General features: G+C 40.9%; 2 protein-coding genes across 2 annotated transcripts; one reads left to right on the forward strand and one right to left on the reverse strand.

The window, feature by feature from the left end:
• Positions 1-28609: 28609 nt before the first annotated feature.
• Positions 28610-31380, forward strand: LOC100756857 (PRAME family member 6). The gene is given in 4 exon segments (XM_035438670.1): positions 28610-28896; positions 29330-29902; positions 30827-31292; positions 31294-31380. Coding segments are annotated over 4 exon segments (1413 nt in total).
• Positions 31381-43107: 11727 nt separating this feature from the next.
• Positions 43108-104378, reverse strand: Lepr (leptin receptor). Its single transcript, XM_035438951.1, has 18 exons — positions 104339-104378; positions 97567-97896; positions 94543-94666; positions 85095-85300; positions 83011-83153; positions 81341-81485; positions 74544-74834; positions 74286-74403; positions 71242-71441; positions 68130-68278; positions 66027-66186; positions 65829-65911; positions 62748-62964; positions 60081-60263; positions 58779-58874; positions 56996-57101; positions 55833-55908; positions 43108-43932 (listed from the first exon to the last, which is right to left on the reverse strand). The coding sequence occupies exons 1-18, from the start codon at positions 104376-104378 to the stop codon at positions 43108-43110; spliced, it is 3492 nt and encodes a 1163-aa protein (XP_035294842.1).
• Between the last annotated feature and the right edge of the window lie 24370 nt (positions 104379-128748).

Here is a 128748-nt window from a genome sequence, read left to right on the forward strand (position 1 = left end):
TTTAAATTACCATATCAATTTCTTCATTTGTTATGTGTCTATTTAGGTAGTTGACTTTTCTTTTTCCCCTTGGGATTTTTGAGACAGGATTTCTCTGCTTTGCTTCTCTGATCTTCAGCTTGAAACTTGAACCACAACATCTGTTTCTTAGTCTTTTCTTTTTTGAGCTACAAACTGGAACCCAATGTAAAGGTATGAATTCATTAAAAAAGCCAATTTCCTGTGGCTTTGAAGCCAATGGGCCAGGCCCAAAGCTGAGCTGCAGGTAGGACTCCCACCTGAGTCCCTGCCTGCACAGGTAGGTTTTCTTTTGGTTTTGTTTTTCCCCAAGTCTTTGAGAGACAATTGAACTTTTGGGTTGTAGCTTTTCTAAATAGTCTTCAGCTGCCCCCAAAACTCAGGAGGTTTTTGAGTTTTTCCCAGAGTTCCTCTCCTGGGCCTGACACTCTCAGCTCAAGCCCACAAGGTAGATCTCCGATTCAGATGTGCTATGCCTCACAGTTCACTGACATTGTCAGCAGATTAGGTAAGTTAATTGCAAATTCTTAAAGGAAGAGATTAATTAAAAGAATTCCCTTTTCCCCCATACTAAAAAATGAAAAACACTATTAAAGTGGAGAGAATTTGGTCTCGGTATGATGACATAATGGATGATTTAAAAATTTAAATGATTTAAATGAATGATTTAAATGAAGGAATAAGCAACTTAATCAAGATTGACATACCATTATCATCATTTTGATAATCCTTGTAGTTGTAATAATTCTTGGTTTTCTCTAAAAATTTGGTTGATATAAGTGCTAAGATACAGGTAGAAAAACTACTCAGGAAGCTCTTCCACCACTGTTCGAGGGAACTTTTATTGGTGGACAAACTACCATCCTGAAGTGGATGCTGCCAGCCAGGCCCTTGCCTTCCCTCACTCTGGGGTCTCTGATGATGACTACCACCCATCTGGAGACTGAGCTCCATCACTCCAGCATCTCTCAGTGAACACATGCAGCAGTTGTTCAGGTAAGGAAGCATGGAGAACTGATTCTGCTCCCAGGAAGAACCTTTCTCTTTAACATTGGAGATTAGTGGCCCCCTGAAATCAGGCAGGCAATATGGGATTCACAATGAAGGACTCATTAGAATATCTAAGCCTGGCCTTGTTCCTTGTTAACTAAATCAAGGGCACAGATGACCACTCCTGAAGCTGAGGAATGAATGACAGAGCTGCTATGCTAGAAGGCCAGATTTGTGTGTCAGATCTAGTGAGGGTATGTTTCAGGCTCTTTCTTCATAGCGCTCCTGTCAAATCTAATATGGAGTGCAGGGGACTCCCACACAGTGGGGGACTCCCTTCCAAACCCCAGCTCAGGTACAACCCACACCCAAACACCTGAGAGATCCTTTATTAACTGGGGAAGGAAAGTGAAAGTGGCTGCTTTCTGACTCCAGCAAGAAAAACAGCAGCAATTGACCTTGCAGGTGTCAATCTTAAGAAGAGAAAAACTGAAAGTCTGTGTTAGAATGGGCTATGCTATCATGGTGGTACAGGAGAAAGGGGAGAAGGGAAAGGGACAAGGGACAGGGGGAGGGATATTTGTCTCAGAGGAACAAAGGATTGCCTCTGGATAGGGAGGAGACAGATGTGGCACATAGGTAAATGGCGGTTTATAAATGCAAAGGGGGGGAGAGAACCCCATGTTAGGATGAGATGTTTAATTTTAATTGGCCATGTTAATTAGCTGAACCAAAGGGGGCTACTGAGTGCTGGACTTTGGTAGTCAGCCTCAGGAGAAGGAAGGTACCAAATAAGGGAGTAGCCAATCCCCATATGTCAAATAACTAGCCCTTGGTTTCTCCTAGGTTTCTGAAGACCCCCTTGGTTGCCTGTCCATCACTCTCTGCTGGTTCCCAGTCATATTTGGAGTCCCTCTCCCAATGTTGAAGCCTCTGTCAGCTCAATAATCTGACCTTGAAGGAGGCCTTAAAACTGATTTGAGTCCCATGCCTCTTCAGATTTCTTCTAGAGCATAAAGTAGACACACTACAGATCTTAGAATTAGAACATCGTAGGATGGGTGAGTCTCACTTTCATTTCCTCCTGCCTGCCCTGAGCCAATATTCCCAGCCTACCATAGTCAGTTTGTGTGACAATGACATCTCCATGGTAGTCCTGAAAGACCTTGTGCACCACACTTCCAGCCTTAACCACGTGACTCTGAAAGTGTGTCTTCCCCTCTGGAGTGCTATGACGACACGGGTTATATCCTAGCACAGAAATTTGCCCGACTTCTGTCTGCACCTATGAATACACCAATTGGGCAGCTCAGATTGGTCTCCTTTGTTAAGGCTTTGTGCCAGTTATATTTTAAACGCTGTTGCTATGACCTGAGGCCCAGATGTTTGTCTTTGTGGGCAATAAATAGGGGAAGATTGCTTCTGGGTACTGAGAAATGAAAGCCTAGGGGCAAATCTCTCATCAATGGATCCAAAGCACATAGCTTCACACAGCACTCAATGCCACAGGAGGAGAGACTGCTCAGCGGTCAAGAGCTTGTACTGCTCTTGCAAAGGACCAGAGTTTAACTCCCACTACTTTGGTCGGTCGCTTCACAAACTCCAGCTCCTGGGGATGTTGCCCTCTTGTGGACTCTGAGAATATTGCAGTCATACCTGGACATGCCTCACATAGCACACACATTCTTATTTATTTATTAATTTTTATTTTAGAGGCACTCATTTTTAAATATCCATCCCCACATTCCCTCGCCCTCCCATCCCTCCCATCCTCCGGTATTCCCAACCCACCCCCTAACCTATCCTCCACTCCCTCCCCAGGGATATTGAGGGAACTCATGTCTCTCCAGCCCTCTTCTGAGGGAACTCCATTGGGGAACTCATGTCTCTCCAGCCCTCTTCTGTCCACATTTTCATTTCTGGCCAGAATGTAATTGCTGGTTCTGAAAACACACCCACAAGTAACATTATAGAGATACAGCAGGTTCCATGTAGGACGATATTATGTATACACATATATGCATGTAATAACTACTGAACTAAGAGTCCACTAATTTGAAAGAGAGCAAAGAAAGGTATGAGGGAGTGTTTGGAAGGAGGAAAAGTGAGGATGAACTGTGTAATTATACTCTTAAAAAATGAAAAAATAAAGAGGAATATAATTGGGGAAGAGTCCTTCATAGCTGTGTCTTATGGAAGTCAGCATCTCTCCACAACAATGTGTCAGCACAGGACCATAGCAGGATGTACATTTGTTGTGTGTACCTCCACATATACACACAACATTCTGCCATTGTCTGCCTATGGAGTTCAGAGGTCAACTTTCGGGAGTCAGTGCTCCTGTTCCAGCATATGTGTGTCTTGACTCAAACTCAGATTGTCAAACTCGGCAGCAGGTACCATTTACCTGTTGAACAATTTTTGCTACCCATGGTTTTTGTTTGTTTGTTCTTTTAGTTTTTCAAAAAAAGGTTTCTCTGTGTAGCAGTCCTGGCTATCCTGAAACTTGCTTTGTAGACCAGGCTGTCCTCATACTCACAGAGATTCTCCTGCCTCTGCCTCCCTAGTGCTGGGATTAAATTTTTGTTTTTTTTTTCATGACAGGGTTTCTCTGTGCAACAGCTCTAGCTGTCCTGGACCTAGCACTGTAGAACAGGCTAGCTTCAAACCCACAGAGATCCACCTGCCTCTGCCTCCTGAGTTTTGGCTACAAATTTTGTTGAAGTCAACAATGAAGAAAAAGCAGAAGATATGAATCAAAATTCTTTGTTGTTATTATCTTATGCAACAAAGAAAACACAATTGCTAGATTAGAAGACTCATTTCCAGTCATACTTGATGGTATATATAACCAATTATCTCAGGACTCCAGGGACAGAGGCAGGTAGATCTCTATGATTCCAAGGCCAAACTCATCTATAAAACTATTTCTAGGACAGTGAGGGCTATTACACACATTAACCCTGGCTCAAAGAAACCAAAACCAAACCAAACCAAGCAACAGTTCACCGCCAGACATTTATAATATATTTCATAGGTAACCGCTGTCCTGTAGTCCAGGAGAGGGACTTCTGTTCCTTTCCTGGAGGCTTTTTTCTGCAGGTGGACAGGCAGAGATTGGGAGACATGAAGGATACAGCCCCATAGTCACATGGCCTATCATCTAGACTTGGTGATGTTGGTCCTCATCTCAGCACTCCAGATAATAGGGTATGTTGGATTGGGGGGGGAGGTCTCTATCTTTCTGGTAACATCTTTGTTGTTGGAACAGGGTGTCACTGTGTAGCCTAGAGCTGACTATGTAGACTCCACTCACCTGAAACTCACCCTCAGGTCCTAGAAATTTACAGCAGCCTATCTGATATCACCTCACTGCTCAGCCATTGCTCTTGCTCAGATAATTTGCTTTTCAAAGGTTGCATGGTTGACAGGCTTGTTGGCAGCAGCCTAAAATTCCAGCACTTTGGAGGCAGATGCAGGAGCATCCAATGCAGCCTAGCCTGCATTTTGAATTTCAAGTCAGTCCAGGTTGGAAGGTTTCAAAAACAAAAACAAACAAGAATGGTATGAATTGATAAGTCCCTTTGTTTTTTGGAGGTGAGGCTATTTGATAATGGGATTTGATCTAGGTCTGGACCTTTGTTGGAGAAGTACACTACCTCTGAGAAGAATTCAATTCATGCAAACAACTGACAAAAACCTTGTGTCAAAATTAAAATTATTACAAAATGCCTGGGACCAGGACATGAAGGCAAAGGGCTGCTATGGCACACACAGCTGCCCCTAGGTCAATCTGAAGGACATAAAAAAATTGCTATCTACACAGCACCAATTCCAGAAATATAGAACTGTGATAACTGTGAGCTGGGCATGTTTGTACATGCCTTTAATCCCAAGACTTGGGAGACAAAGGCAGGCTGAGTTCAAGGTCAGCCTACTTGACAAAGTTATTGCACAGCCAAGGTCATACGGATAATAACTCTCAGGAGATACAAAACAAAACACCCCCCCCCATTCACACACACACACACACACAAACACAAATGTGATAATTTTGTAATGGGAATCTAACCCAGAACCTCTCACATGACAAGTCAGGAACCTCTACCCTGTTAATATTTCCATCCTTTTCCCATCCCCATAGTTTAGGGAAGACATTCAGGACCCCCCACAAGGAGAGGAAGGATTCAAGGCTGACCTATCTCTCCAGCTTCCGCTTAGATTTTTAATGTTTTTTTGAGACAGAGTTTCTCTGTGTAACAGCCCTGGCCATCCTGGAACTCACTGGACATGGTCCTATTAAGCTTTCCAGTCTGTCCTTTGATCATAAGACGGTACAATCAGGGCTTGAGAACTGGCTCAGTAGTCTGGCAACTTGAGCTCAAAACCTGGAATATAGATAAGTAAAGTTTGAAGGGGAGATTTGACTCAATGATGTCAATGTAGAGCATGTGAGCACCCCAGGCACATATCACACAGAGAGAGAGAAAGGGACACACAGAGAAAGATAGTCACACTCACATACAGAGAGACAGATAGACAGACACATGCCCATGATAGAATAAAGTAAGTTCAAAAGTATATAACCCAATAATTCTGTGCTAAATGCCATTGCAGTTTTGTTTTGGCTTCCATAATTGTGGTGACTCCCAAGTTAGCTCATTTCAGACACAATTCCACTACAACAGACACTTTACATTTTATTTGTCATGTGATAGAATTTACATCAATCAACACTGACAGAGCCCCATTATAGGCATAAGGGCATGCAGTGAGGACTACACATCCTTCAAAATATGTCTAATTATCTGAAATGCAGAGGTGTGGGCCATGTCCTAATAGATGTATCTACAAAATACTCCCACACCTAAGGCTCAAGGGACCACTGATGAAAAGGGGCCAGAAACATTATAAGACTCAGAGGATAGAGTGTTTGGTGGGAGACTGTGCCTCCTAGTAATGTCAGATCCTAGACCTATGAAGTTTTGCCAACATGACTGCAAAAACAGGAGCTGAAGAAGGACAACAATAGACATATCAAAGAGGACAGAGGAAAGGCCGGGAGGCCTCAAACACTATACAAAACACTATAGGAAATTAAGGCTTGCTGGCAGTGGGAAAATAGTCCTCCCTAAAGATGACCCACCAATTCGTTATTCAATACCAGATGGTCAGCCTTGGGGACATATATACAAGTCACATTAAAGTATTTATTTATTTATTTTTATTTTCTGTATACTGTTGTTTCCTCACATGTATGACTATATACCATCTGCAGTGCCCACAGAATCCAGAAGAGGCGACTGAATGCTCTGTGAATAGAGCTTATAGGTGGTCATGAGTTACAATGTGGTCCTTGGGAATGGAACTCTGGACCTCTGGAAGAGAACCAGTGCTCTTAACCACGATGGAGCCCTCTCTTCAGCCCCAAGGGGGTTTGTTTACAAATATATTGCATATTCATACACATATATACAGATAATAATAATTAAGAAAAAAGAGGCCATGACTTTGAAGGAAAGGGAGGGGAGTTTGGAAGGAGTAAAAAGAAGGGAGATGTCCCTGAGGATCCAGGGACCCTGACTCTGCTAAGATCCCTGGACTATTCTGGCCCACACAGAGTGCAGAGTTGAGCTGCTTCAGCCCCTGCCTTGGGCCCAACTTCTGCCTGCCCACTCTGGGAAATCTAGCCCTGAGGCCTGCAGGCAGCCTGAATCTGTCACTGAGGACCAAGGGACCCTGACTCTGCTGAGATCACTGGGCTACTCTGCCCCCAGGCATTGCTGAGTGCAGGGAGTGCAGAGGTGAGCTGCTTTGGACCCAGCCTTGGGCCCAATTTCTAACTGTCTACTCTAGAAACTTCTGCCTCACGGGTCTGCAGCCTGATTCAATTGGCCCCTGAAAACCAAGCAAACCTGACTCTGCTGAGATCACTGGGCTATTCTATCCCCCAAGCAGTGCAGAGTGAGATTAAATCAGCCCCTGAGGACCAAGCAACCCAGAGTCTGCTGACATCTGTGCCCTAGTCCTCCTGCTCTTGTCCACCTAGAGAGCGAGTGCCTCAGACCTGCCTGCACAAACCTTGAGACCCATCAGAGTATTGGAGCCAATTGCACCCACCTGAAGAAAACCCCTGGACCCATACACACCAGGAAAGGAAGAGACACCACCCGCACCCACTGGAAGAAGAGATGGGAAGACGACAATATAAGAACACATCCAACAACAGGAAAACCAATATGATACCACCAGAGTCTAGGGACTCTACACCAGCAAGACATGAACATCCCAACACAGATGAAGCGGAAGAGAGCAACCTTAAAAACAACTTCATGCAGATGATAGAGACCCTAAGAGAGGAAATCAGAAAATCCTTCAGAAAATGGAAGAAAAGGTGAACCAAAAGATGCAAGAAATCAAGGAAAGCCAAGAAAATACAATTAAACAGCTGAAGGAAACAGTTCAGGACCTGAAAACTGAAATAGAGACAATAAAGAAAGCACAAACTGAGAGAATGCTGGAATTGGAAAAGCTGAGTAAACAATTAGGAACCACAGATGCAAGCATAACCAACAGAATACAAGAGATGGAAGACAGAATCTCAGATGCTGAAGATAAACTAGAGGAAATAAATTCATCAAGCAAAGAAAATCTTAAGTCCAACAAATCCTTAACACAAAATATTCAGGAAATATGGGACACCGTGAAAAGATCAAACCTAAGGATAATAGGTATGGAAGAAGGTGAAAAAACCCAACTCAATGGTGCAGAAAACATATTCAACAAAATCATAAAAGAAAACTTTCCCAACCTAAAGAAAGACATGCCAATGAAAGTACAAGAAGCCAACAGAATACCAAATGGAGTGTACCACAAAGAAAGTCCCCTTGTCACATGATAATGAAAACACCAAACGTACAGAATAAAGAAAGAATATTAAGACAGCAAACGAAAAAAGTCAACTAACATATAAAGGCAAACCTATCAGAATTACACCGGACTTCTCCATGGAAACTCTGAAAGCTAGAAGGACCTGGATAGATATTCTGCCAACTCTAAGAGAACATGGATGCCAGCCAGACTACTAAACCCAACAAAACTTTCAATTACTATAAATGGAGAAAATAAGATATTCCATGACAAAAACAGATTTCAACAATATGCAACCACTAATCCAGCTCTACAGAAAGTACTGGAAGGAAAACTCCAACCTAAGGAAATGAACTACACTCACAAAAATATAGGCAATAGACAATCCCACTTTAGGAAAACCCAAAAGAAAAAGCAGGGTAAATACCGTACAATACCACTACCAACAACAAATCAAAAAAAAAAAAAAAACCAAACAAGATTAATGGTCTTAACTCGCCTATAAGAAGACACAGGCTAACAGATTGAATATGAAGACAGAATTCATCCTTTGGCTGCATACAAGAAACACACCTCAAATGCAAAGACAGACATTGCCTCAGAGTAAAGGGTTGGGATAAGATATTCCAATCAAATGGTTCCAAGAAATGAGTTGGGGTAGCTATCCTAGTATCTAACAAGTTAGACTTCAAACTAAAATCAATCAAAAGAGATGAAGAAGGTCATTTCATATTTTTCACAGGAAAAATCCATCAGGAAGAAGTCTCAATTCTAAACATCTATGCCCCAAATACAAAAGCACCAACATTCATAAAAGAAACATTATTAAAACTCAAATCACAAATAAGACCTCACACAGTTATAGTGGGAGACTTCAACACCCTACTCTCACCACTGGACAGGACCACCAGACAGAAACTTAACAAAGAGAAAAAGGAACTAACAGAAGTTATGACCCAATTGGGATTAACAGACATCTTTAGAACTTCCCATCCAAACACAAAAGAATATACCTTCTTTTCAGCATCACATGGAACTTTCTCAAATATTGACCACATACTTAGCAACAGAGCAAACCTCAACAGGTACAAAAAAAATTGGAATAACCCCCTGTGTCTTATCAGACCAACATGCTTTTAAGTTAGGTTTCAAGAGCAACACAAATTGCAGAAAACCTACCAACTCATGGAAATTCAACAACACGCAATTGCAACATTCCTGGGTCAAAGAAATAATAAGAAAGAAATTAAAGACTTCCTAGAATTCAATGAAAATGAAGACACAACATACCAAACTTTGGGACACTTTGAAAGCAGTACTAAGAGGAAAGTTCATAGTTCTAAGTGCTCACATGAAGAAACTAGAGAATAGAGCAGTTTCGACTCTACCCATCCAGATCCTGCTGTTGCTGCTTTCAATTGGTGTCTGGCTTTTCTCTGGAAGAAAGATTCCCTTGCCCGAACCCATTAGAAGGTTGTAGCACTGGTCGTTATAACAATTGGAGGTCCTGTGCCTGGTGTTGGTGGCACATGCCTTTAATCCCAGCACTCGGGAGGCAGAGGCAGGCGGATCTCTGTGAGTTCGAGGCCAGCCTGGTCTCCAGTCGAGTGCCAGGATAGGCTCCAAAGCTATACAAATAAGCCCTGTCTCGAAAAACCAAAACCAACCAACCAACCAACCAAACAGACAATTGGAGGTCCCACCGAGATTTGGGAAAGAAGCCAAGACACTGAAGGATCACCCAGGAAGGCTTGCCAGCATTAAGGGTTTTTATTGACAGTGAGACACAACTGCTCCTGGAACACCACTTACATCTGAGAGGAAGATGGGAATCGAAGACATAAAGTTTAGCTTTGACATGGCAAGACTAGCCATTTGGGCAAGAAGCTGCTCTTGCCTCAACAGTTTGACTGTTGCTTTCTAAACTGGACATACAGGACCACAGGAAAGTGACTGCTTAACGAAGATGGACAGTCATGAAAAGTTCCTGCTTCATGGAAGAGTCTGCCAAATATTCTACAGGACACAGAAAAAAGGTGACAGACAAACTGCCAATGCAGGTGGACAGTTTAAAATTTCCTGCTTTGCTGAGAAGTCTGCAAGACACATTGTGGCCGGTAGCATAAAAATGGATGCCCCAACATTACCAAGAAACTTTGGGTGACTGTCTAGGAAGCAAGATGTCTCTATCATTTCTAGAGTTTATATATTATTCTTCTATGGTCTTTGATGGAGTTGACAACAGATAGTTATAGTAACGCACAAAGATAGAATAGTTAAAATCTTATGGTTGTTACTGATAACTATTTTTGTTATATAGCATCAATATCACCTGGGATTTTCGTAAGTTTGTATATAAGGTGGCTCCACAATAAAGTTGAGAGACATTCTCTCAGAAAGTGGGAAAAAAAAGAAAGAAACTAGAGAATAGTGACACCAGAGAGTTGATATCATGGCTGAAAGCTCTATAACAAATGTAAGCAAATTCACCCCGGGGGAGTAGACGCCAGGAAATAATCAAACTGAGGGCAGAAATCAATAAAGTCAAAACAAAGAAAACAATTCAAAGAATCAATGTAACAAAGAGTTGGTTCTTTGAGAAAATCAACAAGATAGACAAACCTTTATCCAAACTCATCAAAAGGCATAGAGAGAACATGCAAATTAACAAAATCAGAAATGAAAAGGGGGACATAACAACCGTCACTGAGGAAATCCAGAGAATCTAAAGGTTGTGGGAAGAACATAGAGAGCAAGATGAGAGATAGTATAATAGAGGGAGACATTTTAGGTTTAAAGAGAAATCAGGCACTAGGGAAATGTCTGAAGACCTACAAAGATGACACCAACTAACAATCTAAGCAACAGAGGAGAGGCTACCTTAAATGCCCTCTCCTGATAATGAGATAGATGACTAATTCATATGCCATCGTATAGCCTTCATCCAGCAGCTGGTAGAAGTAGAAGCAGACACCCACAGCTAAACCTTGAACAGAACTGAAATCCAGATGCAGAGAAGGAGGACTGATGAGCAAAGGGGTCCATACCAGGCTGGTAAAACGCACAGAAACAGCTGACCTGAACAAGGGAAAACTCTTAGTCCCCAGACTAATAGCTGGGAAACCAGCATGGGACTGATCCAGACTCCCTGAATGTGGATGTCACTGAGGAGACCTTGGTAATCTATGGGGCCTCTTGTAGTGGATCAGTACTTATCGCTACCATAGGAATGGACTTTAGGAGCCCATCCCACATGGAGGGATACTCCCTGAGCTTAGACACAAGGGGGTTGGCCTAGGCCCTATCCCAAAGAATATGACAGACTTTGGGATAGGGCCTAGGCCAACCCCCTTGTGTCTAAGCTCAGGGAGTATCCCTCCATGTGGGATGGGCTCCTAAAGTCCATTCCTATGGTAGCGATAAGTACTGATCCACTACAAGAGGCCCCATAGATTACCAAGGTCTCCTCAGTGACATCCACATTCAGGGAGTCTGGATCAGTCCCATGCTGGTTTCCCAGCTATTAGTCTGGGGACTAAGAGTTTTCCCTTGTTCAGGTCAGCTGTTTCTGTGCGTTTTACCAGCCTGGTATGGACCCCTTTGCTCATCAGTCCTCCTTCTCTGCATCTGGATTTCAGTTCTGTTCAAGGTTTAGCTGTGGGTGTCTGCTTCTACTTCTACCAGCTGCTGGATGAAGGCTATACGATGGCATATGAATTAGTCATCTATCTCATTATCAGGAGAGGGCATTTAAGGTAGCCTCTCCTCTGTTGCTTAGATTGTTAGTTGGTGTCATCTTTGTAGGTCTTCAGACATTTCCCTAGTGCCTGATTTCTCTTTAAACCTAAAATGTCTCCCTCTATTATACTATCTCTCATCTTGCTCTCTATGTTCTTCCCACAACCTTTAGATTCTCTGGATTTCCTCAGTGACGGTTGTTATGTCCCCCTTTTCATTTCTGATTTTGTTAATTTGCATGTTCTCTCTATGCCTTTTGATGAGTTTGGATAAAGGTTTGTCTATCTTGTTGATTTTCTCAAAGAACCAACTCTTTGTTACATTGATTCTTTGAATTGTTTTCTTTGTTTTGACTTTATTGATTTCTGCCCTCAGTTTGATTATTTCCTGGCGTCTACTCCCCCGGGGTGAATTTGCTTACATTTGTTATAGAGCTTTCAGCCATGATATCAACTCTCTGGTGTCACTATTCTCTAGTTTCTTTCTTTTTTTTCCCACTTTCTGAGAGAATGTCTCTCAACTTTATTGTGGAGCCACCTTATATACAAACTTACGAAAATCCCAGGTGATATTGATGCTATATAACAAAAATAGTTATCAGTAACAACCATAAGATTTTAACTATTCTATCTTTGTGCGTTACTATAACTATCTGTTGTCAACTCCATCAAAGACCATAGAAGAATAATATATAAACTCTAGAAATGATAGAGACATCTTGCTTCCTAGACAGTCACCCAAAGTTTCTTGGTAATGTTGGGGCATCCATTTTTATGCTACCGGCCACAATGTGTCTTGCAGACTTCTCAGCAAAGCAGGAAATTTTAAACTGTCCACCTGCATTGGCAGTTTGTCTGTCACCTTTTTTCTGTGTCCTGTAGAATATTTGGCAGACTCTTCCATGAAGCAGGAACTTTTCATGACTGTCCATCTTCGTTAAGCAGTCACTTTCCTGTGGTCCTGTATGTCCAGTTTAGAAAGCAACAGTCAAACTGTTGAGGCAAGAGCAGCTTCTTGCCCAAATGGCTAGTCTTGCCATGTCAAAGCTAAACTTTATGTCTTCGATTCCCATCTTCCTCTCAGATGTAAGTGGTGTTCCAGGAGCAGTTGTGTCTCACTGTCAATAAAAACCCTTAATGCTGGCAAGCCTTCCTGGGTGATCCTTCAGTGTCTTGGCTTCTTTCCCAAATCTCGGTGGGACCTCCAATTGTCTGTTTGGTTGGTTGGTTGGTTGGTTTTGGTTTTTCGAGACAGGGCTTATTTGTATAGCTTTGGAGCCTATCCTGGCACTCGACTGGAGACCAGGCTGGCCTCGAACTCACAGAGATCCGCCTGCCTCTGCCTCCCGAGTGCTGGGATTAAAGGCATGTGCCACCAACACCAGGCACAGGACCTCCAATTGTTATAACGACCAGTGCTACAACCTTCTAATGGGTTCGGGCAAGGGAATCTTTCTTCCAGAGAAAAGCCAGACACCAATTGAAAGCAGCAACAGCAGGATCTGGATGGGTAGAGTCGAAACTGCTCTATTCTCTAGTTTCTTCATGTGAGCACTTAGAACTATGAACTTTCCTCTTAGTACTGCTTTCAAAGTGTCCCAAAGTTTGGTATGTTGTGTCTTCATTTTCATTGAATTCTAGGAAGTCTTTAATTTCTTTCTTATTATTTCTTTGACCCAGGAATGTTGCAATTGCGTGTTGTTGAATTTCCATGAGTTGGTAGGTTTTCTGCAATTTGTGTTGCTCTTGAAACCTAACTTAAAAGCATGTTGGTCTGATAAGACACAGGGGGTTATTCCAATTTTTTTTGTACCTGTTGAGGTTTGCTCTGTTGCTAAGTATGTGGTCAATATTTGAGAAAGTTCCATGTGATGCTGAAAAGAAGGTATATTCTTTTGTGTTTGGATGGGAAGTTCTAAAGATGTCTGTTAATCCCAATTGGGTCATAACTTCTGTTAGTTCCTTTTTCTCTTTGTTAAGTTTCTGTCTGGTGGTCCTGTCCAGTGGTGAGAGTAGGGTGTTGAAGTCTCCCACTATAACTGTGTGAGGTCTTATTTGTGATTTGAGTTTTAATAATGTTTCTTTTGAATGTTGGTGCCTTTGTATTTGGGGCATAGATGTTTAGAATTGAGACTTCTTCCTGATGGATTTTTCCTGTGAAAAATATGAAATGACCTTCTTCATCTCTTTTGATTGATTTTAGTTTGAAGTCTAACTTGTTAGATACTAGGATAGCTACCCCAACTCATTTCTTGGAACCATTTGATTGGAATATCTTATCCCAACCCTTTACTCTGAGGCAATGTCTGTCTTTGCATTTGAGGTGTGTTTCTTGTATGCAGCCAAAGGATGAATTCTGTCTTCATATTCAATCTGTTAGCCTGTGTCTTCTTATAGGCGAGTTAAGACCATTAATCTTGTTTGGTTTTTTTTTTTTTTTTGATTTGTTGTTGGTAGTGGTATTGTACGGTATTTACCCTGCTTTTTCTTTTGGGTTTTCCTAAAGTGGGATTGTCTATTGCCTATATTTTTGTGAGTGTAGTTCATTTCCTTAGGTTGGAGTTTTCCTTCCAGTACTTTCTGTAGAGCTGGATTAGTGGTTGCATATTGTTGAAATCTGTTTTTGTCATGGAATATCTTATTTTCTCCATTTATAGTAATTGAAAGTTTTGTTGGGTTTAGTAGTCTGGCTGGCATCCATGTTCTCTTAGAGTTGGCAGAATATCTATCCAGGTCCTTCTAGCTTTCAGAGTTTCCATGGAGAAGTCCGGTGTAATTCTGATAGGTTTGCCTTTATATGTTAGTTGACTTTTTTCGTTTGCTGTCTTAATATTCTTTCTTTATTCTGTACGTTTGGTGTTTTCATTATCATGTGACAAGGGGACTTTCTTTGTGGTACACTCCATTTGGTATTCTGTTGGCTTCTTGTACTTTCATTGGCATGTCTTTCTTTAGGTTGGGAAAGTTTTCTTTTATGATTTTGTTGAATATGTTTTCTGCACCATTGAGTTGGGTTTTTTCACCTTCTTCCATACCTATTATCCTTAGGTTTGATCTTTTCACGGTGTCCCATATTTCCTGAATATTTTGTGTTAAGGATTTGTTGGACTTAAGATTTTCTTTGCTTGATGAATTTATTTCCTCTAGTTTATCTTCAGCATCTGAGATTCTGTCTTCCATCTCTTGTATTCTGTTGGTTATGCTTGCATCTGTGGTTCCTAATTGTTTACTCAGCTTTTCCAATTCCAGCATTCTCTCAGTTTGTGCTTTCTTTATTGTCTCTATTTCAGTTTTCAGGTCCTGAACTGTTTCCTTCAGCTGTTTAATTGTATTTTCTTGGCTTTCCTTGATTTCTTGCATCTTTTGGTTCACCTTTTCTTCCATTTTCTGAAGGATTTTCTGATTTCCTCTCTTAGGGTCTCTATCATCTGCATGAAGTTGTTTTTAAGGTTGCTCTCTTCCGCTTCATCTGTGTTGGGATGTTCATGTCTTGCTGGTGTAGAGTCCCTAGACTCTGGTGGTATCATATTGGTTTTCCTGTTGTTGGATGTGTTCTTATATTGTCGTCTTCCCATCTCTTCTTCCAGTGGGTGCGGGTGGTGTCTCTTCCTTTCCTGGTGTGTATGGGTCCAGGGGTTTTCTTCAGGTGGGTGCAATTGGCTCCAATACTCTGATGGGTCTCAAGGTTTGTGCAGGCAGGTCTGAGGCACTCGCTCTCTAGGTGGACAAGAGCAGGAGGACTAGGGCACAGATGTCAGCAGACTCTGGGTTGCTTGGTCCTCAGGGGCTGATTTAATCTCACTCTGCACTGCTTGGGGGATAGAATAGCCCAGTGATCTCAGCAGAGTCAGGTTTGCTTGGTTTTCAGGGGCCAATTGAATCAGGCTGCAGACCCGTGAGGCAGAAGTTTCTAGAGTAGACAGTTAGAAATTGGGCCCAAGGCTGGGTCCAAAGCAGCTCACCTCTGCACTCCCTGCACTCAGCAATGCCTGGGGGCAGAGTAGCCCAGTGATCTCAGCAGAGTCAGGGTCCCTTGGTCCTCAGTGACAGATTCAGGCTGCCTGCAGGCCTCAGGGCTAGATTTCCCAGAGTGGGCAGGCAGAAGTTGGGCCCAAGGCAGGGGCTGAAGCAGCTCAACTCTGCACTCTGTGTGGGCCAGAATAGTCCAGGGATCTTAGCAGAGTCAGGGTCCCTGGATCCTCAGGGACATCTCCCTTCTTTTTACTCCTTCCAAACTCCCCTCCCTTTCCTTCAAAGTCATGGCCTCTTTTTTCTTAATTATTATTATCTGTATATATGTGTATGAATATGCAATATATTTGTAAACAAACCCCCTTGGGGCTGAAGAGAGGGCTCCATCGTGGTTAAGAGCACTGGTTCTCTTCCAGAGGTCCAGAGTTCCATTCCCAAGGACCACATTGTAACTCATGACCACCTATAAGCTCTATTCACAGAGCATTCAGTCGCCTCTTCTGGATTCTGTGGGCACTGCAGATGGTATATAGTCATACATGTGAGGAAACAACAGTATACAGAAAATAAAAATAAATAAATAAATACTTTAATGTGACTTGTATATATGTCCCCAAGGCTGACCATCTGGTATTGAATAACGAATTGGTGGGTCATCTTTAGGGAGGACTATTTTCCCACTGCCAGCAAGCCTTAATTTCCTATAGTGTTTTGTATAGTGTTTGAGGCCTCCCGGCCTTTCCTCTGTCCTCTTTGATATGTCTATTGTTGTCCTTCTTCAGCTCCTGTTTTTGCAGTCATGTTGGCAAAACTTCATAGGTCTAGGATCTGACATTACTAGGAGGCACAGTCTCCCACCAAACACTCTATCCTCTGAGTCTTATAATGTTTCTGGCCCCTTTTCATCAGTGGTCCCTTGAGCCTTAGGTGTGGGAGTATTTTGTAGATACATCTATTAGGACATGGCCCACACCTCTGCATTTCAGATAATTAGACATATTTTGAAGGATGTGTAGTCCTCACTGCATGCCCTTATGCCTATAATGGGGCTCTGTCAGTGTTGATTGATGTAAATTCTATCACATGACAAATAAAATGTAAAGTGTCTGTTGTAGTGGAATTGTGTCTGAAATGAGCTAACTTGGGAGTCACCACAATTATGGAAGCCAAAACAAAACTGCAATGGCATTTAGCACAGAATTATTGGGTTATATACTTTTGAACTTACTTTATTCTATCATGGGCATGTGTCTGTCTATCTGTCTCTCTGTATGTGAGTGTGACTATCTTTCTCTGTGTGTCCCTTTCTCTCTCTCTGTGTGATATGTGCCTGGGGTGCTCACATGCTCTACATTGACATCATTGAGTCAAATCTCCCCTTCAAACTTTACTTATCTATATTCCAGGTTTTGAGCTCAAGTTGCCAGACTACTGAGCCAGTTCTCAAGCCCTGATTGTACCGTCTTATGATCAAAGGACAGACTGGAAAGCTTAATAGGACCATGTCCAGTGAGTTCCAGGATGGCCAGGGCTGTTACACAGAGAAACTCTGTCTCAAAAAAACATTAAAAATCTAAGCGGAAGCTGGAGAGATAGGTCAGCCTTGAATCCTTCCTCTCCTTGTGGGGGGTCCTGAATGTCTTCCCTAAACTATGGGGATGGGAAAAGGATGGAAATATTAACAGGGTAGAGGTTCCTGACTTGTCATGTGAGAGGTTCTGGGTTAGATTCCCATTACAAAATTATCACATTTGTGTTTGTGTGTGTGTGTGTGTGTGAATGGGGGGGGGTGTTTTGTTTTGTATCTCCTGAGAGTTATTATCCGTATGACCTTGGCTGTGCAATAACTTTGTCAAGTAGGCTGACCTTGAACTCAGCCTGCCTTTGTCTCCCAAGTCTTGGGATTAAAGGCATGTACAAACATGCCCAGCTCACAGTTATCACAGTTCTATATTTCTGGAATTGGTGCTGTGTAGATAGCAATTTTTTTATGTCCTTCAGATTGACCTAGGGGCAGCTGTGTGTGCCATAGCAGCCCTTTGCCTTCATGTCCTGGTCCCAGGCATTTTGTAATAATTTTAATTTTGACACAAGGTTTTTGTCAGTTGTTTGCATGAATTGAATTCTTCTCAGAGGTAGTGTACTTCTCCAACAAAGGTCCAGACCTAGATCAAATCCCATTATCAAATAGCCTCACCTCCAAAAAACAAAGGGACTTATCAATTCATACCATTCTTGTTTGTTTTTGTTTTTGAAACCTTCCAACCTGGACTGACTTGAAATTCAAAATGCAGGCTAGGCTGCATTGGATGCTCCTGCATCTGCCTCCAAAGTGCTGGAATTTTAGGCTGCTGCCAACAAGCCTGTCAACCATGCAACCTTTGAAAAGCAAATTATCTGAGCAAGAGCAATGGCTGAGCAGTGAGGTGATATCAGATAGGCTGCTGTAAATTTCTAGGACCTGAGGGTGAGTTTCAGGTGAGTGGAGTCTACATAGTCAGCTCTAGGCTACACAGTGACACCCTGTTCCAACAACAAAGATGTTACCAGAAAGATAGAGACCTCCCCCCCCAATCCAACATACCCTATTATCTGGAGTGCTGAGATGAGGACCAACATCACCAAGTCTAGATGATAGGCCATGTGACTATGGGGCTGTATCCTTCATGTCTCCCAATCTCTGCCTGTCCACCTGCAGAAAAAAGCCTCCAGGAAAGGAACAGAAGTCCCTCTCCTGGACTACAGGACAGCGGTTACCTATGAAATATATTATAAATGTCTGGCGGTGAACTGTTGCTTGGTTTGGTTTGGTTTTGGTTTCTTTGAGCCAGGGTTAATGTGTGTAATAGCCCTCACTGTCCTAGAAATAGTTTTATAGATGAGTTTGGCCTTGGAATCATAGAGATCTACCTGCCTCTGTCCCTGGAGTCCTGAGATAATTGGTTATATATACCATCAAGTATGACTGGAAATGAGTCTTCTAATCTAGCAATTGTGTTTTCTTTGTTGCATAAGATAATAACAACAAAGAATTTTGATTCATATCTTCTGCTTTTTCTTCATTGTTGACTTCAACAAAATTTGTAGCCAAAACTCAGGAGGCAGAGGCAGGTGGATCTCTGTGGGTTTGAAGCTAGCCTGTTCTACAGTGCTAGGTCCAGGACAGCTAGAGCTGTTGCACAGAGAAACCCTGTCATGAAAAAAAAAACAAAAATTTAATCCCAGCACTAGGGAGGCAGAGGCAGGAGAATCTCTGTGAGTATGAGGACAGCCTGGTCTACAAAGCAAGTTTCAGGATAGCCAGGACTGCTACACAGAGAAACCTTTTTTTGAAAAACTAAAAGAACAAACAAACAAAAACCATGGGTAGCAAAAATTGTTCAACAGGTAAATGGTACCTGCTGCCGAGTTTGACAATCTGAGTTTGAGTCAAGACACACATATGCTGGAACAGGAGCACTGACTCCCGAAAGTTGACCTCTGAACTCCATAGGCAGACAATGGCAGAATGTTGTGTGTATATGTGGAGGTACACACAACAAATGTACATCCTGCTATGGTCCTGTGCTGACACATTGTTGTGGAGAGATGCTGACTTCCATAAGACACAGCTATGAAGGACTCTTCCCCAATTATATTCCTCTTTATTTTTTCATTTTTTAAGAGTATAATTACACAGTTCATCCTCACTTTTCCTCCTTCCAAACACTCCCTCATACCTTTCTTTGCTCTCTTTCAAATTAGTGGACTCTTAGTTCAGTAGTTATTACATGCATATATGTGTATACATAATATCGTCCTACATGGAACCTGCTGTATCTCTATAATGTTACTTGTGGGTGTGTTTTCAGAACCAGCAATTACATTCTGGCCAGAAATGAAAATGTGGACAGAAGAGGGCTGGAGAGACATGAGTTCCCCAATGGAGTTCCCTCAGAAGAGGGCTGGAGAGACATGAGTTCCCTCAATATCCCTGGGGAGGGAGTGGAGGATAGGTTAGGGGGTGGGTTGGGAATACCGGAGGATGGGAGGGATGGGAGGGCGAGGGAATGTGGGGATGGATATTTAAAAATGAGTGCCTCTAAAATAAAAATTAATAAATAAATAAGAATGTGTGTGCTATGTGAGGCATGTCCAGGTATGACTGCAATATTCTCAGAGTCCACAAGAGGGCAACATCCCCAGGAGCTGGAGTTTGTGAAGCGACCGACCAAAGTAGTGGGAGTTAAACTCTGGTCCTTTGCAAGAGCAGTACAAGCTCTTGACCGCTGAGCAGTCTCTCCTCCTGTGGCATTGAGTGCTGTGTGAAGCTATGTGCTTTGGATCCATTGATGAGAGATTTGCCCCTAGGCTTTCATTTCTCAGTACCCAGAAGCAATCTTCCCCTATTTATTGCCCACAAAGACAAACATCTGGGCCTCAGGTCATAGCAACAGCGTTTAAAATATAACTGGCACAAAGCCTTAACAAAGGAGACCAATCTGAGCTGCCCAATTGGTGTATTCATAGGTGCAGACAGAAGTCGGGCAAATTTCTGTGCTAGGATATAACCCGTGTCGTCATAGCACTCCAGAGGGGAAGACACACTTTCAGAGTCACGTGGTTAAGGCTGGAAGTGTGGTGCACAAGGTCTTTCAGGACTACCATGGAGATGTCATTGTCACACAAACTGACTATGGTAGGCTGGGAATATTGGCTCAGGGCAGGCAGGAGGAAATGAAAGTGAGACTCACCCATCCTACGATGTTCTAATTCTAAGATCTGTAGTGTGTCTACTTTATGCTCTAGAAGAAATCTGAAGAGGCATGGGACTCAAATCAGTTTTAAGGCCTCCTTCAAGGTCAGATTATTGAGCTGACAGAGGCTTCAACATTGGGAGAGGGACTCCAAATATGACTGGGAACCAGCAGAGAGTGATGGACAGGCAACCAAGGGGGTCTTCAGAAACCTAGGAGAAACCAAGGGCTAGTTATTTGACATATGGGGATTGGCTACTCCCTTATTTGGTACCTTCCTTCTCCTGAGGCTGACTACCAAAGTCCAGCACTCAGTAGCCCCCTTTGGTTCAGCTAATTAACATGGCCAATTAAAATTAAACATCTCATCCTAACATGGGGTTCTCTCCCCCCCTTTGCATTTATAAACCGCCATTTACCTATGTGCCACATCTGTCTCCTCCCTATCCAGAGGCAATCCTTTGTTCCTCTGAGACAAATATCCCTCCCCCTGTCCCTTGTCCCTTTCCCTTCTCCCCTTTCTCCTGTACCACCATGATAGCATAGCCCATTCTAACACAGACTTTCAGTTTTTCTCTTCTTAAGATTGACACCTGCAAGGTCAATTGCTGCTGTTTTTCTTGCTGGAGTCAGAAAGCAGCCACTTTCACTTTCCTTCCCCAGTTAATAAAGGATCTCTCAGGTGTTTGGGTGTGGGTTGTACCTGAGCTGGGGTTTGGAAGGGAGTCCCCCACTGTGTGGGAGTCCCCTGCACTCCATATTAGATTTGACAGGAGCGCTATGAAGAAAGAGCCTGAAACATACCCTCACTAGATCTGACACACAAATCTGGCCTTCTAGCATAGCAGCTCTGTCATTCATTCCTCAGCTTCAGGAGTGGTCATCTGTGCCCTTGATTTAGTTAACAAGGAACAAGGCCAGGCTTAGATATTCTAATGAGTCCTTCATTGTGAATCCCATATTGCCTGCCTGATTTCAGGGGGCCACTAATCTCCAATGTTAAAGAGAAAGGTTCTTCCTGGGAGCAGAATCAGTTCTCCATGCTTCCTTACCTGAACAACTGCTGCATGTGTTCACTGAGAGATGCTGGAGTGATGGAGCTCAGTCTCCAGATGGGTGGTAGTCATCATCAGAGACCCCAGAGTGAGGGAAGGCAAGGGCCTGGCTGGCAGCATCCACTTCAGGATGGTAGTTTGTCCACCAATAAAAGTTCCCTCGAACAGTGGTGGAAGAGCTTCCTGAGTAGTTTTTCTACCTGTATCTTAGCACTTATATCAACCAAATTTTTAGAGAAAACCAAGAATTATTACAACTACAAGGATTATCAAAATGATGATAATGGTATGTCAATCTTGATTAAGTTGCTTATTCCTTCATTTAAATCATTCATTTAAATCATTTAAATTTTTAAATCATCCATTATGTCATCATACCGAGACCAAATTCTCTCCACTTTAATAGTGTTTTTCATTTTTTAGTATGGGGGAAAAGGGAATTCTTTTAATTAATCTCTTCCTTTAAGAATTTGCAATTAACTTACCTAATCTGCTGACAATGTCAGTGAACTGTGAGGCATAGCACATCTGAATCGGAGATCTACCTTGTGGGCTTGAGCTGAGAGTGTCAGGCCCAGGAGAGGAACTCTGGGAAAAACTCAAAAACCTCCTGAGTTTTGGGGGCAGCTGAAGACTATTTAGAAAAGCTACAACCCAAAAGTTCAATTGTCTCTCAAAGACTTGGGGAAAAACAAAACCAAAAGAAAACCTACCTGTGCAGGCAGGGACTCAGGTGGGAGTCCTACCTGCAGCTCAGCTTTGGGCCTGGCCCATTGGCTTCAAAGCCACAGGAAATTGGCTTTTTTAATGAATTCATACCTTTACATTGGGTTCCAGTTTGTAGCTCAAAAAAGAAAAGACTAAGAAACAGATGTTGTGGTTCAAGTTTCAAGCTGAAGATCAGAGAAGCAAAGCAGAGAAATCCTGTCTCAAAAATCCCAAGGGGAAAAAGAAAAGTCAACTACCTAAATAGACACATAACAAATGAAGAAATTGATATGGTAATTTAAAAAAATCCCTCTGGCTAAAGAACACCCAGGCCCTGATGGATTCAAACAGAATCCTAGCAGACATTCAAATTCGAACTATAATCTATCCTTCTTACAGTATCAAAGAAAAACAAAAACAGATGAAACGCCACTAAACTCCATCTACAGAGCCTGCAATAGCATACCAGGTAAAGAGAGGAAAACAACAACAACAAATAAATGAATATCCTTGATGAACATAGATCCACGTCCATTCACTGCAATATTTGCAAGCACAATACAGGCATACATAAAAAGATTATCTACTTATATACATGAATACTTATCTCTGAAATGAAGAAATGGCTCACTATACACATGTCACTAAATGTAAAATAAATAAGTAGACTGTCGCTGAATTATACATTTTTCTTTGGTTGGTTGGCGTTTTTTTTGTTTGTTTGTTTCTTTTTTTTTTTTGGTTTGTATTTTGTTTGTTTGTTTTTTCTTTTTTTTTTTTTTGGTTTTTTGAGACAGGGTTTCTCTGTGTAGCTTTGAAGCCTATCCTGGCCTTAACTCTGGAGACCAGGCTGGCCTCGAACTCACAGAGATCTGCCTGTCTCTGCCTCCCGAGTGCTGGGATTAAAGGCATGGGCCACCAACGTCTGACGCTGGTTTTGTTTTTGTATTTTTTTTTTTTTGTTGCTTGTTTTGTTTTTGTTTTTTAAGACAGTGTTGTTCTGTAGCTCTGGAGCTGTCCTGGTACTAGCTCTATAGATCATTTTGCCATGAACCCATGGAGATCCACCTGCCTCTGCTTCCAGATTGAAGGCAGGTGCCACCACTACCTGGCAAGATTGCATCTGTGTGAGTGTGTCAGAAGCTCCCTGTAGGTTCTGGGAATTGAACCTAGGTCCCCTGGAACAGCATCCAGTGCTCATGCCCACTGAGCCATCTCTTTGGCCCCTTTGAATTATATCAACAGAAGCAGAAATAGCATTTTAAGAATCCAACATGTCTTGATAAAATTCCAGAAAGTTAAGGGGTTAGTGAACAGATTTCAACACAATAAAAGCACTATATGAGTAACACCCAACCAATGTCATGTTAAATGGAGAGAAACTTGAAGCAATGCCAGTGAAGTCAGGAAGTAGACAAGGATGTCCAGTATCACTACTTCTTTTCAATATTGTGCTTGAAGGACAAGCTGGAGCAATATGACAAGAGAAGAGAAATAAAGGGAACCATATAGAAAAAGAAGTTAAACCATCCTCATTTCCAGGTGTTTATAAAGATTCATTCCTTTTTTTTTTTCAATACAGGTTTTCTCTGTGTAGCTTTGGAGCCTATCCTGGCACTTGCTCTGTAGACCAGGCTGGCCCAGAACTCACAGAGATCTGCCTGCCTCTGCCACAAGAGTGCTGGGATTAAAGGTGTGTGCCACCATGCACAGAGATTCATTTCTTTTTATTTTTTGAGTATGAATGTTTGCCTATATTCATATAATGCATGTAATGTTAAAGCAGTCCATACCACAGGAGCCATTGCCATTGCCCTCAGTTGTGTCGCAGAACGTGGGAGCAAGACTAACTGCTGTAGGCACCACATACTTTGGACAAAGGACTGTTAGGAATGAAGCTGGAACTTATCTGCAAGTCCTATGTACAAAGGTGGTATTCACGCTGCTGGGGGAAAATGCAATTAAAAGTCCTACCAGGCTGTGAAGCCTATGAACCACTATCCAAGACAAGATATGTCAAGATAGAGCCAAGGGTGCAATAATGACATATTTAAGGGGTGATTGACAGCTACCTAATTGGACTTCTTGTCTTCTCAATGGAGTTGAATTTATGCCTGCTACTAGAAAGTTAGGCAACTCCCTGTGGCTGGTGAGGATATGGACCCTAGGAGAACCCACTACTGTTCTACTCCAGTATAAGACCACCTGTTTTCTAAGAACCCATCCTTGTATCCATAGATGAGTGTAGCTCTTAACATGTCCATATCAAAAAAGATTTTTGTTTGTTTGTTTGAAGTAGATGGAGTCCATCACAGAAATCCATAATGATGAAAAAGGAAAGAGGAAATAACAGTGAGGTTCCCATCCCCAGTTAATACATCTAGAAAACTGACCTACACCTAAGGTTCAGGGAACATGCAGGAAGAGAGGGCAGAAAGACTCTAAGAGCCAGAAGACTGTGATGTCTAATGTGAGGTAGTGTCTTCTCTAGATGACAGAGAGCTGCACACAACTGTAACAATTTGTTCACCTAAACAAGACTTGCACAGTAGCAAGACCAGCAGCCAACACAACCTGGATGGGAAAATCTCAGAAGGTCTCAGCCAAGAGGAAGAAATACAGGGATTAAAGAGTTGCCAAAAGAGGGAGGAGAATCAGTCATCTGGGACCAGCTCCCTGATTGCTATCCTTATCCAACTGGTGATCTTCCCTAAACTCCTGTATACGAGCAACGCTGAAGGAGCTTGGCAGGATGTATTTATAGGTGTGTGTGTGTGTGTGTGTGTGTGTGTGTGTGTGTGTGAGAGAGAGAGAGAGAGAGAGAGAGAGAGAGAGAGAGAGAGACAAACAGGCAGACAGACAGACACACACACACACAGATGACTAAGGAATAGGTCATGAAATTGCGTAGGCAAGGGGGGATAAGAGAGAATTTGGAGAAGAGAGAATATGGAGTGGAAATGATGTCAGTACCTAATTCATGAACTGCTTAACTGATTCTTAAAAAAAAAAACTGGATGGAGCTGGGCGTTGGTGGCCCACGCCTTTAATCCCAGCACTCGGGAGGCAGAGGCAGGCGGATATCTGAGAGTTCGAGGCCAGCCTGGTCTCCAGAGTGAGCGCCAGGATAGGCTCCAAAGCTACACAGAGAAACCCTGTTCAAAAAACCAAAAAAAAAAAAAAACAACAACAACAACAACAAAAAACTGGATGGGCCAACAAGATGACTCAGCATGTAAAGTCACAAGGTAAGCATGGTGAGGTGACATTGATATCCAAGACACAAATGGAAGAGAACACATCCCAGATTCAGAATTTTATTTGATTCTTTACTTTTTGTTCTTTCTTCATCCATTCATCCATCTTTCTTTCTTTCTTTCTTCCTTTCTTTCTTGCTGTTTGTCTGTTATTTTCCTTTTTTTGATATTTTGAGTCAGGGTCTTATTATGTAGCTTTGGCTCTCCTGGAACTATGTAGCTGAGAATGGCCTTGACCTCAGAGAATTGCCTGCCTCTGGCTCTCAAGTGCTGAGATTAAAGGCTGGGATTGAAGGTGTGCACCAACATTCTCAACTTCATTTGATTTCTAATTGAACCATTTTTCCTAATTTTTCCCTCAAGGAGTCTTGATGTAACAATTGCTCCTTCCTTCCCTCTCTCCTTCCTTCCTTTCATCACTAGAGGACCTGGTGCTTTTCACACTGGGTTAGAAGCTGCTCATGGGCAAAGGTGACTTAAAACTCCTGATACTACAGCCCTCTCCCAGTGACTTCAGAGGTGACAGTCATGCACATGTGCCCAGCGGATGTCATAGAGTGGTTCCCTGCTGTTGGGAAAGGAAATTCAAAAATGTAACAAGAATTAATAAGAGATCCAGAGACAGATTTTTGGGGTTCAAGCTTCAAACTGAAGACCAGAGAAGCACAGCAGCCAAGCCACAAACTCTTGTTCTACCTGAGGCTGAAGGCTGATCCTGTCTCCAGGATCTCTCCTCCAAGCCTCAGACTGCTGCCTCTCATCACTGTGACTTGAGACTAAATTTACACCTGAGACTCTTTGCTTTTGTTGTCTCCTTAGTGCTGGGATTAAAAGAACATGATCCAAACTGCTGAGATCACCTTTGTGTGAGCTTTGTCTCTTTTAGACTGATACAAGCTTGTGTAGGCTTGAGTGGCCTTAGACTCACAGAGATCTGTCTGCCTTTGTCTCCTGAGTCCAGGAATTAAAGGTGTGTGTCAACTCTGCCCAGCTTCTACAGCTAACTAGTATGGCTGGCTTTGAATTTTGATTCTTCTGGCAATCTTTATTAAATCATTAATAATATATAACCACACAAAAAAATTTTTTTACAATTAATTATTGGTGTGGGGGCATTTGCCATGGTGCACATGTGGAGTTCAGAGGAAACCTTCAAGAGTCGGTTCTGGGTTCCAGACATCAAACTGAGGTCTTCACACTAGGAACAAGTACCTATGGAGCACTCTTGGGATTGCTAGGTAAGATATTTGTTCTAAAAGACCATTTGAGGCACTTGGTTTCTACTGTTTTCTTCAAGAAAAGCACCTCTGCTTTGCATTTGGACTTTGAGGTTGTTGTTTTACAGTTTGTAGATCAGGTTGGCCTGAAACTCACAGAAATCCTCTGACCTCAGCTTCTGAAATGCTAAGATGAAGAGCGTGAACCCCTTGCAGGAGATACATGTGTATTAATAAAGTTTATTGTTTGTTTGATTTCCATCTCATCATGCATTGTTGTTGATTTTCACTTTGAGTTAAGGTGTCCATCTTACCCTTGATGATTCTAACCTGCTTGGTCAAGTCATTATCCCAAATAAGCTTATTGCTTGGGAGGACTCAAGGTTCCCGACACCCACCTTAGCCCTTCCTCATCTGCAGCAAATTCATGTGGTGTGTTTTTGTTTTGTGTTTGGTTTTTAATTTGTCATTTTGAGACTAATTTTTTAGCCTTTGGCTACCCTAAACCTCACTACACATTCAAATACCCAGACACAATAAAACACACATATAGACACTAAAACCACAAACACTAAATATTCACATATATAAACATGTGCATGATAATGCATACAAAAATCAGTCAATCTATCCACAGATGGAATATTGACATTGAATGTAGTATTTTTGTTTTCATAGGTCAGAGTCAACCAATCTGCTGTAGAAAAAAAAAATCCTTACCAGGATAAAGTGGGTGGAGACATATTGTACATCTCAGATAGGAGATTTTTTTGTAGAGGGGTGGTGCTTCATGGGGAGGAGTGAGTTGCAAGGTGTATAAATAGGTAAGAGAAGGCCTGGTAGAATCTCATAGTCCTGGAGCTGGAGTCACTGATTGACTGGGCTGAGGATCCTGGGACCTGGAGTCTCTGCTTGGCCCTGCTGGCAATAGGAGCTCTATAACCCCTGTCCATATCAGGTAAGTCACTCACCTCCATTGGGAAGCTTAGTGCATGTTGGTCTAGCCTTATACCAACTAAGCTAAATTTCCAGATGATGACTTTAAAATTCTAAGGATACAATTTAATATTTTTACATCTGGTGTAGTTTGGTTTTAATGAGAAGAGTTACTCATAGGGATTTACATTTAATGTTCTTTGGCTCATTTGAGCTTTTGGAGACAGGGTTAAAATAGGCTCTCTCTCTCATTGTTTTGTTTTTCAAAACGGGTTTCTCTGTGGCTTTAGAGCCTGTCCTAGAACTAGCTCTTGTAGATCAACTGGTTTTGAAATCAAAGAGATCCGACTGCCTCTGTCTCCCAAGTGCTGGGATTAAAGACATGTGCCACCATCGCCCTGAGACTGGTCTTGAACTCTAGATCCATTGACTTTGTCTAGGTTTCTAGGCTCCTTATGGGATAAGAGTTAGAATCCTCTCTTAATTTAGTACCCTTTTAAAGTATAGACCAAACTTTCAAATGTTTGTAAATTTTCTTTTTTCATCTCTTTTATTCCTGTAGTTCCCAATGCATCATAGGAAAATCTTTGTCCTTGTAGCCTCTGTTTACTTGGCTTCTCATCTACGAGTCTCATTTTAGAAGGAGCATGTACTAATAGGCATTTCACTAATTCTCCTTACTCCATCCCAGAGGGATCACTTTGGTGAAGGCACAACTTATTGGTGGATTGGGTGTGTGACATCAACACTATTTTCATGAGTTCTTGGAAAGATGGTTGGTGTCTTTTCCTGTAACATAGGTCTGCTCATTCTGTATGCTCCTGAATACTTCCAAACAGAAGAACAGGGGTAGGTACCTGGTAGGATAATGATTAATTTGTGCCTGTGTGGGGTCTTTAAGAGCCTTCACATGCTGAGACTGATGGAAGTTTGGCTTTGACACCACCAGATGGTATACAATAAGGTACACTGAGTTCTCCATTACTGCCAGACCAAGGACTCTGACCCTCTGGTACCTGCAGTGTGTGAGAAGTGGGAATTCCCAAAACATAAGTTGAAAATAATGTGTCCCAAATGCTTCACCAGGTTCCTTCTGACTGAAGATCTATCAGGATGAGCATCTACAACCCACCTTCACTCCAACATCTGGCAGTGCAGAGCCTTCTGTTGAATGAGGCCTCAACCATCTCTACTCTGGAGTACCTGCCCCCTCATCTCTTCCCACCAGTGTTCAAGGAGGCCCTCACTGGTAGACACATGCAGCTACTGAAGGCAATGGTGGCAGCCTGGCCCTTTTCCTACCTCCCCGTGGGGGCCCTGATGAAGACACCCAATGTGGAGTTGTTGCAAGCTGTTCTGGGTGGTGTAGATATTCTGCAGGCACAGAAGGTTCGCCCCAGGTAAGCAAGGCCCAGGTAGACTAGAAGGGGAGTTGCTGGGCTATAGGTAAGATACATGTGAGGTCAGGGAGAATGGGGTCAAAGTGGACAGAAACTTCTGGTATCATCCTGTTGGAGGTCTGTAGCACTTGTATTCATGTTGAGAGCTCATAAAATGACAGTCAGGAGTGGAGGAGAGCTCAGAGTAGATGAAGCCACAGTGGAATAAGCTTTCCCTGGCTCTCCTACAGACACTTGGTGTGGAAGAGACACAAGTCTACAGTAATTGAATGGAGGGAAGCAGGAAAGGCCTCCAGATGAAGTTCAGGCAAAGATTGCCCTTGCCTGGCAGGTGAGAGGGGCTATGTTTGAGCTGACATAGAGAAGTAGGACACAGGCTGTCTCCGAGTTTTTTCCTGTTTTCATCATGAAATTTCACCTTTTTTCTCCACAGAAGGTGGAAGCTTCGAGTACTTGACCTGAGGAATATGACCCAGGATTTCTGGGATGTATGGCCTAGCAGAAAGAATTTGTACTGCTCAACAGAGACTGAAAGTCAGGAGCAAGTAAGCAGTAAACTGAGGAGGGATGTGAAGGTGGTCACTGACCTCAGCCTCAGGTTCCACCTGAAAGAACACCAAACATGCTTGTTGCAGTGGGCCCAGGAGAGGAAAGTCTGTGTGCTGCTGTGCTGCGTGAAGATGGAATTTTGTGACTTCCCTGGGGAGATTATCAAGGAGATCTTGGACATTTTCCCACCAGATAATATCGAGAAAATGGAGCTATCCACAAATCATGTTCTGCCCTTGCTGGGTCACATTGCATCTCATTTTGGGCATATGACAGAACTTCGTGAATGCCATCTAACTCACATCTTCTTGAACAGAGACATGGCTGTAAATACCTTGGCAGTCACAGAGATGTGTGCTGTCCAGTTTCTCTCTTAGTTCTCCAAACTCACCTCACTAGAGCATCTTTCCATGGATGGCATCTACTTTTCTCCTCACCACATGCAGCAGCTGTTGAGGTAAGGAATGACGGAGAGCTGCTTCTACTGTGACTGCAAGCCTTTTCCCTTTACTTCAAGCACTAGTGGGCCCAGGGAGTGTTCCAGCCACTGTGGATTTAGCCGTGATGGACTCATCACAGTGTCTATGTGTTGACTTGTATCCTTCATAACTGAGGTCACTTGGTTCAATGACCATTCATTTACTAGTCAAAGCTGGGTAGGAGATGTTGAGGGAACTGCCTTGAAAGCAGATCCATTGGGGGTGGGGGTGGGGGTGGGGTCAGACACAGTGAGTGTGCTTTGAATATTCCTTCTGGAGATCCTGGCTGTGCTATTGGGAATGGAACAGGACAAATTAGCAGGCACTGATCTGGGAGTTCCCACACCTGTACAGGAACCTAAGAAACTCGGTACTCAGATCTGTGAAGAGTGGCCAGCTTGTTCTTCTGGTTGAGCCTTTATCAGCTCTAAGTCCCCCTGGAGAGAAGGATAATATGAGCACAGGTTGGGATATAGTAGATGGAAAATGGTTGATTCTGGGGTGAGGGACTATCAGTTTCAAGGTTGAAGCACTGAAACCAGGGATAGAGGCTGTGACTGGTAGGAGGGACAGTGATGAGCTATTCAGGACACATGCCAAGATGCTGCCAGAACCTTTTTGTAATGGTCCTTTCTGAGTTTGAGATCCTGGCCTGCTGTGGCAAACTCTAGGTCTGTTAGACAGAATGAGGATGTGGAGCTGGGGATGTGTGATCTGAGACCATCCCAGCTTATGTACATGCCTCAGGAGACAATTACATGAGAGGCACCACAGGGTGTATCCCAAGTGGTGACCTTCAGCATGAGGCTAGTCTGACTTTGCATATGTGGTCCCTTCTCTATCAGTGTCAAACTTTTTATTGCCCTTGAACATCATGAAGTAATTTCCTTTTTTCCCCGTAGATTCCTGAAGACTCCCTTGGATTCGTTGTCCATCAGTTTCTGCTATCTCACCCAATCAGACTTGAAAAACTTGTCACAGTGACAGGGGCTCTGTCAACTGAAACATCTGAACCTCAGTAGTGTAGTGTTCTCCAAGTTTGGTGTCACACATCTCCGATTTCTCCTTGAGAATACAGCAGACACTTTGCAGACCCTGGAGTTAGTGAACTGCAAGATGGAGGACTCTGAGCTCAGTGCCCTCTTGCCTGCCCTGAGCCAGTGCTCACAGCTCACGACTGTGAATTTCTGTGACAAAGACTTCTCCAGTGCTGTATTGAAGAAGCTTCTGCAGAGTGTGGCCAATCTAAGCAACTTGACTGTGGAGTTTTACCCCCCACCTCTAGAGTGCTATGACCCACTGGAGGTTTTTGCCCAACTGTGTCCTGAGCTCCTGGATATACCTCTTGCCAAAAGGCAGCCTAAGACAAATAGCCTTTGCTACAGGCATCTGCCTTGAATGCCGTAGGCACTGTGTTTATACCAGGGAGATCAGACTTTGCCAGTGTTGGCAATAAATAGGAAAAGATTGCTTCTGGATACTGAGAATTGAAAGTCTAGTAGTTGGACTTTCATCATGGGGTCCCAGAACACATGGCTTCAGACACTGTGATGCACTGGAAACAAGAGTGTTCAGGGGATGCACACCACAGGGACTAACATGACTTGAAGTATAATTGGAGCACAGTATAGTTGTCTTGTGGAATCAGAAAGGCAATTTTACATTTCTAACTGTGCCTCTAAAACAGGGTCACCACTGGCTTGCCAGTATGTGACAGTTCTAAACATATGGTCAGACTAGGAACGTGGATATTCTTCCCTTGTGTCCTCAGTCATTAATCTCAGTTTTAGGTTCACAGTCAAGGTGTCCTGTGACTGCATGTATTACGATCAAGGACATTAAGGCCCAAAGGCTTGCCAGCATCAAAATAAACTGAAGTCATTCATGGCATTGCCTTCCCCTCTTAACTTCCCATGGTACGGCTCCTCAGTGGATTATTTGTACAGAATTGTTAAACTGAATGTAGCAGTGTAGACATGATCTCCTTTGAAGATGATTTTGGAGAAACACAGGAGATTACATCCCAGGATACTCAGATAGGAAGGAGGTGCTGCGTACCCCTTGAAGATGACGGAAGCCGAAGTCCTTGCCTAGAGACCTGACTGACCTGGGATCTGGTTGTTAAGCGTTTGGCTGTAAGTTTTGTCTTTATTTTCTAAGAGAGTAGCCAAGCCAGCTATTTCATTGTATCAGGTAGCAATAAGATAATTTGTATTACTCTGTATTTTCATTGGTCTTTATTAATAAACCAAATCCCTCTTTTCTCACATGTCATTGTGATGCCTGCTAACTTCTTACACTGTACTAACTGTGAAGGACACTTGATTATCACATTTGGACACAACCATCCCTGGGGTGTAATGTGGTTATGAGCAGAATGGCATTTCAACAAAAGACCCTGATTACTAACACATTCTAGAAAAGTGTGGAGGTTCACAGAACTTATGGTTCCATCAGGGGTTGTCTGTCACAGGCTAAGAACCTACACAGTGACTATCAGGAATCTTTTTGTTCTTCTAAAATGTTTCATATTTTAGCTATGAAGGTGGAGTCCCACAACACACCTTAGTCACAGCAAATAGAATACATCCGGTATCCATGCAATGAGAACCCTTTTCAGGTCAATTCATCCACAGAAAGAAGGAGACACTGTAGCTGGGTTCTTCGTGCCTGAGGCTCACTTGGCATTCTGAGTCTCCATGTGCTGCCAGCCTTCTTAAGATATGGAGTGACTTCAGCAATGAAGTGCCCTATGGAGGGGATTAGATCCTCCTGCATCTTCTGGTTCATCATCCCTGGGTCCAGCTTCAGGTCTATGCCCTCTATCCTGAACCTTGTAGCTCTGATGCTTCTTCTCCGCACACTGAGTTGTAGGTTGCAGTTTCTAGATGATGTCCACCTGTAGCATCAACTCATCCTCTCTTTTCTTCCTACAAATCACCTCGCCCTCAGGAGTGTACCCCTTATCAAAATAGGGCACCTTAAGGGCTGCAGAGTTTGCTTAGCATTTTAGAGTACTTGCTACTCCTTCAGAGAACTTAGGTTGCCTTTACAGTATCAAATTGAAGACTCCCAACCATCTCTGTATAACTCTACTTCTGGTGTATCTATTCTTTCTTCCCCACTCCTGGGAACAATCATATATGTGATGCATACAAACATATGCAGGCAAAATATACATATAAATTAAAATAAATACATCTGTCATAAAGATTGGACACTTAAAAATATTCCGTTTAGCACTGGACAACCAGTTGTGCTCTTCCCTGGAGAAGGCCACCCATTCTCTTCCCAGCTTCCCACAATTACCTACAGTTCTTTGTGTAGGGCTGAGGCCTGGTGGGATTTTTTAAAAAGATTTATTTATTATGTATACAACATTCTGTCTGCATGTATCCCTGCACGCCTGAAGAGGGCACAGGATCTCATTATAGATGGTTGTGAGCCACCATGTGGTTGCTGGGAATTGAACTCAGGACCTCTGGAAGAGCAGTCAGTTCTCTTAACCTCTGAGCCATCTCTCCAGCCCGCCTGGTGGGATTTTTCTCTGTCCAGTTTGCCATGTTCACTGGTGCTACCCTTATTCCGGTCAAATTAGTGGAGTCCTGTTTATGAGACTTAATGGGTACAGCTTCTCAAACTGCAATCTCACAGCAAATTCATGGATTTTCTAGATCTTACAATACTCTTCCCACCCTCTCTTCAGCAATGTTACCTGATCCTTAGGTGTGGGAGTGTTTTGTGGATGCATCCATTGGGACTGGGCTCCTCGACTCTTCATTTTGACTGCGTGTGGTTTTCTGTGGTGGTCTTTGCCTATTGCAAAGAGAAGTTTCCTTAAAGAGGGGTGAAGACTACACTTACCTGTGGTTTTATAGGCAAATGTTTATAAATTGCTATTAGGGATTATGGTGGTTTAGAATATTAGTGGTTGTAGATTCTCCTAAACTGTCAGCCCTGACAACATACATGTATATCTTAGCTAGGGTTTTATTGTGAAGAGACACCATCATGACCATGGCAACTCTTTTTTTTTTTTTTTTTGGTTTTTTTTTGTTTTGTTTTTTGTTTTTCGAGAAAGGGTTTCTCTGTGTAGCTTTGGAGCCTATCCTGGCACTCACTCTGGAGACCAGGCTGGCCTCAAACTCACAGAGATCTGCCTGCTTCTGCCTCCTGAGTGCTGGGATTAAAGGCGTGTGCCACCAATGCCCGGCAGACCATAGCAACTCTTAAGAGGAAAAACATTTAACTGGGGCTGGCTTACAGTTCAGAGAGGTTTAGCCCATTATCATGGTATGCAGGCAGACATGGTACTGGAGAGGTAGCTAAGAGTTCTACATCAGGATCCACAAGGAGCTGGAAGAGACAATGAGCCACTAAGCTTGGCTTGGGGTTCTGAAACCCAAAGCCAACACCTCTGATGACATACTTCCTCCCACAAGGCCACACCTACTCCAACAAGGCCACATCTCTAATAACACCACTCCCCATGAGTTTATGAGGGCCATTTTCATTCAGACCACTGTGATGTAAGTAGCGTTATACAGACTGAACAGATTATATTTATGAATACATATGCATATACATATATGCATGCAGTAACAATTAGCTAAAAAGAGGCCATGAACTTGGTGAACATGGAGGAGTTTGGGGGAAGGTTTAGAAGGAGGAAAGGGAAGGAAGCAATGTTGTTATTAAATTATAATCTCAAAAAGAAAAGAATGGAAAAGTTATTGGAGCTAGCTAAGCATATTTGCCTATTTAAAATAGTGTAGGTTGGAGGGGGAATGCTTCTGTATCTTCATATCAGAGTCTGGTTCAGCAGGACAGACAAGTTTTTCATACATGCTGGGATCATATACTGATTTAAGACGATTCAGTTACACAGTAGAATCCTCAGCTTCTCCCTCCCTGCAAAATTCTGGGATGTACCTCAGTTACTAGAGTGATTGCTTAGCATTCTGGAGCCCTGAGTTAGGCATCAAGCCCACACAACACTGGGAACACTAGTTCACACATGCAGTCTCACCACTGTGGAAGGAGAGAGGCAGATGACCAGGGGTCACGCCATTTAGTATGATGGCTAGTCTTGGTTTTCAACTTGGATATATCTAGAATTAACTAAAACCCAAATTGCTGGGTACACCTATGAGGGATATTTTTCTTAATTAAATCATTTTAGTTGGAAATTCATTTCTAATCTGGATCTTAGAGGTGTAAAGACATTCCTTTAATCCAGGACACACCTTCTACTAACACCCTATATGAACAACATGGAAGAAGGAAATTGACAATGTCTTTATCTGCTTGTTCTCTCTCTTATTAGAAAGTCCATTCCTTCACTAGTATTAAAACCTACTTCATAGGGATTCTGGAATATAATGAAGACGATCTGAGACATCCAGCCTTGTGGACTGAACAGCCACTGGATTTTTGAAGCTTCTGTTCATAGGCAGCCATTGTTGGGTTAGCTGCCCTGCAAGCTAATCTAATAAATCCTCCATATATACATATGCATGAAGGAGAGGGAGTGAGATTCATTCTATAAGTTCTGTTCTTCTAGAGAACATTGACTAATACATTTAGTTTTGCTACATAAAAACCTACCCAGCCGGGTGGTGGTGGCACACGCCTTTAATCCCAGTACTCGGGAGGCAGAAGCAGGCGGATCTCTGTGAGTTCAAGACCAGCCTGGTCTACAAGAGCTACAGGACAGCCTCCAAAGCCTGTCTCAAAAAAACCAAAAAAAAAAAAAAAAGAAAAAAAGAAAAAAGAAAACCTACCCCCAAAGAATCAAGAAGCTGAAAACGAACAGAAAAGATCTCTGTTGCATACAAAGCAAATGCTATACCTGTGAGGTAAGCCTCACAATAGTTTTAAATGAGGCTGCTAAAATACTCCAAGACTAGATCTGAATACTGTTTAAGATGGGATTTGTGCCCTCCTTCACAAATGATGCTGCTTCCATGCCAACAAATCATATTGGGTTTGATATGAGGCCAAAAACACAGGGACCAGACAAAAACCACAAGCCTCCTCCTATGGGAGATTTCCAGTTCTCTCCATTTCTGGCTCCTGCCCTTGATCAATTCTTTCCTCCTTATTATTTCCATACTTTTGTTTTCATCCTGTCTTTTAATGTTTTATTTATTCCGCTATACCTAACAAACTGCTGCACATAAGCTCTCCCAATGGCTGCCATTCTACTCCAGTTCCATTTGTTCCTGATACAACTGCAAAAAGACCTTTTAGATGCTGTGACTACAAGATAACTACATCCCTTTCACCCTGTGTCAGATACAATTCTTTACATTTGTCCTCTGTTTTCTCCTGTCCCCTTCCTTTGATACTCTGCAGTTCCCTGTTGTATGTGCTAGCTCACTTTGGAGCAGCTCTCCTGGCAGTGGGACTAGGCACTGTCACCCTGAATCTATACCTACTTTCTCTCACTGACTCACTGGCTGTCATGTCCCTACTCCTCTCCTTCCCTACACCTTTTTGGGAAGTATCTCAGTTTTACTCGCCAAATAATCTGTTCTCTCTCTCTCTCTCTCTCTCTCATGATTATTTTTTAAAAGTCTCTCCATGAATGCATGGCAGCAATCTCATGGCCCACTGCAGATGATCCTGTTCAAATTCCCCTCCTGCTAAATGACCAGAGGACTCCCTCTTCGACAGGCCTGGGCCTAACTCCTTCTGACAATGACCCTCCTCAGCTCAAAGCAGTTAAGAAAGAGTTGATGTCACTGTTCCTCACTTCTTTTGAGGCTCCTGATCCCCATCTCTTTCTCTGCTTGCCAGGATTTGCAATGATAGCATGCCTTGGTTATAAAACAAGATTCCTATGAAATTACAGATGACCTTGCTCAGCAGTTATTGGTCAGCCCAGAAATGAATGTCTGTCTGTCTCCTAATATAGTCTGTCTCACCTAAGCAAATGATTTCAGGAAGGAGAAGCTACAGGAGAGAAATGTGTGCTACAGCTGCAATGGTTTCCTCATTCCCAAGCCCTCCAACACACTCCTATAAAGGGTCACAGCCAGATTTTACCCTGGCAGGCCCCTTAGTTTCCTATGGGAGAGAGGCTGCCCCTCACGGTGTACTATGATAAACTCAGTCCCATCTGTTGAAGGTCAGACTAAAGTCTATTTCTGCCTTCTGTCTTCTTAAGCTGACTCACAAATCATACACTATCAATTTATAGATATTAATTAAGTGGATAGGAAAAAAACTAATGTTTTACCTATACTATGATGACTGTGACTGGTTAGCAATGATTATTTGTTTCAAAAATAACTAATCAAGAGCATTTTGAATGTCCCCAACACAAACTTAAAATGTCTGAAGTGATGGCTTTGCCAGTAATCACGATCTGACCAATGTTTGTTAGATATATCTATTGAGCTGTCACACTACAGCCTATACATGCACAAAGCTACTAGGTGCCCATTACTTTTTTACAACAAACTGTTAATAGTCAATACGAATTAAGGAAGGAGTGTGAAGAGAAAAACCAAATTATTTAAACATGAAAAATGTGGTCAACTGCAAGTTAAAGTATTAAAAAGATACATAAATCAATTTGAGTTGGTTATTTATTTATTTATTATGTATACAGTGTTCTGCCTGCCTATATTCCTGCAAGTCAGAAGAGGGCACCAGATCTCATTACAGATGGTTGTGAGCCACCATGTGGTTGCTGGGAATTGAACTCAGGACCTCTAGAAGAGCAGCAAGTGCTCTTAACCTTAATCTCTCCAGCCCCCTTGAGTTGGTTTTTAACATGTATGACCTAGTATTGCAAAGAAATTTTTGCCAAAGTTTGTGTCAAGATGTAATTGTCTGTGAGAATGCTCATTTCAGAGTTGTTCATATGAGGTTATCAATCATCTTGAAAGACCCCCGCCCATTAGATTTTTCTTTTAAGTTTGCCTCCTCCTCCGGTCGGCGGCTGGCGGGTGCGCGGATGCATCCTCCCCTGCACTCCCCGACCCCCGATCCCCACACCTGCCGGCTTCTCCTCCCCCGCCGCCGGAACCAGCCAACAGCCCATGAGCCCAGAACGGCTTAGGACACTTCCGTACGCGCACGCCCGGCTGTCGGCTCCCCCTAGCCGGTTCACCCCGGCGGGGCTCGCGCCCCTGGCACGCCCGCCTGGCACTGAGCCCCGAGGAGCCCGCGGCGGCGAGAGGGCGCCCCCCCCCCCGCAGCCCCCCTTGACGGGGATCGCTCTGACCCAGGGTCAGCCATCTGGACGCGGAAAAAGATAAGTAAAGCCAAGGCCGTTTCGCCTGACTACTAGACCTTGAGAAAGTGCTGATTTGAAATAACTTTACACCTCATTAAATTGTCCAATAGAATCCCTGTAACTATGCTTTTCGCTTCTGTACTGCGCTTTTGCTATATAAGGACCTCTCTCCCTTGGCTCAGTGCGCTTAGCCACAAAGAAGCTAAGTCGCCCCGGGTACCCGCGTCTCTAATAAAACCTCTTGCGGTTTTGCATCCAAGTGTGGTCTCGCTGATTCCTGGGTGCGGGTCTCCTTCTACGAAAGTACCCCTTCTGGGGTCTTTCAATCTAAATATCCTTAAGTTTGATCTGTTAAGAATCATTATGGTGTTTAAGAGACTCATCTTTAAGATTTGTTTTTATTAAGTATATGGAGGGGTATGAGCCTGTGAGCATGGATGTCTGTTGAGTTCAGAAGAGGGTGTCAGGTCCTCAGGGGCTGCAGCTAAGGCAGTTGTGAGACACTTGAAGTGCATTCTAGGAACCAAAGTCTAGTCCTAGGCAAGACCAACCAGTGCTCTCAGCCACTGAGCCATCATCTCTTCAGTCCCTAAGTCTTTGTACTTTCTTTTAAAAAGGATGCATTGTAATTATTAAGTAATCACTGGGATATTAGTATACTTACATAGTAATCCTACTTATATTAAACTTCAAAGACACATGCTGGGTCTGAGAATAGATCTCAGTGGAAAAGCGCTTACCTAGCATGAGCAAGGCACTAGGTTTGATCCCTTCCCTGAAAAGACACAACTGCTATGGTGTAGTGATAATGCTGTGGTTTGGGGATCCATAACTGCTCACTGAGAGTCAATGGAAGCCATCACTCTTATCAGAGTTCTCTATTTGAAAGTTTTCTTAAGTTACCTTTCTAAATTTAAAAAAAAGGAAATGTCAGAACACAGTTTAAAATATAAAACTGAAAATTTCTAGATGCCTAAGTAACAAAGCATGATCATGAATCATTACAATAGAAGAATAAAGACCCAAACAAAGAGCTCTCATGGGATAAGATGGGCGATCTTTGTGGGGGATTAAAGCAGATCATCTTTCATCACAGATGGTAGCAATGAGGCCAGAGCCCGGGTGTAAGTGGGGCTCAGGAGCCCTGAAGAGGCTCTTAGATCTTGGAGTTTCCAGACTCCCACCAGAAGTAAGGCACATATTCACAGAAATTCTGAAGTACATTCAAAGGCCGACATCAGATAGAAACTTTATATTAACTATTTACATAAACTATTAAGGTTATGGATAAAATAGCCAAATAACATAAGCCCCCAATAATTCTCCTTTCCCTCTCACCTCTCAGAATCCTAACACTGATTCTGTACCATAGAAAGATGAAAATGTGTGACCACATGACTTTACAATGGTAAGGTTTAGACCTTTGGGAACTTACAAGAGAAGCAGGGTAATTCTATATAACACAATTGGAGATCCATATCTCAATGCTTAGGTTTATAACATTTATTATCATACAAATTGTCATGAAACAGAAAGACTTCCTTGCCCAGTACTTAGACACAAGTTCCAAGAGTAGGAGATGTACAATATAGGAATCTCACTACAAAATTAAATATCCATCTTCCAACTTCATCCTCAGGTCATTTTTTAAAAAATAAATGTTTTACTTACAACAAAGCCACATAGAACTTTATAAGATTAAATTTGGAGTTAGTCATGCTCAGTGTATTTTGAAAAATAGACATTTTCAGAAGCAACTTTCCAAAATAAATATTGATAAATTTCATATAAAAATAATTCATTCACTATAAACCCCATCCATGGAATCCATTTCTTGGGCTCATACAAATGCATGTTCACGGTGGGTGTCTCAGTTGTAAACAGTGGCATTTTAAGTGGCTCACTCACCATTGATGATGAGTGCAGAAGCACTTTACTGTTTTAAACTAGAGGCTCAAGGGAGTAAAACTCCTTGACTGGGTTCCCTCCTACTCACAAAGGGCTCCTCACATGCTTTGTGACCATGCTGAGGCCTGTCTCACATGCTGCCTCAGCTTAGTCACACTACAAGGGGCCGATTTCAATTTTGTGCTTTAGAGTGTGAGACTGGGTTTTCTCAGGAATTACTTCAGAATGTTGGTTAAAACAACTCTCAAGATGAGTCTCGGAAGATGAAGAAAGACAAAGTTCTTCTGAAGATCACCAGATATTAGACGTGTGTCACATCCCCTGGAAGTGACATAGCGGAGTCGATGCAGGAGCCCTCCATGCAGCAGGATGCTGCCAAGGCTCCCTGTATGCACACCTCTTCATTCTTCCAGCCTAAAGTTTATTTTCCTACAGCTCTTGGTAGCTAAAGTCAACACTACAGGAGGAATGTAAACATAGGTTTGACATTTGTGAGAAAGGGGTTAATTTTACTGGAAAAAAGATGAGAAGAGTTACAGAACTGTCCAGACTAAGGGTAGAAATCCCCACTCCAAGTCCAGGCTCTCCCTCTGGCTTGGGAACTTTATCTCGAAGACCCAGTGACTAACTTGTAGCAATATTGAAATTTACTTTCACAAGTGGATCAGGTGGTAGTGGTGCACGCCTTTAATCCCAGCACTAAGGAGGCAGAGGCAGGCGGATCTCTGTGAGTTCCGGGCCAGCCTGGTCTACAAAGCAAGTTCCAAGACAGGCTACACAGAGAAACCCTGTCTCAAAAAACAAAAACGAACAAAAACTAAACAACAACAAAATTTAAAAGAGCTTTCACAAGTGGAAGTCAGAACCTAAGTCACTGGCAATAAACTTGGTCTTATCCTGTGGGCCAAAGCCTGCAGTTCCGCCCCTGTTTGAATGGGGCTGCAGATGTCAGTCAGTCTCTCTAATGCGATTCCTCTGTTTTTAGAAGCAAACATCTCAGCACAGAAAAATGGGATCCCATTCACATGCTGTCCCTAGATTCCTCTATCTTAAAACGGCAGCATCTCATTGACCAATGATGAATTCACTGTGGCCCTCACACCAGATTCACTCCTGACCTGATTAAAATATCCACCGGTTTCTCTTACTCACTGTTCTGGGCCCAAGTCCATGCCATCGCAGTGGACATGCTCAGTGGATAATCTCCAGTTTAAATTTCCCATCTCTCCTATACTGTACCTACAATTAATAGGCTCTACCCAATAGGCAAATATAAAAAGTGATAGATAGGTCAATTTCAACATGTAATAATTTGTTACTGAAAAACAGTGGAAACAAAATTTTCCCGTATCATTACAGAGAACACCAATTAGTGTTCTTTTTACCTTCTACCTTCTCATGACAAAACTGGCATCAGCTAATGGTAGAATACTGAGCCATCTTACTAACTTAGGACATATGATGGCTTCACTGAACACAAAGCCTGAAAAAATCTAATTAGGGTCAGGGTCTGTCTTATCACTTAGACCTGCTCATCCATAAAGCTCTAATTGGAAGTAGAGACGACATGTCGGGATCTACTTAGGTAAATGGTGAAATCAACAACCCTGTCTCAGGTTAGTATGAAATGCTGGTGATGCTTGGCCATACATAAGCATACTGTTAAACACTACAGCAATCACTGTATGATACTGATATTCTGGGAATTCTTCTTGACATTGAACTTGAACACCTGAACGTGCGGGTTCTTTTTTTTTTTTTTTAACCTAACTTCTTGTTTTCTAAGCTGTATTTGAATCATCTTGCTAAATCAAATGACGAAATAAATAATACATCCCCATATCAATTTTCAAGTCCAACCTCACATCAGTTTTCAAGTCCAAGACTAAGTCTCAATTATTCACCCGTCACCCTGTTTTCTCTCACTGGGTCTTCCTTGACAGCATCAGTTGCTTTAATTTTAAACATGGCAATGTAAGAGCTGGGTTTAAAATTCAACCAGTAGTATTAAAATGATGTGAATAAAACTGAATTCTGGTTCCATCAATCATTAAGTCTGGGACTTTGAGCAAATGACTTAATCGATTCATCCTTGACAGGGGATAATGATACAGTGGGAATGTATAGCAGGCTCCTCAAGCAATAATTGCAGTAAGAAAGTTAAAGTATGCAACCTGTAAAGCCCAGTGGTTGTTTTATCTAATGATACTCAGAGGGGAGAAATAGCATCCCAGGGGAGATGGGGAGGGATGATGATTCTAGAGTGGCACACAGTGACATTTGGCAATGGATCAGAAAATAATCACTTCAGTGTACTTTGGTTAAGGTTGGCATCATGTTCTCAAAGCTGCTCATGCTGTCATCAAAGCACTGGTGATGAAACTGTCATTCTAACAATTGCTTACATCCTCTGTCATGGGTCCTGGCTTTGTTGCAAAGGGATCAGCTAACCCGTCCCTCTTCAAAAGTGTAACTTATTAGAGTAGGGTTCAAGTCTCTACTTATAGTCAACATTTAATGGAGTGATACTTCAAATAACACAATCGGGTGGCACAAAGTACAAACACATCACATACTTCCAAAGCACACAAGGATACCTAGTCAGTTTAAATTTGCACAACACAGACAATTCAAGGTAAGACAAACACACCCTTGAAACAATTGTATCTTAGGGAATCTTAGATTGAAGCCTTTCTTTCAGGTGTCAATATAATGTTGGAATTTATGCTTTCCACAGATACTTAAAGAGGTTCTACTTTCTGGGTTTATTTTTAGTTAGAAATAAGAGACCTCCCTAGGCTGGCTTGGCAGTAAATTCAATAAGAGCCCATCTATATCACTAGACTCATGAAGGCTTCCTTATATGTTTTGTCTATATTACTGAGAGAAGATAGACACAATTAATTTGGAAACATTCATTTCTGAACTAGACTCTGACACTTGCCTCCCACACCCACAACAATAAAAGAATATATTATACATGATACACTCTACTGGAACACAAAACTGGAGGCTTCTTGAATGAGATTACACAGTGAGGTCACACATCTTATTCTCCAATATCTTATGACTGTGAGTGGAACAGGTTTGAAATTGCGGCATGTAAGGTACAAAGGTCTTCTTAGCAGAGGTTCCTAAATTCAAATTATTTTCTACAAAGTGTGAGCAACTGTCCTGGAGGATTCTAATATCACTAAACAGACAGTGGGCTGGGAATGGGCACAATACTCCTGACTCATCAGTCAAAAACATATCATTCTCTCTTTTTTTGATGGAGGTAACCCCTAAATAATAGACAGACTTTTCATTATGATTTTCTTCAGGGAAATTTCCTTCCAGCTCCAAAAGCTCATCCAACCCCGAGAATGAAAGTTGTGGTGAAATCGTGTTGGTTTGCTGATCTGATAATAGGAAAAACGCCTGGGCCTCTATCTCCCAGGAGCTGCTAGGGAAAGACTCTCCCAGTGGGGAGTGTTCACTGGTGATGCACTTGCTGACAGAACCATGTATAAGCCCTTGCTCTTCATCAATTTCGACTGTTTTTGAGTGACTGACCAAAGTTGCATATTTAACTGAGGGTTGTCTCTGACACTCATCCTCACAGGTTACCTGGGTGCTTGGAGCCCCAGAGAAGGTAGCACTGTTACACTGGTCACTAATACAAATAGATCCCCTTTCAGGGTCTGGAGTGGTCAAAAGAAGCGAGACCATAGCTGCTGGTACCATCTCATCTTTATTTTTCCAAGCTGTATCGACACTGATTTCTTCTGAAATGGGTTCAGGCTCCAGAAGAAGAGGACCAAATATCACTGATTCTGCATGCTTGGTAAAAAGATGCTCAAATGTTTCAGGCTAAAAGAAAAGACACATTTAAATGCTCAGTATGTTACAACTTTGTTCTATCACACTTGCAGGTTAAAAACAAGGGACATCAGTCAACCACAAATGACATCGTTTGGGACTGAAAACTTGAAATATCAATAATCAGAAGGGAGAGGCAGTCTCAGCTTTTCAAGTCAGACAAGAAAGTCTCAGACTTGCATTTTTCAAATGCTACAAACATAAACACACAAATCTCTCTTCATGGATAAAAATGAATTGGATACTGGATCGTGATCATGGCTCTGAGTGAGCCATACCAGCAAATGCTTAGCCCTCCATGGAGATTGGGTACGGTGACCGGAAAATGCTCTCTTCTGAAAAAGTTATCCTATTTTATAGTAGTCACTCTATTTTATATTCATTTTATTTTGTGGTAATTTACACAAAATGATTTCTGAAAAAGTCATTCTATTTTATAGTAAATTCCACAAAATGAAAAATTAATCTCTAAGTAGTAAAACAAGCAAGCAAACAAAAATCAGGTTGGAATACAACAGAAGGAGGAAAACAAGTTTTCCAAATCTAGTAGAAATAACTGCTTTACACCACAGGATAAGATGCAAAGGTAAAATAACTGACTGACTTAACATACCTGTGGTGATATCTTGTTTGTACAAATAAAGCATGCCTGAAGGTCAGAGGGTGGAGGTTGCCACTAGCTAACCATAGAGGCCTGGAGGTCTGTACACACAGACAGGAAGTGAGGTGGCTGGGCGGAAAAAGGATTATAGGTGGGAGGAACAGAACTCCCTCTCTTCAGCAGGGAAGTTGTCGACATAAGGCGTGGCTGTGGCTTGCTCCTTCATGTCTCTGATCTTCCGACATGCTTTATTTGTACAAACAAAATATCACCACAGATACCTACCTCTCGTCATAGTGAGAATCTGCTTGAGGCTAACTGAAAGTAACAACTGATGGCACTTACTTGCTGAAGATAATGATGGTGAAAGAGACACTGATAGACTTGAAAACTGTTATTCTTTATATATAACTTCATGTAAAGACATATCCTATGGAACACATGGAATGAAGACAAACACACAAGACAAATGTACAGCATGTCTTTTTATAAGAACAACAGTTACATAACAACGAAACCCTGCCAAGCAGCTACAAATCAAAAATCTGTGTGCAAAAAGCTCAGTACAAACAAGGTAAACTTAAAATGTAAAAATTAAAATGCAAAATAAAAATTACTGCAGATACATCACACCAAATAGTTAACACAACTAAACAAAATATGTTTGGTTCATAGATTATACATGCAATTTAGTGTTTGAATGTTACAGTTTTTTAAGCTAATGAAATGAATTCTGAGTTATTGCCTGAGATAGCTGTATACTCAAATGTTCTTCACAATGGCAAGCATATCCCATATAAAAACATAGTAGTTGCAAACTTTTAACTGAAATGTATTAGTATTTGAACAATAGAGAAATAAATATATCAAACACTAAATATAATAATGGCATAGACCTATGTAAGTGTTAAAATACTGTGTACTGTTAAAAAATGACACAATGACAAAATTGATCCTACTCCCACATTGTGTCTGACAGAAATCTATACATTTGTGACTTCCTTCAAACATTGTATTTTTCCCTTAATATTTCTACTACTTATATCATTGAATTGTTCTAAAAGTGTAAATGAGCTTAGCATCTGACCCGTTCATTTCATTATCTTCTTTCTACCAATATGGAAAAAAAGAAATACATCATGCAGTTGAGCTCATGTGTGTTATTCAAATGATCTGTTTCATACACTCCATGGGCCCTAATGCTTCTTGATGAATAATTAATTGTGGAACAAATCATTGCCATCTTAAAAAGCATTCATGTGGAAGGTTTCAATAATAAATGTTTTTTTTTTCAACCACACATTAGTGAACCATATATTATCAGTGGTCACAGAATGCTTTAAAGTACGTTTGTTCAAAATTTATTTCACTCCATGATATAAGAATTGAAAAATAACCTTTCATAAGTTCACAGCTGGACATTATATTGCAATGATGTCTGCTAATAGGAAATAAAAGAAAAGGGGATACGCCCTCCTAGTGTCTTAATTTTCTTTAGACATCCAAATAAAATTATCAGTCACATCTAAGTGGCCCATATATCTTAAATTGGAATTTTTTTTGTGTTCATCAATTTGGTTTAGTTTGAATAAAGCCTATACTATATTAACATCATACAGACAAGGAATCTGTTTTTCAAGGAGAAAAGCCCTGTCCTCACCACAAACTATTTGTAAAACTCCAGATACTCTCCCTTTCCTACACATGTCCGTGCCTGCCAGAAGTCTTGGCTGACTCAGTGGAAATAAAGTAGATTCATGGAGGTTGGTTCTCTCTTCTGATCTGGAGAAGTCTGACCTGAGTGTGTTAGGTTATCCTAATATGAAACACAGCTTCCATTAGTCCGTGATCAGCAAAAACCATAACTCCTTGCTCTCTTTGAACTAAAAGAAGAGTCATAACTTAAGCAATCTTCAAGACTATAGAAAATTAAAATTGCTAGATTGTTCCAAGTTTGGTACAAAAAAAAAACCATGTTATTTGAGAGAACTTGAAATTTATCAATTTGTAAGTGTCTATAAAGAAATCTTACATGGAAGCTTTCACACATAGAAATAGAAACTAAATGCCTTCCCTGCAGTTTGTATGTGGAGTTTTTTCAAGGCTGTATGTCAGAAGTTGCCTATTAGAGTTCACATTGTTGCAGCAATTTCTACCATATTTGGTAACAGAATAAGTCCTGACAGCAACAGTCACACCATTAACATCTGATGACCAGAAAAATAAAAATTTGAAAGCAAAGACCATGAATATTAATTTCAAATTTTAGATGCCCTGATAGTTAAGCATATCAAACTCATGTAGTGGCCACAAATGTACACATCTCGATTAAGCTCATCATCTGTTAGTTCTTAGTAATTCAGACATAGTTTAGGTTTGCTTCCCTCCTTCAAACTGTAAACATCTTCTAATAGTCTATAGTCTGATGGGAAGTTGGTACATTGGGTTCATCTGTAGTGGTCATGAGAGACTTCAAAGAATGTCCATTCTCTGTTTAAATAAAATAGAACAAAATAAGAAAGCAAAATAAAAAGGTTGTACAGAAAGCCAAAGATAAAGGATTCCAACACCTTTCTTTTTGTGAACTCAGGCTCTATGTTCTTGTGTTATGTTGCAGTGATGAGCTTAGGAAAAGGGAAGACCAGTGTCTGGAGGGACTTCCCTCTCCTTGCTGGACACCATAGATACTCTAAGGACAGGTAGATCACTCCAGAAGGGAAGACTACAGCAGCAATAGCAGAATAGGTAAAAGAACAAGGGCTCAACACATAAAAGGATGATAAACTCAGTAGCAATACTGAAAAGTCTGAGAGGTGGGAAGGAATAAGGGTTAAATGATGAGAAGAAAGAAGTAAAAGGAAGAAAATAGACTTTATTCACTGGATGCTGATTTTTAAGAAAATTAAAGTGACGTGATAGCCAAGAGTGGAATCACAGAGACATTATCATGAGTTTTTAAAAGTCCACTTTTTTTTTTTGGTTTTTTGAGACAGAGTTTCTCTGTGGCCTTGGAGACGGTCCTGGAACTAGCTTTTGTTGACCAAGCTGGTCTTGAACTCACAGAGATCCGCCTACCTCTGCCCCCCCCCACACACACACACAACCCCAGTGCTGGGATTAAAGGCATGTGCCACCACCGCCCAGCTAAAAATTCACTTCTTGATAAATCTTCTGATGCAAGTTTGTTTTTTGGTTTTTTTTTGTTTTTTTTGTTTTTTCCGTTCTTGGACCCTGGATGGAAGCCTGTGGAACTATCAGGTTAAGATTATACAGATTACTAGAGCAACGGGAGGATCCTGACTCAGTTCTTTCTATAATACAGTGAACAAGGGAAACATTTGTGAAACACTGACAGGAAGAAGAGTAACCTTCCATCTTCCTTTGCCTGTTGGCTGAGGTAGACTTTAACTGATTAGTTCACAATCTCTCCTGGTCCCTAATTACCTGAGACTGTGAAGAGAGAAGAAAATAAAGGTGACTGAGGCACACACTGCTAGGCCAATGCTGTGACTGACAGACACTGGCTGTCTCTAAATAAAACATTAACTCCAAAAATCAGCCTGCTCTTCCACACATTTCCATAGAGAATCTAGCTGTTTCCAGATGCTGCTAATCCAGGTCTACAGTTGTTAGGCTGCCTGTCTGGAGGCCCACAGCATGTCAAAAGTCTAGGGAACTCTTTAGGTCCCAAGGAAAAGCTTCCCCCCTTCTCTTAGTGTTACATTTAACCTTCATAAAGTGGGTTGTTTAGTTTACTGATGTAAAATTGAAATAAATGTCCACAAAGAGTTCAGGAGAAGACAGTGATACACAAAGGAATGAGGCTGGGGGGGAAGAAAAAAAGGAAGAAGGATAAGAAGGAGGAAGGAAGGGAGAAAGGAGAGAAATAAACATTCAAAATACTATAAAACAAGTAATTTAATGTAAAATGTATTGTGACTCTCCACAGCTTCCATTTAAGTAGTCAATTCTAACTGTATACAGCTCATTTAGATTTGGGGTCTGGCTAATTCCAACTTTTTTTTTTTTTTTTTTTTTTTTTTTTTTTTTTTTTGGTTTTTCGAAACAGGGTTTCTCTGTGGCTTTGGAGGCTGTCTTGGAACTAGCTCTTGTAGACCAGGCTGGTCTCAAACTCACAGAGATCCTCCTGCCTCTGCCTCCGGAGTGCGGGGATTAAAGGTGTGAGCCACCACTGCCCAGCTTATAGCAAAGTTTTTAAAATGATAAAATGTATACATTTTTTTAAAAGGATGACATGGGGAAAAAGTTGAAATAAAACAGATGTAAACTATTTTTTGGATTTAGCAGACAAAATAATAAGAAAAAATACAAAATAGATTAAGAAAAATTGAGGTCTTTTATGCTATGAAATTGGAATTACAACAAAAGCAAGCCTTTTGAATTTTTACTCCAACATGTTTTTCTACATCAAGGATTCAGTCTCTAAGATGCTGATTCTTGGCGCACACAGATAAAGGCCACAGAGAATTCTGATTTCAGAGAGCAGAATAGATAGGCTTGCTGTTCTCTCATCCCTAGAGACTGTTAGGATGCCAGAATGTGAGTCAATCAACTGCACATGATCTGGGGAAGAAAATATACAATGAATGATTCAAATTCAATTCTAAACCAGGGAGAGCAATTAGAGGAATACACATCAAGGAAAATGAGCAAACAGAGCTGAAGACCAGACTGGCATAGGCTAAAATTGAAGAGTTTTAAATTAATGACATTGGCAGATGAGTTTTCAAGACAGCCTAGTATTGACTGTCTCCTGTGGTTATTAGTGATCACTCTTATGTAGATCTACAATGAAAAGGAGCAAGTGAGACAAGGAGAAATACAAAATATACAGTTTGAGGAGAAAAAGAGGAAGCAGAAAAAGTGATGTTAGAGCCTAGTCCTGTGCTCAAGGAGATAAAAAGTTTAAAGAAAAGTTTGATGCTAAATAGATTATTGGGAATGGTAACCTCAGGACAAGATCCTACCCAGCTAAACTTCCAACTTATGAAAAGGAATTAAAGGAAAGCTTAAGTAGCAAAGGAATCCATCTACAACTGAAAGCTTATGCAAATATAATACAAGAGGGGACCCAAGTTGCAGCTCCAGGAAGCAGAAGAACTTGTCAGATTCAGCCACACAGTTCTGGCTTTAGAGTCAAGGATTTAGGAAAGGAGCTATAGAATCTTCCTCCAAGATTGGGGAGATTAAAGCCACTGAGACCAGGTATTTGGCAGGGCAGTCTGCTGCAGGGAGGCCCAGAGAAGCCACTGCATGAAGCTTTCAAAGTGAAGCCTAGATTATGTTGGAGACCCAAGATGTTGGAAATGCCAGAGTCATGAGATACTTGCAAAGGAAAGCTGCAGACATGATATGGAACCGGCCCAAGAGAGGTAAGTGTGTTGCAGTCCATGAAGCTGAAAGAAGTTGGAGATCTGAAGAGCCCTTTGACGCCAGCCATGGATAAGCAGAATTTGGAGTTTGCTCTGCTGGGTTTCAGTCTTTCTTCGTTATGCTACCTTTCCTCCCTTTTGGAATGGCAATATATATTCTGTGCCATTATATGTTGGAAATATGTAATCTGCTTTTTGATTTTGATTTTACAGAGGTTACAATTGAGAGATTTCCTTGAGTCTCAGAAAAGACATGGACTTTGCGCTTTGAAACAGTGTAGAGACTATGAAAAACTATGGGAACTTTTGAAGTTGGACTGAATGCATTTGGCATTATGATACAGCTACAAGCCTATAGGAGTCAGGGAGTGGGATGTGGAGGTTGAATGAAAATTGCCTCCATAGGCTCATATATTTGCATGCTTAGTTCTCAGTTGGTAGTTTGAGAAGGATTAGATGGATCACAGGTGTGTCTTTGGTGGAGTAGGTTTGGCCTTGTTAGAGGAGATGTGTCATTGCAGGTGGGCTTTGAGGTTTCAAAAGCCCACACCAGGCCCAATGTCTCTCTTTCTGTCTTTTGTCTGTGGTTCAGGATGTAAAGCTCTCAGCTATATCTCCAGCACCATGCTTGGCTATGTACTGCCACATTCTCACCATGATGATAATGGACTAATTTTCTGAAACTGTAAGCAAGCCCTCAATTGGTTTCTTTTATGAGTTGCCTTGGCCATAGTATCTCTCCACAGCAGTAGAACAGTGAGTAAGACAGTTTTGCTTTTGATATAATATAAACAAAAGAAAAGAAAAATGTTTAAAGCAGAGGGAATTAATTTCAGGGAAATTTTAGAGAAATTAGATGAAATTAGATGTCTAGGACTTATGGGTATAGAGCACATTCATAAAATGTAATATTCCTTCAAATCAGGATTTGAAGAACAAATTAAAGGAAATTTTTAGATTAAAAACTTATTACTTAAAAAAAAACTACTGAATTTGAATTATTTTTTAAAATACCATTGGCTGTTTACTCTGCAGTATGTCCTGGGGTATATATTTGCCTATCTATTCCTTTGTCTTGAACTGCATATACCATATTTTGTTCATTCGTTTATTATTTGAAAACTGTTTGGATTTTTTCAAATTCTAATTATTATTGGTAATTCTTTTATGAATATCCATAAATAAGTATTCATGTGTAAGTTTCTTCATTCTTTTGGTAAAAATGTTAGGGTAGATTGTTGAGTCCTGATTTAAGCTGGAAACTACTGCCAGACTCTTTTTAAAAGGCCTGCACTGTTTTGTTTTTGCTTTGGGTTTTTTTGTTTTGTTTTGTTGTTTTGGTTTTTCCAGACAGGGTTTCTCTGTATAGCTTTGGAACCTGTCCTGGAACTCACTCTGTAGACCAGGCTGGCCTTGAACTCACAGAGATCACCTGACTCTGCCTCTTGAGTGCTGAGATTAAAGGTATGCACCCACACACACACACACATACTGCACTGTTTTTTTATATTCCCAAAGGCAGTCCGAAAGCTTAAGTGTCTGTACTATCTAATATTTCTGTCTTTTCTGTGATAGACATCCCACAAGCTGTGGAGGGTACCTTGTTTTGACCTGCATTTCTCAAATGTCTAAAGACACTCACCATATGTTCACTTGTAAATAAAAAGTCAATTCTCTCTTTTGCATATGTGGTCTCTAGAAAAATGCATACTCAGATACTGTACCTACAGGGTTTTTTTTAATTGTGTTAAAATATATGTAACATATATCTGATCATCTTATCTATCTGTAAGTGTGTAATTTAGTAAGTATTAACCACACTAGGGGGCACAATGTTAATATAAAATTGATGGCAAGGATATCACTTTGTCACATGGCCTGGGTTTGAATCCAGGTTTTTATATGACCTGGTTGGTTATGGAGTCAGGGCCCACGCTCAGTCTTGTCATTGATTCTTAATGGTGTATTTTTGACTCCAATAAGGGGTAAGTGAGATAGCCAGGTAAATCAGTGTCTAAAGACATTCACTGATTCACCCCCCCTCCCCCGCCCCCATGTCTCTCATAGGAAAGGGGGAACAATTATCTGCTGGTACAGATTTAAACTATATTGCTGAGGTCAGTCTAATCATGCCCTACCTTTTTGTTTTGTTTTGTTTTGAGACAAGGTTTCTCTCTAGCTTTGGAGGCTGTCCTGGAACTAGCTCTTGTAGACCAAGCTGGTCTCAAAATCACAGAGATCCGCCTGCTTCTGCCTCCCGAGTGCTGGGAATAAAGGTGTGCGCCACCAACGCCTCACCATGCCCTATCTTTAGTAAGACTTTTAGATTCCCTTTCACAAAAATACGAAGATAAAATGCCAAATATGCCATGCTAGGGGAAGAGAGAGAGTTTTAGCTTCCTTTTAGAAGCAGTAAATGACTACCTTGAAGCTTTATGATTTTGACTTAGATAGACATTTGGTTATTTTAATTTAAAAAAGAAAAACTTGTATTTAAGAGAAAAATGTTAAGCGGGGGGGGGGGGCGGCGCGCACCTTTATTCTCAGCACTCGGGAAGCAGAGACAGGAGGATCTCTGTGAGTTTGAGACCAGCCTGGTCTACAAAAGCTAGTTCCAGGACAGCCTCCAAAGCCACAGAGAAACCCTATCTCAAAAAAACAACAAAAAAAAAAGAGGAAAATGTTCCTAGTCTGTTCTTTATATTTCTTGTAGAATGTAGCACCAGTTGACAGTGACGGTGTCTACACTTCCATCACAGAGCCAGACAATGGCTATTCATCAGCCAGATCTGACTCAAATATCATTCTTTTTCTTCTCTCTTTCTTCTTTCCCTTATGTTTGTTGTTTGTTGAATTGCTGAGAGCCTTTGTCATTTATTACATAAGTAGCAATTCAGATTCTGGGTGTTAACCCATCAGAATTAACTTCTGATGGAGAAAACTTGACTAGCAAAGTCTGCAAGAAATACAGCCTCCAGAATATCTGTTGCTATGAATTTGGCTGTATAATCTTGATATATAGAATATATACTGGGTGCTTTATATTCTCAAAAAGGCCCCAGAGAAAGGAAATTCCTTCTCAGGGCATCAGCAGTAAGAGAGCCCCAGGCTGGAAGCTGCAGCCTCTGAATCTCACATAGCCTCTCCCTTTGATCTAGTGTTAGGAGAAAATTCTAATACAGATCAAACTCCCATTTTCTTTCTATAACCTAGGAAAGTTGCCATGGCTACTGTGATGCTATTTCCAGCTACCACAAAAGCAAAAGCAAAACCCTTTTCTTCCTTTTTTTTTTTTTACATTTATCAATTATAAATTTCTAATGTTTCTGTCTTGTTTTACATTTACCAATATAAACTTCTAGTTTAACCACACAACTGTAGTTTTATGTACTACTCCCCTTTTCCCATCTTAGAAACCATAGCCCCTTAACCCTCACCACCTCTTAAGTTTGCCTACAAGTTTTACAAATCACCTTCCCTCTGAGACTTAAGTTTGCAAGTCAGGTCTCCTAGCTTTTTGTTAAGACCTCATCTGCCTTCCTGGCTCTGAGAGACATGCATAGCCAGTATCTTTACCATTGTCAGAGAATTGCTAATTGTGTCTGTGGGTATAGAAACTAGAAACTTTGTGGGATCTGAGAGAATTTTTAAGAAGGAAACTTTTGAGAAAAACTTTCGAAGAAGAACTTTTTTTTTTTTCCTTCGAGACAGGGTTTCTCTGTGTAGCTTTAGAGCCTAACCTAGCACTCTCTCTGGAGACCAGGCTGGCCTCGAACTCACAGAGATCCGCCTGCCTCTGCCAAAGTGCTGGGATTAAAGGTGTGCACCACCAACACCTGGCAAGAACTTTTTTTTTTTTTAATGAATAAAAGGCCGCGAGAAGAATGATGCGTGTATGAACTGATTTGTTCGCCCTCAGACATTTTTAGTCAGCCTTACCTGCCTGCTGTAAGCCCCTAGCCTGGACCCTGAGAGGACACTGAGGCTGGAACTCAGAGATCCTTGTTATGAAAACAGTGCTTCTATGTAACCTACACTGGCCTCAAAGTCGCTTTGCAGCCCTGGAACTCACAATTCCCTTCTCCTGCCTTCCAAGAACTTGGATATGTAGTCCAGGTGCATACCACCACAACCAGATCAAATGTCTGTCTTAATTATGCTCCCTCATACCCACCCATGCTCTAAGCCACGTCCTAGCCCTCAGCACACTGGAGCTCAAGGCTGTGAAGTGATTTCTCACGATAAACTGATGGGTGTTTATCTTCCTGACCAGATTGTACAGTCCAGGAGCACTTATAGTGCTTCTCCCCAATATAGCCCCAAGGTATAGCAAAGTGACTGGCAGAGGACAAGCTTTCTGTAATCGTATAAACTAATAAGATGAATACACAAGTGAATCTGCAAGTGAAAAACTCAACCAGTGTTACAGAAGCAAAAAGAGACAGGTTCTTCTTCCTTCAACCTAGCCACTCTTCTGGGACCCTGCTCTTATTTCTTAGAAGACAAGGAGGAGTGCTTAAAAATCTGTTCTCCTGGAGTCTAGCAGCAACCTCTCCTTATCTGTAAACACCTACTCTGCCCATTGAACAAATCCATGAATGATGCACGTGCGTATCTGAGATACCACCACGATTATGAGAAATATGACTCCATGAACTCACTGTGGGGAAAAAAAAAAAGAAGAGTGCTATTTTGTGAGTTGACAAAAACTCAGTAACACTACTGAAATAAAAGGAGCCCAGGGTGAGAGGCTGGAAGAGCACAGCTGAGGAGTCAGAGGCAGGTGACTAGTGTTAGGAAAAGCAAATTCCACAGAGTGAATGGCTAAATGCAAAACTGCACAGCTGACTCTTGTGAAAGCACAGCATTGTTTCATCTGATCAAAGACTCGGATTCAACCAGGTGAGCTGTTCATGGTGCCTACAAGAGCACTTGCTTGCTCGTCCATGGACTGGCTGCAATGCAGTATTCCCAGGTCTGCAAGTCATATGCCATTTGAATGTTGGAGGATCAGTTTAGTGGGTTGCCAACAACATTTTTTTAATGAAAGTTTTTAAAACATTCAATATTCTCTCTTCTCTTCCCAGCAAGACGTTTCCCACAAATTTTCTCTCATGTTTCTATATCTATATATCTGTGCTAGGCTGGAAGAGGAAATGTATTTCTCCCTGTGGGTCATGTCAATATCTAGAACAGTTACAGTTAGAGTAAGTTCCAAATGGGAAGCTAATCCTGGTTCTAAAGTAAGGTACCTCACTAGTATAAGCTTTGTTTTTCTCTTTTACATTCAATGACAGAATACCCCAGGGGTAATGCAAAAGCAGCAATAGTCTGTAATGTATAAATATGTAAACAGTAACATAGAACAATAAATGATACTTATTAAGACCTTTCAATGCTGCAAGTGCTGAATCCCTTTCCTTCAACCACAAATCTCTACCACTGTGAGTTTCATAATATTGTATACTTCTGATTATAGCATCGGAAAATAACACTGCACTTGCAAGTAACTGTAAATATTAAATAGTAGAAACATAATATTGATTCTAAGCTTTTCGCCTAAAGACAGCCCATCTATACTGAAGAAAATTTAGCCAACTATCTATTCTCCATCTATAATCTTCCTTCCCATTGTAGTATTTATTTTTTATTTACTGTGACCAGAAAAAGAGATAGGTGTATTTGTCAGCTCTCCTGGGATAAGGAACTGATCTTTGTTTCCTCTGGCCAAATCCCTACACTCAGCTATTACTAAGAACAAATGATGAACAGACTCATAGAAATGAACTGAACAAAATAAAGCCCTTTAAGCCCTAAAGATGTTTAAAGATCTGGATATCATATGGTATCTAAAGTGCAACCTTAGATATTCTGGGTTAAAATACTTGCAAAATTACCTTTTGGAAATTAAGTCCTTGTGCCCAGGAACAATTCTTGGGGTTTGGAACATCTTCCCAAAACAACTTTTTCATTCTGCAAAGGAGAATTACTCAGAATGAATAAATATTAACAGTTAACAAGCACACAGAGTCAGCATGAGTCCACCAGATCACCTCAGTAGGGCCAGACCCATGTTTACATTTGACTCCACAAAGTGTTCACCAAATTTCTATGAAGAACAAATTAACAACCAACCCTCTATTACTGAACGCTATGTGCCAGGCACTGTACTCACTTCCTTGCGTAAGTTTTCCTTAGAAAATATTTTAAATATCCATCACATGGGCTATCAGAAACAAGCCCACTTGATATGGTGCCACTCTAGTCGTTCAACGCAGCACAAGATCAGAGTGAAATGTTTTCCCCCTTCATTTGATGGAGGACTAAAGTGTCTACAGATTTGAGGTGTCTGAGAAAACCCCGTGATCTGGGTGTCTCAGCAGAGTGGTGTGGCACCCAAAGAGCCACCAGGGAAGTCTAGGCCATTTGTCAAACCAGATACCCCAGAGCTTTCTGAAGCACTGCCCTCTGAGTGGCAGAGTACTGCCTTCTGCCACGACAGACTGCTTTGGATTGCCATGAAACAGCTACTTGTAAGGCCTCGTGATCTCACTAAAATCTTCAGTCCAGATTATAGACCTCTCAAAGCCATTTTGCCAAACCTAAGAATATACTGTCCAGGATTTCCTGCTACATGTCACTTGATTCCTGGATGCACATAAAGAAAAAACAATAGAATTTTTTTTTTTGAGACAAAGATTCTCTTTGTAGCCCTGGCTGTCCAGGAACTTGCTCTATAGAGCAGGCTGACTTGAACTTAGAGATCTGCTTGCCTCTGCCTCCTGAGTGCTGGGATTAAAGGTACATGTCACCATGCCCCAGCAAGAAAAAATTTTTGAAGCTGAATTCTGCCTTCAAGTTTATGTTGTCCTATTGAAATGAAAACTCATTTGCTGAAAACAACTTCGTCTTCTGTGTCATGTTAATTGTATGTGGAAGACATTTAAAGACAGTTTCAATACTTTAATATTTGCTATATTATGTCTTATTATGAGTTAGACTTTGAATATATGTAAGCTACACTTTTTATGGCAAAAGTCCTTAGCACCAAGTGCAATACCTCTGGTGTGAGATTAACAGTGTTCCGAGCAGTAGGACACAGGAGGAAATAATTATGGGCACAATCACGTACAGCCCTGCGTCATTCTGCTGCTTGTCCATATCATCTGAAAGACAGACACAAGTCAAACCATAAGCCACTTAAGGAGACTATTCTGTAAAATGATCCTCAGAACACATAATCTAATGTCACCATAAAGTCTGCATTACCTGCAAACATATAGAAACTTAAAAAAGAGGAAAATAGGAACTGTAGAGATGGCTCAGGGGTTAAGAGCACTGGCTGTTCTTGCAGAGGACCCAGGTTCAGTTCCCAGCACCCACATGGCAGCTCACCACCATCTCTAACTTCAGTTCCAGGATATGTGATAATCTGATTCCCTCTCTTGTCTCTGAGGGTATAACGGATGCATTTGGTGCAAATACATATGTTCAGGCAAATAGACATGCAAAACTTAAAAATTTTAAAGGAGAAATAAAATGCATTGTGACCACATTAATAGCTGTTTTGACTAGTATTATACTTGACATCTAGCAAAACATCGTTTTAGAATTATGTACTTGCCAGGCCTCTCTGTCTAATCATTTTTTAAACTCTATTAGTCAGAGCACCAAGTAAAGTTGCTGTGATAAACTCACTATCTGCTCCTGCAGATCCCTTTGATGGCACCTGCCAACCTTCATCCTTTTAGCTCCACTCACACTGGTGTCCTTGCTGCTTAAGGCCTCAGGGCCTTTGCAAAGGCCATTCTGGTCTGATGTTCTTGCTGCAGCTACAGCTACCATTTTCATTCCTTAGGGTGTGGCTCGTGGCACCTCAGCTTGCAATGTTCTTTCCTTCATACTCAGACCTTTGCTCAAGGACCAGAGCCCATAGAAAGACCATGTAGCCATCCTTTCCTCACCACATTTTAACTGTCTTCATTTCATTTGCCTTTGCCTTCAAGGCACTGACTTTCACCTGGTGCTGCATCTTAAATAATGTATTCACTGACTGTCACAGCTGGTACAACATTGAGACCTGAGTCCCCAAAGGTAGTCTATGTTCACCCTTTTGTCTTCGGTCCTTAGAACAATATTCAACACGTACTTGTTGGACAATAAATAATTATTATTCTAGAAGCAACTAAAATGTTTCTCTTTTGAAACTGCATTATTGGGTTGCTTGGATTTAACAACTTAAAAACAAAAAGGTTAAATATGGGTAAGTGTAGTAATCCAAACAGAATGTATCCATTGAGTTTAACTATCTTGTTTCAGACAAAAAATTTTTTTCTTTGAATGGCACAATGGGCACATCTAGGTAAAACTCTAGCTCTTCCATGATCCTATGAGGAAGAAATCAATTCAGCGACAGCATAAGCTAGGGAGCAGATGGAGAAAGGAAAGTAGGGCAGGGGAAAGCATTTACCATGCAAGTTTAATAACCTGAGTTCAATCCCCCAAATCTGGAGTAGAAGGACAGGGTCTCAAGGGCTATCCTGAGCTTCCACTTGGGTGTGGGGTACATATACACAGCATCATACTAGCACATACATCACACACAAATACTCTTTTTTTTTTTTTTTTGATTTTTTGAGGCAGGGTTTCTCTGTGTAGCTTTACAGCCTGTCCTGAACTAGCTCTTGTAGACCAGGCTAGTCTTGAACTCACAGGGATCCACCTGCTTCTCCACCTGCTTCTGCCTCCCAAGGGCTGGGTTTAAAGGCGTATGCCACCAACATCCACAAATACTTTTGTAAACAAAGAAAATACAAGGGTTTTTGTTTGTTTGTTTGTTTTACCTTGGGTGAAACCATTAATTATCTTTGGTTTTCCAACTCCTTCCAAAAATACTGGATAAAGACTAAATTGATATTTTTCAATGGGAATAAAATTATCTGAAAAGAAAAAGAAACAGTAAAAGTTCACGTTAACTAAGAATGAAACCTATATCAAAAAACTGTCCCAACACACCTAATTATATAAGGATGGCGAAGGGATTTCAGAAATAACCCAAACACTATAAGTTTGTTAGTGATAATGTTGACTTTCAAATGAGTTTTCAAAACTCTTCCTCAGACACAAGTGACTGTTTTTCCAAGGACAGGCTCCAATGAGAGTCAAGTCTGTTCAAGTTCAATACATTTTCTCTTTTGTTCCTAAATTTTCTACTCCGGGATAGCGTGTTCTCCCTTCTCCCATCATCCTCAGGGTAGGGAAGAGTCTCTTCCTATATGAACTTAGCTTACTTAGTTTTCCCACTCAAAGTGGCTTGCAGAAGTCACAAACAATGGGGAGGAGACTGAGGAGTTCTCTTGTTCTATCTGGGGATCCCAATAACGTGGGGAGTGCTGATCCCCATAGCAATGTTCAAGACGGATCTAGCAAAGATTCTCACAGATGATAGTGACATATGACCAGGAAGCTTGTAAGAGGCAGAGCTCTGAGAAGCCTACATTCCTCATCCCTCTGAATTATAGGACAGAGCAACTACCTACAGCAGTGATAATGAACTGGAGCTAAACTCTAGGTGTTGGGATGAAAAGAAGGTATGGCTTCTCTAGCTGGTGTAAAATGGGGGCAGCCTTCTGGCTCTGCTGGAGCTGTCACTGTTCTATACACTTACCTCCCAGGGTAACTGGCCACACTTGGAAGGATTACACTGACCTAGATCAAGAGATTCAAAGCCCTCAGACTTCCAGTATAGCCCTTCTACTCACTGCTTAGTGGCATTATAATTGGGTACTGAGTGGGTGGTGGGGGGTTGGCATTAGACCATAGAAGACATTCAGAGTAAGATGGAAGCAACATGAACTCAACTAAATAAATACCTTAGGAACACTTTAGAATAAAAGGCTATACGATCATCACATATTCTGACAGAAAGGGTTGGGGAGAAGGTTTAGGACATCTGATTGCATCTGTGTAAAACATAAAAGAAAAATGCTCACAGAGATATAGCAAACATTCTGGCTAGACAACACGACTATAATTCAGTTGGCAGCACTTGGTGGGTGCATTTTGAGGTTGTCATTAACCACTTTATTATCTAAATTCCCAATCTGTAGTGTCATACTAACCCCTGAAAAGTACTGTAAACATACCATGGATATAATACTTCTTAACATTCGAAGGGATTTTAAGCCACTTGATTCCATCATCTTCATTAAGATTCTTCCATTCAATAACCAGGTATATTAGATTGTAATCACCAGGTGACAGAGTCCAGGAAAGGATCACACAGCTGCTGCTCAGGGGGTAAGCACTCAGTGACTGCACGGCACTCACTGAGGGGAAGAGGAGGAATTTATTTTAAATTTGAGAGTAATAAAAATTTACTAACTGCCTTGAGAAATAACCCAGATGAAGGGACAAGGTAGAGCAGGCAGACAATTTATACGAATGTTGTGGAGCTCATACAAGCAGAGTTCAGGAGCTTATGATGTGGAGAAGAAAAGCGATTCTACCTCAGACCTAAAAATGGAATTTTGGCAGGGTCAAAACTGTTCTCTGCTGGAATCACACACAAGCCTATTGACCATAGTCTCTGATTCCCACACACTTCTCTCCCACTGGTGAGTGACACTTTCAGAAACTGCCCTCAGCAGAGTCCCTTCCAGAAGCCTTGGTAGACTTGCACATCTGAGGAGGCCATTCCTATCTGCCTACATGGCCCCACAAGCCATGTCTCAACCCACTTTCTGCTGTGTCTGTTTCTCCATGCAGAAGCCACCCTGGTCTTCATTCATCTCTTCCCCTGAGCCATGAAAACTTGATCAGGTGTGCATCTGTTGGAAGCTAAAACTTCCCCACCCTAAAGCTGGGAGAAGAAATTTGATTCCTAATCAATGCCATTGCCTCAGGATGGTTTCTCTACCCTCAACCCAAAATCAAGTTCCTGTTTACTTTCTTTCAGAAAAAAAAAAATCATATTCCTGGCCAGGCATGGAGGCATATGCCTTCAATCCTAGCATTGAGGGGTAGAAAGAAAATCAGATCTCTATGTGTTCAAGACTAGACTGATCTATATAGTGAGTTCCAGGCCAGCCAGAGCCACATAATGAGACCCTATGTCAATCTCCAGGTCCCACGTAAAGGTGAAGGGTGAAATCACCTGCACTACGTTGTGCTCCAATCTCCATACACATGCTATAATATGTGTGCCCATAAATATACATCACAAATGCATACACTCACAAAGATACACACATACTAATATATTTTTCCTTAGAACACAACACTATTTTTTAAAGATTTATTTATTTATTATGTATAGAGTGGGCTATCTGCATGTCTGCCTGCAGGCCAGAAGAGGGCATCAGGTCTCATTACTGATAGCTGTGAGCCATCATGTGTTTGCTGGGAATTGAACTCAGGACCTCTGGAAGACCAGCTAGTATTCTTAACCACTGAGCCATCTCTCCAGCCCTATAAAATATATTTTAAAGTTAATTAATTGGGAGGATGCAACATGCCAGAGTATGTATGGATGTCGGGCAACTTGTGGAAATTGGTTCTCCCCTTCCACCTTGTAGGCTCTCAGGGATCTAACTCAGTTATCAGGCTTGGTGGCTGGTGCCTTTATCTACAGGGCCACCTTGCTGTCCCAAGAGCCACCCTCAATAGGAGCATAAAATCTGTGTTTTGTATAAAAGATACCATTTCATTTTAAATGGAAAAAATACTCATTTCTGGTGTCTCTACCCACCTACTAACCTATCCAAGCGTCACTTATTTCATGAAGTCTTTGATTATGGTTTGAATATGTCCTATCCCTTCTTTAAAGTTCACAGCACTTTCTAAATTCCTCTATTTGGCCACTTCCTTATGCCTGACTAAAACTCCAAGGTCCAGCTATCCAAACACCAAGATCCAGCAAAACAAGATTTATTATTTGGCTACACTGACTAACATGTCCAACCAGAGCTTACCAACTCATCCTACCAGACTTCCCCCTTTTCTCCTTAAAAACCACTCCTGCAGAGTCACCTGTTAATATCTTTGTCCATCCAGAGGCAGCCTTCTGGTCCCCACTTATCCTTCTGGGGTACTGAATCTCCTTTGTGCTGAGAACTTGGTATCTGGCTGTGTTCTGTGCCAGTTCTGAGGCCCTCACACCCACCCCTAGAGGAAGAGCTGCAGAAAATCAGTGGATACTCAGAGAAGAAGAATCAGTCTCCTCCATGAATGAGCTCCTGCACAGGTTAACTAATCCCAATCCCAAGTGGTCATCCCTGAACACATGTACGTATGAGCAAAGCTAAATAGACTCATATATATATGAGTCTATTTAGACTCATTTATATATATATATATATATATATATTATATATATAGACTATAAATATAATAGACTCATATATATATATATATATATATATATATATATATAAAGACTAGATAATGAATTTTAGAGGCGATACATGGGAGGCATTGAAGGGGAAGGAGCAAGAATGATATAGCTGCAGTGCTACACAAAAAGTCATGCAATCAAGCTACATCATAATTTAACAGTCAGGCTAAAATAATAATGATAATAATAATAGTAGGATTCTGTATGACCCACCATAGAAATAAATAAAATAAGCCAGGTGGTGGTGGCACATGCCTGTAATTCCAGCACTCAGGGAGTTCTCTGTGAGTTCGAGGCCAGTCTGGTCTACAGAGTAAGTTCCAAGACAGCCAGAGCTACACAGAGAAACCCTGCTTTGAAAACTCAAAATAAATAAATAAATAGGGCAATAAACTATTTCATTTCTCAGCATCTTTACCTTTACTCATTGGCCATGAAAATGTTAGATTAAAATTTGCAAGGGAAGCACCAATGGAATTGATGGCCAGAACCGTAACGGTATGTGCTTGTTCTGCCCACAGGAAAGTGAGATTGGTCTGATCTCCCGCGTCTTCTGACCACGTCCCATTGTGGGCAGTACTATGCTGCACCACATACCTCCTCACGCTGCACAGGGAGTCATTTTTCATCAGGGGCTGGAGTAAACACAAAAATGAATTAGCACATGGACCACAGCATTTATAACAACTGAGCTCATAGAATTCTGATTATACATTCCCACCAGGAAGTCGGAGTTAGACAAAGGCAGGCACTGCCCAACCTAGTGTTAAGGCATTGGGGTGGGAACAGGAGTTGAAACTGAGCAATGCAGTAGGCATGGACATATCTAGGAGTCGTGCAGCACAGGGAAATTATTTTCCCCTCTTTACATTTTTCTTTAGACCCAGAGACTAAAGACAATAAAGTAAGAACACAGGACACTCAAAATATGAAGAACACATAGAAAATGCTAAGAATCTCTACTCTAAATGTAGAAAAAGACTGGTAAGAAGTTTCCTCATCTAACAAGCAAGCAAAGGTACTACTCAGGTTCTAGGAAGGAACAAGAAGGCTCAGATAGTCATCATCACTTTGTAAACCCAAGTAAATCTACCACTGTTCTCCCCCGGATATGCTTGGAAGATTAGCTACCGCAAGAAGAGTTTTTGCAAACAAAACAGAAACCTTGAAGGTTAACAAATAACAGAGGCTCTCTGAGCAGTCTTTGTGGCCCTGGACATTTCTGCCGTAAGGCTTTCTATAAAATATTATACTGTGTTATGAAAGATTCCTGTGTACAACACATTCCATTCCATCCAGCTCCATGTTCTTCTGTTCTTAAGAGTCCAACAATCACTGGGCATCTGTGGCACACGCCTTTAATCCCAGCACTCGGGAAGCAGAAGCAGGCAGATCTCTGTGAGTTCGAGGCCAGCCTGGTCTACAGAATGAGTGCCAGGATAGGCTCCAAAGCTTCACAGAGAAACCCTGTCTCACCCCCGCCAAAAAAAAGAGAGTCCAATGATCCCCTTCACTTCCCAAGCAATCACCTTTACCTATTGCAGGGAAAATTAAATGCTGCCAATCCCTTAGAAAGCTATGAAGAGCTGAATTTTATAACACAGACAGAACAAGTGTCTCCAGTTGAAAAATGGCAGAGACACATTCACACAGATGCAGGTATTCTGCAGAGGGTGCAAGCTTGTGGGTAGTAGGGTGGAAGTAAGATGTAAGCAAAACTTCTATGAGGAAATACAAGTTTTATTTCATCTGAAAATCTATGTCATTTTGATATGTTAGTATTTATTCTTTAATCATAAGCAAAGAATCAAGAATATTAAAAGATACTCATGGCTCACCTGTACATTTACTGCCCCAGCCCCAAAGTAAGCATTTCTCTCAGGTCCTGATTTCTTTGACTGAGACACTCTTTCCTCTTGAATAGTCTTAACTTTTAGGCCCTCTTAGCTTACAAAATCAAGGATATATGCATGTATACTGGCCTCTGTAAATATACATATCTAAATATGTCTGAAAGAGCCCACCTATGCCTTAATGAGCTTATGTTGACCTCTAACTCCAATCTATGACTACAAGAACCATTATGGCTGACTTTCTTGCTAGTCTGGAGCCTCCTGAGAGAGCAGTGAAAAACCTGTACTCTGGCCCACTCATCTCAATTTTTCCATCAAGACAGACATACACTGATGTAATAACTACTAGCCTACATCCCTGCAAAAATGCACAACTCCAAAGTGTTCATGTAGTGTCTCACATCTTCCACACATCAGACTCATTTCCAAAGTTAATTAAAGCCTTTTCCCTTGCCCTACACAGTGAGGTAATTTCATACACTTGTGATGGTCATAATCTAATCTGTTTTTCATCCTCGAATCCTCCAGTCTATGATTTTTTTAAATCTGGATACTTTTATCTGTTGTCCTAATGTGCAAATGTGCAGTGTTGTGTGCCTACCATTTCACTGTCAACTGAAGAGTCTCACTTTGGAATAACGATTATGAATACAGTGGTCTGAATAACTCATGTGCAAGTTTTCATGTAGAGAAAGTTTTCAAGTCACCCAGATAATCATCTATGAGCACGATGGTCCATCAAGGCTACACAAGTTTGCATTTCCATGAGCAGCAAACCAAGTTTCTTGATGCTCTGTATTCTCAACCAGCAATTTGAAAAGTAATAACTATTCTAATAGACATGGACTTATACCTCACTGTTGTTTTACTTTGTAAATCCACAACAATGACCAACAATGCTAAGACTCCTATCATGTTTTTATTTGTCTCCTGTGGGTCTGTCACCTTTGGTTAGATATGTAGACCAGATATTTGGTCTATATTTTCGTTGGGCTATTTGCTTTCTTACTGTTGAAGCTGAAGAGTCCTTACTGCAATGATGTCTTCATTCTCCTGACAGTCTTTCCCATTTACATAATAAACATAACATGGCCTACCTAGTATATTTTATTCCTAAGTAAGTCATAAGCTTTATACCTACTCCTGAAATTATTTATTTGGGAAAGAAGTCACTCTTTAGAAGAATGGATGCTTTGGCATTTCCAAGTTGATTATCCATCATTGTAGAAAACACTTATCCTATGCCATCACATAGCTCAAATCCTCTCTTACTTCTTACGTGCTTACAGTGTGAGGGCAAAGCCATGTTTACATTGTTCAGGATTCAATCACAATCAAATCGTGGACTTGAAGCAACATTAATTATCATTTGGGAATCTTACCCTGATACAGATGCCAAATGTGAAGTCCAAAGAATCCAAGACTTGCCAAAATAGCAATGGCACAATTGTAATTGACCTAAGACAATAATAAAGGCTCCTGACTATGTCAAAACCCCAGATTCTTAGCTCTGAGCAACCACATCTCCAAAATGCATTAAAACATAAGGTTTGGGGTCATTTGTGAGATTAATAGTGACAGGGTTATAAACAAAGAATAGAACAACATAACGTCAGAATAAAATAAAAGATAGAAATTAGAAATACCTTCCAAAGCAAGGTGACATTTTTCTCTTTTTTAGTAATATCACCATTCATTATTCTCCAAAATTCAGGTCCTCTCATAGGAACTGCAAAATGACAGGGAGCCCAAGTTGGACACATGTTCTTGGAAGGAATGTTTTCAGTCACATCTGAAGCACATGCTTCTGTACTTTCAAGAAACAGTAACAAGTGTTCACAGACCTTTTACATCCATGACAAGTGTGTAGGCTGGTCTGCTCCAGTTACTCCAGTACCCAAGTCCATCCAACCGCCTGCAGCGCACCTGTGCCACATAGACTGCACAGAGGTCCAGCACCGGCAGGCTGACAGACTTTGATTTTGCATCAAATACCTCATGCATCTGGAACAGAAGTCATACTGTCAATATGTATGCCTCCTTGGGTCCTGAAGTGTGCTTGTATTTTAAACCTTAACACTATTCCAAACTTAAGATAGAGTGATGCTGTATTTTCTCACTTCAGAAACTCATGATGTTAGGCCAGCCAGAGGAGTGCTGCCTCCCACACCTGGTCTTTCCATTTTTGACTCATTGCACTTGCAAGGTCAATTCCAAACACACTCTTGCCCTACTGCTAATCCTTACCATCTGATCCTCTCCACCACAAAGACAAGAATTCAAAAATGGCAGTCAGACAGGGTCCCTTCTAGAGAATCAAGTGGATAAGACTCACATTCGCCACAACTGATGTCATTGTGCTAACAATGGAATTAGGGTTTCTTGTATTTCCGATCTTAGCAAGCTGCCTTGAAAAACTGACACAAAATTTCCCATATGCACACTCAACTCTATGATTGTTTAATAAAAGTAGTCTTTTTCAAAATGTACTATTGATGAACATACTGAAAGATATCAGAAGCTTAGATGAAATGTGGGTCCCTGAAAAGTGAGTGTGGAAACAAAGGATGCAATATGTTTCTTCAGTGAAGGCCTTCTCCAAATCTTAAATATCATAAACTGCATCTCTACACCAGGAAGGTACAATGAGGTAGAGTTTCCTGAGCCTATTTAGCCAGGCAATCACTGTTTCATGAACAGCTCATTGGGAAAATGTCCTGTCAAGTATGCTATTTTTGTTCCTTGCAAGGATTAAACTTTTACAATTTAAGTCAGTGCTTCTCAATCTTCCTAATATTGTAACCCCTTTAATACAGTCCCTCATGTTGTGGTGACCCCCCCACCATAAAATTATTTTATTGCTACTTTATAACTGTAATTTTGCTACTGTTATTAATCATAATGTAACTATAGGATATGTGACTCCTGTGAAAAGGTTTGCAACCCATAGGTTGAGAACCATTGATCTAAGTAATGAAAGCAATTACACGATACAGGAGAGTACTATTTGTATGCCAGTGACAATGTGATACAACAAAACTCTGAAACATTATAAGATGCTGCTGCATGTTTAACTCTCAGCAGTTGTGATTACCTACACAAGACATGTATGAGGTTGGTTGCTGCGGGATGTCCTTCTATATGCTACAAATACGTGTTTTAATATTTAATGGATGATGAATAAAGCTGTTTTGGCCAATGGCCAGGCAGAAAATCAGTTGGGAAATCCAAAGAGAAATACAGAGAGAAAGAAGGCGGAGTCCGGTAGATGCTATACAGCTGCCAGAGAAGCAGATGTGAGGTAATGCCATAATAAATAAATTAATGGCAATAAATAAATTAATAGAAATGGGTTAATTTAAGTTGGAAGAGCTAGTTAATAATATGCTTGAGCCATTAGCCAAACAATTATAGTTACTATTAAGTCTCTGAGTATTTATTCAGGAACTGGCGGGTGGGAAAGAAACCTCTGTGTACAGTTGGTCATGGAAGGGAGAAGGGCTCACAGGGCCCCCACTTCTCCCTGAGGATTTCCCTGTTGCTGGGGGAAGATGAGATAGTTTCTTTAGTGGTAGAACCACTGATAAGCTGCCCATGTTCCTGTGGAAAAAATCCTTACCAAACATGGAGAAAGGTGACTGGCTAGGAACAGGAAGGGAACAGTGGTGGGGGGATAAGAGGTGGTAAGAGGAGGTGAATATGATCAGAATACATTATATATATGAAAATATCATAGTGAAACCCATTATAAAGTATAACTAATATGTGTTCATAAAACATTTAAATAGCACTTATTAGCCCCAGCACTCTGGAGGCTAAAGCATCAGAGGTCTACAAGTTGAAGGCCAGCCTGGGCTACAGAGTGACTCCAATTTACAGAGGGGTGGGGGAGAGAAAGGAGAGAAGAAGAGAGGACAGAGAAGAAAACAATTAGAAGTAAAAGGTACCTTCCACTGTATTTCTTTTCCATTTAAGCCATATCGAATCTGGAAATGAAGGTTATTCTCTGGAAAGACAGGCTTTTCCCAAGATATTTTCAATAATCCAGTGTTTGTAGTAATCTCTGCTTTCACACTAGATGGAGGTAGTGGTTTTACTAGAAATTTAAAAAAATAATTTAAAAATTTAAAAAAATTTTAAAAATTTAAATTTTAAAATTTAAAAAAATAATATAATGTAATAGTAACTTAAACAGCAGTATTAACCATATTACTATTTATTATTTATTAATCATACTTATCATATATAAATATAAATAGTATTAATCATATTTATATAGTAATATCCTTTTTAAAATTTTCTCATTCATTGGCTCGTGCCTGTAGCTTTGTGTAATACATAAGAAAAAAGGATTATCTCTACTTTGTAAGCAAAGAGGTACAATGGAAAACTCAGCAGTATGTTATCAGTGTCACTTTGCAAGGTCAGAGAATACCTGCTGACTGAGCCATTAGAAGCTTGCTTTCTATAATCTGAGAAAACAGACTTTAATTAGCAGAAAATAGAGGCAAAGGTGACTTGAATCACAAACTATTTTTAACATGATTTTTTTAAAAAAAATAAAGACCTGTTTAAAGATGAAATACATAAAAATATAGAAATGCATAAACGATGATTATCTTGTTTCTCTTTCCTTCTCCTCTTCTCTCCCCTCCTTCCTGCCCCTTTCTTTCAGTAAGGTCTCCCTTTGTAGCCCTGGCTGGCCTAGAACTCACTACATAGACCAGGCTGGTCTTGAACTCACAGAGATCTGCCTGCCTCTGCCTCCCTAGTACTGGGATTAAAGGCATGTGCCACACCCAGCTACCTTTTTTTTTTTTTTTTGTAACATCTTATGTTGTTGCTCTCAACCTAATTTTGACTTACATCCCGAACACGCATTTGCCCAACACTATCAATTTTTCCCATGGAGGACCATTTTTGCTAAAAATAAGACAATAAGGAAATATGATTTATTGTACTAAAGCCTGAAAGTTCTAGCACAGTTTATGCCTCTAGATCTCCTAATTGTGTCACAACACCACGTGAACTTCACGGTGCCACACCAACGTTGTCTTTACTTGTGGGTGATACCCCTGAATGGAGCAATGGATTCAGTTGCTATAGCAATGCATTAAAATGCTTAAAGACTATACTTTCACACCAGCTGGTAAGAAACTTTTTTCTTGAAACCATTCTCTCCTATCTCAGATCCCACTGGCTCCCCTCACAGCTGCCACGAGCCAGCATCCAATCTAACAGGTTAACACCAGGTAGAGCCCGGGATGATGGCCAGGAGGCTCCTCTTCTTGGAAATTATTTTAATGGGTACCTCTCCCATTGAACTATCTAAAGAGAGATGGCCCATGACTGGAACATGAAGTACACAACTCTAGGGGCTGAAGGGCATAGAAAGAAACCCACCAACCCATAAACTGAAAAACCACAAACAGGGCGACATAAGGTGCTGTGTGTGGGAAGATAGTAAACCTTCTGTAAACATTTGTGGTATACCCCCAAACCTGTTGCTTCCCTCAAGCTCTGTAAGTCAGGACACTCTGCTGATTCACAGGGAACAAAGAATACCCAGACTGGCACAACCTGAGTGTCTGCCATCATTCTCCTCCTCTAAATCTCACTTTTCAAAACAACTACTGTGTTAAAAGCATGGCCTCTTGTTTGAGTGGTACTTTTTAATCATTTAAGCAATCAATACTTGCACTTTAGACCATTCAGGACAAAACACCTTGAACTTGCCATTAGTATATCTTTTCTCATGATCGTTAAATTCCTCATAGTGTATGATAGTATTCACCACTAAGTAAGATGATCAAACTTTCATCTCTGGGAAAGGCCATTTCTTTTCAAGAAAGGAAATGTCCACATTTGAGACAACATTAGAATTGATTCTTTGGTTGTGGTTCAGTGGGACACACGGATGGATTCACTGACTACCCAAGAGGTAGTCTACACACTGCCCACAGCGGTGCACACATCAGGGAGTATGAAGAGCTGCACACAGTTGATGGGTGATACAGAATGTTTGTGGGCTTAATCCAAGTTTTAAAAGCTAGGAAGAGGTGGAGCTGAGATTTACATCCCAAAGCTTAATTTCCACATTGCTCTCTCCCTAAGGCAGCATGAGTCTGATTTAAATTCTTTTAGTTTTGAAAAGCAAAACACCCAATGTTAACCAGATAACATTTTGCTGACTTCATGTTGTGTGTGACTGTTCATGGCCCTTTATTAGCCTAAAAGATTAAGTAACAGAAAAGTACCAATTGCAGTAAAAACACAATGGAATTGTGCAAATGAAGAGATAATCAACCTGTTGGACATTTACATAGGAAAGCAGAACTAATAGTTAAAATGAGTTCATCCTGTATTTAACAAAATACAGATTCTACTTCAAGTGTGTCCTGATTAACTGAAAATATATACTGATCTTTTTGTAATTTCCTAATAAAATAACATATAATAACAAAATAAATGACAAGAAATGGGTCATTTTTTCAAATATTTCATAGCAACTTTGGAATAATACATTGAATGTCTCAAGTATCTCAAGATACTTGTTAAAATCTGTGAATATTATTACAGATCTCATCATCTTTGTCTATTGTGTTCACTTCCTTTATTTAACATTTCAAATGCCTCTTACCCAGCCTTACAAATTAAAGTCTTGAAATATTATTACTCAGCTTATAAAGCCTTTAGATTACTCAAATGAAACTTTCAGATTAAAATAGCAAATGCTTTTAGAATTACACTGGAGGGATACTTTATATTTTATGAAAACCTCATAAAATTGCACTCACAATGACACATGCAACTCATCAAGTGGAAACAGTGGAAATATCCAACTGTTATAACTCTATTATCCATATTTATAAACAATCATGCTACAAGTAATATAAAAAATAAACTCAAAATAGCAATAAAAACTCAAAACTAGAAAGCTTCCTAAGGCCAATTGTTAAATTCCTCCATAAACAAAATCATTTTTTTTCCTTCAAAATCCAGTGTGAGTAGAAAATGGCATCCAAATCTAATGAAAATACACAACACCATGTGACGTACCTACAGAGTCAGGAAGGACACACGTTGGTGGAGACTCAAGTGAACCTAAAGAATGGTTGATCCTGATCCACATTGTGTAGCCAGATAATAGAAAGATTGGCTGGAAAACACATTCATAAAAGCCATCCCTCTGCAAGACGCAGCTTTTGGGCTCAGATGCAGGGTGAATAGATGGGCTATCGGAACAATACAAGCTGCTCCTTAAAAGACATTTGAAAAAAATAGCCAGTTAATACGCAGTACTAATAAGAGGAAGAAGACATTTTAGAACTCAGATTTGTTATTCAAAAAAGACAGTGTTCTGTGTCTAAAAATTGATGTTTTTATCAGGAAGGCACTCTTGAGCTCCTAGCTCTCTCCAGATCTTATTCTTTCCACAGAAACAGTAACTATAAAAACATTGGATAGGCAATGAGTAGTAAAAGCAATGGAAAGAGCAGACAAGAAGGCAAATTAGCAACAGAGCTGCAGGACTGCAATGGTCACACTAGCCCAGTGTTCTCAGCCTTCCTAGTGCTTCGACCCTTTAAAACAGTCTTTCATGTTGTGGTAATCCCCCAACCATAACATTATTTTATTGCTAGTTCATAACTGTAATTTTGCTACTGTTATGAATCAAAATGTAAGTTGTTGTTTTTTTTTTTTTTTTTTTTTGAAATACAGGTTTTCTTAAGGGAAGGGACCCCATACTAGAGGCTTGCATCAGTGACACAATTGTAGCAGAAGGATCAAAAGTAGGGCTGGGGGTACTCCTGGGGTGGGGGGAAAGCAGATTCTTTTTTGCCTTAAACAGTGGATTAAATTCCAACAAAAAGTGAGTATATTTGACTTGATTGACAGTGCCCTAACACTTTCTACACCAAACTGATGTAATTAAAATAACACCAAATCCTGATCCATACATGAATGGTAATGAAATATATTACTAATTTTCTCAGAAATGAATTATTTTAAACATTAGGAGTTTCAACCAACCTACTTCCTCACAGAAAACAAAGTGTTTCTTCTCTTTGAAATGGTTCTTCTGACACTGTTTGCTCCTAAAACGGTGTTTAAGTGACTAAAAGTTCTGACTACTCTCTCTACAGGGATGAAAATGAGAAAGAAAATGAAAACACTAAAATCTTTGTATTTTCTCCTCAAGGTTATCAGTGTGTGTGTTCAGATTATTAATGGTGAGTGAGAAATACAATGACAGAGGATAGAAAATAGCAGTGCAGAAACACAGTGGTGAAGGTCTAACTTGGAATGATTAGCTTCATCATCATGAAGGAATAACCATTTATTGATTACTCCATTGGAATGTTTCCTAGGAGACACTATTACTTAATTCCAATGAAATGAAATGCCATTAATTGCCCTAGAAACCATATGAATCCTACCATTTTTTCCACGTACAGACAAGGAAATTAACACGTGGGAGGCTCAAAACCTCACTAAGTATTCATAGTTGGTTATATGATGACCCTGTGAATGTTAGGATGTTAAATGAGCCATAGGGCTTATAAAATGGTCTTCAGCAAACATATATTTGCATGCGGAAACACATGGAAAGACATATATAATTAAAACAGCCTATCACAGACTTTCAATTGATTTAAAAATATTCATAGCACATAGGATAAAGGCAATAATTTTTTCCCATTTAAGAAATGCAGATTGTTATTTTTTTTCTTCAGGACTGCAGAAGAGTCAACACTAAACATGAGGGACAGAGTTCAGATCACAGGACTTGAGAGAAGAGATATGTTTTTTCAAGTTGAAATTTTAGATTTAAAATTTTTTTCACATTTTTAAAAAATTTAAAAAATAAAAAATAAAAATTAAAAAATAAAAATTTTTCACACTGTACAAACCAAGATTCTCCAACACAAATTTAAATATCAGAACATAGAGTTTAAGAGTAGTAAACATACTGGATGACTACCACGGGATCCTTTAAAAACAAGGAGGGGTTTTTCTTCTCAATAGCGAGATTCATTTTAGGACACATACTTTGTCAAGACAAGGGAAATACTATATGGAGATGTCTTAAATTTTATACAAAGAAATGTAAAAATAAATAAGCACACAATTCTCTTTAATAGAACATATTACCCCTCATTAACTACTGTTTGCTTCCCAACTTAATTCACTTCATTCTAAAAAAGTCACATCTTGTAGAATCTGGTCCCTTTGCCTTTTTACTAAAATACTGACCTTTGGCCAAATGACATTCAACTTTTTTGCAAAGCCTATTTAGCTCATTTACTGCACCCAAATACACTGCATAGGGAATAAGTCTCTTGCCTTCCTTGCATGTCACTCAAGAGTCAAAATGCAATCCCAGGAAACAGTTGGCAAACATGATAATATGAGGTTAAAACAATATAATTTATGTAATTCCTTACAAGTTTTCTTTTTTATATCAATTTTATTTAAATTAGAAACAATCTTATTTTAAAAATCAATCCCAGTTCCCTCTCCCTCCCATCCTCCCATGCCCCCCAACGAACCCCCCATCCCATCCCCCATCCACTCCCCAGGGAGGGTGTATTCAAATCTCTGCTCAGGGAGAAAAATGTGCCAGATTGTTGACAGAGGTTTCTGTCCCACCTGGTCCTACAGCCGTTCAGTCCCAAATAAACACACAGTTATAAATTGTTTGGCAGATGACTCAGACTTCTTATTAACTAGCTCTCTCTTAATTATTAACCCATTTCTATTAATCTGTGTATCTCTACGTGGTCTTGGCTTACCGGAGAATGCCCACACATCATCCTATCTTTCTGGTAGCTACATAGCATCTCTTTTGAGACTCACTCTCTGCGTTCCTCTCCAGGAATCCTCCTAGTCTGGTAGCCCTGACTATATTTCTTGCCTGGCTACATCCTGCCTGTCCATTGGCCAAAACAGCCTTATTCATCAGCCAATAAAAGAAACTTATATTCACAGCATTCAGAAGGACATCTCCCATCACCATATTTCTGCTATAGTAATAGATTAAAGGAAAGTTTAACTGTGCCGTGCCCAGGGGAAAACAAAGAAGGAAGCACTATACATACCTGTGATACCTCAACTGCACAGTGCTTCCCACAAGTGATTGGATTGTGCTGGGTGACCATCTGCAAGTCATTTTAGTTAAGTACCCATCAGTTTCACATGATATATTGATATTGACATCTATTTAAAACACATTAAAATATTAATATAAAGTACAAACACCATGAAAAGCATTTTCTTTACATCTTTAATAGGACTCTAACACAGTCCGTGACAAGTGATCTTGTGGGACAGAATGAACAAGGCCTTGGGATTCTTACCAATCACATATAACTCAGCGTAGCGATGATGGCACTCCTGCCCACTGCAGCAGTACACTGCATCGTAGGCAAACTTCCCCCGAGTTCTGGTGGCTTTCAAGTTGGAAAACATAACTTTGCTAACATGGTCATTCACAGCACTATACTGGATTTCAGGGATTTTCTCAGCTAGATTCATCCACCAAACTATCTGTTTTGAGGAAATTATTTGGTTTTCCTTTTTGTAGATGCAATGGAAGGAAGCGTTCGAGCCAACACTTGTCAGAATTTTGGGTGGAAAGTATATGACATCTGTAACACAGAAAGAAAGGTGGGCATTCAGCTGGAAACAGAAACCATCATGTGAGCAGCCTGTACCACAGCAAAGAGATTCCCACATCCCTAGCTACCCTGCCAACATCAAATAAGTGCACCGAGAAACTGGTTGTGCTGTGGACAGCCCTTTACAGCCCCAGTAGTCCCTGCTCTCAAATAAACAGAGCCTCCATGAACATCATGACAAGCTTCTAAACTGTGCCTATTAGCAACTGCCATTTTCCAAGTGACAGTCAAAATTAACTAAATGGAACATCATTTATTTCCACAACAATTCGTTTCCTACCAGACTACTAAATTTGAATGCACACATGTGGGAAAATACAAAAATAAGTAAATAAAAGAATGTTAAAGAAAAAAGAAGGGCCAGTAAAATGGCTTAGAAGGTAAAAGTACTTGCCACAAAGTCCAATGACCTGAGTTCAATCCCTAAGACTGACAAGACAGAATGAAAGAATTGACTCCTACAAGTTGTTCTCTGATCTCAACATGCACATCATGGCACATATGTGCATGCAAAATAAATGCAATTTTAAAATATTAAGAGAATCAGTGAAACATAGCATGTGTTCTTAGCACAGATCACTAGATACAAAGTCTTGACAGAACGCAGGTTGTTGCTATTGGTTTTTTCATACTTAGGAAAGTTTCTAATAAATAGGTAAAGCAATGGATAGTTGGCCCTGTAATATGCTAAATTTACTGCTATGGTTTTGGATGTACCGCCCACATTGGATATTTGCACTGAGTGTATCTATAGTAAACAGAAGTAGGATAGCACTGGGCAGAAGCACTAGAGTATGGGCGTGACTCAGCAAAATCCCAGCCTGGAGGACATGCAGCCTTCCCATGGATGGAACTCACTGCTGACCTGTGCCTGTCACACACTCGATGTGCTCCACAGCCTCACCACTGAACTGTCTCAACACCTCAGAGTTACTCTTATTTTCTAAAAATGTACACAGTAACTGTCATAAATTCAGGCTCTTCATTCACAGATTGTTTTTAAAACTTCAAGGTATTTTAGTTCAACAGTAAATGCACCTGGTGAGGTCTAATTGAGAAATAAAGTTAAAATGTATATGGTTTGTGACTAATTAAATGCTTAAATCTAGGCTTTAACCCGAAGATAAAAAGCGACAATATATAAATCTATACTAAAACTTGATGAAACATATGAAATAAATGCTGAATACTTAATTTTCCAAAGAGCACAAATACCATCCTAAAAAGTATTATGCAAAATTTAGTTTGAGGAATAAGACAGTTATGACTTTCTTTATATGGCTAAAAATTAACGAATTTTATTAAAATGGAAATCTTCTAGTGACAATATTAATGTTATCAATTACTCAAAATAATATAGACCATTTTTAGGTAAAAGAATAGAGACCATTTTTAGGTAAAGTTCTTTCACAATGTGTTTATCCCAGGCCCAGAAAATGGACTTTTCATTCTAGGAGCAGATGTGCTGAATTTTCTTTAAAGGAAAAACATGGAACCTGCTTACGTAGATTATTTGTGATTCAGCACACATCACCAGCCATTATGTCAACACAGTGGATGATATTGTAAAGAGAAATATTTAGGGGAACTACTTAAGTGAACTAGTTTTTGTTCCCACTGCAAGTGTCTTAGTTTGTTTCTTACATAGTGAATTTCTTTTTTAAAAAATTTTATTTCATGTGTATAGGTGTTTTGCCTGCATGTATGTCTTTTTGAGGGTGCCAGATTCCCTGGAACTGGAGTTATAGACAGTTGTGAGCTGCCATGTGGGTGCTAGGAATTGAACCCCGGACCTCTGGAAGAACAGCCAGTGTTCTTAACTCCTGAGCCATCTCTCCAGCCCCAAGTTTCTTTTTCTTAATCTTCACCTACTAGCCCTCAGAGGCAGCTAAGCCATCTGAGATTGTCAGGCAATGATCTTTAAACGTCTCCAAAGGCCCATAAGCTAAAGGCTGGGACACCAACCTGTGCTGCTATTGGGATCTATAAAACCTTCATGAGGGACAGTCCAGTGGAAGGAGCCAGGTCATTTAGAGTGTGCCCTTGATAGGGACATTGGGACCCAGTCTCCTTCTTCATCTCTTTGCTTTCTGGCAGTGGTGAGTTGAATAGATCTCTTCTCCTGCAGGATCCCACTGCTGATGTACTGTGTTAGCACAGGCTCAAAGCAACAGGGTTAAAAACCTAAAAGATTAAAACCTCAAGTATGAGCAAAAATAAAATTTTCATCCTTTAAACTTAAGTTAAAGGAGGGAGTTTTGACTAGAAGGTGGCTATTTACTCACTTTTCCCCTCATAGTTTTCTGTTCAGAATGTCTGAAATCTAGAGATACACCTGAGTGAAAAATAAGCATGTAGCTATTGATAGTTGTATGATTGACTGTTGCACAAGCTAATTGATAAAGTGGTGTGTGTGTGTGTGTGTGTGTGTGTGTGTGTGTGTGTGTGTGTGTGTGTGTGTAAGAGAACCAGGAGAGTTAATCACACAAGGGTGTCTCCTCATTCTATCCAGAAAGCTGAGCGTGGAGGTTCCTAACAACCTGTTGACCCTTTTGCTATCTGAAAGGACAGACCTCACCCTAATTCCCCAGACTGATTTTTCCTAACCATTATCCATCCTTAGGGGATATGTCTGAGTACTTTATGGCCTACTGACCTCTATGCCACCGATCAGAGACCACACTAGATTCTAGGCCCTCACACCCATGGTCACACATATTTTGTAAAGAGTCTCTATGAAGCCACATCTTAAGCTTTATTGTGCACCTGGAATTGGAATTATTGTTGCCTGGAAGCCTTTTCCCAAACTGTACTGTTTTAAATATGCTGACAACGAACCACCTGGTATTAGATGCCCCAAAGTCTGATCCAGGTTGACAAAGTCAATCACTGGATTTTTATTCTTATCTCTTTGTGTGCAATTCACTTCCCTGTGTGACACCTGCAGGGACCTCCACATAGCTATCTCATATAAGAATGCAAAATATGAGCTGGCATTTGAAAAACCAAGCAAATATAAACTTACAGATAGACATGCATTGTAAAGAAAAACAGAACTAAAAGCATATCCATCTAAAGACCTAAATTGAAGGAGATCAAATATTTGGCAAAATGCAACAAACCAGTATATCATACAGAGTTTCTAAAAAGCATTTATATTCAGTCTTGAATCTTAGCAAACTTGGAAAAACAACATTGATTCTTTTAGCGCTGCCTCTTTTCCTTGAAGGGGAAGTTTTAAATTTTAATTATGAAGTAAGATAAGAAAGAAACATCTTTCCATGGAGGCTAAGCACATTGCCCAGTGGTTAATAAAGACAGGCTTTCAGTGTAGGTAGGCATGGGGGCCTTCTATTTCCTCTGCACAGCTTCCCTCTTCCCTCCCGACCTGACCCCACAGCACCACATAGAAGCCTCCACCTGGGATACTGTGGTTTTCCTTCCTCCCATGGGATTCCTAAAGCACAGCTAGTCAGTAAGACCCGATAATAGAAGATTCAGTTTCCCTTAGGAACCAACCAAAAAATTCAGAAGCTGAATTATCAGACTCTGATCACACACATGGGGACAGTAGAAAGTTATCTGAGGAATAAAGATATAACATCACCATCTAAATCTCCTCATGCCAGGTCCCTGAGTCTCCCAGGCTGAACTAATTATTTAAAACTTGGTTTAGCTCTCTCGAGCGATCTTACTTTGTGCCATGCAATCTAAAGAGATCCTCCTATCTCTTTAGATCTTGGGATTCTGAACAGATTGGCTTCGAATTCATAAACAAAAATAGTATCAGATTGTCACTCCTGTTAGGAGTCAGATGCTGTAATACGCACTTCATTGTGTTATTTCACTATATAAAAACCATCCACATAAAAACATCTTGATGTTACAGACAAGGAAACTGAGGCACAGAAAGGTTAAGAACCTCTCCAAAGAAATCATAATTATGGCCATTGTATAAACTGGCAGACTCCAAAATCAATGCTTCTAAGACACTGATGCAACTTGCTTTCTAACTAATTAACACTCCTTCAATACGAAGTAATCGATAAGGGAATCTGTTGAATGATGCAGATGAACTGTGCTCAGTATTTGACATTGCCATTTCTGGGTAACCACAGTAAAACTGAGTAGGCAGACGACCAAGGGAAAATTAAGTGTCTTCCTAAAGTCACAACTCAACGGTGGCAGGGATGGAAATGGCACAAGGTTCTCAGGGCTCTGATGCTGCATCTCACCTCCCTGAGGAACCTGTAAATAAACTGCAGTTTCTCTGATGTTAAAAATAACCTTGAGAGGTGGCTGGATGCCAGACACACATGAGTCACTGCAGCCAGATGGAGAGCCCAGGAGGTCGCTCACACCTATAAAGGACTGCTGCATCGCATGTGCCAGAGGTAGAAGTCCAGGTCAAATGCAGGACAGCCTCAGTGAGCATCCAAGAGTGTCAGCTGAGCCCACAGTGTTCTCAGAAGTAAGAAGCTCTAGGGTGGATTTCCAGGCAGAGCTGTATTGGGCATTCTTAGCTGATACCAACATGTCGTTGGAACACTTATGAGTATCAGGGCAACTGACTCCAAGAAAAGAACAGGAACCACCCACAGTTTGAAAAGTTTCTACCAAGCTTGCATTATTGGTAGGAAAACCTGATGTAGGAATAAAATCCATTTTGTACTGCTGACACTATATACAGTGGAAGAGCAATCAAGTCTATGGGAAACAATCACAAGACATTGCAGCACACTGACTACAGAATGAGATGTATCCGGCAAAATGGCTGCATCTTTACTGACACCTTGAAGGCTTTTGAGATGAATACAAATTTGATCCTCTGAGTTATGATGAATCTAGGATTCAAACCAAAGTTTGAACAAAATAGCCAGAGTTAGGGGAGAAAGGAAACACACACACACACACACACACACACACACACACACACACACACACACACACACACACACAGTTTTAGGGTCTGGTGTCAATGCATAGGGAAAATATGGTATCCACTCTTGTGGAGGGGCCACTCTAAAGATACTAGCACTGCTCGGATGCTATTTGGTAGCACTACAAGAGGTCCTGGGGTTAGAAGGGCACCTGGTGTTCCTGATCCCCAGACCCTTGCTGGATCACCTGGTCCTGTCCAAGTGGCTGGAGCCCATCCCAGCAGGTGATGACTGCACAAGTAAGAGACACTGTAGCAGCCTCTGCTGTTGCTGCTCCAGCACTGCTGGAGCCCCAGCACCCTCCAGCACAGGTCACTCCATCCCTACCTGAAGCCCCACCTCTAGGAACTGTAGCTCCTCTACCTGGTTTGAGATCACTTTTAGTCCCACCGACTGACCTGCTCCCTAATCAAGGAACACTGATATGCATGCCTGTCTTCATGTATAAATGCCCTCTACCAGGAATTAGAGGTCCATCCTTTTCAGGAATATATGCATCAAGACTCTCTTTCCCCTGTAATGCATTTCATGAAATTGTGTGTTGCCTGTGAGCTCTTCGTCCCCTCTCCCTGTATTAATAATAGCTAATAAAAATACACAGAGCAGCAGCAACAACAAAAAACTCTGAAGGTATGAAGACTCGACTCAGAAAATTCCAAAAGCAGTGAGATGACCTGGTAAGTGCAGTGCTTGCAGCAGCAGCCTGAGAACCTGAATTCAGATCCCCAGCACCACATCAAAAGCTGAGCACAGTCTGTGATCTCAGCACTGGGAAGCAGTGACAGAAGGATGCTAGGGGTTTGCCCAGCCAGCTAGCACAGCTGAATCAGCAAGCTCCAGGCTCAGGAAGAGAGCCTGTCTCAAATAATAAGGCGAAGGTAGAAAAAGAGAGCCAAAGTTGACCTCTGACCTCTGTAAGCACCCCCACACACACACACACACACTTATGTGTGCACACACACCTCTAAAAGTAAGCGTTTGACATGTCTATCTCAAATGAATACACTTGGATTCTAAACATACATTAAACAACATAAGTGGTATTCCCTACTAGGTTTTTAGAGTGGAAATTAAATTTCACATTATTTTCTTTTTATGTCTTTGGAGTATTCTGCTATGTAGTCCAGGCTGGCCTCAAACTCATAATCCTCATGCTCCAGAATCCTGGAATTCATAGGCATGGGCCACCATGCCCAGCTTAAATATTTCTCTTTCTGATACTAAAAAAAAAACAACTCCATAAGAGGGTGTTTTGGAAGCAAATACATAAGAATTCAGGTGCAATAACAAATTAGCCTGCTCAAGATTTGAGTAAAATGTAGCAAGGCACAAGCATGCATGTCTATAATTCCAGCATTTAAGATCAGCCTAAGCTATATACACAGACCTTGTCTCCAAAAAGAGCTCTAAATAAAATGTTAATATTATTCCCCCCTCTTGCTGGGGGAAATACAAATTGAATATGCCCATGATATGCTGATGGGAGGAAGCCAAAGTCTGGGAGAATGTTTCCAGAGAAACTTTTACAAGGCCTACCTTGTGTGGTAAAGACTCGAGGCAAACTCCAGTCACTCCAGACTCCTGAGCCGTCCAGTCTCTTGGTTCTCACCTGAACCTCATATGAAGACCCAGGCAGCACACTGTGTAGCAGCAGGGATGGAGCTGAGACAACTTCAGCAGCCTGTTAAAGGTTATGTTGAAACATCAGAGCATCAAGTTGGTGAGGAACGTTTGCCAAAACTGGTAAGTAAGCCTCGGCAAATCTCCAAGAAGTATAAATCTTACAGATGAACCGTCTGGCCACAGAATTAAAACAGTAATCAATGACCAAATGAAAAACAAATGTAACTGTCAATAAAAAATTAAAGAGCCTGTAGATCAAATAATTGTGACAATTAATGAGTATTAACTGAATACTAGTGCCAATATGGTCTTTAGGATTTTTGAGAAATGGTGCCAAAGTTATTGGGAATTTTGTAGCCATTTTGCCATCCATCGCACATCTGGTAGAAAACAATGTACAGAGGTGTAGAGGGGGCTGTAAGGGTCCTAGAGAGGAAAGCTGCACAAAAAGAAGGACATGAAGGATACTGATATCCTGGCCCTGGTGGCTACATCCTGACCCTGAACTACAGGGCATGAGTCACCACACCGGAAGGGAGGGAAGACATCTAAAGCCAAACCCTGTAAAAAACAAACTCTAGCTAGGATCTGCTTGTGCAGTACATTGGGTTTTCCAATAATGTGCTTCAGTTGAACTCCCTGCTCTCTTCAAGGCTGGGAGAGGAAGAAAGGGGTCATAGGTTAAAGATCACGAAAAGCATAAGGCATGCCTAGAACAACATCAGGACTTTCACTTTTATAGTCCTATGATTACCGATTTACTAATGCTAGAACAATATCAGAACCTTTATATGTACAGTCCTGTGATTTCTGACTTGCTAACGAGGAAGTAACTCATGGCAGCCTTAACTCTGCATGAACACACCGGACATCAAGGGTTCCCAAACTTCTCTCTGCAAAAATAAGGCCTCAGAAAAGTAACAGTTCTAAAAAGATCAATTTCTACCTTGGAATGATGCAACACTTAGGTTCACTCTGTGCTATGAATGCATTCATGTGACCCCACAGGCCATTCGTGACCTCCTACTCCCCACCCACTCCTGTCTACTGCCACAGAAGTTTTCACTGTCAGCCTCAGTCACACTGGCTTTCTTCACTGCTATTCCACCTACTTGGCATCCAGGTCCCCAGATACCAACAGAGCCATCTCCTCCAAATCCTTGCTCAAATATCACCCTCCTAATGAGGCATGCCCCAACCTCCACTTACAATCTTTCCCCATCCTCTTTGATCACAATTTATCTTGCTGTATCTAGAATAGCTCCTGGCAACCAATAGGCACTCAGAAAACACTTTATCACAATGGAAAGAGGATGCTGATTGACTTCACAGCACAAATGCACACTGTGTGTAAATACACTAAGCAATGAACAAGTAAGAACACAGATGAAAAAAGTTATGTTAAAATTTTTTAACTGGATTTCCTGTAGAGTCTATAAATTATCTCAATATGTAATATTCAAAATAATCCAATCCTCTCTAGAAAGCACAGACATATTTAGCAGGCAAGGGTAATTTCTAGGAGACTTAGGTTTCTTTAATTGCTTCTCAAAATTTCACTTTCTTTACTAAAATACACTTACCTCTCTTATAACTGTAGTATTCTCTGAATATTTGACTTGATATTGAAGTGGAAACAGTGCCTCCGTTGGACTATCCCAAGAAATCTTTAAATTACCATCATCTGTGATTTCCATATGCAAGCCTAATGGTGGATCAGGCTTCACTTAAGGGGAAAGAAAAAAAAAAAAAAAAGACTTTTAACCCAGGCAATTTTCACAGCAATCAGATCCAAATAAAATGAAGTTGAGATGAATTGCCAGAATAGCTTGCCTTTCAAATACTTAAAATCATTTGAGGACTAATTACAGAGTTAAAGCATGGCAGGCCCTTCACTTGTACCATACTTATCACAGCAAACCACTGTCTTTCCACTATGTGAGAAAGCCTATAAACCAGTAAGTGGGATTGTTTTCATAAATGTGATTTCCTTCTATAAAAGTCTGCCTAGCTGGGCGATGGTGGCACACGCCTTTAATCCCAGCGCTCAGGAGGCAGAGGCAGGCAGATCTCTGTGAGTTCGAGGCCAGCTGGTCTCCAGAGTGAGTGCCAGGATAGGCTCCAAAACTACACAGAAAAACCCTGTCTCAAAAAACCAAAAAAAAAAAAAAAAAAAAAAAAAAAGTCTGCCTAACTTCACCTTGCTTAGTAATTTTCAAACTTGGAGTCACTGTACTTGCTGCTTTCATGGCCATGAGGACAACAGCAGTATGCAGAACACTATTCAGAAAATGCACAGACCTAGCAAACGTCAGCATATCTAGTCACATAAAATAATAATCCAAACACATCTACTCAACTCAGAAGGAACACTCCCATGCCATTGTGAGGCCTGACTGTCTCTAGACATAGGCGTGGGGACTCTTAGATTAATGGGGATTTTAACCAGGTAAATGATTTCTGAGTTCAAATGTAAGTGTGCATATTAACATTTGTATGTATATGTTAGTACTTGACTATGTCAACCATAAAAAAACCTTCTAGATATGTGAAGAAACAATTTAAATATCTTACAGGTAAAGATTACTTTAATAAATTACGGTTCATATCATAAAGGAAATTTAATCAGCCATTAAAAAATCACATTGTAGCAGAATCTTGAAAATGTTTAACTTCTGAAGTTCAAGAGACTTTCCACAAATTCACACTTTCTTTTATAAAATTCATTTGATTTTTATTTGTGTGTGTGTGTGTGTGTGTGTGTGTGTGTGTGTGTGTGTGTGTGTGTCTGTGCATGCACACGCATTCAAGTACCCTAGGAAATCAGAAGGTGATCCTGGGCCTCCAGGAGCTAGGGTTACAGTTGTGAGCTGCTGTGTGGGTGCAGGAAATAACCCTGAGACCTCTGCAAGAAGTGCTTTCAAATGCTGAATTGGTCTCCACACTTATACTCAAGTTTTTAATAGATATATTGCAAATCAGAAGTGTGTATAAATGGTAATCTATACATACATTTCTCCTCTGCACATTGCAAGGTTTGTATAATTAATAGGAATTACTAATTATAGCTTGTAGAAATTGCCATTATGATAACAAATTTACTGGTTTGCATTATATTTTCAACCAAAACTGGCTTAGTTCTCACACATCCCATCTGTTGAGGAATTTTGAGAGGGTTTTTTGTTTTGGGTTTTTTTTTGTTTTTTGTCTTCTCATTTATTTTAACTTAATGACACTTATTTTTTGTGGCTTCTTACAAATTTAAGTTATTTTAAGCAGTAATAACACTAAACAACAAGTAAATTTTACTGTGCTTCCAAGACCAAAAACAACACACAAAAAAACAGAGGTTTTTAATAATTTTCAGAAACAGTTAACTGAGATATAAACAGGTGATAGTCAAAGAATATACATCCATTCACTAAATCCAAGACTTAAAGAGGCCACTGCTATTTCACAGGACCACTCCAGCGCTAAGGTTAGAGACATTTACTACAGTGAACACATCGGTGAAGCTGCCTGTAATACCTAGTACTACATTTACCATGGTTTTCAGTATTGATCAAAGTGATGTAAGCCAGTGGAAATCTTTAACCCGTAAGTAACCTTTCAACCCCTTCTCCTGATTGATTTCTTAGTACCACTGTTACTCTGAAGTGCAACTTACCGACAAGCATTGGCTGCACTGACATTAGAGGTGACTGAAAAGTCACACCAGCAGTTGTCATTTCCAAATACATCAGAAGAGAGTGGTTGAGTTTGTCTCTTGGTACTGGCACATGACAGTCACATTCCTCAACACTGCAGTTGCACTGGACAGTCTGAAAACTGTCTTTCAAGGGGGCCAGAGGCAAATCACCTATGACTTCAGGCCTGTATTTAAATATAAGAGCAATGTGTGAGCATGGATGTGGGAATACTGGACAGGTTTTTGAAAGCAGGGCATCAAATTCAGCTTAAAGACAGGCTGTATCAGAAAAAAACAAAGACGAGAGAGCAGATTAACCGTCCAGGTAGCATCAGCAAGGGGCCACGGAAACACTAACAATAAAGAAAGGCCACAGCTCTAAGATACCATCCACAGTGAAAATGTCCTTAAAAACAAATAGGAAAAGAAAGGCCTTTTCCAGGCACACCTAAACTTACAAAATCATCTTCAGATCTCATTATAAAAATGCTCAGAAAGGCTTTGGATACAAGAAAATAAAAGAAGGTTGAAATCCTGTGTCATACAAAGGAATGAAGTTCAACGTCAAGGATAATTATTTACTGGCTGATTAAAGCAAAAATGTAAAAACCACGTATTTACAGGCTGTGACATAGACTAAACTAAAGTATGGGGCTTAGCAATCCAGCTTGGGAAAGCTGGAAGTGAACAACTGAAATGTTCCACAACATACAAAGTGATACAGGGTCACTTAGATTCTAAGACATGTCATGATTCGAAAGCTGCTAAAATAATTGGTCGCATAGACAAAGCTAACAGGCAACAAAGCAGATTAAATGGGATCATAAAAAAAAGAACCTAAAAGAACAGAGAAAAGTAGCTGGGCAGGGGAACACACCTTCAATCCTAGCACTCAGAAGCAGACAGATCTCCGAGTTTGAGGCCAGCATAGTCTACAGAACGAGTTCCAGGCCAAACAGAGCTACACAGAGAAACCCTGCCTTGAAGAGAAAAGAAAATGACAAGAAATAATGAGATGAGAAAAACAACAGAAGGCTTGAGAATAGAGTTGGTGGCATTAAATGCAAATAGTCTATCTCACTTAGAAGGCAGTCAATAGCAAAGTGGGTGAAAAATAAGACCCAATTATAAAACCTCTCATAAGAAATCAATTTCAACACTAAAATGCAAATTTACTACAGAAGACAGAAGAAAATATGCTATTTCAAGATAAATCAAAATAAAGCTGAATGGCTACATTAATGTCAAGAAAGTAGAATTCAATAAAATAATTATTTACCACAGTAAATAAGGTCATTCATAACAAAAAAAATTGTGCAGGGGGGGTCACTAAAAGTACATAATATACTTTTACCTAGTAACAGACAAAAATAGGCTAAGTCATAGTTACTGGGAAGTTTAACCATTCTCTAAAAATTAATGTAACAAGCAGACAAAATAATTCCGGATTAAGAGCTAAACAGCACGGTCAACCAACTTGACCCACGTAGTGAGATTACTTCTCCACATGCTAGCCATAGTAAGTTCACCTTGCAGCAAGCCAATGTTTGGCATGGCCAAAATGTGCAAAACAGGCATCCCTCCCATAGAAGGACAATGTTCGAAAGAGCAGCAGAATTTCTGATAGGGCAACGAGAGAGTGGACCCAAATATGTAACTTGCTACTATCTACTTAATTCTTATTTGCCTTCAAGTAAAGTTTGTTCATATATATAAGAATTAAGTATAGAGTGAAGAGGAGGAGGGTGGGGAGTGAGGAGTGGCTCCCAGGTGATGGGGAATGTACTATGTATGTTTATCTTATTGATTGTTAAATAAAATATTGTTTGACCAATGAGACAGCAAGTAGACAGGACTAGGAGTCAAAGAGGATTCTGGGAAATGTAGTAGAGAAGTGATGATCCAGGCAGGAAGTGCCATAGCAAGGAGACTCATATTTAAGCGAAGGAGAAACAGGAAGGGCCCTCTTCTCCCCTCCACTCCTGCTCCAGCGGCACAATGTGATATAATAAGATAAGTCTTATAAAATATATAGATTTATGATAATTAAGACTGAGCTAACAGATGAGGAATCCTAGTCATTGGCCAAGCAGCATTGAACCTAATACAAGTTTCTGTGTATTCATTTGGGCCTAACTCGGGCAGGCGGCTTGCTTAAAGCACACACGTGGCAGTGGGGCTCAGGCAGCTTTTGGTGGAAAGATTTATCGTAACACCCAGGTATAGTGTTTGCTACATAATCGTGAGGACTGTATTTTGAATGTCAAGAAGCCATATAAAAGCTGGATGCAATCACATCTACGACCCCAGTACTCTGACTGCAAAATGGAAGCAGAAGCAGGAGAGTCCCCGGGAGCTCTTGGGCTAGCTAGTCTGATCTGTTAGCAATGAATAAGGACACCCTGCCTCAAAACAAGGTGGGAGGTGAGGACTGTTGTACTCGGACCTACACACACCTACACACACACACACACACACACACACACACGGGTTGCTAGTAACTATTTAATTCTTAGATATCTGAACAAACTTTACTTGAAAGTAAATAATGAGGCAAGAACATTTTTTTTTTTACTTGTACAAAACTTTCTAGTTAGAGGCATAGGTATTTAGAACTCAAAATTCGTTGTTAATAGCCACATGGTTCATAAAGGCATATTTGGTACAATATTTTTCTTCCCAGGAAATTTCTCTATAAATATATTAGCATTTTCTAAGCCAGGCATACACTAAACTATAAAAATACTACTAAAGTGTGCCACCTGAGGCCCTAACTTAGGAGAGTTGACAGCCAACCCCAGTCCACAGCCCTTGAAGAGGAACTTTACCCACATTAGCTTTGCAAATTGCCTATTTGAAATTTCATGTCATGAGCTGTAAAAATGGTTCTACAAACTGGGCAGTGGTGGTGCACGCCTTTAATCCCAGCACTTGGGAGGCAGAGGCAGGCAGATGCCTGTGAGTTGAGGCCAGCCTGGTCTATAGAGCAAGTTCCAGGAAGGCTCCAAAGCTATACAGAGAAACCCTGTCTTAAAAAAAAAAAAAAAAAAAAAAGTAGCACAAGCTGGGTGGTAGTGGTACACACGTTTTAATTCCAGCATTCAGGAAGCAAAGACTGGCCATTCTCCCATTCACTTTGTGACTTTGAGGCCAGCCTAGTCTGCAGAGAGACTTCCAGTACAGCCAGGACTACACAGAGAATATATATTATATATATATATATATATATATATATGTGTGTGTGTGTGTGTGTGTGTGTTGTGTGTGTGTGTGTGTGTGTGTGTGTGTATGTGTATATGTGTATATGTGTGTATATGTGTGTATATGTGTGTATATATGTATATATGTATATGTATATATATGTATATATATGTGTGTATATATGTGTGTATATATGTATATATGTATATATGTATGTATATATATTTCATTAACTACCTAGATTACAGCCTCTGATAATTAATTTTCTCTTCTGCAATCCTTTCTTGTATGGCATCATGAGGAGGCTGATTTGAACTCAGGTGTCCACACTGAAAATTTCTGACCACACCCTGTGTTCAAGCACTTCACCCATGGATCTGAGCCCCCTCACACCCCTGAATTCCTCTCTTTCTCTTTATGGCCTCAATTCAGACATATTGCCAGGTGCTGCCTAAGTTCCCCAGCCCTGTGCTGCATTCTGGAAATTTCTCCAACTCTAGATAGCTAGGACAATTCAGAGTCTGTGTTAGCATTCAGGCACACCGGGCCCACCCCTTGGAGACCTGGAAGAGTATGTCACCCCTACACACATGTGCTTACCAATACTCAGGCAATACTCTGATCTGCTCAGGGCCCTGACATCATCTTCAGCTTCCTCACTACAGCTATGCCCACTTAAAAAGGCAGAACCCCGCCTGCTTTTCCTCTTCTTCCTCTTCTTTTCTTCTGCCCATCTCTCTCTGTCTCTTTCTCTCTCTTTACTTCTTTGCCTCTGTCTGTCTCTCCTTCTCCTTGGTTAAGCAACATCCAGAGCCTCCCCACCTACCCTGTGGGGGCTCTGGGGTCAGGCACTTCCCAGTTGAGCAGGAGATAAACAAGACTGACTTATGTCAACACTGGACACAAGCACAAAGAGCGGGATATGTCCAGTGAAATAACCTGCTGGTGAAAACTGAGAAAAGGGCACAGGTGTCATTCATTAAGAAAGAGTCAAAGAAGGGAGGTCACAAAAAATGAGACAAAGTACCACAAGAGAGAGAAGCCAAGACACACGGGGAACCATTCCTGAAACCACAAATGGAGGACTAGCCTGGTTGAGAGGAGAGCTAGTCAAGGTGTGGGATCTTCATATTGAGTTTACAGGTGATGACGAAGTATGGAGAATGCACGTGACAACAGGTAAATTAGATGGGGTCAATAGGAACAGTGAAACCATTCAAGGCACAGAAGTTTGTGTATGTGTGTTTTGAAATCACCCCATGCTGACAGAAAACTGGTGAGTGAAAGGAGTGAATCAGTTTTTAGTAGCCAGGAAGGTCCAAAGTCACTCCCCAACATGACCTGGCACAGCAATTCCTAACCTGACCTGGCCACTGCTCCCTCGTTCACTGGCTTCCTAGCTCAACCACTCTCAGCCTTTAGTCTTCCAGCTCGGCTGTCTGTGCCTCAGGCACTTGCAAATGCTCTCCCCTGAATACTTTTAATTTGTGCTGGACAATCCTTAGTACCTGTGTTCTGTCCCTCTTTTTATTACATGGCCACACTTTAAAACTTGGCTAAGGTATTTTAATGTTTTTACAACACCCTATCAGCTCCACAATGAAGGGTATTGTGTTGGGGTTTCCTACCAGACTGAAACATCCTACAGGGAAGTTCCTTAAAAGAGAAGGTAAACAACTCAAATAGCTTCAGGAAGTCCTTGAAACTGACCAGAATCACTAGATCCCTCCCTTCCTCCTAAGTAAACAGTAAGAACCAGAAATCAGCCAAACTGACTGGAAGAGGTTTAGGTCAACTTAAGTCACACTGACTGGAAGAGGTTAAGATCAACTGAGTCACTTGGAAACTCAACCAGCTGAGGTGCCTGCAGGTGTACAGTGTTTTCCAGGTTCCTGGCTTTGGTGAGCTGTCACCCACTTATGGGGAAGGCTTTGGTGGTGCAGTTGTTTTTCAATCATTTCTTTTCCTGTAAGGAACTCCTCACCAATATTCCTCTAAGTAACCCCAATAAAACTCATTGGTTCACCAAGGTGGAGTTTAAGGGCATCCTTACTTTGGTCTGGGCTCCCTATCTGGAGTGAATAATCCTGTGTTGTCATCCCCAGGAAAATGCTTGTCACACAACAAAGGGGAAGCCTGCTGTGAACACTCTTCCCTACACAAAAGTCAGAATGTGGGGCTCACAGAAGTGACCTTACAAAGGAAAGGAAGAACTTCCTCCCTGGTACAAAATAAATGCCTAAAACAGTCCCAGCATATCACACTTCTTGGAGTATCTCTCCTTCACGTTCTCAGACAAACATTAATATCTGAGCTCAAACAGTGCTGTCCCTTTGAGGACATATTTATAGGTTTTTAAACCCTTTATAAACATCAAATTTTACCTCCTGGAAAAACACACCTTTTTCACACATGGAAGTCTTTGAACGATTTCTCTTGTGAATTTTGATGGGACAAAATGGTGATTTCCTTAAAATAAAATGATACATTCAATTGCTATTTTAAAGCAAGTCCCAGCATTTTTAAATAAGTAAGCTTGGCCATGAAGTCATGCTTCATAAAGCACTGTGTATGACAGCTTTACCAAAGCATTCAGAGATGTTAAGAGTGGTCTTCAGAATGGAGTTTGCTCAGGAAGCAAAAGATCCTGGAATGACACTCAACCAAAATCAACAGCCTGGAATCAGTATCTGCATAATAACATATATTCTCTCTGGCTTCCAACCCCACAGCATTTCAGAAGAAATTACCTTTCTGGGCATAAGCATCTCAGAAGTAGACATCCCCTACTGATGAAAGAAGCAAAGAGCTTCCCATCCATAAATGCAACCTCCATTTCATGACCCAACAACAAAATTAATTTTTTAGGCATGGAAGAAGATAACTCATAAAGTTTTGATTCTGAATAGAATATTTTACAATCCCTCTCCCCCACCAGAATGATCCTGGAAATGGCATACATGGAATATGACACAAACAGAAAGTCTGGAAATCCTGGCAGATTATGCCCACAGACAGAAAATGCCAATGGAGACTGAGCAAGCAAGGTTGAGGTTCAATGCCCTAACAACTAGATATAAGCCATGGATTTATCCATCTGTCCTTTGGAATTACTTTCCACCAACAGCCATAATCACTCTCTCCATGATTCTAGTCTGCTTTTCTGTTGCTATGATAAAAACACTGACCAAAAACAGCTTGAGGGAGAAAGGCTTTATTTGGCTTATAGGTTACTGTCCATCATGGCAGAAAGCCACCTTGGGAACCCAAAGCAGGAGCTTGAAGGTTTCTCATTGCCTTGATTTCTATACAACCCTGGCCCACTTGCCCAGGAAGGCACTGTCTATGGAGGGCTGGGCCCTCTACATCAATCAGCAATCAAGAAAATGCTCCATAGACATGTATACAGGCCAACTGATAGAGGCAGTTCCTCAACTGAGAGTGCCTCTTCCCAAGTATGTCTAGATTTGGGTCAAGTTGACAAAAATAGAACCAGCACACCCAGTATTTTTGAAATCTGCTAGATCACAATTTGGTTATCTGGTTTCCCCTCTAACCTACCCAATATGGAAAATTAACTAGACTCCAACTATGGTTTTTCCATGTGTCCAGTTTATCCTAGGTGCAAGGACTCTCTCAAATTCGTCCTTTGGGTATTCTTTCTTGGCAATTATTAGTTATTAAAAGGCAAAGATGGAGATAAAGACATAGTATTTCTAAAACTTCAGCTATCTTATATATGGACTAAAGATAAAGGAATATGGTCAACTTAGCCATGCAGGAATAAGCAACACCTGTGCCATAGTGAGTCTCATGCGGTTATTTATAGATACAGAACACAGAAGGCAAATGAGTGTCATCTGGTGCACTTCTGTTGAAGGACAACTACAACTCAGCAGCTTTCTCCATTTACAATGTGTACAGGGTTTAAGGTCTCAGTGAACTGATGATCTGTCACAGAAATGAAGATAGGAACTCTATTTGACACTTCCTCACAGTTGTTCATTTTTCGTACCTTTTTGAGGCTTTCTTTTTAATTAGTTGTTTAAGTAATAATACTAAGTACTAGGTTTCAATGCAGGTTCTTCAGACATATGTGTGTTTCAGGATAAATAAATGACCCGGAAACTGATATTGTGGTTCAAACTTCAAGCTGAAGATCAGAAAAGCAAAGTAGCGGGGCCACTTGCTCTTACCACTACCTCAGGCCAAATAGGCTGATCCTGCTGCCTCTCCTCAGCATTCCTGGAGAATCCTGAGACTGAATGTCTTCCTATCTTCAATGTGGATGGAGAATGAATGAACCAGTTTTGGTATAGGGGTTTTCAAGTGGCTCCTCAAGGCATGTCCTGAAGGCAAAGGATTACCTTGATAATCTCTTTTCAACCTACATTCATTTGTCCAATGCCTGACTTTGCCACACTTTTGCATAACCAAGAAGGGAGGGGCATTCTATTTGGATTATGTTTATAAAAAGAATTATTTCTAGAAATGCCCTGTTTATAATCTCTTTTGAGATGACTTTGTCTGCCACAATTAAAACACTTGACATATGTGTCCTCACACTTGGTTCTCAGTCATTTTCTTCTCCACTGTTCCTATATGCCCCCTCACCCCTACAGCTGGTTCTCTCTCTACCTGGGTTAGTTCTCCACTTTTGCTTCCCAAGTATGTGTATTTCATTATTACATTTTCTCCTCTCTTGTGATTCCCTTTCTAGGCTCAAGACATACAAACACACACATAAATAATACACACACACACACACACACACACACACACACACGCACGAGGCTATAGGTCTGTCATATATGGACTTTATGTTGCAGTACTTCTTTCTATTCCTGATTTCTTCAAGGCTTTCATCTATAAAGGAATGTTGAACTTTGTCAAAGGCCTTTTCTGCATCAATTGAGATGATCACATGATATATCTTTTTTGTTTGTTTTTGTTTTTTGAGACAGGATTTCTCTGTGTAATAGCCCTAGGTGTCCTGGAACTCACTCTGTAGACAAGACTGGCCTCAAACTCACAGAGATCCACCTGCCTCTGCCTCCCAAGTGCTGGGAGTGCACCACCACCGCCTGGTTGTGATATATCTCCTTAAACATATGTATATGATGGATTGTACTTCATGATTTGTGCATGTTGAACTAAAAGAAATGAAGGCCCATTGCCTATGATAGTTCACAGATGAATTGCCAAGGGTTTTCAATATATAAGACAGTCAGTGTAAAGGTTTTCTGCTATTAGGCAGTAAAGAAGAGCTAACAAAAAGCTTGTAAGTCAGTAGACTAAGTGTTCTTACTTGGATTAGAGTTAATTGTCAAATCAGTGGTCCTTTTTAACCAGAGTGACTCAGGAAAATCAACTAAACTCTACCTAAATTATAACTATGAATTTCTCAAGCCTAGGACTTTTTATTCAATCATTAAAAAACAATTGTTATTTCACACAAATAGAATGGCACATGCAAAGAAATGGCCATACCAATCATTTTAGCTACTGATTGAGACTACACGGGGCCTGAATGTACCTAATAGCTCACATGGCCATTCGGGTAAACACAGCCTAAATTCCACTTGACAAAGTACACATTTTTGGTAAAGCCAATAAGTAAATACGGCATGGACTAGAGGCCTCACAAACATTCATTCTTCCTTTTATCTCCAGTACTTGCTATTAGACTTTGGGTTCTTAACTCTGGAACTTCTGCTGTCTTTTAAGAGCAGGTGTCTCTCCACCACCTGCTCTCTAACAAGCCTCCAACTGCAGCCCATCCATTTAACTTCTTTCTGTTGTTTCTTCCTAAAGACAAAATCAGGTTTTTTAAAGCCACTCATGTTGGCAATGTTTTCAATGAAGTTTGTACACAGTGAAAAACCTCTCTCCATTAGCAAATGGATAGGGATATGTCAGAAAGAGCATTAGGGTAACTCCTATAATAATAAACACATTAACCAGTTCTCACAGAGCAGTAATCTGACACTGTTCACACATTTTTAGACTGCATATCCATCCATACCTGCAGTGTCTCCATGACTAAATAAACAGGAAGAGAAAGGGGAAACCTGATGGAGAAGATGGCTATAAAACATACAAACCACTCTCTATAGTGTACACAGCTGCAAAGGAAGAGCAGGCATGGAAGGCGTTCAAAATCCACTTCTGTACTTTAAACAAAAGAGGTCACATGACTAGCCAAATTAATTGAGTCGGTACTCACAGATCATAAAAAAGATGGACCTTAGAGTCATAATTCTTGAAGGGGCTCTTAAGTAATGGTTCCATATGACAGATGAATGATGTCAAGTCCCCTTTCATCCAGCACTCTATGTCCCAGTTTACACCTGCATTAAAAATAAACTGCATTAAACCTGAAAAATGCTCTGAACAACCCAGTCAAAGAGAAGAGCTAAAATGAATTTACTACTTCTGCTGCCCATTCTCAGAGGGGAAAAACAGGCCCTATTAGGAGTGTGTTTGTATGAACCATTCAGTGCCTTCTACCCTCAGTTTAGTAACTCCCCTCCCGCCACCCTAACCCCACCACCCCGCCTGTTTGAAATCAGAGACTTAAATTCAATTGCTATTTCTCAACTTGTTTTTAATCTCAAGCTACCTAAACAAGGCAAGACTCATTTTTATTTATCTTACCGTTTACCTTTCAGGAGAAGTCAGTACATCAAGGCCTGTGACCATTTGTAATGCCAGTTCCCTGGGACCAGAGGCTATCTCTGGCCTCTGTAGGCAACCAAACACATGTGCCATAATTCACACAGACACACACATATATGTTAAATAAAAATGAAAGTAACTCTTTAACACACACACACACACACACACACACACACACACACACATATATATATATATATATATATATATATATATATATATATCAAGGCAAAATCAACTTAAGATAACATTAATGAATTTCTCCAAATGAGAAGTATTTCTAGTTATTGGGCACCTTGTATATAGGTGAAACCTATATGAAAAAATAACAAATTGAAACCTTTGGTAGACACTACTTTCCCTCCTCATTTTAGTCACAAAAACTTTAATTCACTTAAAAGTTAAGTAGTTACTACCCATTTATAATATAAAACTAAAATACATAGTATGGTATTCATTTAACCCTCAAAAGTAAAAATGAAATGATATTTTTATCATCCAAGACTCATTATTAAGACTCTGTGTTGGGCCAGGCATTGGTGGCGCATGCCTTTAATCCCAGCACTCGGGAGGCAGAGGCAGGTGGATCTCTGTGAGTTCAAGACCAGCCTGGTCTCCAGAGTGAGTGCTAGGATAGGCTCCAAAGCTACACAGAGAAACCCTGTCTCGAAAAAAAAAAAAAAAAAAAAAAGACTCTGTGTTGGTGTCCACACGGTATTTCCAGAAATGTGCTCTAGCCAGCCACGAATTCTAGGAGCTCAGAACTTATATTGTCTTTTAGCAAGTGGCTGATTACCTGGCCTCAGTGGGGAATAGCTCCTATTTCTATATAACAAAAGACCTGGGCCAGGGCGAGTCTATACCCACCCTGAGGGCTAGTGAGTAGTGCTGCTTAGGAGTGTCTCTAGGATCAAGGGAAATATTTGATACCAGCCCTTTATACATGATAATAGATGTCTTCTGCCATTGCCCCCACCTTTGGATGGTTACTTAAGATGATGGAACAATAAACTATGGTCTCCAGTATTGACTGAGAACCTTCCTGTTATGACCTGATGTCTCTGTCTCATCTTTAACATCATAGGATAGCTAGGCCTTCCCTCATCCACACTCCCCTATTCAGGGTCAGACCCGAGGCTCTTTGGCTGGTTCTGATCTTAGCCCCAAAGACATCAGTGTGGAGTAGATGGACCCTGACAACTCTGTTCATTCTTAGCATATTTAATAATCAATGGATAGGCTAAGCTATTCCCTTACTAATTAAAAAAGCTCCATTCAAAATGACATTAACATTTATGAACTTAATTGAAATTATTCCTACTAACTTGTTTTTAAAATCTAGTTTTATAACATAATTAACATCATTGTTCTTTTTTGCAATGATTTATTTTGTTTTATTTCTGTATATGTGTGTGTGTGTGTGTGTGTGTGTGTGTGTGTGTGCCTGCAGGAGTTTAAGTTCACCTAAGGCCTGCAGGTTCATTCACAAAGGCCAGAAGAGAACATCAGAACACCTGGAACTGGAGTTGGAGGTGGTTTTGAGTCTCCTGTCATGAATGCTAAGAACTGAAACAGGTCCTTTGCAGGAGCAGCAGGTGCTCTTCACTACTGAATCACTGAACCCAGGTCCTGTGCAAAGGCAGCAGGTGCTCTTCCACATAATCAAAAGTGCTAAAACGGGTAGATGGGACATCTGGCAACATCTGAAGGTTCCTTTTGTCCAGTTTGGTTGCTGAGACAGGGTCTAACTTGTAGCCCAGGCTGGTCTGGAACTCACAGTCCTCCTGTCTGGGTCTCTCATGTGCTACTACTACAAGCTGAAGATATTTATTGTAGTCACAGATAAAGATATTTCCTTCATTGCTGCATAAAGACCAGGACTACCATTAAGCATTCTGCAGAACAGAGGTCAGAGGTCAGCCTGAAGAATTATGTGGATGGGAGGGCCATTAATATCAACTAGGGAATCCCAGCTAACAGCACACATGAGTCCTTACTTAGGTATGCCCATTCTCCCCTATTTGCGCTCTCTTCATACGATTGAGTCAACTGAGCCTGCTCTGCCCCTTCAGAAGACCTAGAAATACTTTTGTTGTTTTAATTTCTATACACAAAATTAACGAAGCTTGCCACTTTCGGTGTGCGTTATTCTTAAGACAACAGTTAAATTCACTCAGCATAACATATTGTTTCTGGGAGATTCTTTGCCTGCACAATTCATCATTATTTCTAAACATTTTGAAATTTCACTGCTTCAACAGTAATGCTAGTAATTTGGTATTTTAGCTCTTCAAAGTGTGCATTTTTTTTTCTGCTCCCAAGAAAATTTAGACTCTAAAGAGTGTATTCAAAAGTAAAAGCGTTTCCTTAATGACAGTTTTATAAGCTATAAAATGATCAGAGCATGTTTAGTACTCACACGATGAATCATTATTTTAATAGCATGTAAAATTTACAATATATGTTAATTACATAATAGTATATCTAATTCATACAAGTTTTAGAGAATTAAAACATTTTGATGAATACAGACAGAACACAACAGTATATACTGGGACACGAAAGTACTTACCTAGCTGGTGAAAAATTAAGGCCTTTGCCATTGAAGCCAGTGACTTCCCTTCAGTGTTTCCAGCTAGCACAGAGCAGTTTTTACCTCGATCATTCCCAAAGCAACAGTGGAAAATGGTTTTGGATAACTCAGAAATGTAGACACTGCTTGCATTCAAGTTAGCTTCAAAAACTGCTTCATAGCCCCCACTCAAAGCAGAAGCATTCTTTGGGATTCCAGCAGGTGAAAAAGGGGAGTTATCCGTTGTATTTGGTGGTGCACAAAACAGTTTAAATCTCCAGGGAGAAATTGGATATGCCAGGTTAAGTGCAGCTATCACATAAAGAAATTCTGTTAGGACAGGAAAAAGACACAGGGAACAATTGATCATTTTGACAAAGATGTAACTAGAAAGTGCTTGAGACTAAATGGTGCAGTACTCAGAAATGCTTAACCTGCAGAGTGCTGAGTCAGTACCTAACGAACAATTCTGAGCTCCCACCTTCCAGTGTATTAGACCTGACAACTTGATACAGTTACTCAACTAGTGCCATTCTCCGGCACTTCTCCTTTGGAAATTTTCGAGTCAATTTTTCTCGTTAATCTAACAAGTTTACATTTTAGTATGAGAAAATTTACATGAATTCTCTTCCTTTTTACAACAAAATTATTCCAACTTTCAGAATAAATAAGAACTATCTGGATGTTTAATTACATCAGTAAGCACTAAAGCTCTCTTAATAGTCATTGGAAGAGTCTCAGGGTATAGTAACACTTTTCACTGAAGGTTCTTGGAGAAAGTTTGTCTGACTTAAAGATAGTTGCAAGGTCTCTTGAACCTTCCCAAGAGCCTCCAGACATATGATGTCCATAGGAAATGTCCCCCACACATCCCAGGAAATGATGCAAAACCAGAGACTCCCTCCAGGAAATTCACACTGCATGTAAATCATTACCTTTTAAACATGAAACTAAGAGCATTTGCAGAAATGAACCCCCAAAGCCTCAAATTCTAAGCCGATCTTTAAGTAAGAAAATTTTGAAAATAAACAATTAACTCTTTACCATTCTTCATTCTATGAATGAATCTGAATAGTCTGATGACTTTCTCACTGTGTATATTCACTAACGCAGTGTGAGAGTTCTGAGAATTGTGAATGGAATGAGAGTTGTTGAAGAATTAAATGTAATAAAGTGTAAAGAAACAGAAGCAAACAAAATGTTCTTTGGTGTCTAAGTGGATAAATAAAGTGCATAATTCAGACAGAGGCATAATATTCAGTTCACGGGAGAAATATAAAATCAAGCCATGAAAAGACACAGGAAATTTACATGTGCGTCCCTAAGAAGCCATCACAATGACATAATCTTCATGATTCCACCAAGGATGCTGGTTGCCAGGATTTAAGCTGAGCAGAGGGGTGAGTAAGCAGGATCTGGGGAACAAGCAGGCAGGGACAGTGCTCTGATTCTATAGTAGTGGAGAAACATCATTATTCATTTGTTCAAGGCTACAGGATGGACAAAAGTGAACCCTGATGTGAACTACAGATTTTAGACGTCAATAAACATCAAAACACAGGGAAAATAATTTTTTAAAAAAAAATACACTTATAGAACATTTGCAGTTCTAGCTACTTAGGAGGCTGACACAGGAAGATCACCAGCACCATCAGTTTCAAGACCAGCCTGGGCAACACTGTGACAGCCAAAAGAAGGGGAAAGGAATAAAAAAGAGGGAAGCGTTCCATTCATAATAACTACGTTTTTAAAAAAAATGTGTCAAGGCATCCACAGAAAATACACTGAGCTGAAATCTGGAACCTAGTTGAAGAGAGGGAGGAATGAAGATCGAAGGGGTCTGTACCAGGTTGGAGAAACCCACAGAAACAGCTGGCCTGAACAAGGGAAAGCATATCAACCCCAGACGTTATCTGGGAGGCCAGTACAAGACTGATCCAGCCCCCTGAACATGGATGTCAATAAGGAGGCCTCTGTACTCCAGGGAGCCTCTGGAAGTGGACTAGCACTTTTCCCTGGTGTAAGAAGGGACTTTGAGAGCCCATCCCATGTGAAGGGATACACTCTGGCTCTGGACACATGGGGAAGGGCCCAGGCCCAGCACAGGAAGATTTGGTGGACCTTGCAGAGCCCCTGTTGAGGGCCTTACCCTGCCTGGGGAGTGTTGGGTAGATGGGGTGGGCGGTAGGTTGGAGGTGGGGGAGAAGGGATGCGGGTGAGGGGAGGGAGAAGGGACTTACATGTGAAACAAGCCTGTTCCCTAACTTGAATTAATAAAAAAAATATATAAAAGCTATATTCCTTTCCTCCCCAAAAAATGTGTCAAAGAAGTGAAACATTTCTACACTAACTGTAGAATATGGATGAAAGAAATTAAAGACAAATGAAAAAATATTCTGTTTCCATAAATTAAAAAAAATTCTACTACCCAAATCAGTGCGCAAATTCAATGTAATCCACATCAAATGCCAATAACATTCTTAACATAAATTGAACACTACAGAAGTTCATATGAAACCACAAAAACACAACCAAAAGCCAAAGAAATCATAACCAAGAACAAAGCTGCCTCCAGCCAGGCATGGGAGCACATGCCTTTATTTTTTTTCTCCATTTTTTTCCTTTAAATTAGAAACAAATTGTTTTACATGTCAATCCTAGTTCCCTCTCCCTTCCCTCCTCCCCTGCCCCCCACTAACACCCTACCTATCCCATACCCTTTCTGCTCCCTAGGGAGGGTGAGGCCTTCCAAGGGGGGGATCTTCAGAGTCTGTCATATCATTTGGAGCAGGGCCTAGGCCCTTCCCCATGTGTCTAGGCTGAGGGAGTATCCCTCTATGTGGAATGGGCTCCCAAAGTCCATTCCTATGCTAGGATTAAATGCTGATCTACTACAAGAGGCCCCATAGATTTCCAAGGCCTCCTCACTGACACCCACATTCATGGGGTCTGGATCAGTCCTATGCTGATTTCCCAGCTATCAGTCTGAGGACCATGAGCTCCTCCTTGTTCAGCTCAGCTGTTTCTGTGGGTTTCACCAGCCTGGTATGGACCCCTTTGCTCATCACTCCTCCCTCTCTGCAAACTGGATTCCAGTTCAGTTCAGTGTTTAGCTGTGGGTGTCTGCTTCTACTTCCACCAGCTGCTGGATGAAGGCTCTAAGCTGGCATATTAGGTAGTCATCAATCTCATTATCAGTGGAGGGCATTTAAGGTAGCCTCTCCTCTGTTGCTTAGATTGTTAGTTGGTGTCATCCTTGTAGATCTCTGGACATTTCCCTAGTGCCTGATTTCTCTTTAAACCTATAATGGCTGCCTCTATTATGGTATCTCTTATCTTGCTCTCCTCTATTCTTCTCCTGACTCAACCTTCCTGCTCCCTCATGTCTTCCTCACCCCTCCTCTTCTCCACTTCTCATTCTCCTAGCTCCCTCCCTTCTCCCCCCATGCTCCCAATTTGCTCAGGAGATCTTGTCCCTTTCCTCTTCTCCAGGGAACCATGTATGTCTCTCTTAGGGTCCTCCTTGTTTCTTAGCTTCTCTGGCGGTGTAACACATGCTTTTAATCCTAGCACTCGGAGGCAGAAGCAGGCAGATCTCTGCATTTGAGGCCAGCTTGGTCTACAGAGTAAGTTCTAAGACAGCCAGGGACATAAACAGAAATGCTGTCTCAAAAAAAAAAAAAAAAAAAAAAAAAGAGCAAAGCTGATTCCAAACATAAGACCAAGTCACATAAGTAAAATAGCACAATGCTGACAAGCAAAAGATGCCTGAATCGGCGGAACATGATTGAAAACACAGAAATAAAACTGTATATCTAGAACCAACAAAGCTTCAACAAAAACTGCCTGCCAAAAATTCCCTGGAAAAGGAATGGTCTCTTTAGTAAATGGCACTGGAAAAAAAGGGTATTCATAAGAAAAAACAAAAGAAACTATACCCCAATTTTTCATCAAATACAAAAGTAATTTAACATGGACCAGTGGCCTAAGTAGCAGACCTGCAACTATGACAAGACTGAAGTAAATCTGGCAATCACTGACAATGAACTCTGTGACATTCTGAGACATGCTCCTAAGTCACAGGCAATTGTCACAAAAAAAGTAGACCAACATGATGTCAAATTCTAGATTCATCACTGCAAAGGAAATACTCAACAGAGTGGCTGTTCAAATGTCAGACTACAGAATGGACTAAAAAAGTCTACAAACTGTGTGTCTAATATGGAGTTAATATCCAAAGTAAACAAGGGACCCCACACCCATGTGGCACAAATTGAACTCAGTGGGTTAAAAAGAAAAGGAGGATGTGACATTGGGAGAGAGATGTATTTATTGGGAGTATGGGGGGGGGTTGACTATGATGAAGACACATTGTATACATGTATAAAATTCTCAAAGAACTAAAAATATTCTCAAAATAACCCTACTTGAAGATGGTTGGAAGGCACAAACAAACATCTGCCAAAAGAAGATACACAAGGAGCCAGAGAGGTGGTTCAGCAGTTAAAAGCACTTGCTACTCTTGAGGAAGACCCAGGTTCAATTCCTGGGACACATGTGGTAGTTCACAAAGTTCTGTAACTCTAGCTTCACAGAATAAGAACTCTGTTTTGCCCAGATGATGACTGAGAAACTAATTAAAAAAAAAATGGTGCCAAGTTCCACAAGAGTAACAGAACTGTGCTGTCTTCTGGGATTTTGTTTTTTACTTTTTTTTGTTGTTGTTGCTTGTTTGTTTTTTTTGTATTTTTAAAAAATGGAGTGTGCTGGATGTCTCTACAATTTTGTTCAAAGGACTACAGAACCTGGAAAAGCTGTTGCTGCTATTGATACATAACATATTGCCATTATTGCTCTTTTTATATAAATATAAATATATACATAAAAAGAATCCTATTTTGGCCTTCATAGGCACCAGGTATGCATGTGATGTGCAGACATGCATGCAGGCAAGACACCTGTACACTGAAACAGAAGAAAGTATACAAACACGTGACAATGGATGTGTGAGAAAATGTTCACCTCTACTAATCAGCAGATACGTCAAAATCACAGTGATACATCACCCCACTCCTGCTACAAAACAATTCTCAAAAAGATGAGCCTAACAAGCATTAGCCGAGGTCAGAAGAAAGAAGAATCCTCCCACACTGTTGATGGGAGTGTACATCCGTACAACCATTAGGGAAAATGGTACAGAGGTGCCTCAGAAACTGAAAAACATAGTCCAGCAATGGTACTATGAGATGTCTACCAAACAAAATAAAACCACTCATGTTGATCACAGCACTGTTCAAGATATAGAATCAACCTAAGTGTTAAATGAATGGGTAAAGGACTGCTTATGTGCACGCTGCACTGTCCAGCTTTTCATTTCTATAATGAAATATTGGACACAGCCTAACTTTACAACAAAATGGCCTTAGTTTTGGAGACTGGAAATCTAAACAACATAGTAAATGCTCAAGGAAGGCAACCTAATGGTGTGAATATCCATGGCAGAAAAATACTATGGGTCAAACAAGTGAATATACCTCCAGTCATGAGCACAGAGCTAGATAAACCCAGGCTTGTTTGATAGGACAGAGCTTTAATGAGAACTCCAGGAGTCACAAGCCTCCAGAGTGTGTAAAGACAACCCTCTAGGACCCCGGATTTAAAGGGTCCACAGTACTTCCTGACACCATCACCCAAAGACCAAATCTCCCATCACAATGGCTCATTGGGGGACAATCAACTTACGTCCACTGTATAGCAGCAGATATTATCCAGTCATAAAAAGAAGGAAGCCTCCATTGTCAACACATGGGGGGGGGGGATATGTTAAGTAAAGCCAGGCACAGAAAGGCAAATGCCACATGATCTCATGGCCATGTGAATTCTAAATTAATTGACCATATACAGGTAGAGAGCAGAATGTGAACTACGGTATAGCAGAGGAAGTTGTAGATTAGTCAAATGATACAGCTAAACAGGAGAAAGGTCAAAGATCTAACACACCGTGTGCCAATTATAGATAATGACAATATAGACATCCTTAGAAAGTGTTAGGGGAGCAGATGTTAAGTACTCAAAGCATCAAAATGATAATGAAATACCACACTTATCAGTTGATTTTAACTCTCCATATTTTACAGATTCCAAATGTGATAAACATTTCCTATGTGATAAATACATAGTAACAAAAACCAAATACTTTGCAATTACAAATGGATTTGAAAAAGTCTAGGTACCAAAAAATAAACAAACTAGGTTTCCCTATGTTAAAAAAAAAAAACAAAAACATAAACATCTTTACACAGGCACCATCAGTTCTGTTTCTCCATGGAGCCTTAACACAAGCTAAAAGTCTATTACATTTTAGAAAATTCTAAAATTTGTCTAAAACCAGTAAAACCCAAAAAGAAGGTAGTTGGAATGCATAAACTAAAATTCTCACCGGAAATATAGCCAACTAACTGTCCAACCTCACATAGACAGACAGGCAGGCAGGCAGGCAGCACGTATGCATGTATCCACACGCGCGTGCGTGTGCACACACACACACACACAAATAAAACTAAAATGCAATGGTATGTTTGTCTTGTTTGATGGGGTAAAAAGGTCAAGGAATGGTAACGTGCATTGCTAGTGGACTAAATAAGAACAGCTATTTATAGGCATAGGTTGAGACCACAAAGCACCAAAGTTACTGTTATAATATAAAAGTTCCTCTTTAAAAATTAATCTGCAGAAATAACCTTCCAAATACACAAAGGTGAATGCTACTTACCCCAGTGCAACAATACCACATAGAATTTCTGACAAATCATCTTACTTCAGAGATGTGCGCCTGGAAAACAATAAATCAAAAACAAAGAAAACATAGAAAAACTCATATGTACTGTCCATCTATGGAAAATACAAAAGAAAAATATTTACAAGTATTCAAACATCAATGCTTTAAAATATAGGGTCAATATTACAGAATTATTTCACATCAAATTATATTAATTTTGTGATGCATATGCTTTCTTACAAAGTACAGAGAATAATAAATAATTAGAATTAAAAAGTCACCCTGTTTCTTTATGCCACCCAGCCCAGGATAAGTAAGTAGTGCAGGATAAGTCTGAATTATTAGGCAAGTGTTCACAATTTTGATTAAATACATAACAGAAAATCTAATTACCATTAATATTATCATTGTCATGTTTTTATTATTATCCTTATTTTTACCTTATTTTGAAAAATTATTGTTATAATACTACAAAGCCAAAAGGTCATGACACAGGTAATAACTTTACATTCAATTTCAATAAAAAGGAGACAAATTTTCTAAAATTCCTTTGTAAACATGTTGTTAATTTGCAGGTAAAGTAATATTGATATTAGAGAAATCCAAGGAATGTCTGACAGCTTAAAACAGCCCAATACTAGGGATAACTTCAGATAATGTTTCACATAAATTCTGCTCAATTGGAAATGCAGAAATGCACCACAAATAAGGTTATTTCTTCTGTTTCCATGAGTTACAATGATAAAATTTTAATGTGTTGGGCTTGGATTGTGATGAAACTCTACACTCACTCTCTCTCTCTCTCTCTCTCTCTCTCTCCTCTCTCTCTCTCTCTCTCTCTCTCTCTCTCTGTGTGTGTGTGTGTGTGTGTGTGTGTGTGTGTGTGTACATGTATGTGTGTGTAAACCAGAGGTCAACATCAGCTGTCTTCCTCTATAACGCTATCATTTGTTTTTGTGAGACAGGTTCTTTCTCATTGAATTTTAAACTCACTATTTCAGCTAAACTGGCCAGCCAGAAAGTCTCTGGGATCCTCCTGTCTCCATTTCCCAGCATTTGAATTATAGACATGTGCTCCCCCATGGTGTACCAAATTTCTCTGAAATAAAACATTTCATTTTGGAGGAGAACTTGTTAAGAAACAGGATGGCCTAAGGTAGGTGAAAAAATAAAAAATAAAAAAATTCATCCTACAGGGAATCTCTTTAAGCTCGGGAAGTGAAGAACTCAAAAGCTTCAGGAAGTCCAAGAAACTTGCCAGATTCACTGACTCCCTCTTTCTCAAAGTATCTATAAGCAGTAAGGTCTGCTGAGAGACGCTCTCAGACAAGCCTAACTGCCCAGAAGAGGCAGACCAGCCAACCTGCCTGGAAGGGGCTAAGACCACATGAACTACCTGAAAGAGACACTTTCCAACCCACTCAGCTGCCTGCAGTTGTGCAGTGTGCTCCAGATTCACAGTTTTCATGAGCTGATACCCAGGCTCAGATGGGCTTTGGTGATGCAGGTGTCTTTAAGACATCTCTGTTTTTGTAAGTAACCCCTTACCAATACTCCCATAAGTAACCCTAATAAAACTCATCAGTTGACTAAACTGGGCTTTGGTGGTGTCCTTATTTTGGCCTGTTGTCAGTTCCCGCTATGGGGTGAGTAAACGTTTGTCGTTTCTCCAGGAATAGTGCCAATGCCAACATGGACTTTACCCACTGAGTCACCTTCCCAATGTCATCTCAGTCTTCCCTATGATCGCAAATTGAAGTGTAATCTAGCGAGTGGTGTATTTTGAAATGAGAAACCCTGAGTTGGGTGTTACAAGTCTTGGGTGCAAGTTTGGGATCTTCTAACCAGTCTTAGGACTTGGGACTTCAACTCCGCCTCCCTCTTGCTTATCTGTGCATCTGACTGTTGGGTGATCTCAGCAACCCTTTCCAAAGATGCTGTTAACTGGAGTTTTATTTTATCTTTTTAATATGCATATACTCAAACAGAAGATCACAATCAATCAAAATATAATAATATCTGGGCAATCATTCATTGATCCTTCCTGTCTAAACTATTTAGTATCAGGTACTAAACACAATCTATACTCTTGGGGTCCATGAGTTAACACATTAGATGTGTTTATTGCTTTGCTGGAATTTTGCAATATTAACATATTTATTTACTTATTTATGTTTATCATGGAGTCTAAAGCAATTACCCATTCTTTTTTATTTTTTAATTTTTTATTTACAATTTTTATTTTTTGTTTTACATACTAACCCCTGTTCCCTCTCCCTTCCCTTCTCCTGTCCCCCTACATCCCCCCCTTCCCACCCCTATCCACTCCTCAGAGGAAGTAAAGCCTTCCTTGGGGAGTCAATAAAGTCTGGCATACCAACTTGAGACGGGACCAAGGCCCTTCCCCCTGGATCATGGCTGAGCAAGGTAACCCTCCATAGGGAATAGGCTCCAAAAAAGCCAGTTCATGTACCTGTAGGTCCAGGTGCCACTACGAGCCCCGCCCCCACCACCACTACTTCAAGCAACATAACTGTTACCCACATTCAGAGGGCCTAGTTTGGTCCCATGAAGTTTCCCCAGCTGTCACTCCATGGTCCATGAGCTTCTACCAGCTTGGGTCAGCTGTCTCTGTGATTTTTCCCATCATGCTCTTGATCCCCCCCCTTGTTCATATGACCCCTCCTCCCTCTCTTCAACTGAACTCCAGGAGCTCAGCCCAGTGCTTGGCTGTGGGTCACTGCATCTGCTTCCATCAGTTACTGGATGTGGATTCTACGATGACAATTAGGGCAGTCACTAATCTGATTAAAGGGGAAGGCCCATTGAACACCCTCTCCACTATTGCTAGGAGTCTTAGCTGGAGTCATCCTAGGGATACACAAGGGAGTTTTATTTTAAAATAGAGATAACATCTTCACTACAGATACTGCTATAAATGAGCAAAATCATGCTTCATGTGAGAAACAGTACCAGTTGATGGGTAAACACGCAATAGTATCTTGGTTTCCCAATTTGAATACTTGTGGGGACCCTAGACATGTAGAAGCAGGTTGTAATCTAATATATTTGTTCTAATATGTTTGTTTTTCAAATTGTACTTTTCATCAGAACTTTGGTTCTTTCTTAAAGATTTATTTATGTATGTATTTTATGTATATGAGTGCTCTACTTGCATGTATCACTGCATGACAGGAGAGGGCATCTGATCCTATTATAGATGGTTGCTGGGAATTGAACTCAAGACCTCTAGAAGAGCAGCCCATGCTCCTAACCACTGAGCCATCTCTCCAGCCCCCCAGAACTTTGGTTATTTATCCACTAACATCACAGGGTTCTTCAAACTCTCTAGAAACTGTCTCAGTGCTTGGAGTCCTCATGACCTAATTGTAAGAAATGTATGCAAGACACAGATACACACCATTTTGATATTACCCATTCCTGGTATCAGACTTCTCATCAAATAAACCCAAGAAGAATATTCATGAACACGATGTATTGCCGGACTGCTTTGATAAATTAACTGTAATTCGATCCCAAAACAGATTTAATTCACATTTAAATAACTGATCCACTAAGTGGCCAAATGCATCCATGCAAAACGGAAACTATTCTTCTAATGTTAATTCATGCCATCAGGTTCTACTTACATATGATAAAGAAACAATTACAAATGTGAATGGGCATACAGACTGTGAAAGTAGTTTCTCACACAGATTCAATGAGAGAAATATTTATGTGCACCCAAACCAAAAGGATGTCTCCCCTAGACCAGACCCGGCAGGAGGACCCTCCAGGTAACAGACCCTCACTGAGGGAAGTTGGGGCAGGAACACAAGCAGAGACACCTGGAGGCGGGAACGGAAGTAGAGGCCACGGAGGAACACTGCTTACTAGCTTGCTCCCTGTGACTTATGCAGCCTGCTTTCTTATACAGTTCAGGACCACTGGCTTAGGGGTAGCACTGCCCACAGTAAGCTGGGCTCTGCCACATCAGTCATCAATCATAAAACCGCCCCACAGGCTTGCCCATAGACCAATCTGGTGGGGGCATTTTCCCAGCTGAGGTGCCCTCTTCTCAGACAACTCTAGCTTGTGTCAATTTGACAAGAAACCAACCAGACAGTGTATATGTGATGTGTGGTATGTGGGTGATATATAAATAGGTTGTATATGATGTGTTGTGTGTACAGGGTATGTAGTGTGTATGTGTGGTGTGTGTGTACATTGTGTGCATTGCATTGTATTTGTGTTTATACATGGTGTGTGGTATTTATGTTGGTGTGTGTATGTGTGTGTATGGTCCACGTGTTGTATATAGTATGTATTGTGGGTATATTGGGTGGTGTGTATTTATGTGGTAAACATGTGTGATGGGGGTGTGTATATAGTGTATGATGTGTATGTTTTATATATGTGGTGTATATATATGAGGTATATATATTGTGGTTGGTGTGTTTACTATGTGTATGTGTGTGGGGTTATGTATGGAGTGTGTGTTGTATGTGTACATGTGTGTATGTTGTATGCTTATGTGTATGATGTGTGTGGTATCAGATGTGTGCATGTTGTATATATTTATGGTGTGTATTGTGCTGGATTTGTGTATAGATTGTGGTGTGCATACATATATGTGTGCTGTATATGTACATGTATGTGTGTGGTGTATGTTATATATTTATGTGCATGGTGTGTGTGCAGTACACAGTGTATGTGTGTTACATATGTGTATGTGTGTGCATTATATTGTGTGGGGTGTGGGGGGGTATGTATGTATGTGTGTGTGAGTATGTGTGGTACAAGTGTATGCTATGGGAGATGTATAGTGTATGGGTATATGTAGAATATATATGGTGTATATGTTGTATATGGTATATATTGTGTGTATATGTATAGTGTATGTGTGTGTGGTGTATGTACAAGATATTTGTATAATGTTTACTTGGTGTGTGTACATGTATATTTGTGTGTGATGTATATGTATATTGTGTGTACATATATGTATGGTATGTGTTATATGTGTATTTATGTGGTGTGTGTAGCATTTGCATGTTGTGCATGTGCGTTATTTGTGGCATGCCTTGTACATGATGGGGGTGGTTTCTGTGTGTATGTAAGGGATGCATATGGTATATGTTCTGTGCATATGTGTCATGTGTATGCTTGTTGTGGGGAGATGTGGTATGTATGGTGCATGTGTTGGATATGGCATGTGGTATGTGTGTATACATGATGTGTATGTGTGCATGTGGTGTGGATGGGGTAGGGTGTGTATGTTACACATGTATAATGGTGTGTGTATGGAATATATGGAGTGTGTATGTGTGTGGGTGTATGTGTGTGTGGTATGCATGTGTGTTGTATGTGTATACATGTGTGGTCTATTATGTGTATGCATGTATATGTGATATATGTGTATGTGTACATACATGTGGTATATATATGTGGTTATGTGTATGTGTGTTTTGTAATACAGTTATGTGTGAGGTATATGGTATATGTGAGTGGCCTATGTATATGTGTGTACATGGTGTGTGTGTGTGTGTGTGTGTGTGTGTGTGTGTGTGTGTGAATGCGTGGTATATTAGGTAGAATATTTGTATAGTTGGGTTTTCCATTGCTGAAAAAAAAAAAAAAACACCATAGCCAAAAGCAACTTGGGAGAACTTATCTTGTTCATACTTCCACATCAGAATTCATCATCATTAAGGAAGTCAAGGCAGGTGCCTGGAGGAAGGAACTGAAACAGAACAGGCTGTGTCCTCCTGTTCTCTTCTAGCACCCAGAACCTCCAGCCCAGGGTGACAATGCCACAGTGAGCTGGGTCCTCCCACATCAATCATCCATCAAGAAACTGCACAAAAGACTTTCCCATGGGCCAAACAGGTGAGGGCATTTGCTCCATTGAGAGCCCCTCTTCCAGAATGACTCCAGTTTGGGTCAAGTTGACAAAAAACTAGTGAATGCATGGTGTGTGACATATAGGTGATGTGACTGTGTACATGTATGTATATGTATTTATATGTGTAATGTGTGTTATGTACCTGTGTGTAAGTAGAGTATGTAGTGTGTAGTAAGTGTATATGTATGAGGGTGTGTCATGTGTACTTGTTAGTGTGGATTGTGTGCACATGTACGTATGGGAGGTATCATGTGGTGTGCATGCATGTGGGTAGCATGATTGACTCTGTGTCTGTCTTTCCTCAACTACTCTCCACATTTATCTTTTTAGATACATGGTCTCTCTCTAAACCTGAAGTTCATGAATTCAGCCGGGACAGTTGGCCAATGGGCCTCAGGGTTGTATCAGTGTCTAGCCTCCAGCACTGGAGCTACAGGAGAATGCCACTCACTGACCCCAGTTTTTCACCAAGGTTCTAGCAGTGAAAACTCAGGTCCCTGTGCTCATGTTGCAGGCATTTTGCTATCTGAGCTGTCTCCTCTAAACCCATATTTGAGTTTCAAAAATAATTTTTTCATATATTCTAAGAAACATAGTAGGTACTTATAAATATTTGTTGAATAAGTTAACATAGATGATATACAGTTCCCTATCTTTAAAACGACAATTTTTAAAGCTCTTTAGGAATTTAGACAGAGAAGATGGTTGGTTGGAATGTACAAAATTCGAAGAAATCTTCACAGAGAATCCAGAGGCTCATCCATTGGCTGGCCTGAAAGGAACATGCATGGCTTCTGGATGTTCAGTCAGTCATCCACACTGCAGAGTGAACCAGACCCTGAGGGCTCAGTAAACACATCGCTAGCTTGTCTGTTATTACAATGAACTTCAAACCAAAGAAAATCGGCACCCCCTCACCAGCTGCAGCACTTAGGAGAACGGATCCCTCCACGTCACCAAGACAGCACAGGAGAGTTGACCCTGTAGACAGGGGCCTGGGTGAGCCAGCCCTGAGGGTGTAAGAGGGGCATAGCTGGTACTGCCTCCCTCATCTGTAGTGTGGGGATGAGGGAAAGATGCCCCCCTTGCTCCTTCCACCTCCAACTGGCAAGGGAGCTGACCCCTTTAGCAGCTGCAACACGGGGGGGGGGGGGAGTACACCCTGCACCTCCTCTAGGCAGCACAGCTGACTGACCCTATAGATAGGGCAGAGGTGAGCCAACCCTGGCAATGTGAGTCTGGGAGACCTGGCCACGCCCCTCATCTGCTGATAGCAGCATGAGCTGGGGAGGGATGCCCTCCCCCCATCAATGCCTGGCAAGAGCAGACCCTGAGGCCATAAGAGCAGGAGAGCTGGCCCTGCCCACCACCAGCTGCAACTCAGGAGAGCAGGCCCTGAACCTATTGTTGTGCCTGGGCAGCACAATAGAGCCAATCCTGTTGGTGGAGGTGTGGGTGAGCCGGTCCTGAAGTTGTGAGCATGGGAGAGCTGTCCCCATTACTCATCTGTCATGTGACTACATGGGTGATGGGTGTAGGGGAGACACCCTCCCCCTCCCCATTGACACCTGAGGCAGGTGAGAGAGCTGGCCATGAGGTCATAAGAGCAGGAGAGCTGTCCCTGCCCCTCACCAGCTGCAGCACTCAAGAGAGTGGGCCCCATGCCACACCTGGGCAACACAGTAGAGCAGGCTCTGAAGGTGTAGGTGTGGGAGGCCCAACCCTGAGGACAGGAAAACTGGCCCCACCCCTTGCTCATCACTGCAAGGGGTGAACTAGCCAGGGAAATGCAGCAGAGCTCATCCTGGTGGTGAGGACAAGGGGAGAGCTGGCAGACTGACCAACCCTGCAACTACTCAGGTTAAGAAGCAGGACTACGAGTTGGCCCACCCCAACATCCATCCAATTTGTGATCTGTTGGAGCATGTGAAGGGACCAGTCCTGAAGACCCAAAGCTGCAGGATCTCTACAACACAGGGCAATAACAGAATATCCAATAGGAGACCCAGTGAGGGCCCAGCATAGATAGTGTAGCAGATATCCGAGGCCTTAAACCACACAAATGACTCTTTGAAATGAACACTTGCAAGTAAAGATGTACGGATAAAAGGGTTTGCTGCCTGACCCATTGTGTTACACTACAGCTTCCATGACGAGATTGATTTTTCTTTTTTTTTCCCTCTTCTCTATTTTTTCTGTTAATTTTAATTTTTGAGAGGTAGCTTCAAGGGCAGAGGAAGGATGCAAAGGGACAGGGAACTGAATGGGATGGCGATGCATGATTTGAAAGACACAAAGAATAAATTAAAAGGAAAGTTTAAAAATCCAACGATGCTCTATGGAACGATCATACCATAGGTTTTCTGAGGAAGATCAGATGGTTCAATTTTTATAAATAACAATTACTTTGCCATTTTTATCTATCAGATCCACAAATATAAAGCAGAAAGTCTCAGTAAGTGTTTGATGGGCAATTAGACTGAGAAGAAAATCACTGACAACTTGCTCCTGTGATCTCCAAGTCTCTGAGCCTGTGGTGGGAGATGCTTGTGAATAAGAAAACCAACTCTGGCATCCCACTTGCTTTGATGAATATCTCAAGTGGTTCCATTGACTGCTAATGTTTCTGCCCTTCCTGCTAAAGAAACCTCTATTTAATACTTGAATAGCAACATTTAAGCATTTCATTTGAATATACATGAGCTACTATTTCTTCAAGAGTCAAAATATTTTAAAGATTTATTTATTTATTTATTTATTTATTTATTTATTTATTTATTATGTGTACAGTGCATACCAGAAGAGGGCACCAGACCTCATTATAGATGGTTGTGAGCCCCCATGTGGTTGCTGGGAATTGAACTCAGGACCTCTGGAAGAGCAGCCAGAGCTCTTACCCTCTGAGCCATCTCTCCAGTCCCCAAAGAGTAAAATTTTTAACAGAATATATACAGCCAGATCTATTTCTAGTGATTTTATAATTTTAAGTATATCCAATTTTATTTCTTCACTTAGAATGGCAATTTTCAATGTGTTCCCATTGATGTGCTTTTGGTGCCTGAAGAGGCCAAAAGGAGTGTTTGATCCCCTGGAACTAGAGTTGCAAGCAGTAGTGAGCCACCATTGGGTGCTGGCAATCAAACCTTGGTCCTTCCAAACTTAAATCCAGCCCCTTAGATCTTTTTTACAAGTAAAAGACTTCTTTGCTTATAGGGTGGCACATTCCTGTAATGGCAGCATTTAGAACAGCAAAGGCAGAAGACGGACACAAGATCAAGGCCAGACTGAATTATACAGTGAATGTCAGGCCAGCCAGGTTACATCAGATCTTGAAACAAAACAAAACAATTTCCCTTCATCTTGGCATATTTGTCTATTACTTTGAAAACACAACCTCAAGAGTTTTAAGCCCCTACAGAAGCTCCAGCTTCAGCAAGAGACCGTGCCTCAGAAAGGAAAGAGCAGAATGACCAAGAAGGATGCTCAATGTCCATTACACACACACACACACACACACACACACACACACACACCTGCGCACACATGTGCACCCATGCACATGGGAACACCAACATAATTAAAAAAAAAAAAAAAAACCTTGGGGGTAGAGAGATGTCTCAGCAGCTAAAAGCAGTATTGTTCCTGCAGGGGACCCATGTTTAGTTCCCAGCACCCATGTCAGGCACCTCACACAGCCTGTTATCCCCATTCCAGGGGATCTGATGCCCTCTTCTGACCTCTGTGGGAATCCGCACTCACATGCAAAACCCCACACATCTACACACACATGCACACAACTATAAAACAAGATAAATCCTAAAAGACTAAGTCCTTACAAGAGAACTCCCTAACTAAAACATTCGTTTTGTACTTTTCTTATGTGAATAATATGCTTTAAATTTTTTAAATGAGGGACTAGCACAATGGCTTAGTTGGTGAAAACACCTGCTGCCAAGTCTGACAGCTTGAGTTAGCCCCAGGACCCCATGAGGGGAGGAAAGAACTGACTCCCACAAGATGCCCTCAGACTGTGGTGCATACATGTGTGTACACACAAACAAAGTGTTACAAAATTTAAAATAAAAAATAATCCTAAGTGAATTATTTCAGTGAGTATAGAGCTAAAATTCAAAACAAACAAAATAAATATTATTAAATAGTTAAGTAGGTATCTTAAGCTCATTAGAATGCTGGTAAATCTTTTTTTAAAAAAAAACTAGGGTGCCTAATATTTAAAGAATCCAACTATTTTAAAAGAGTGAATCAGTGATATCACATTTACCTAAAGTTCATAAGAGTTTCCAGAAAGTGAGTATTTGCTTGTCCTTTCCCTGAAGAATGGGGAGGAATGTAAAGCCCACTGTAAGTCAGGGAGATGTAGGAGATCAGCCATGAGAAGCAGTAAAGGGCAATATGAAATCCTATGGAAGAACTGATTCATAAGTCTGGAATGTATTATTAAAAGACAAGGAAGCCATGAGCCCCAGGCACTGCTTCCTATGGACTATTCTCTACCTTCTATCAGTTCTATAAGAAAGGCTTCCCCTCAGTCACACCTGTGACCAGCAGCATTGTTCTAAAACCAAAGGCCATTAGAGAAATACTTAGGTACCTGCCACATAGGTCTAATACAATTAATATGCATGATTTTAGAGGATGCAGCTTATAAACGTAATAGCAATTACAAGTGATGCCAGTGGGCTTTCTCTGTTTAAAATGAGTCAGTGGTCTCACTTTTTTGCTCTGTGTGTGTGTGTGTGTGTGTGTGTGTGTGTGTGTGTGTGTCTGTCTGTCTGTCTGTCTGTCTGTCTTTCTGTCTCTCTGTCTTTCTCTCTCTCTCTCTCTCTCTCTCTCTCTCTCTCTCTCTCTCTCTGAAACACACACACAAAAAAAAACTGTGCATGTGTATGATTTATCTTTTTTCATCTCCCAGACACTGAGCAGCTTGGCTCAGAAATTCTGTTGGTAGATACAGAATACAATTGTTCGATTAACTCATGTTTATAGTTTCTTAATTTTCATAGGTTAGACACCCAAACCACAGCTGTCAGTCGAAGCAAAATGAGGAAATACAATTCTGGGAAAAACTAAGTTGTCCTTGCCTTCATGAGACAGACATTTGGTAACAGCTGTTCTTACACATGACTTCACATTTTTTAAAGCCGATTATAACATCATTACAGAAGTGCCTGAGAATCTGTTTAGTTCAAACCATTGGTTATTATTTAGTATAAATATATATCATGCTTAATAGAGTCTCACCATGCAGCCTGGAACTCCTTATATAGACCAGGCTGGCCTCAAACTCACAGAGGTACTCCTACAAGTGCTGTGATTAAAGGCACATGCTACCAAGCCCTGCTTGTTTTGATTTCTTTGTTTGTTAGGGTTTGTTGTTGTTACTTTGTCAGTTAATTTGACCATGAGTTTTGTCCTATAAACATTTTTTTTTGCACTATGCATCCGAATTCTCGTAGCATTCAAAAATTCAGGCCACAGTACAGCATTATTGAAAGGTTTAACAAGAATTGATAAGGTCATATACACGTTAACACTATTGCTGGACTATTTTAATTTTGTTTATGTTTGACTTTCTTGGCCTCTGTCTCATGCTTGTTGCAACCCTGCCAAGCTGTGATGCATCAAGAAGGGTCACAAAAGTACAGCCCCTTGCCATTGAATTTTCTACCTTCAGAATCCTGAGTATTATTTAAATTGTTTTCATTATAAATTCCTCAGGCTATGGAATTTTGTTATAGCAATAGCAAAAAGTATGAAAGGGAACAAGTGAAGTGGGGATTGAAAAAAATTAGAAGGAGAGAACCTAACTATCCATATTTGGGGAATCAATTTTGTAAATGAATTCTATCTCACAGTTTGAATCTGAAAAGTCTCTGGGAGACTCTGATTTGAACATTTACTCCACAGATGTTATTTTAGCAGGGTCTGAAGGCTTGGGGGGCATCTAACTAAGGGAGGTGGGTCACCAGGGTTGGGTCCTACGGGGTATATTATCCCCAGATACTTCCTGTTTGCTATGATGTGATCAGTTGTCATCCTCCACATGCTCCTGCCTCCATGTACTGCTCAAGTGCATGGAAGCAAGCAGCTAAGGACCTAATCCTCTGAAATCTTGACCTAACTTGGGTTTTCCCTACCTTAAGTCTCGTCTCTCATATATTTTAACTACAGAATCTCCAAAGTAATTAATACCATCATCTAATGTAGCAGTTCTCAATCTGTGGATTGAGGCCCCTTTAAGGGGTGACGGATATCCTGCATATTAGATATTTATGTTATGATTCATAACAGTAGCAAAATTACTGTTATGAAGTAGCAATGAAATAATTTTATGGTTGGGGGGTCACTACAACATGAGGAACTGTGACCCGTATGAAAAGGGTCACAGCATTAGGAAGGTTGAGAACCACTGAGTTTCCAGCAATAAAAATAGAAGATCCGAACAGTCAACAGGAAAAAACAGAAGCAAAACAAAACAAAACAATATCCAAACAATTCTGATACACTACACCCAAGTCCAAACACTAGAGTTAAGACTGAATGAAACACACACAAAATTAAAAATTCTGCCCTTGTGATGGTCTCGTTCTAGTGATAATGGAACTGAAAAGTATACACATAGCACTTTAGCAAGTGAATAAACGCTATGGAGAAAAAAGCAAAGGAAAGAAAAAGGGAATGTATATATTGCAAAGTAAGAAGCTGGGCAAGTTCAAATATTGCCTAGAGACATCTGAACAAAGACTTAAGGGAGATGTGGGTAACAGAGCAAACCATGCAGACATCCAGAGATGAGCATTACAAACAGAGGAAGCTAAAGTGGAAAGATGATCACCGATACACTCAAGAAAAGCCAGAGTCCAGGAGGAGGAAGAAGAGATAGGAAAAGGCAGAGATCAGAGGGATCTTGTAATTATTACAAGGATTTGGGTTTTGTCAACATACGAACTGGAAAGCCACCACAGTATCCAAAGTAGAAAAGTGTCAAGATGTGATGTGTATGTTTTACTAAGATTTTTATTTTAGGGGCTATAGAGATGGTTCAGTGGTTAGCTCTTCCAGAAAACCTGTGTTTGATTTGATTCCCAGCATCCACATAATGGCTCACAACTGTCTATAACTACAGTTCCAGAGAATCTGACACCCTCTTCAGGCCTACATGGGCACCAGGCACATACATGGTATACCTATATACATACTCGCAAAAGATACCCATACATATAACATTTTTAAATTTTAATATTTACTTATGAGTGTGTAATTGTGCACATGCATGTGAATACCCACAGAAGCCAAAAGAGGGCACAGAGTTCCCTGGAGTTAGAGTTAGAGTTAGAGTTAGAGTTAGAGTTAGAGTTAGAGTTAGAGTTAGAGTTAGAGTTAGAGTTAGAGTTAGAGTTAGAGTTAGAGTTAGAGTTAGAGTTAGAGTTAGAGTTAGAGTTAGAGTTAGTTAGAGTTATTGTGATTGTGAACTGCCTGACGTGGGTGCTGGGAACTGAACCACAGTCCTCTGAAAGAGAGGCAAGCACTCTTAACTTCTGAGCTGTCTCTCCTGCCCCTCTCTACCACATTTATTTTAAAAGGAAACCCTTTTTCTTTTATTTCTTTTTTACTTTTTTTGAGACTAGATCAAAGAGAACAAAGGGTACAAAAGGATTAATAAAGGGGTCCCTGCAATAATCCAAAGGTTACAGCAGTCTGTAATGGCCACTGAAGTAAATGAAGAGATTGTGTTCTGGATTAATTTTGAAAATAAGGCCAAGAAGATTTATCTACATATGTACACGAGGCATGATAGAATGTAAGGGACAAACTCCAATGTTTAGGGCCTAACTAATTTGAAAGATTGAGATGAGAGAGACTGCAGACAGTGGATCATGAAGACTGTCTTTGGAGCACACTGAACTAGAAATAAATATCTCCTGGACAGCCAAGTGAAGATGCTGAGCGGGAAGCTGGGTAAAGAGGTCTGAGGCTCAGAGCAGGAAGCCAGGACATGAACTATCACTTTCTGAGTCCTCAGTACACAGACGGAGAAATTACAAGAAATTTTCACAGAGGAGAGAGAGGAAAGAACACACACGTAGGAAGACGAAGGACCAGCAGAGCAGAGAGAAGGGTGCAGCCTGTGAAAAAGAAACCAGGGACACATATACTGTCCAGGGTAGGAGGGAGAAGAAGGGGCAGCTTGGACAAGGCTGTGCATGGGTGGAACGGAGTGAACACTGAGACCAAATGGCAAAGCTGATATCATCAGAGACCTGATGATATCAGCTTTTGGAGTACTCAGACCAGTTCCATAGACCTGGGCTGAGTACTCAAAACTCAAGTTGAATAGGAACAGGTTTAAGGGGGGGAGTAAAAACACAGAGAATATAAACAACTATTTCATAGTATTTTGTTTTAAAGGGAAGAGAAGAAAATAACAAAATCACAGACATAATGTATAGTCTAAATAATCTACAAAAAGATACACTCAACATTCATACAAGTTATCTTTTAAAATCAGCAAAAGTAAGTTTGTGATAAGAAAGAAGCAAGTAACAAGTCTGAGTATGGTCAGGTTATCTTCCTTAAATAATGAGTAGAAAGGCATTTCTCTTATAATTACCCATTGCAATGATTTGCTAAATAGTTTATCAGGCAATGAATTCATTTTATGCATTTCTCTCTATATTTGTCACAGTTCAAATGTTAAAGACTAAGATCACATGACAACAGACAGTATCACTAGAAGAGCTGGATGTCACTCACTCAGTAGAGTGCTTGCCTAAGGAGCCCTGGGTTTGATTCTCAGCACCCCATAAACTGGGTGGTCCACACTTATAATCCCAGCACTCATGCAGTAGAGGCAGGAGAAGTTCAAGATCATACCCAGCTACAAGGTGAGTTTAAGGCCAACCTGGGCTATATATTGTTTGTTTGGGGTGTGTGTGTGTGTGTGTGTGTGTGTGTGTGTGTGTGTGTGTGTGTGTGTGTGTGTGTGTGCTTGAGAAGGAATATTATAAACTATAAACAGATCAAATTTAAAGAGAAACTCCAAAAGCCTGTATGTATGAAGTCTGGCCAGTAGGTGAACATTTGCACTTTCCTAATTTAATTAAAATTGGAATTTGTAAATCACACAAAATCTTAAGAATCTGAACCGAGCATAAGCCTTTTCTTCATTTTTAACTCCACAGGACAATGTTTTTTAGCATGAGTGTTTGCCTCTAAGGATTAAAAAAAAAAAAAGAATGCAATACAGTATCTGCCAAGAGAATTCATTTATTTTGGCTCCCCCCCCCCTTTCTGGATATGCTTAGGTCTTATTTCCAAGACCTCCCACTTCACAAACACAAACCATTTGGTACTGTATTAGTGATCTAAGTGTGAAGCAATGACTGTTTTTTCCTCGATAAATTCATGGGAGAATAAAGTTTCACATTGCAAAAGAGGAGAGAGGCCCCTGCCAAGCCCCACAGCTCCCTGAGCTGTGAATGGGCTGGCCTGGCTATGAGCAGCAGATGCCTTAATGTTCCAGTTGTTTTTCAAACAAGCACCAGCAGGGTATCTGAGTTCTAACGTTCCAGGGCTAATCAACTTAGAATTCACTTCATTCTGTCAAAGGGGATGACCCTCAGCTTCAGGAGGTATGATGAGGAAGCCAAATGCCTGGCTGGCTGATACCCTTTCTAGCCCAAAGGCAGCAAAAGAGTTGGAAATAAGTTACAATGTGCTCACAGAAGAGTACTTCAAACCCATTCTCCTCTCCCAGATTGCACACAAAAGTGTTTGTGGGTGGTAAAAGATTATTGCATTTTAGACCATACCCAACAAAAAGAGCTAGAAATGCGTCTATGCCTAACCTAACTGGCAATGTCGAACTCTCAATTTTCAGAACATTAATAGTAAAATATTGTGTGTGGTGATGAAAGCTACTGTCTCATTCTGTGACTGTTGTGAGTGAGTCAAGGTGTTTTGTTTTTTATCAAAAGTGAAGCAAACAGTAACTGCACTGACACTTCACAGTACAACTCCATGTGGGTGCCTGTGTGTGTGTGTGTGTGTGTGTGTGTGTGTGTGTGTGTGTGTGTGTGTTCCTAATTTCTGGATGATCAATCTAGTTAACCTCTGTTATTTTCTGGGATTGGTTCCAAGACTATGAGACATATCACTGAAGTTGTCATCTCTGTTACTGAAGTTCATTTCAGAGAAGCTCTGAAGTGGTCTGAAAAACCACTTTTTAAACATTCTGCACACACAGCGTCATGCTAAAAGGCCCTGAGCACCACTCAATACTTGATGGAAAACGTACAATTTTTGGTGTTCTCCTAAGTATGTTTTCCTCCAAATATACAATACAAAAAAGTACTATATTAAAGCCACATATTTAGGTATTTCTCTTCTTTCTTTCTTTTTATTTCTTTTGTTTTTCAATGTTGGAGACATTGTCTTAAAGGTAATATGATTCTTTCAGTTAGTGCCAGGTGGCCTATTCATGTATAAACTATATATTCTCAATACTTTGCTTTCTCTACAACCACTAACTAAAAAATCCTGAAAATAGAGGTAGTAAGTGCACATAATAGCCCCAACCCAAGACCAATGGGATCTTTTAGTTTAATGAAATGAACAAGATTGACAATTACATAAGTCTACATTTTTTTTCAGATGGTGTACACCTGAGGTATTACTAAAAGGCCCTCCGAAAAGATATTAATCCAAGTCTCTAAATACGATAGATGAAGAAACCCATGGAGGTTAGTCTAAGCACATTCATTGAAGGTAAACGGGAAACCACAGCAGAACTCAGGTGCTATGTCTCCAGGTCCGGTCCGGAGCACTGTGTATCACTGCCTTGTTACACACAGACCCTCGCCCCCAGGCCCCTCGGAAGAACTCTCTGCAATCCACAAGTGGCGTCTCGCCCCAATACCCAGTTTCTTAGATGGTGTCAACATACCTGGGTTTGCAGAACGATTCCTTGGTCAGCTCTGGTTTTTTCCTCACCGCTGCAGATCCTTTTAAAGAAGTGAGTACTTCGGCTGGGGCTCCTCTTGGGGCTTTGGTTGGCTGCTGGGCTGGCTTTTCTATTTGTTTTGTTTTTAATTTGCTCGGGAAGGGGGAAGAGGGTGGGAAACTTAGCCCGCCCCACAACACATTTTTTTTTCCTTTTGTCTTTCAAACCAACCCACCCTCTCTCGGCCCCCGGGGCTGAAGAGGTTGCAGTCCCAGGCAGTTTCCAAAGTGGCAGGAGGCCTGGAGAAGTTGCACGGCCCTCCGCAGGTGCCGCCCAAAGCAACCGCTTGGTTCCCAGACCTGCTGCGTCCTGCTGCGCAGCCCTGGGTGGCCCGGCACCAGGGGCTCAGGACTAGAAGGAGGTCCCACCTGTGTCGCTGGGTGACGTGTGGCCGGGGATGCCTGGGCTGTGTGTCGCTGGCTCTGAAGGTGCCGGCCACTAGCACGCGGGCGCGCCACTGGCCACACAGGTGATCGCGCGCGCGCGCGCGCGCGCGCGCGTGGCGGGGACGCTGCGCGCGTGGCCGAGGCCGGAGCTTGGGCGAACCTTTGGGGCTGCTCCAGTCCTCCAGGGCCTCTACAGCGGCAGGTGTGAGAAATGCTCCACTAATAATCACAAGGACTGGGAGAGCTGGGAAAGGGAGCCAGAAAAGACCCCTAATAGGGAAGTCGTGAGTTCCCTGTCCCCTCAAAGTGTATCTGGCCATCATCTCTGCCTTGCTTCTCCCAAAGGGGAGGAGGGCATTCCTGCATCTAGTTGACTAATGACCACCTCGTTTTTCCATCGCGGAACTCAATGACATCGATGTATCAAGTTAAAAAAAAAAAAAAAAAGTATCTATCCTTAGAGAGTCAGATTGCAACCTCAAAGAACATAAACATTTCATTGTTGTCTGATCAAAATGTGTATTCATTTATCTGTGTACTTCTTTAATGAATATTTATTGAGGTCCTGTTGTGTTAAATTTCTTTGGCCGGGCGTTGGTGGCGCACGCCTTTAATCCCAGCACTCGAGAGGCAGGGGCCGGTGGATCTCTGTGAGTTCCAGACCAGCCTGGTCTACAAGAGCAAGTTCCAGGACAGCCTCCAAAGCCACAGAGAAACCCTGTCTCGAAAAACCAAAAAATAAATAAATAAATAAATAAAATAAAATAAAATAAATTACTTTCTTTGAACTTGGGGGAAGACGACATACGCAGTCGTAAATTTCCAGTTGTACAGTTGATCTGAAGGAAAACAGTAAAGATGAAAGAATAAAAGCGGGTGGAGATACTTTAGATTGGGTAGGTAGTTATGTGCAAAGGCCTCTCAGGGTTAATTTGACCTGCATTCCCCTAGGAAGGCCATCAAAAGTGGGCACAGCAAGTGAGTTGCCTGAGTTAACCCAGCCACAATAGGGTTGAGATGAAATCATCCTTCATTATTGGGATGGGTCCTCATCCCAAAAGCAAGTGTCCTTACAATAAAAAGAGTCGATGACACGGGTACAAAGAAGGCAGCGTAAGACAGAGGCAGACTCTGGAATCATGCGGCCAGGTCCTTCTCCAGTGGTTGAGCCATTACGGAAATGGGATCTGTACTAGGACTGCTCCCCATAGTGTTCTTTCAGGACCAGTGATACTTTTCTCACAAGCACACAGCCCTGCAGACCATATATTGAAGTAGATTTATTCAGAAATGCCACAATAGGCTTCATGGGCATCTGAGGTAGACAGCATTAGCCTAGAAATGTTAACCTTAGGTTTTCACCCAACTGTGGCAAACAGAAAAACGTTTCCATTGGATAGAGGATAAAATTGAAGTGGAGAGCTGAACTGGAATCCAGTTGCAGAGAGGGACGAGTGATGAGCAAAGGGGTCCAGACCAGGCTGGTGAAACCCACAGAAACAGCTGACCTGAACATCGGGGAGCTCGTGGTCCCCAGACTGATAGCTGGGAAACCAGCACAGGACTGATCCAGAGCCCAGGAACGTGGGTTTCAGTGAGGAGACCTCGGAAATCTACGGGACCTCCTGTAGTGGTTCAGTGCTTATCCCTAGCATAGGTGTGGACTTTGGGAACCCATTCCACATAGAGGGATACTCCCTGAGCCAAGACACACACGTGTGTGTGGGGGGGGGGTTGTTAGGCCCTATCCCAAAGGATACGATGGACTCTGATGACACTCTATGGAAGGCCTCACCATCGGAGGGAGCAGAAGTGATAGGTAGGGTTTTAGTTAGGGGGAGGGTGGTAGGGGAGGAGGGGTGAACTGGGATTGACATGTAAAACAATCTTGTTTCTAATTCAAATAAAAAAAATTGAAGTGGAGATTTTGGGTTTTTTTTCAAGTTATTATTACTCAAGCAACACAAAGAAACCTTAACAAAGTAATTAAATAATCAAATTACCACATTCATTTCCTGTGGCTGCTATAACAAATTATGACTGACATAATGCTTAAAGCAGCAGAGATTTATTTTTTCTGCTCGGATGTCAGCGGGTCTGCAGTCTCCCCCAAGTCACCAGGGAACACTCCAGCTAGCCTCTTCTAGCCATAGACTTCAGGCATTCTCTGTCTTGTGGCCACATAATTCCAGTGTCTGCCTTTGTCTTACGCTGCCTTCTTTGTACCTGTGCCATCGACTCTTTTTATTGTAAGGACACTTGCTTTTGGAGTGAGGACCCATCCTAATAATGAAGGACAATATCTCAAGATCCTTAATTATATCTATAAAACTTCCCTTTTTCAAATATGATCATATTCATAGATTCTAGGGACTGGGCCATGCACATTTATTGAGGGGAAAGCCACTAATGAACCCATCCCAACAACTAAACAAATAGAGACTAAATCCTTGCCCACTGTGGTTTTAAGATATGGTCCCAGCATCATTATTCAAAATTGTACTGACACTAAGTGGAATTAATTATTTTACTGTGAAAAGCTAAAAAAGAAATACTGTTAAACCTAGGCATTTAGATTCTAACACAATCTAATGAGAATGTCAAACATAGAAAAAACAAATGACAACAAATGTTGACAAGGATGTGGAGAAAGGGGAATCCTTGGTCACTGCTAATGGAAATGAAACTGGAGCAGCCACTAGAGAAATCAGTATGGAGGTTTCCAAAAACAAACAAAGATACCTAAAAGTAAAACTATCATATGACCCAACTGTAGGGAGACACTGTAGCCTCCTAGTAGCCCCGAGAGGTGTGCCGGGACTTGCCCATGAGGGCGTGGTCAGGGGAGGTCTAAGGTGACGCGGGAATGATTCTTAAGGGACCCACACACACGTGAATAGCCCCTTCTTTCTGGCCCTTCTCTCTGGCCTGGCTGCCTTGCTGTCCCTGGCACGCTCTGGCTTGCGTTTGGGCTGGTGTTTATCTGAATAAAAAAATCTTAGCCTTACAGACTACGGATCATCTTTGAGCGCACGCGGCATGCAATAATCATCACCCAACTATACTACTTCTAAGTATACGCCCAAAGGAGTCAAAGTCAACATTCCACAGAGACACTTACACACCCTTGTTTAAGTTGCACTATTCACAATAGTTAAGAAGTGGAGTGAGCCTAAATGTCCATTAACAGAGAGCTGAGGCAGGGTGGTAGCTCAGTCAGTAAAGCACTGGATTTGAAAGTATGAGAATCAGAGTTTGATCCCCAGAATCCATGTGAAAATACCTGGTGCTGTAATCTGTAATCCCAGAATTGGGCAAGTCAAGATAGGAGCATCTCTGAGGCCCGCTAGCCAGTCTACCCTAACTGATAAGCTGTAGGCCAATGAGAGATCCTGTCTCAACATCTAAGGTTGTCCCCCAGCCAACACACACACACACACACACACACACACACACACACACACACACACACACACACACACACACACACACACACACGAAAAACAAACCAGATTGATGGAAAAAGGGACAGTTTGTATAGTGGTTTATTCAACCCCAAAGAAAAATAAGATTATGATTATGCACGAACATACATACAACAGGAGATCATGAGATTACTATGTTAAGGGAAAAAAAAACCCATATTCAGAAAGCCAAATTTAGAAAGAGAGTGAGAGCTATGAAAGTAGAAAAGAAGACAGACTTGTAAGGGAGAGGAGGGAGGAGAAAAGAGGAACAGAATACAAGTGACATGAGGCAAGAGGAGAAGTTACAGAACTAGAAAGAGGGGCAGGGAGGTGTAGGAGGGCGGTGGTAGAGTGGGCTCAATGGAGACAAAGAAAGTGACGACGTGTGTGTATGCATATGTCATATGGAAACCCATTGCTTTACATGCTAACTTCAAGAAAAGAACAAAATCTGGGCATTATGGGAAATAACTGCCCCAGAAAAAAGTATAGTGGCTCAATGTCTCCATTCTGTTTGAGTCCCATGCATCACTTGAAGATTAACCACAACCCCTTGCAAGCCACCACTGATGCAGAAGTGTATCCCACCTAGATATATGCATGTATCTGCACCATGGCATAGCACTGAGAGTCCACGACACCCCCAGCTCCAAATAGCATTTACATTCTAATTTACTAGATACCTTTGAATCTCAGTTGGGCTGGCTCAATGTTTCACTATTTCTCTCAGGCATGGTAAAGAGCTGTGAAGGAATAAATGGGTAAAAGGAAATCACAACCAATCTGTTCAGAGTCATCACCACACTGGAAAGAATCTCTATCATGAAATTGAATTTACCAGAGCAAAACAGATTAATGCCCTGACTCACTCCATATTTTTGGACTTAAGGGGAAAAATCCATAAAAGGAAACCTAGTGTAAAAAATAAATTAATGTGTTCACCTATTTTCTCTTTTGAAAAAAAATCAATAGACTACACATTTACACAGATGCAAACTCCACTGGGAACAATCGATCATGACTGAGCTTACTACTACATGGACTGAGTAAAATATTTTATCCAAGTATTTTGGTTGTTAGCTTCAGAGCGTAAACACTGCATGATTACCGCCTTGGAAATCTTGATGCAGCCTTTTGTGAATGCCTGCCAATGACTGAGACCAACTCTCCCCTGGGTCAACTCTTTCCTGCTCAACTTTCTGTCTCATGCTTCCACTATGGTCATCTAAACTCTCAAGTAACAGAGATGAAGCCACCACACTGAATCACACCGGGTGACCTTTGGGGTCACAGACTCATCCAGCAGCCAGCCTTGTGGTGAGTGATTTCGACTGTGACCACAATGCAGGAATGATTGGGGTTGCCTGTTATATATCTACACACACACACACACACACACACACACACACACACACACACACACACACACACACGAACGCATGCATGCAAGCACACATATACACATGGTTGGATTTTATGAAATGGTTATATAAACAAGTAGATATAACAATACAAAAGGTCTGTACTTGAAAAGTAGAAAGGTGTTAGAGTTTGTTTTTTTAATTCACTAATACAATCAATAATAATGAATATTCAAGCAAAATCTTGGATCACAGTTAATGCCTTCTTCTATGTAAGTGTACTGAACTGCATTTGCTGGGTAAATAATAAAACTATTTAATTCAATAATGGACTCAAAGGCCCAAGTAAACACTAGCAAAGAAAACCTTTTCCATAGAGGTGTTTTAACTTGGGGTCACATGACCTGCCAGTAGCTAATAACTCAAGACCTACTTACTTGAGTAAATAGTAGCTAGCCCCTTTGTCTGTACCAGAAATACATTTAAAAGGGAGAAGTTCTGGGGCTGGAGAGCACCGACTGCTCTTCCAGAGGTCCTGAGTTCAATTCCCAGCAACCACATGATGGCTCACAACCATCCATTATGAGATCTGGTGCCCTCTTCTGGTGTGCAGATATACATGGAAGCAGAATGTATAATACATAATAAATAAATAAAATCTTTAAAAAATAAATAAATAAATGGGAGAAGTTCAAAGAAGATAATGTAAAATTGATTTAATGAAAGCCTAAAATCAACTTTCCATGTTAAACATAAACAGTGCCCCTAAAACACACATTTCAAAGGTTCTAGCAGGGTATATTAAACAAAATAGTTAATAATTAATGAAAGGAAAATAAAGTTTTAGGAAGAAAATGGAAGACTAAGGAAAATGCAAGTTCCTGGTAAACAGGACAATACCAACATATCAGGCAGAGCTAACTCACAAGCTAGCAATGTTTTCTTTAAATTAATGATATTCAAAAACTCTTCCAACAAGTGCAGTCTGTAGGCTTACAATTAACCATTTCCTCTGCTCCTCATTATATATTTTAGTATGTGTTATATACCATATGTTATACATATCATGTAATGTATTCATGCCGTTGCTCTGTAAATGCTTTTTGAGTGAATATGTGCCATGAAAAGAAACATGAGGGAACAAATATATTTAGAACAAATAACTATCTTATGTCCAAGCCCTATGTTGTCAAAAACAAATACTAGGGACTGGAGAGATGAATCAGTGCTTAAGAGCATTTGCTGTTCTTGCAGATGACTGGAGTTTGGTTCCCAGCACTCGTGTTGGTAGCTGCTCACAAATGCCTTTAACTCCAGCTTCAAGGAATTAGACACTGTCTTTGGGCCTTCTTAGGTACCCGAATGCACATTCAAATGCTAATATGCACACACAAGAAAATAAAATAAAAATAAATCTTTTAAAAAATAAATGCTGGTCAGTTGTGATGGTGCATGCCCTTAATTCCAGCCCTTAGGAAGGAGAGGCAGAGGCAGAGGCAAAGAGAGAGGCGGGTGTATCTCTATGAGTTCCAGCTAACATGAAGTGAGTCTATGTTAATGTAACAGTCTGGCAAAAGGGCCATTTGAAAACAGCTGTATGAGAGTATATGTCCTTATTAACTGAGCCCTAGGAAGTAGAACCACTCACATGGTCCTGAAGCCTGGTGCAGCCCAGTTAATGTTCAGTCTGTTTCCCACCTAGTACCCCCATCCATAACTCATTTAATTAATATAAATCCCTCCCCCTAGGGAATGCCTTGGCAAGGATACAGGAGAATCATATTACCTTGACTGCTAGGGAAGTTCACAGGCCCTACTTAAAGTGTGATTTAAAAAAACAAAAACAAAAACAAAAACAAAAACAAAAACTAAGTAGTAATAGGCTGGAGAGATGACTCAGTAGTTAGGAATGCTTGCTTCACAAGCAGGAAGAACAGAGCTCAGACCCCAATACCCATTGTAACAAGCCAGGCAGGGTCCAACACACCTCTGTAGCCTCAGCCCTGATGGGGCCAGAGGCAGGAGAATTGTTGGAGTTTGCTAGTTGCCTGCACATTGGAAAAAATGTTGAGTCCCAGTGTTTGGGGGTTTTGCTCAACAACAAAGTGATTGTCTAGTAGACGTGAGACTCTGGATCATCCACAGTAAGCTCCAGGTTCAGTGAGAGACACCTGCCTCAAAGGGTTTAGGTAGAGAGTCATAGGAAAGGCCACCTGATGGCCTCCACTGACCTCGGGGCATACACAGGCATGCTCACCCCCCCCC

The sequence above is a fragment of the Cricetulus griseus genome, chromosome 2, assembly GCF_003668045.3.
Source record: "Cricetulus griseus strain 17A/GY chromosome 2, alternate assembly CriGri-PICRH-1.0, whole genome shotgun sequence".
In the NCBI taxonomy this organism is placed as follows: Eukaryota; Metazoa; Chordata; class Mammalia; order Rodentia; family Cricetidae; genus Cricetulus; species Cricetulus griseus.

Bases quoted from the DNA above. Each gene is read 5' to 3' on its own strand.
- Lepr (XM_035438951.1), bottom strand. From the start codon at position 104,378: ATGATTTGTCAGAAATTCTATGTGGTATTGTTGCACTGGG. The intron at 81,486-83,010 runs GTAAGTGTATTT...AACCTTTAACAG, and splicing joins ATACTACAGTTATAAGAGAG to GCTGCTGAAGTTGTCTCAGC. The intron at 55,909-56,995 runs GTATTGCACTTG...TCTCCTTTGCAG, and splicing joins CTGTTAATCTCACACCAGAG to AATGAAAAAGTTGTTTTGGG.